Source organism: Carettochelys insculpta, chromosome 13 (genome assembly GCF_033958435.1).
Source record: "Carettochelys insculpta isolate YL-2023 chromosome 13, ASM3395843v1, whole genome shotgun sequence".
Lineage (NCBI taxonomy): Eukaryota > Metazoa > Chordata > Testudines > Carettochelyidae > Carettochelys > Carettochelys insculpta.
Window position 1 is genome coordinate 44319948 of NC_134149.1, and position 132964 is coordinate 44452911.

The window sequence follows — 132964 nt, forward strand, 5'->3', positions numbered from 1 at the left end:
AACACAGTGGGTTACTTGTGCTTAGCTGTCATTCTTGTCAATTCTATGACTCCCTGTTGGAGCCAGGGCTGTGAAACTGATAAGAAAGCCATGGCTGGCAGCTCAGGCTGCTCTCCGTGCTCCACTTTGCCCACTCTGAAGCAGGTTACTGCCTGGGCTCCCTAGTACCCACAAGGATCCCGGGTGCTTTCCAGCTCCCTGTTCCCCTAATGGAGCCCAGTTGCACCAAGGATCCAGGCTTCTCACTCTCCACTGGAGCCCCATTTCTGCAGCAGCCCAGGCTCGAATTGCAGAGCTCCCCATCAGAAGACCAGGCAGCTGCATGTCACCACCCACACTGCTGCTGTTGAGTCAGTGGAAGCTTTTCTGGTGAGGACCTGCACCACCCACAGCAGGAGGACCGTCTGGACATGAACCACTGCAGTAATTACTCCCGTAGAATAGGGAGACTTAATTTTTTTGTGTACATATGCCCTGAGACTCTGCCACCTCTGGTGACAAGATTCACTTCTAACAGTTTTGGAACATAATATGCTACATGATCCTACATTTGTTTTCCGCACCAATATCTTGCATGCGCCTGACAATCAGCTAGATTTTAGCTTTTGGCACTAACCACACACAGCCCCCTTCAGTGAAATACTGAGAAGCTTGTCAAACACGGGTAATATACCTGTTTGAGCATTTCAGGGCATGTGTGTGTCACAGCAGCCTTGGTCCTTTTCACAGCTCAAACAGTCCAGAAAAAGAGCTTAAATAAAGAGACCGTCAGGGCAAAGAGAACTTAACAAAGTGCCCTAATTCTGAAAATAGATAAAAGGTCTGGAACTGTATATGCAAAGTGCTCCACTTAGGAAGGAACAATCAGTTTCACACATACAGAATGGGAAGCGACTGTCTAGGAAGGAGTATGGCAGAAAGGGATCTAGGGGTTATAGTGGACCACAAGTTAAATATGAGTCAACAGCATGATGCTGTTGAAAAGCAGACATGATTCTGGGATGCATTAACAGGTGTGTTGTGAACAAGACACGAGAAGTCATTCTTCCACTCTACTCTGCGCTGCTTAGGCCTCAGCTGGAGTATTGTGTCCAGTTCTGGGCACCGCATTTCAGGAAAGATGTGGAGAAATTGGAGAGGGTCCAGAAAAGAGCAACAAGAATGATCAAAGGTCTAGAGAACGTGACCTAAAAAGAAAGGCTGAAAGAACTGGGCTTGTTTAGTTTGGAAAAAAGAAGATTGAGGGGAGACATGATAGCGGTTTTCAAGTATCTAAAAGGGTGTCATAAGGAGGAGGGAGAAAACTTGTTCTTCTTGGCCTCTGAGGATAGAACAAGAAGCAACGGGCTTAAACTGCAGTAAGGGAAGTTTAGGTTGGACATAAGGAAAAAGTTCCTAACTGTCAAGGGAGGTTGTGGAATCTCCATCGCTGGAGATATTTAAGAACAGGTTAGATAGATGTCTATCAGGGATGGTTTAGACAGTACTTGGTCCTGCCAGGAGGGCAGGGGGGCTGGACTCAATGGCCCCTCGAGGTCCCTTCCAGTCCTCGCATTCTATGATTCTATGATAGTAGGAGAAAGGAGGGGACAGGATGGCATCCAGCAGGAGTGTCTCGTAAAGTGGATCCCAACTGTTTGGGCCTGACAAGTGCTGTGCAGCCTGACCACTGGGTACGAAACTAGACAGGAAAGCGGCTTGTGAATACATGTGGCCTTTAGGTTGCATTTTATGTTTTTCTTTTATCAGTAGCCATGTGTCTGCTGTTTTACTGGCTTCTCTCTGAACCTGTCGTAAGCGCGGGCAAATGACTGTCTATGTGGTTGGACGATGGACGTAACTCAGTGCTGCCTGCTGAGGGGTGGCTTCCATGGAGGCAGCAATATGTGTGCATTGCAGGTGCCCAGAAGTCGAGGCACTGGGCGTGTGTGTGTAGCGAAGTTAGCAAAGTGAGATTCATGAACGAGCAGGTGGGAGGGACCTGTGCTCAGTTTAGAGCACGTAACTATCTCCATAGATATAACCACTGGTTTTCCTTGTTCTGCTCCAAGGAGTCCCTCAGGGCTGGGCTGTGCAAATTAGCGGCCTGCAGAAGGAGTGGGGAGCACAGCCCATAGTGGGGCACTTGTGGTGCTAGCAGCCAGTATTCTTTTGGACATGTTCCCGCAGAGGGCACAGACAAAGCTCTTGTGCTATCAGCCAGTGACAGCGACCCCTCTGGACCCTTTGGGTAGCCCCGGAAGTGTCACTGAGGGCAAGTGCATCCCATCAGCTAAAATCAAAACTATGGATCTTTGAGGTCTCACAAAGTGTTGGTTGCCTTGGGAAATAGGATATTTGAGATGAAATCTCCTCCCTCTTCTTCTCTTACCTCCTGGACTGGAGGAAAGTCCTTTCCAGAAGGCAGCTCCAGGCGCCTGTTGCACTGGAAATTCTGCAGCTACTTTGTGGGGTCAGTCCACCCTGGGGTTCCACAGTCTCATATGCCCTGATTTCAGGGCTCATTTGAGGGGACAGTCTTCTGATTTCTAGAGGCTATTTGCCTAATTGCCCTCAGCTTTCAGCCAGTTTCATGTTTTTGCTGCTTCCATCCACATCCAGTAGATGACATCAGCGCATAAGAAATTGTTTTCAGTGCTTCCGTTAGAGTGTTTACTTTATTTAATGGGCTGTGTTTAATAATCTGCCCTAGTAATTGGGGATTCCCCTTCTAAGGAATGCCATTTATTATTCCAAGACAGACCAGTCACAGAGACACCCGACTGGGTGCTCAGACCGCAGCCTCAGAACAGTTTTGGGGAGAACTCCTCAAGTGCACCAGATCCCCTAGGTAAGCCACTTGGCTTCACAGCCTGTTTGGACTGTACCTCGGAGCCATCCGATGCTTAGACAGTCCAACTGGAACGGGCACCTGAACGCGACTCAAATACCCCTAGGGAGCTCTGCAGCTCCTACGCCAGCATTCACAGCTCTCAGGCAGCATTGTAACACAGTCAAGGCTGTTAACATAGCATAGAAAGTCCTTGCTTAGCAGTGAGAAAAGAACGTTAACAGCATGGTCTGTTCTGGTTAGCCCAGAGCCCTAACCAAGCACTGTAGCCCCCTTGGCTTCCACTCTTTTCCTCGCTGTCCTCTTTGTTCAAGATACCACCTGGCCACACCTGAGTCCACTATTGTCCAGCTTGCTGCCCCCAGTCCCTAGCAGAGCCTGTGGTCTGAATCTGGACCAAGCTTGCCTGATCTGGCCCGTGAGGCCCAGAGCTCCAAACCCTCCACCCTGCTGTGGGCCAGATGTTGGGGAGGGGATCCCTGAGCCTGGGAGTCTGGATCCAGACAAGCCATGGTCCAGATCTGGACAGTGGCCCAGGGATTTACCACCCCTAACTAGTTAATACAGCATATGAGGGAAACTGAGGCATACGCAGTGGCCATACAAAACATTTACAGAAAATTCCCACTCCACCCATTCCCATAGTTGGGTGATTACATCTTTTAACTTTCCTTTTTATCTTCTAGGGCGGAGGTGCACAAAATAGGGGGTGGGCTCCCTCAGGGAGCATGAAATTTCATGGAGGGGCCATGCAGCACAATCGGCTGCTGGGTATCAGGCTCATCCATCATCAGAAACGTTGAAATACGTAAGTTTGTGGTGTGACTGGTCATGTGACTCTGTATGGAACATAGGTGACCATTTTTAGTACTTTGGTATTTTGTAATAAAATAGCAGTGAATCATAAGCTATGCCATGTAAGGTATCAATGGCAAATTTATGACCTTGTTTGTGTGAGGTATCACCTTTACGTAATAAATTATAAGTATGTATATATACCTGCACCACAAATTCTTGTTTCTAGGCGGCAGCTCCAGACAGATGGTCCTTGATGGGCCCTCACAGAGGCTAGGCAGTGCTGATGCCAATCATCTGTGCTATGCACCTATTGAGAGAAACAAGGGGCTACACCTAGGAGTCAACAGGACATGTAGAGACATGCCTGCGGACAGTGGGGTTCAAGAGTTTTTTTTCCACATCCATGTGTTGTGATCTTGTTTGGGACAAATGATGTACTAGCCATATGGAAAAGGATGTAAAATAGCACCTGTATCTTCCCCCTTTTGTCTTCAGTCCTGCTTCTCGCCTCCGGAGTAAGTTCGCTACAAACGGCGAGTTTGACTAAAGGGTTGATAGACACACCCAAGCTTTAGATCAGTTCTAGAGGGACTTTCTAAGCCTGCAAACTCAGCAATGCAGTTGAGAACCTGATCAATGGGCTCTGAAGTCCTCTGTCGGTGTCTGATTGCTTTGACCATTGACTAACTCTAGTCTTTTTATAATAAATCTTCTGGTTTGAGATACTAGCGGATTGGCTGCAGCATAGTACTTTGGGTAAGATCCAAACTAGAGTATTGACTACGTATTGTGACTGGCCTTTTGGAGACCAGAAGAACATTTCGTAGAGCGAGCAGAGTTTTCATATAACTTCTCGCTTAACTGATTGCATTCCAGTCTCAGACGCCTAGTAAAAAGGGCTGTGTGATTTTTTTTTTCTTTTAATTTCAACTTCTTGATAACCAGTGTGGTGCAGGGGGGTGGATCAAGAGCACCGTTTGTAACTGGTTGGTGAATCTAACAACAGTGTTAACCATGTGTTTCTGGAGAATCTGCTCTCCTTTTTGTGGCCTGCCGTGACATTGGCATTTTCAGTGTGGGCTGCTTCAGGTACTCTAGGTCACAGGGTGTATTGTCAGTCATTAAATGGACACGTTGATCTTGGATGGAGGAAGCATAATGCTCTACCCTTCGTATGTTGAAATTTTCTACTGTGAGAGCTGAATAATTCTGACCTTTCAAAGAATGAGTCCTCCACCATGTGAAGCCAGATCCCTAAAATCATATGACCCTTCCCATCACTGCTGTAGTCACTGATCTCAAAGAGGTGTCTGCCACATATGGAGCAACTTGTAGCTGGTTTTTGGTGACCATCTTTCCTTCAGCCATCAATGAAGAAGACTGGAGAACTCACTGGAGGCACCTTGTTTGCAAATACGGAATTTTTCATACTTCACCAAATCATACCTGGCCCCAAGGGTCTGACAACTGGTACTTTTAGAACGGCAAAATTAGCTGGCAAGCATGATTTACAGTCAAATAAATGAAATGCTTGGGGCTCACCTTCCTTCAGTGCAGTCTTACTTTATTGCTGCCTCTTCTCATAAGCAGCTGTCACTACTTGCTATGATGGCACAGACTGTATGTAAATTAAATGCCTTGGGTGGCTTCCTGGATGTTTTCCTGGGAACCTGCAAGGAAACTGAGCTCTTCATAAGCAGTTAAAGTCCTCAGACTGAGGTGTGCTAGGTAGAATTCCTAATCTCTGGTGAGGTCATAGGAAATAATAGAGTGATGCAGAAACTCAGCAGAGTGAGCTGGAATCTCTTTACTAAAGTCCTCAGTCTGAGGGAAGGCTGTGAGGTCTGGTCCTCAGGCAAAGTCACAGCAGCTGATGCTATGGATCTGTCAGGATCACACCCTCCCTCAGGGGCCTATGGTCCCCAATAAGGCCACATGAGCATAGTCGGGTAAGTGCCTGGTGACCATAAGATGGGGAAACGTGTGCCCTGAGAAACAGTATTCATAAAATCTATTGTGGGAGGACTTCTGGATCCTTTGCATCAAGCATAAGACATAGTTGCCAACTCTGTGGCTGCTCTGGACTGAAGCACTGGGGGGAAAACAATAGCAAATGCTTAATAACCACTTGCAGACAATCAGCTGGTTTTTAAGGTGCCCAGTGGAGCAGGGACAGGGCATGCTTGTGGGAGTGGGTGAGAAGAGGTAGGGCAAAGCAGAGCAAAGGCTGGGGTAGAGTTTAATATGGAGCTATACCTATCTCCCAGAGCTGGAAGGGGTCTTCAGAGGTCAGCATGTCCCATCCCCTACACTCATGACTGGACATAGCACCATCCCTGGTAGATTTTTTTTTTTTTTTTTTTTAAATGTAATTGCCCCAGATCCCTAAATGGCCCCCTCAAGGGCTGAACTCCCAGCCCTGGGTTTAGCAGGCCAGTGCTCAAACCACTGAGCTATCTCTCCCCAGGCATACCCCTCTCTTTTCCCCTCTCCCCTGTAAGGTGTCAGTGTTTGACAGCTGGAAATGGATGGGAAGCCAGAGGAAGGAGCCCAGGACCTGTGCACTCATGGCCAGCTCACCCACTTCAACGCTATGTGGCAGTCAACGCTAGTAACAGCTTCTGCATTTTCTCCCCAGGCAGCTGTAAGTAGCAAGTACAGCCATAGTTTATCTTGTCAGAAAGTGAAGGAACCTTTGTTCTCTGCAAGTCTGGACCTGTGACCTCTTCCAAGTGGTGAGCAGCTGAGTGAGGTTTTCTTGCCCAGTGCGCTGCAGATAAGCTGGCTCAGGTTTGTGACCTTCTCTGAGGTGCTGGGAACAACCTCAAAGCAGAAAAGGGAAAGCTGGCTTTTGTTTCTTTGTGTCTCGCAGGGTTACTAATGAGGGAAGGCTGTGGGGCAGCACCCCTCACATGACAGTCCCTGGGCCGCAGGCCCCATGGCTGACTTCTCACACGATATGCAGTTGGGCGGTAGAACCCTTACCCCCATGCCAGTTTTAGACAGGAAGGTGTCCTTGGCATTAGGTCCTTTCCAAAGGGGCAGGTGTCCCATTTCTTAGCTTTGCCAATCTCCTGGTGTGCTGAAAAGAGTGGGATGGGAACGGAGGGCTTTGGTTTGCATGAGGGTTTTCTTGGGCGGGGCTTGAGGGGTTCAGAGGGTGGGAGGGGTCCAGGGTGCAGATTCTAGGGGGGCTGGGCTTGAGGGGTACAGGGTGGAGGGTGCTCTTGGGCTGGGCTTGAGGGGTTCAGAGGGCCGGAGGAGAATCAGGACTCTCAGCTCCCATTGGCCATGGGACATGGGGTTGGGTCAGTGTGTGATGCTCCCTGACTGCTCCTCTGCATAGGAGCTGGAGCAGGGACACGTTGCTGCGTCAGGAGCTGCTCAGAGCCATGGCAGACAGTCTCGCCGACTGGACTCTTAGCAGCCTCGTCTGTGGCGCTGACAAGAGCCGCTTGGATCACTTTTCAACCTGGCGTTCCAGTGGAAAACTGGACCCCGGGCAACCCAAGGTAACTTGGCCCCAGGCTGTTGGTCACCTTGAAGATGCAGGCCAGGAGCTCTGCCCACCCTGACCCTCCGCCTTCCTTAGACCCTGTGCCTCGCCTCCAAACCTCCACCTCCCATCCCCTAGCCCCGGCGCCCAGGCTCCTGCCGCAAGGGTTGCTAGTTTCTCGTGCACCTTGCGTTAAAGATTAATCTTCAGTGCCTGGCGTCTCCAGGCCTATCCTGGAGGATTGGCCGCTGTACTTACCACCCCCCGCTCCGCAGCACCGCCTGGGCCTGGGCATCCCTCAGCTCTGGGCCCGTGCGCCCTGCCCTGCGGCTCGCCCCCAACCCGTGGTCCGTGCCCGCTTTGCTCGCCTCCGGGCGGCAGCCCTCCACCCGCAGCCGCACCCCGTCCGTGCACGCGGCTCGCGCTAGGGCCCAGTGATGCAGGAGCCGGGAGAAGGTCAGAGTGACACAAGTCCCAGCCAATAGCTGTGCGCTGCAAGAGTAGGGGCGTGACGTCATTCCGGGCCGCTCCAACGAGCGCCGCCGCTGCTGCCGCGCCCCACCCGAGCGGGGCGGCCTGCCCCCCAGTCCGGCCGCCGGAGCGAGCGAGCGGCCCGGCCTGGCCAGCGGCGTGAGCGGCCGCCAGGTGGGGCTCCTGGTGCCCGGCGGGGGCTCGCGGCGGGGCCCGGTAAGGGGGCGGGGCCCCGATTTGCCCCCGGCTGCGGGGCCGTAGCTGGCGCAGCCTCGTGGGGTGCGGCGGGGCCGGGCTCGGGGCTCAGCGGCCGTGGGGTGCGAGCCGGGAGCGGTGCAGGCCTGCGGCTGCCCCATTGTGCTCTGCAGCGCCCGGGGTGGTGCCGCCGCCGCCCTCCGCCTCCGCCGTGCGCTCCGCGAGGGGCCCGGCTCGGCTCTGCCCGCCCGCCTGTCCGTCCTTGTGGGCTGGGGGAGAAGGACATCCGCCGCCCGCCCCGGCCCGCCCCGCCGGTCTCCGGTGTGCCCGCGTGCGGCCCAGCCCTGGGGCCGCCTTCCCGTACAGCGGCCCCCTCCGCCTCTGCGCTGCGAAACCAGCCGCCCTCGTGCGCAGCGGGGGAGCTGGGCGAGGGGCAGCGGCTGGAGCTCCCTTCTCCCCCCGGGGAGCGCGCCTGTAACCTGGGGCTGCACGGTGCGCCGCTTCGCCGGCGTGGCCGCTGTGGTGGGCGGTATTGGGGCAGGGAGGAGGCTGGGCTGCTTGTCAGCGAGAGGAGAAGCCTGGACCCCTCTCGGGAGAGACGGGCGGTGAATTTTCTCCCCACGTGCTAACGGCGTCTGCTGCAAAGTTTTGGTTTTTATGGGCAATAGCAACATAGTGCTGCAAAGGGGAAGGTTGGTGATGATGCAGAATAAGGTGCGTTAAGAGGCAAGAGGAGGCTGCTAGGAACCCGGTTTCTGCCTTTATAGGAATCTGCCACCCGGGGTGCAACACCAGTGTCCTCTGCAAAGCCAGGGGCTTCCCTGGGAAGGGGCTTCCGGGAGGCTTCTCTTTGGAAATCTTCAGGAGGGCCTCTGGGAGGTGCGGTGGCAGCAGAGGATTAGAGAAGCAGATGGAAGAAGAATTACCACACAGCCCTAGGAGGGCAGGATCGAAGCCTGAGTCTGCCTGACACTGCCACCTCAGGTGGTGGAGGGCAAAGCTTGAGTTCCAGCACTTCAGCTGGGGGTGGTGGGGGAGTCAAAGTCCAAGGGTTTCAGCCCCAGGTAGGGGGTCTGTGTCCTGATCCCTGCTGTCCAAGGTGGCAGCCAAAGTTCAAGCCCTGCTTCAGTGTCGTTCCCAGGCTCTGTCTTCTGGCAGATGGGATCAAGCTTTGGCTCCAGCCTAGAACCCCCCTACAAGCTAACACCAGCGCTGGTGACTCCGTTAAAATCGGGTGGTGACCCACTCCCAACCCCAGTGGCGCATAGCGGTGGGCAGGTCTGGTGAGCAGAGAACTTGGCAAGGGTCTTTGCTGCAAGAACCTAGTGTTTCTCATGCGTGATTCTGGTCTAACTTTGCATGTTGCTACAGAGCCTGAGCCATCCTGGGAGGGCCCATAAGGGACCAGGAAACCCCATCCCAGACTGTAGAGTGTAAATAGCATGGGCTGCTGTCTGGGGTCCAGGAAGTGGGAGTCAGGGGACCTGGGTTCTAATCCTACCTCTACAACTGCTCGCTAGATGGGTGAGCGTTCAGAAGTGATGTGAGTTCCATAGCTGAGAGGGGGCCAAGAGAGGAAGGATGGTTAAGACAGGGGACTGGGACTCTGGAGACCTGGATTCTGTTCCTGGCTCTATCACAAATTTCAGGTGTGGCCACAGACAAGTTACTTACTTAGTCCGTGACTCAGTTCTCTGCTTGCAAAATGGGGATGATCCATCCCTACCTTGCGGAGGTGTGTGACGTAAGGTCACTGCTCTTTCTCTGACATGTATTATAGGAATGGGGCAACAGAAGTACTTCGGCAAAGCACAGGATGTTAGGATTTCTCTGCAAAGAGACGCTGTGTGCTGTGGCCTCAGAAGGGTGGATCTAAAGGTGGAACTCCTGAGCTTCAGAGGCTGTCCTGTCAGCTGCAGATGCCCTGCAGAGAGTGACTCCGGCTGGGAAAGCCGGGTGCAGGAGGAAGAATGTGCTTCTGTTTGTAAACTAGGTGGGCTCTGATCCACGTGTTGTTGGCGGTGGCTGCCGCATAACATTGAAGCCCATGGTGATGTCCTTGTTTCCGATCTCTTTAGTGGCCGTGGCTGGACTCTTGATGATGCAGTGTTTGCCAGCGAGGGTGGAGCAGAGGCTGGACTTCGCTTCGCTGCCCGGCCCCCTGTGAAGGAGCAGTCATGTCGGTGATGGTGGTGAGGAAGAAAGTGACACGGAAATGGGAGAAGCTGCCGGGCAGGAACACCTTCTGTTGCGATGGTCGGATCATGATGGCCCGGCAGAAGGGAATCTTCTACCTGACGCTCTTCCTCATTCTTGGCACCTGCGCCCTCTTCTTTGCTTTCGAGTGAGTTCAATGTGGGCTGAGGTCCCTGTTTCTGGAGAGGTTCTGGGGGCTCCACTAGTTGTCATAACTTGAGGGTGAGGGATGGAATTCACCCCACCCTCCATTCTGGGGGCCGGGATTTGAGTTAAAGGAAGAAGGAATTTCCTGCCAGGCTGAGGTTCTTATTGTGGCTAGCTAATACATTGGGATCTTTGGTGTCGCTCAAGAGTTTAAAATACATTTTTTCAGGGAGCCTGTTGTGTTCCTCTTCCTCCTTTTGAAAACAGACGTGCCTGTGGGATTTTGCCTTGTTACATGGCACTCTTTATGGGAAAGAGAATCTGTTAAGTATGGGAGGTTTTCAGCTCATCGGGGTTGTGTCTGTGGTCATGCATGACAGAGGGATGTAAAATCCTGTTTAATTGGTGAATCGCTTAAACAGTAGGTTTAACTGCTTAACTGATTGAAGGAGGGAACCTGGCCTGCTCTGTCCCAGCTGGAGCGTCCCTGCCCATGGCATTGCCACGAGTGGGAGGGCAATCCAGCTGACCCCCTGCCCAGCCAAACCTCCCGCCTCCAACTGCTGCAGATGGGGGCTGCTCTTGCCTTTGTTGGCCCCATGGAGCTGGAGCAAGCCCCTGCCCATGCTGGGTGGGGGCCGCTGCCCCAATCTCTACCTGTTAAATGTAACTGTTTAGGATGAGACTAATGGGTTATCCATTCCCATCCCAAGCACGGCACCGTGTTACTCTGGTACTCCTTGGGAGGCTTAGTATAGACACACAAGTTTCGCTGGGTTAATAGTTATGCTGGTTAAACCAAGAGAAACTTTCATGTGTAGGAAAGGTCTTGATTCCTTGTCATTGCACTCTTCCCTCCTTTCCCAAGAGGAGAATGGCTGGCAATCTGATAGGGTAGCTGGAAGAACCACCTCATTGGCCAATACTGGGGCCCGGCTCCTGTGAATGGAGTGAAAGTTGGTTGGTTTTAAGTGGCCAGCGTCAGGGGAAGGAGATTTAATGGAAATGAGCTCAGTTTGTGAATGGCTTGTAACTATTTCAAGATGGTTACAACTCTGCCATCTCTTGAGGGCTCATTTACAGCTGCTGTTTGGGGAACTACCTCTTCTGAGCCTGGCCTCCTCCTGGGGTTTGTGATGCTGGCAGAGGTCCGTTTGTCCTCAACCGTATGATGAGCTGCATAGATGTCTCTGAGCTGATGGGACAGGGCATGCATTAGAAAGCAGAAGAGGAGGGCCTCTCTTGAGACCATCCACAAACTAAATGTTGTAACTTCTAAAACCAGCTCGTTTGCAGCAGATGGTATGTGATGTTTGTCAAAACAGAAATGCCAGTCGGGTGTCCCAGGGGGTCGTCGTTTGCTTGCTCACCGGTCTTCTGGATTTGTCACCCTGGTTAGGATTTGACTTCTTCCTCAAAACCGTACCTGAATTTGTCTGTGTGTCTAGATCAAAGACACGGCTCAAACCGTTTCCGTGTTGACTGCCCTGTCTGGAATATGCTCGAGAGATTTGCCTGATCTCCTGCCTCTTAGCAGGGACGATGAAAGAGTTAATGCCGGGTCAGAGGCAGGACCAGTGAAACTGGCTTCTCTGCTGTGTTGATGCTGTGTGTTTTGGCAGGAGGGATGTAGTGTAAGCATGAGCCTGGGAGTCAGGACTTCTGAGTTCGAATCTCGGTTCTGTCCCTGACTCAGCCTGTGTCCCAACGCAGCAATACTCACCTCTCTTTCATTTCCTCCCATGTAAAGTCAGCTGAGATGTTGTGAGGATGAGTATGTATAAAGCACTGCTGTTGTGTCAGTGCTCACACTGGTGGAGGCCATGTTATTCCGCCTTGCACATTCCAGGCAGTCACTCTTATTGGTGACGATGTGTTGAGGTGGAGAGACCCAGACTGGTGTTTTGCCTTTTCAATGTGTAAGCTGTGTGACTTCCTCCCTTCCATGGGTCAGGTGAACAGAGGTCACTGCCACCCTCCCCATCAAGAGAATCCGTGAGACAGACCTCTTGAGCTGCCTGCCCTGAGGTGTGTGCATGTGGTAAGTGCTAAGGACAGGCTTGTTCCTGGGTGGGCGCGAGTGTTAACTACTCCCCAGAGCACAGGGGAAGGTTGTCAGTCAACATCACAAGCGCTGAAGGAAATTCCCCTGTCACGGCTGATTGTTTTGAAGAGGAGGCTGCGTCATGGGCAAGAGGCTTTTCTAGTCCCTTGGCCAAGCCCATGCTAATGAGGTGCTGTGCATACTTTGAGTGCTTATTTCATTCAGTTCAAGCGTCTGTATGGTCGCGCCTTCCAAGGAGGTAAACGACCTTTTGGAATGCCTGGAATGAAGAAGTGTCAGCTGCAGTTTTTGAGCCTGCCTGCAAGCTGTCCCTGGGCTGCGATTAATGTCTCTGATTGCAAGAATAAAGGCTTATGTGTGGATGTTTTCAATATGTCCCAGTTATAATATGTGTCTTTCCCCACCCAGCTAAACAATGGGTTAAATCCCGAATACTGCTGTCTTGCCGTGGCTCTGGTCAGCTGACTTGTTGGCATTTTTCCACTCCGAGGACCAGAGCCTTCTCTCTGGAATGACACAGGAAACAGGCATTTTTGAGCTATCCAAAGGGTCCTTTTGATATTGTGGTGAAGCTTAACTGCAGCTCCTCGGGCATTGAATGCTTTGTCTTTGCACGCAGCTTGGTGAGATTCTCCATTCAGCACATAGGGATGATGGGTGAAGCAAACAATGTTTGCTTGAATGGGATAGAGAGAAGTCCTGAAAGTAGTATTGGATGCTACCCCTTTGGGTGTGAGATGGCATTGTGGTATGTTCAGAATTCAGGGCCCAGAGATGGGTGGCATAGAAATCCTCTGAATAAAGAGCAATTTAATAAAGGGGAGGAATAAGAAGTGGGAAGTACACAAACTCAAGAATAGTCTGGAGAAGAATTATGCACTTGATTTCTTTTTTTTAAATAATATACTAATAAAGGTACATTCTACGTAACTGATAGGCAGTAATTTAAAAGGGCTCGGAATGTATTTTTTTATACAATACGTTGTTACACAATACATTGGTAACCCTGTGACACTCGCTGAGGCCAGGCTTTTAGTCACAGTTTCCTATTGATCTTGCTGAGAACATCCACAGTTACGCTTGGTGAAAACGTCTAAGGCAGCCTTTCGCAAACAAATTTGGCCACGGAACACTTTTGGGCTTGAACTATGTTGACAGAACCCAGGTGTGCTGGTCTGTGGGGGCGAGGTTCATATCAGAAAATGGCTGCATGCAACACTCAAGAGTTGATATAAGAGTTAGTCTTTTCAATGTCTTTTATTCTACAGTGAATAAAAAAACACGAAAATCATCTGAATGAGCAACTAATGTCCTTCTGACAGGTGGACATTTTGCAACCCTATAATGATGTACTGTATAAAAAATAAGTACAAATTCAAAACAAAACATCAAGGTAACAGTCAAAAGAAGGACGGTTAGTGTCATTCTTTGGTTTAAAAAAAAAATCAGAGACAATATTGTTCAAAAAAGAACTGTTCTTCCTGAAAGCATCAAAATGTTTAAGAAGAAACAATGCAAAACAAATTAACTATGGGAAGATACTTTTAAATTTTATAGTTTTGGAAATGTTATTTTTATAGAAACTTTTTATTAGACATTAACATTGGACAGCTTTTTTAATGGGAAGAGTGTTTTTGCATCTCTGTTTTGGCACAAGTCACACAACAACTGTACTGTTAAGAATGCATCATGCATGTTAATGTACCTCCCATCTAAACGCTATTCAAATGTCTTAGTATTTTTGATACACCCATAATTTTCCTTCTAAAATATTAAGAAATTATTGCTAGCATCAAAATTTTTTGGGGGACACCCCTTTGCATTGCTTGGGGCACCCGTTTGCCATGGAACACCGTTTGGGAAACGCTGGTATAAGGAATACAAACGTTCCCACTTCAGAGGCTTCTCCTGATGAGTGCCCGGCGCTTTTGGTATCCTGGAGGTTGCAGGGCTGCTACGATCAGATCAGGCTTCTGAACCGGCTGTGACCTGGCCACAGAGCTGCCTTCCCATTCACTGTAGGATCCTGTAATGTTCTGCTAGGTATGGCTGTAGTTAGTTTTCGTAAGGCATTTCACACAGGGCCATCTTCTGTCCCAGCAGTGTAATACTGCTCAGCAGTCCGTTCCATCTGTGCCTTAAGTTCCTCCCATTTACAAAATGCACACGGTTATGCTGTCTTTGAAGTTCATCCTGGAGCCGTCTCAGAATTGTACTAGTTTTCTAATTACATTACCTGAATGGATAACGACTTCATCATTGGACTGTTCATTAGTTGCAACCGCTGGCTGTGGTAGGTGTGGAGTCCCAGAGATTTGTTCCGTAGAGGTTGCTTTGTTGATTGTTTCTGGCTGTAGCTGTTGACAGTTGAACTCATCTTTGTTGGTCTGGGTCGTAGAATCAGACAATCCCAGGGCTGGAAGGGACCTCAGGAGGCCATTGAGTCCAGCCCCCCGCCTACAGCAGGATCAACTCTCACTAACAAGAAGTCCTGTGATACCTTATAGACAGACAGATATTTTGGAGCATACGCTTTTGGGGGCAAAGGCCCACTTCATCAGATGTATCTGATGCCGCATCTGACAAAGTGGGTCTTTGCCCACCAAAGCTGATGCTCCAAAATATCTGTTAGTCTACAAGGTGCCACAGGACTCCTTGTTTTTGAAGATACAGTCTTAACATGGCTACCCCTCCAATAACTCACAAAATCATCCCAGCCAGGATTTTGTCAAGCTGGGACTTAAAAAACCTCTAGGGATGTAGCAGATGTTGGTGAAAGGGGGCCACATGACTACTCTCGAGCACTGCTTACCACATTTGAGCAGGAGGCTGTAATGGCACATGGCCCCATGGACACTGGGCCGTTTTGCTGGCCCCACGGCCCAGGCCTAGCAGTGTCTTGACCTGCGATAGCATACGATTATCCTCAAGTGAAGGCAGCTGTCCTCGACTGCCTGCGCATCATGGAAACTCATTGCTGCTGCTTTCATGAAGGACAGTAACCCCAGAGTGCCTGGTCTTGAGAGATGACCCGAAGGTGGAGGGAACGGCTGCTGGCTTCTGTTTAAGCTGGATATGTGGAACAGCTTGCACATAGCAGAGCTCATTCTAGTTGAGCACTTGGCCCTTATATGCCCTGACTGGGGGAAACAGCCCCCAGTGTCAGACAGAAGCCCTCACGTACCCCCTAAACTGGGGGGAAAGGGGAGGAAGAGGATCCCAGTGAAGGGACTTCCAGCCAAATCGGGGGACCTTCAGTTCCCCAACCTCCTGAGGCTCAGGGACTCTCTCCAGCTAGGGGCTGAGTTTCTAGCTCAAAACACCAGCATTGTCCAAGGGCAGCGAGCTGCTCAGGTGGGCTGTGGTATATGGAGCTGAGGTGGGTCCCCAGGGAGTAGTAAGGCAGTGGTTGCGCTTAGACATCGGGGTCATATGGACTTCCAGCCTTGAACCAGATGGGCGGGCGGGAGGTGAGAACAGAACTCCTGGCCCTGGGAGGTAAAGATGGGAAGTCTTACAGCTAGCCCACTCAATTCCCTTTGTAGGGCACATGAGGAGGAGGTAAAACCCATCAGTTGCGTATTGTTCTGCATCGACAGGCCCAGTGTATGCCTCACTGCTGTGCCTCATGCCAATTACCAGCCCTAAAGAAGTCTCCCAACCCCGCCCCCCCCACAGCCCAGGCGTGTGCCTGGTAGTTGTGGTCCCTTTGGAGATGATAGGGATGGACTTTGTAGGAGCACTGCAGGGTTCATGCACGGTCTGATTATCCTTGAGTGCGTGACCTACTTTCCCAAAGCCCCTCCCCCCGTGCACTCTACGAACACCGCTACCATGCGGGCGAAACCGGAGAAGCTCCTTGTCCAGGTAACAAGGCCACAAGAGAACCTGACCAATCAGGGAACTCCGTTCTCTGTCTGATGGAAATGCTGTGCAAGCTACTCAAGGTCAAGTCAACAAGGAAATTAATATACAGCCCCCAAACAGATGAGCATTTCATCTCGTGCTTAAAGGGATGAAGAAATTTGCAGCCTCTGTTCGTAGACTCTGGGACCAGTTGCATCCTCACTTCTGTTTGCTGTACAGGTGGTGCCTGAGGCCTCCACTGATTTCCTTCCAGTCTGTCAAGCTCCTGTTTGGCCAGCTGCCACAGCGTATCCCAGCTCTGATTTGCGAAAGGTGGGAAGAACAAGGACACAGCCCACAAGCATAGTACAGCATGGTCTTTTGCAGGTGCTCGCTGAAGACAACCGGTTAAGTGCCCATCAGGCCCTAGACAGGCCTATAATTGATTGCTGGTGCTCAGACCAAATGGATGGCAACTGTTGTTATTGCCCGGCTCAGAATACAAATTCTTGGCCCAAAGGCGCAGTGGTCGTTTTGGGGCGGTGAGACGGGTTGGCCCCGAGGTCCAGCAGCCAGAGAAAAAGGAAAAAACAAAACCACACGTAGACCATGTGACTCTCTTAAAGCCTGGAAAGGCTGCACAGGGCTTTGCAAAATCCTTTATCTTTGGGATCCTGAATTAGGATCTCTGGCACCTTGAGCAAAAAATCGAAGCCCAGAGCTAAATCCTGAGGCCCAGCAGCCAGGTGGCTCATTCCTCTGTTCTCATCCTGACCAGGACAAGCCCAATTGGCACACCACTGTATCACGATGCCTCTGTGACCGGGTGCATGGGAGACTCCCTGGCCTGCCCCCATGTCAAGTAAGGGCTGTGCTGATCCTGGGAACAGTGGAAGAGTTGCCCACAGCGTGAAGAAGCTCCTCTGTGCATGTAGTAGCATCCTTCAGTCTACGTAGACTATGGATCGCGCCTTTCATAGTTCCATTTGGGATCATCGTTTGCAGCGTCAACTGTGACTGTGAAGGCCCACACGTGAGTGACAGTCCTTGCTGCGTCTGTTGCATGTACAATGGGTGTCTGGCAGGTCCTTACAGTGCTTTCCGTGGGCTCGCTTCTCCTCTGCTAGCTGTCTGATCCTCATCTCACCCTTCTGAAGGCCCTTGTGTAGTTCCTGCCTCCATCTGCTGTGATCGTCTGCCAGCTCCTCCCAGTTGTCCGGCTCGATGTCTACCTCCCTGAGATCCCTCTTGCAAACATCTTTGTAGCGCAACTGGGGGCGTCCGGGAGGTCTTTTGCCAGAGGCTAGCTCACCGTACAGGATGTCTTTTGGGATCCTTCCATCATTCATCCTGTGGACGTGGCCAAGCCGGTGGAGCTGCCGCTGCCTGAGGAGGGTGTGCACGGTTGGGATTAGCTTGCTCAAGGGCGGCAGTGTTGGACACTCTGTCCTTCCACGATATTCCAAGGATGCACCTGAGGCAGTGCAAGTGGAAGATGTTCAGCCTCTTTCCTGGCGGGCATACAGGGTCTGAGACTCGCTGCCATAAAGGAGGGTGCTGAGGATGCAAGCTCTGTAGACTTGCATTTTGGTGTAGGTGTACAACTTGATGTTATTCCACACTCTCTCGCTGAGTCTGGGCAGAATTGTGGCTGCTTTTCTGATCCTCCTATTTAACTCAGACTCCAAGGACAGGGTGTCAGTGATGGCGGACCCGAGGTAAATGAACTCGTGGATGACCTCTAACGTGTAGTTGTCAGTGCTGATTGATGGAGGTTCAGCAACGTCCTGAGCAAGTACATTTGTTTTCTTTAGGCTGATGGAAAGCCCAAAGTCCTTGCATGCTTTGGAGAACCGTGCATGTGCCAAAGCCAGAAGACACAATACACTGAGATGTGGCCGAGGGCGTGTGTCTGCTTTGGGTAGAACTGAAGTGCTGGACGCGCGTTTGCCTGCTGATTCTCGTAGCCTGGCACGTCCTCTGCCCGGCGGAATGGGAGGCAGCAGTGACCGGGCTGAAGAGAGGTTTAGCTCTTCCATGGCTCGCTGGGAGCTGGTGTTACTGCACGCCCTCGCTCCTCCGCTGGCTCCATGTGGCTGCACTCCCACAGCAGACATTAGCCTGTCTCCAGCGGGGGGGTTTGGTTCAGGCCCAAAGTGCTTCTAGACAGAAACTTGGCTTGCGGTGAACCAAAAGGTGATGAAATGCTGCCGCAGGATCAGGCCACGGTAAGTGGAGGTTGCACCTGGATGGCTTCAGGGATCGTACTTTCAGCGAGGCGGCCCTTCTTCTGGGGGATTGCTTCTCTTCTCCACGGTGGATGTGTTAGTGGGGGCAGGGGGTGACAGGCTTCTTCCTATGGCCAAGGTAGTCCCTCTGGATTTCCCTACCGTGGTAATTAGGTTGTGTGGCTGAGTGGATAAGTCATGTTTCAGAGGTAACTAATTCATATCCTGCTGAGGGGGCTGGGTCTGCACAGCTTGTCTCCATTCCAACCCTTCGTCCATCGGGGGGCGGGGGGGTGTGGGGGAAAACCTACCGGTATTCGAAAGGAACAGCCAAACATCTGGTCTCAAATCAGCTGTTTCTGGGTGTATCTGTCTGTCTTTGTGTCACTTCCCTGGGCGCCTGACTGCTCTCGCCTGGCAGTTTCACGGGGGTGTTGTTTTGGAGCCATTGAAGGGCACGCTCCAAATTTGCTTCCAGCCCACCTGATGCATGAGAACCTGTTGGAACACCTGATATTTGGAGCTGTAACCATGCTAAAGGCCCAGGTCACCCTTCCAGTCACATCGTCCATTTTCATGGATCAAAAGCTGTGAAGGAGACAAGAAGTGCAGAGTAGGAATAATTCATCCCCTTTTGTCGGGCTGAAAGGATAACAGCAGGGCCTTGAGTTTCTGTGCTACGTTTCACGTATTTACCATCCAGAAAGCAGCGGGTGAGTCGTATCGGAGGGGGAGCGGAGTTAGTCTGGATCTGCAAAAACAACCAGAAGTCCTGTGACTCCTTATAGACTGACAGAGATTTTGGAGCATGAGCTTTCGTGGGCAAAGACCCGCTTGGTCGGATAGCAAAATCCCTTCCATGGCCAATTAGGTAGCGAACTCCCTCGTGGCTTTTGTGGGGTCTGTATTGTTGCCTCCTTTTCAGGTTCGGCACACTGCTTGTGAACTCTCACCTTTTACCTGGCTCTAACTTAACCGATTGACGGTGGGAAGGGGCCTGGCCCTCACCGTGCTCAATGGCAACTTCTGCTGACTAAGCAGCTAGGTCAAAATAACAAGCAAGCTTTTGGGAGGCGTGAGGGATAGGATGGAGCCTGTTATCAAGCGGTTAGCGACGGAGCCTCGTCTGGAGTACTGTAAGCAGGGCTGGTCACCCTACCTCAAGCAGGAGGCTGCCAAGCTGGAGGCAGTTCGGAGAAGGGTGGTGAAAGGGGCTGGAAAAGCTCTCCTAGGAGGAGAGTGAAAATATTGGGGTGCTTTTCCTTGGAAAGGGGTCATGATAAAAAATCCTGGTCTCGAACAACAAGAAGTTCTGTGGCACCCGATAGACTAACAGATATTTTGGAGCATGAGCTTTCGTGGGTAAGGACCCGCTTCGTCAGATGCGTGAGATGACTCGTGCATCTGACGGAATGGGTCTTTGCCATGACAGCTTATGTTCCAAAATCTGCTAGTCTATAAGGTGCCACAGAACTTCTTGTTTTTGAAGGTACAGACTAACGCGGCTCCCTCTCTGATACTGGTGTAGAACAGCAGTTCTCAAACTGGGCAGCCTCCCAAGGAGGGCTCCGGCATGCATCCAGGCAGGCATGAGCTGTGTGCTCTGTTTCTTCCGGCTCTGGCTCTCAGCCTGGGGGCTGTGATTTGTGCAGAAGGGCTGTGCATGCCTGGGGCGGGGGCGGTAAAGAGGACAGCAAAAGCCCCATTTCCTGGGGCAGTGGCTGCTGGAGCACCACTCTTGGGGGCTGACAGTGTGCGGGCTGTTGTTTGGGCTCTCCTGGTCTCCTCCCCACCTCGCCCACCGGAAAGCTGCCTGGGCTTGGCCTCTCTCCGTGCCCCCTGTCTCCAGCCCCTCACCTAGCGGCAGTGGTGCAGAAGGGAGGCTGGCAGTGGGGCGCAAAGTCAGCTGTCAACACTGACAGTGCTGAATATTGTCTTTCACATTGCCACCTGCCTTCTGTGCTGCTGCTGGCGTGGTGGGGCCCTGCCATTAGAGCTGGGCGTCGGGTTGGCAGCCGCTGGGCTGCAGTGTGTGTGCCTGTGTAGCAGAGGAGTGCAACCGAACACACCCAAAGAAGGGGTGGATCAAATCAGCCAGAGCCCCATTGCTCTGCCTGCCTCTGAGGACAAGAACAAAGGGCCCTTAAGTAACTGAAAGATGGCAAACTCGCAGCTGATAAAGGGAGAGACTTTGTCCCTTGCTGCGTGATCAGCCTGTGCAGTTGTGTGTGGTTAGGGTCACTGAGGCTGAGTGCTCAGGGAGGTTCAGAGGGTGACTGGACATTTATAGACAGCGGCCGATAAAATCAGGGTTTTTGAAAAATACTTTTTACGAGTTGAACCTATCGAGTCTGGCAGCCTCAGGGCCTGACGGGTGCCGAGCGAATTTGCTGACTGGGGAGGTGTGATGGAGTGGGGAATACCTGTGTGTGTGTATGGCTCACAGAGGGTGTGGGGCTCCTGCTGAGGGTAACCCTGACGACCAGGTAACACCTTTGTACTGCAGACAAAGGAGGAGGTGGAGCCTGAGGGGTTTGAATTGGAACTGGGAGTTGGAAGCAGTTAGTCTGGGCTGGGAGAGAGAGAGAGACAAAGGAGGGGGCCAGGCCCCAGCTCTGGGGGCCCCTCGGGGCCTCCTCTCCCCAACATGGATTGGACTGGCTGTCTCTGCCTGCTGTACTGACTCCTCTGTATGATGCTGTGTCCTGTCGGCTAATAAACCCGCTGTTTTCCTGCTAAGTGAGAAACTCTCCTGCCTGAGGACAGGGTGCAGAGCTTGGGGGACCCCAGAACCCCATCACAGGAGGTCAGTATAATTTAGCACATTACCAACACTTCCGCAGCTCACCGGGCTCTTAGCAGACATTCTGGAGTAAGTTACAGCTAAACAACAGCACAGAACCCGGAGAGCCAGGACTGGTGGCTGGAAACAAACTTGATGTGACTGCAGGAAACTTGGCCACGCCCATAAGAAGCGGTCGTCCGGCTAACTAAGATCATGCCGGATGAGAATTCAAGACTAGAGAGGTTCGACCTGTATTGAAATCTCATTTTAAATTTACATTTTTGAAAGTAGCAAGCTCTGAGAAGCTGCGCTTACTGACGACCTGTCAGAATCGTGTGAATATGGATTTTTCTGCTGTGTGCCGTGCAGTCTGTCCAGGCTGATATTCCCACAGTCCCGCTAGGGCTGCAGCGTGGCCTGCGCGGCTGCACAGATCCAAGACATGCTTGCAGCCGGCTGCCAGAGATGACGCTGGGCCCAGCAAACAGCCTCTCCTTGTTTTCCAGCTGCTCGGTCTCAAATAAAGAGGCTAATAATGCAAGGGGAGGGGCGTAGATGGAGAGAACCTGCAGCTGAGTAACTGCATCGTTACCGAACAGATACGCTTGTCTAAACCAGGCTTTGTTCCAGTGGAGTCTGTCTGCAGAGGGAGCTTGCACTGGTGTGACTGAGCCATGGCTCTGTTGCAAGTTTTCATGGAGATAAAGCCTTAGTTTCATGCAGCTGGAGCAGGTGTTGCCCTCTCTGAAGCCCAGCAACGGGCAGTGGTGCCCCAGCGAGGGGGGAGTGTGGAGTAACACCTGGCTTTTGGGCGCTGGTGGCGCATGCTTTTGACAGATGACCCTTGTCTGGGGACAGAGACGCGAACGGCACGCCCCTTGCTTTGGTCTTGGTGGAGTGCGACGTCCCATGTCTGTAAAGGGCAGGGGGCTTGCGGGTGGCGGGAGGAGGAGAAGGCCCTTTTGTGCAACAGCAGCCCCCACAAATCCCTTTGTGAGTGACTCAGCGGGTGTCTGGATGGTGAGCAGGAGAGACCCGCAAAGCCAGTCAGTCACCTCCAGCCCTGTCCATTCCGACCTGGAGATTTTGTGTTCCACGGACCCACCCATCTCTTACAAGGACAGGGTCACAGGAGAGTCGCGGCTGGGACGGGCGTTGAACACCAGGCAGAGGTGATCCTCGTGGTGATTCGCTGCAGAACTGCATCTGGGCTTGAGACCTTGCCAGGCTTTGAGGATAGAGTTTTGCCCAGGCCATGGCTTGTGATTCAGCACCTCCTTGCTTCTCTCCCTCTGCAGGTGTCGCTACCTGGCAGTGCAGCTGTCTCCAGCCATCCCTGTCTTTGCAGTAGTTCTCTTCCTGTTTGCAATGGCCATGCTCCTGCGCACAAGTTTCAGCGACCCTGGGGTGATCCCAAGAGCCCTGCCTGACGAGGCAGCCTTCATTGAAATGGAGATTGGTGAGTGAGAAGCTTTTGCACTGGCTGTATTGCCCCGAGGCTGTGTACCTTCCCCAGGCCTTTGTGGAGGGCTGTGTATGTGCCCCAGGGCCTGTTTCTCTCCGGGTTGCTGTGGGCAGCTTGCTAGAGGACATATTTTCCCCTGCTGCCCTTGGGAGAGGTGTGTGGGTGGAGTGGCTGTGGTGCCCTCGCTGTCTGCCAGCCCTGGAATGCTGCTCCCTGCCTGGCCCCCGGAGGTACCTCTCCATCACCTCACAAGAGTTGGCTCTCCTGCAGTGCTGGGTTACCCAGGGAGTCTCCCCTCACCCTAGCCCCTCATTTCCCCCCCCCCCTGCCCCCAGGCCCTGGTTGGGAGCGGGAGGTCTAAACTGGGTCGATCTTTGCCTTCCTGGGAGGTGGCGTCAGGTGCAGCCCTGTGCTCACAGTGCTTTGCCCCGGTCCGTCGCTTGGCAGAGTCCTTGGCGTCTCTTTGCCTGGCCCCACGTTCCTAGCACTGTGAACGGCAGCGGCTGCCAGTGGCTCTGAGCATTGCAGGCCCTCCTGCTCCTGCTGCTAGTGAGACAGGACAGGCAGCCACTGCGGAAGAGCAGTGGGCCGGGATTAATAATCTGGTGCCCGGTTGGCATTCGCTTTCAGAGGCAACCAATGGCGCTGTGCCTCAGGGCCAGCGCCCGCCCCCGCGAATCAAGAACTTCCAGATCAACAACCAGATAGTGAAGCTCAAGTACTGTTATACCTGCAAGATCTTCCGGCCCCCCCGCGCCTCTCACTGCAGCATCTGCGACAACTGCGTGGGTGAGTAAGAGACCGCCGTGCCCTGGCCGTGGGGCAGAGCTCAGCCTCGCGCCATGGGGGGCAGACCTAGGGGGCGCTTAGTTTGTATCCTGGCTCCCAACAGCGGCCAAGCCCAGCTGCTTTGGAGGAGAACCGAGGTGGGCCTCGTTGCAGTCCCAGCCAGAGATTGGTGTGGAAGCCGGAGGCTTTCTTCCCCTGTCAGTATGTTTGTTTTAGCGATGACTGTTTGAGCTCTGGGTATTCGTGTTATCAGTATAATTGCTCAGGCCGGCTTGGAGTCCTGCTGGCCAGCGGGTTCCACCGTTTGTGTTGCGTGGAGTATTTCCTTCCGTCGGCTTCGAACGTGAGATTGGGTGAGGAGCCCAGCGATGGAGGCTGGGGCTGGCGGCGTGTGTGTGGGGGTGTGTGCCAGGGATGGGGGCGGGAGGTCAGATGAGGAGCCCCAAGGGGAGAGGGAACTGGCGGCTAGGCCAGGAGATGCTGAGAAGCTTGAGGAGTGGAGACGGGCTGGGGTGAGATGCTAGAGATGGGCCTGGGACAGAGGCTTCCTGGGCTCACAGGGCAGAAGGCGGCTGACTTGGGGGAAGTGGGCAGAAGGCTGTGCCCGCTGGAGTGCTCTGTCCTGCCACGTCTGGAATGGCACCCCCGGTTCCTGAATCTCCCCCTCCTGCTGTTCTCTGCCAACATCTGGGAAACCCACTGGCAAAGTGCTTGGTTCCCCCACCTTTAGTGGTGGCCATATGGAGGGTAACAACCTACTGCTGCTGCCCGGCGTCTTGGGGGGTTGAGTCTAACGAGTCCGACCCTGCTGAAGAACGTGCAGGTGCAGGAGGGTGCTATGGGACAGTGGTTCTTTTCTGTTTGCTCTTTTTAAATCTCCTGGGAACTCATACGCACGACGGTGTTCACAGAACATGACGGTTGCCCTGAAAGCTGGGAAATGCCCGTGCGCGTGCGCATTATGGGAGCGTTCGGTAACAGGCTCACGTACGGTTTGGGCTACGGTATCCCTGCCTCGCTCAGAGCACGGGATGGGTGGCACTCGCTCGGTGAGCAGCTCTTCTCACGCTTGCGTGAGGGTCTCCTGGTGTCTCCGCTGTGTGCGCTCCTAACCCTGCCTTTCTGTAGCACGCATTGCTGCGCTGGTCCACCCCCCTTGTGGTTGAACTTTGGAGCCCAGTGGCTTTTCCCCACTGGGAGAGAAAATCCTGCTTCTGTACAAAGGTTGTACATAAAGTTGCTTAGTCATTAATAAAAATGTTTGAAAAACATTGGCCCAAGCGTGATGCCTGAGGAGCTCAGTAGTAACCTGCTGCACACAGTTCAGGCTGCCTGCTTCCATCTCTCCACCACATCGGTTCCTTGTCCACGGTTCAGTTCTGGTATTAAGCCCCGTCTTCTCCGACATACCTCGTAATTTCCCAGGTGGAACAGCGTCAGCTGCCTCAGAAAGCCAGGCAGGTTCCATTGGCCTTGGAGGCAATCCCATTGACCCTGCTGCGTTAAGTCTTCCAGTTGTGGCTAACTATTGGGGAGAACTGAAACAAAGCGGGCATTGAATGCTTCCGCCACTGCTGCCCATCGCTCCCGGCACGGGGAAGGACCTCTCCTCTCCCTTCTCATGTAGGTGCAAAATGTGTTCTTGCTGCCGTTTGTGTCCCTAACCAACGTTATTGGCCTGTACGGTCACGTCCCGCCGTGCGTGGAGCTGGGTTGCTCGTGTGTGCTTAGTAACGGCTCTTTGAAATAAAGCAGCTGTTGTCTGGGAAAAAAAACACGTGCTGGGGGATTTACTGTCGTCATAAGTAGCCAGAGAGGAGCAAAGCAACTCCCTTGGGCCAGCTAAACTTGGGCGTGTCCTGCCTTCGGAGCCCGCGGCGGGGCTGAAGGGGATCGGTTGCCAACTCTTCTCGCGGCAGAGATGCCGGCGCAGTGGGGTTGCCTGGGGTCGGTGTGGTACTGGAGGCAAACAGCAGTGCGCTCTGGGAGCAGGAGCGGTAGGTGCTCCGCACTCCCCCGTAGAACTGACTGCCCAGCGAGAAGTGGGCTCTGGTAGCGGAGGGGGCGCTAGAGGATGGGGTCTCTGCCGGAGACCACTCAGAGGAGCGGGTTGGGAAGAGCTCCGAGTCCCAGCAGAGGTGGGTGAAAGGGAAGGCCCTTGCCTTGGGCGAGGGCTTCCCCAGCCGCCCTGGTGGGCTGTGCTGGCAGGACGTGGGGTCCCCTGCCCCGCGCCCTGAGCGGTGCTGACCTCCTTCCCTCTTCCCCAGAGCGCTTTGACCATCACTGCCCCTGGGTCGGGAACTGCGTGGGGAAGAGGAACTACCGCTACTTCTACCTCTTCATCCTCTCGCTCTCGCTGCTCACCATCTACATCTTCGCCTTCAACATCGTCTACGTGGCGCTCAGTGAGTCCTGCCGGGGGCCGGGGTGGGGCTGGCTGGGGCTGCAGTCTCAATGAGCCCAGGAGTCGGGGGAGCCTAGGCTGTCTGCCTGGGGAGCGCCGGACAGTAACTGCTCTCTCTTCTCTTGCCCAGAGTCCCTGAAGATTGGCTTCCTGAACACGCTGAAAGAAACCCCCGGAACATATCTTTCCCGGCTGCAGGCCCCGTTCCTGCTTCTCACACCCCCCTGCCGAAAAGCAGCCCCAGGCCTTGTCTGCAGCGTCGCCCCAGGGCACTTTCTTTTAAATTTGGGGAGGGGGTGGCTCTAGGCCAGGGGTGGTGGGGGCGGAGCAGGCCCCCGTGTTCAGGGGGAGCAGAGGGGAACAGCCCAGTGGCCTGAAGCAGGGTTATTGCAAGCTCAGCAGTGTGTCAGGAGGTTGTGAGTCCTTAACCAGCTGCTCACGGTCCTGGAGGTGCTTATCTGTTTCTTCACCCTCTGGTCAGTGGTGGGGCTAACTGGATTCCATACCTTCCTGGTGGCTCTGAACCAGACGACCAACGAAGACGTGAGTGAGGTTCCTGCTCTCTCCCGCCCGCCCCTTCCCCCCCAGCTCCCCTGCAGAACTGTCTGCCCCCCTTCATCACTTCCTGGGTTGGGTGAGTTCCCCTCACGAACAGCAAGGCCAAACCTCAGGCGCAGGCCGAGGGGCAGGGACCCAGGGCAGCTCGCAGGGTCCCTGCTGCTGCAGAAACGCCACTTCCCTCAACCTGAGCTTATTCTGTGGCCTCCCTGAGCCTGTTTTCTGTGAGCTGGGGAGGCCTCAATCCCCCTTTGGCCCTGGCCTGAGCTGGAAGTGGGGTGCGTGTCCGGCAATGCCATTACCTCACTTGTCAGTCAGCAGAGGGGGAGGTTGGCACCAGGGCTGATGCTCTCCATGTGGCAGCAATGGAGACGAGGTCCCTGCCTTGCTCTGAGGCCGCCTACATCCACGCAGCCGGTCACTGTGGTGTCCCTCGGGGGAGCTGTGTGCCCGGGGCTGGCAGGGAGCTCACCCCCATCCCTGCCGGGTGTTCTGTGCTGGCAGATCAAGGGGGCGTGGACCGGGAAGAACCGGGTGCAGAATCCCTATAGCCATGGGAACATTGTGAAGAACTGCTGTGAGGTGCTGTGTGGGCCGTTGCCCCCCAGGTAAGAGCTGTGGAGCTGTCGCAGGCCTGCCTGGTCGGTGGGGCTGGGGGCACTGGCTCACCGTCAGTGGGGGCTCGGACAGAGGCCTGACCGGTGGGGCTGGTCAGCCACAGGCAGCTAGGGGAGGAGGTGGTGTCGGTACCAGCAGCCGAATGAGAGGAGCCTTGTGCCAGTTAGCGCTGCCCGTCATGCCAGGGAGGAGGGCCCAGCCCAGGCCTTCCTGGGGCAAGGAGCAGCTCCTCTTCCCGAGGCGTTGGCCTGGCAAGAGCCGTTGTCCCGGGGAGCCGACCTGCGCTCCAGTCCGGGCGGGGGCCTTGCAAAGAGAGTGGGGGCGGTGGCCACCTCAGCATCCCGTTGCTGCCCTCTTCCTTGCAGCGTGCTGGACAGACGAGGCATCGTGCAGCAGGAGGATTGGAGCGCTCGGGCGCCCAGCGTGCTGGAGAGGAGCAGCAGTCAGGAGCCCAGCAGTGCTCAGCTGCTTGGCTCGCAGGCAGCGGATGCCACGCCGGAGGGCAGCAGCAGCCCCATGCATCCGAGTGCAGTAAGTGAGCCTTTCGCCGGGCAGCCTGGGCTCTGCACGGCTCCCTGGCTGGTCACAGGAGCCACAAGCCCTAGCTCTCGCCGGAGGGGTGAGAGGGAGCTGGCAGCTGTCCCGGGAGCAGAGCATGGGGCTGAGCTGAGAGGTCTTCCGGATGGAGTCTTGCTGGGGAGGGGAGCTGAAGGGCATCGTCCAGCCAGCTGGGCTCCCCTCCGGCTTTGTCCTGGGAATCGCACCCTGACTGTGTTGTCAGCAGCTGGCCCAGGCTGGGCACTCACTGCAGCGGGATGAGTCTGTTTGCTCTGGTTCCCTGGGCCCCGTCCGGCCTCCTTGCCCCAGTTCCCCCACTCGCCTGGGATTGAGAGCGTGGACGGTGACTGAGGGGCTGCAGGGGCAGTTGGAGAGTTACGTACCTCGACCGCTCCTCACCCAGCCCCTGTGGCCTCGGCCTGCTGGTCCCGAGGGGAAGCAGCTGGGAGAGAGGAGGGTTGTTGACATTGGGGCGGGAACCAGCGAGGGGTAAACTGTCCCTGAACAAAGGGAAGGTGGCTCCGGAGCAGTGGGGCGAACAGCCCAGCTGGGAGCTTAACACACCAAAGCGGGCCCGCACTGTGTCGCAGGAGGGGCCTGCCTGGCCCCTAGCTCCATCCCTGAGCTCCGGCAGGGAGGAGGCAGCCTGTGGGTCCGGAGGGAGGGACGCGCAGGAGTTGCGGGGGGCGTCCATTCCGAGCTGTTCCCCTCTCTGCTCTCCCCAGGTGCCCATGCTGCCGCTGAGCCCCAGCAAGCCAGACGAGGAGACTCCGCCTTCGGCTCCAGAGTGCCCTGCCCAGCCCCAGGCCGCCAGGCCCGCCGAACACTGACCTCTGCTCGAGAGGAGGACGTCTTGGTTCTGTCCTGTCAACGCCAGAGGCGCTGAGAGGCAGAGGAGGCCGCCTGGGAGCAGACCAGCCCTGGCTGAGGGGAGGACCTGGGCCAGAGGGCAGGCGATTCCTCGCGGCCGGTTTGCTTTAGTCTTTGTTCACCTCGGCTATGGAGAGGAGCGTGCCGGGCCACTGCCAGTGGAGCGTAGGCGCAAGCAGAGCCTGGCAGTCCTTGGGAGGAACACGTACCCTTGAGCAAGCCTCCTCGCTCTGCCGCCGGCTCCTCCGGCGCGGCCCTCTCCCTGCCCCAGCGGTCCCCTTGGACGTCGGCCGCTGCCGTGTGGGGAGTGGCGGGGCCGAGGGATCGTGCCAGGAAGGTGACCATGACCATGGCAGTGTTTGTGTCTCCCCGTTCCCTTCCCCCTTCCCCTCCGGTGGGGGCGTTATTTCTTCTTGAAGGTGGCGGGGTGGCCAGGAGCCGCTGGGCAGGGTTCCACTGGGAGATGGTTTCTGGAGCTTCTTCCCCCACTAGCCATTAGAGGCCTGCACGTGGTCCAGGAACGGGCCGCTTCCTCTGGGGAGGGCACCTTTAACCACAGCAGGGCAGGGGCCGAGCTCGCTCCTTTTCGACCTGCACCGGCTGCAGAGCCGTTGCCCCAGGGCAGCGTAAAGCGAGAGGGAAGAGCCCTCTTGGGCCACACGCTCAGTTCTGAGCAGGGTTTGTCCCCTCGTGCCTTGTTGACTGCGGGGTTCCCTGCCCCAATCACAGGGCTTCCCTGGAGAGGCCGCGCCCCTAGAAATTCACGATGAAGAGCTCTTTCCCCTCTGCCTTGGCTGGCTCTGAGCTCCCTCCGTTGAGGCTTCTGGGGCCTTGTTGCAGGACTCCAGGGCCCCTGGACACTCTGCCTCTGTGCCAGGGGACGGGCGGTCCCCACAAGGGGCTGTTGCAGTGCGAGAAGGGGCTGTTTGGAGCCTGACTCCTGTGGCTCCTCTGTGTGAGCCAGGCCCCTGGGGGCTCCCAGTCTCAGCTGCTGCTGCTTCCCTCCCCATATCCCCCCCAAGAAGCGTGGGGTGGGGCTGAAAGCAGGAGCCCTTCTGTGGCACCCGCAGGGCAGGGGCATCCCCGCCTGGCTCTGATTTGGAGGTGGCCGGCCTGGCTGATCCCCCTGCCGCTTGCGCGTGTGCTCGGGTGAAACCCTGGTTTGGAGGGAGGCAGGAGCTGGGGTCTCTGACGTGCCTGGCCTCCTTCAGGCAGGAGCCTCCCCCAGCCACTGGGCATTGGCCACAAGCTCTCGGTGGTGGAGGTGAGCCCAGCAGCTCAGGCCTGCATCGTGCCCTGGCTCCCAGCCCTTGCCTATGCCCCCGGCTCCAGGTCAGCCCTGCTCAGCCCTGGGGGCCAGGTGCTTCCTGGGCCGTGCGGCTACCTCCTTCCCACTCAGCTCCTGCTCTGTGCTGGCTGCTGCGGGTGGGGCAGCCGAGGCAGATGGCACAGAGCTGCCCCCGCAACTGAGCACGGTTCAAAGTCACTTCCCCTCCCCTCCCCCGCAGAATTGTGCCCTGTCCCGGCTGCGAGAGCCAGAGGCGGAGGAGGCTGGCTGAGCCCTCGCTGGCTTCTGTGCTCCTCACGCCCCACCTGCTGGAGGGCTCGGTCCCGGCGGGAGGGACTTGTCCCTGCTGCACAGACTCAGGTGTCTGCCCCTCCAATGGTGCTCCACCGGCCGTGCACCCCCCCCATCTGCGGGGGCCTGGCGGAGCCTGCACCAGCCTCGTTCCGCTTGCCCCCGACGTGCTACCGACCAAATCTCAAACTCTGTGCAAAAACCGTAGGTTTGTTTCTACTAATCTATTTTCTAGTGTACCTGTGTCAGACTCGGCCCCGGGGAGGGGCGCGCTGGCGCCTGCTCTGAGCCGCTGAGCTTCTCCAGGAAGGGAGCTTTTCTGTTTGGGGCTTTTTTAAACGAAGGAATCCTGGGCAGGTTGAAAGCCTGTGTGCCGTGGTCTGTGCCTGCGCCTCTGTCAGCTCCCTGGGCCTTGTTTGGGAAGAACCTCCAGTCAGGTTTCATTCAGGGTTTTAATGGCCCCGGGGCGGCCTGGGGCTAGCTGCACACGCAGGAGTGAGGGGAGGCACTGCAGCAGGTCAAGGGCGGAAGAACAAGGCTTCTGGCCTGCCACTGAGCGGGGAGCTGGGTCGCCCAGGAAGAGTTGCAGCATCCTCTCCAGCCGGGGTCTGTTTTCCTCCTGGCCCAAGCCCCAGGAGAAATGCCTTGTGCTCCCCTCCTCCTGAGAGCCCCCAGCCCTTTCTCTAAGCCTGAGGTGCAGGCAGGAGGCTGACACACTTGCAGGTGGGAGCACGTTTATTGGGGTCAAGCACAAGGCAGGGAGTACAGTACCCAAACCTACGTTACTGCAACGCCAAGGCCCAGGTTTCACCAGCCCAGGAGTCGGGATCTCAGAGCTGAGTTTGCCCCTGACTGGGACCAAAGGGGATTGTGCCGTAATCCCCGACTTCCCGTCAGCCGTGGTGGGTGCCCAAGCCAGGAATGGCCGATCAGCTGCTCGCTCCGCCTGCTCTGTGGATAACCACGGTGGTGTTTCTCCAGTGCAAGACCATCTCCTGCCCTTTGACAGGCTGGCCAAGGAACGCTGCCTATGCGGTGCCCTGGCATCAAACTTGGCCCAGCCCGGTTGCCCTGAGCCAGGCCCCACATGGAACCAGACCCATTTGGTCTTTAAAGGCAGCAGGGCTCCTGCCACACTTTGGCCTCCAGGAGCAGTATCCACAGTTTCTGCCTCGGTGCTAGTGGTGGGCTGGTAGGGACCTCCCTGAGCAGAGGTGTGAGCTCAGTAGGGTGCCCCGTTCTCTGCTGCACAGCGGCTCTGGGCCTGGTCGCTGGGCAGCAAGGACAGTTTCAAGAAACCAGCCAGCTCCTCGTCTGCTTCCCCTGGGCATGCTCAGTCTGTGCCTTCCTGGGGCAGCCGTTCGCACACATGCTCTGCCATGAGGATCCTGCTCCCAGACGGGTGTTCTGGCACGTTGCAGCGTCTCCTCCACCTTTCCTGCAGAGTTCCTGCTGGCCTGAGCCCCGGCAGCCCCAGGGGCCATGTGGCAGGGCCAAGCGAGGGCCCTGCGTGACTGCTGCAGCTTGGCTGTGCATCTGCTAACTCAATGTGCTGTGCTGAAGAACAGCAAAGCCCCAGAAGCCAAGTCCTTGGGGTTGTAGCCACGCAGGTCCCCACCCCACGAGGGACCTGGCGGATGAAGGCTGAGCTGTTGGCAGAAGCAGGACCTGTGCCAAGAGGGCAGGGGGAAGCCCGTGCAGGTCCTGCAGAGAAGTGCTGTGGTGTGGGGCTCATGGGAGCTACCCCCTGGAACAGTAAAATAGCCCAGTGTCCTCCCTTGCAGGGCTCACCGTGACTGTCCCCAGCAGGGGCTGGTCACCTCAGGTATTGTCTGGGGAGCAGGAGTGTCATGTGCTCTGCTGGCTCGGCCCCTGGTGGGCCATGGGGCTGGCAGGGAGGGACGGGCTCAGGAGGACTCCTCTAGGGAGAGAGCCTGAAGCTGCTCCTCTGGGCCGATCAGCTCCACCTCGTCCCGGCCGCTCTCCAGCGTCTCGGAGCCTTCGAAGCAGCCCGAGTCGCGGGGAATGTCCCCCTTGGGGTCCAAGGGAGAAGGTGGTGGCTCGGAGCTCTCTCCTTCTTCAGCCTCGCTGGCCGCTGCCGGGGGAGAGAAGGCAAAGCGTTAGGGCCTGGGGCCTGGGCTGCTTCCCAGAGAGCCCTGAGCAGGGCTGGGGAGGCGGCACAGAGGCAGGCTGGGTTGGGAGATGGCTTGTGCTCAGCCTAGGCAGTTCCCCTGGCTTATTCTGTCGCTTGGGCTGCTTCTCCCCCTGCCTGCAGAGTGGCTGCGGCGAGGTGCCCTGGGTGGTGGTGTGATTTGAGCACTGGCTAGTGAAACCTGGCTCCGGCTGCCACCGGGGCCTTGCAGTGGCAGTCTGTCCCAGTGGCGAAGGCACCAGCTAAAGCCCTCCTGCTTCTCCCACCCTCCCAGGGTGGGTCTGTGCCTAAAGTAGCCAGTGGGTTGCAGGGAAGGACCACAGCCGGCCTCGAGCTGGCGGGCTTGGGTTACAGCAGCTGCTCTGCCGGGGAGGGTTCTCTGAGGGCAGGTGTCTGCCTCTTACTGTCATAGTCCAGCAGCAGGTCAGCTGCTGTCAGCAGCTTGGCACGATGCTGGGGGTCCATGATGTTTAGCTCGTTCAGGTGGGTCTCCCGCAGTTCCTTGAAGTCCTCAAGGGTCTGGTAGCCATTCAGTAGCAAGGTGGAGATGTGCTCCTGGAGACAGACAGAGTCAACTATCCACAATGGCTCAGAAGGGAATGTAGGGCCTGATAAAATTTCCCAAGAGTGAGTTACAATAAACATTAGCCAAGTGAGCACCTCCGCCGACTCTTTTAAAACCCTTGGATGCAAGTTGAAAATATCCGACTTCAATAGCGTCTGTTTACCATTCTCCAGTGGTAGTAGGGGACTCGAGGGCTCTAGTCACCAGTTGAAGGGACTATATCATTGCTCGGAATCAAAGGCCCTAATTATGGACTCTTCTTCTGCCATTTTCTACACTACTAGATGACTGAGCCAGCTGGTTTTCTTCATGTAAGTCCTTGTTCGGGTGAGCCTGGGGGTGAGGGCTTCGCTATGCAGGCTGCCCTGGGGAAAGAGGCCAACCCCAACCCCCTTTTGCACAGCAGCTTGGGGCCTGGTGAAAAGCAGCAGCGGAGGGGTGTGTGTCCCCTCGCTAGGGGACAGGCAGGTTGAGCGAGTCTACCCTTCGCAGCTAGTATGGATTAGGACAGTGAAAGCTGTTCTCTGGCACTTTGCAGGACCAGCCCCGGTGGTGGCTCTGCAGCACCCATTGGCCAGGGCCCACGGGAGCTGCAGGGATGGGGTGCCTGTGGGCAGAGGCGTCACACGCAGCTGCCTTGCCGCCCTTCCAGTGAGGAGCAGCAGAGTCACGTCACCACTGGTGGGGAGACGCCCCCCATGAGCGCTGCCCACATCCGGCACCTTGAAACCCCTGGCCCGGAGCCTCACCCCACCCGAGCTCCCTCCCAGACCCTGTGCCCAGAGCTGAGCCCCTTCCTGCCTCTTCCTGCACCAGAGTTGGTGCCTGGTGGCTGCCTGCCGTCCCCGCGTGCCAGCCACAGAGCTGTACTGCCCCCCGCCGGGGCGTCCCTGGGGCTGGGGCCGGGGCCGGGGCCGGGCGCTCACCTGCAGGTTGATGCGCTCCAGCAGCTCGTGTAAGGTCTTGGGCTTGGGCCGCTTGCTCTTGCTGTGGCTCCGGCTCTTGCGAGCTGGCGCTGGCTCCTCGGGGATGATGTCCGCGTATATGAACTTGAAGGAGCCCACTCGGTTGTTCAGCACCCCTGTCCAGGTGCCCACGGGCGGCTTCTCGATGATGCCGATGATGTCCCCTTTCTGGGCCGGAGGGCGAGAGGCACCCCTGTGAGAATCCCCACCCTGGCTGGGCCGCGCCCCCCCGGCCTGGGGGTGCTCTGTGCCCGGGGGCCCCCCAGCAGCTGCAAGGGCAGGAGCTAGTGGGGTTGGGCCCCCCAGGAGAGCAGTGGTACTGGGGGGGGGCGGTCAGGCCGGGATGCTGGAGGCCCCGGGTGGCTAGCGATGGGGTGGTTCCCGCAGGGGGGTGTCCTCTCTCTGACCCCGGCAGTGTCGGTCGCGCTTTCCTGCCCCGTGTCCCCCCAGCTGGCCCGAGGGGGCTCAGCCACGGCAGACCCAAGGGGCTAGGCCAGCAGCGCGGCTGGGGGCGGCTCGGCCACCTCTGGGAGAGGGGCTGGTTTGGGGCTGTCCCTGGCTCAGAGCCGGCTGGGGGGAAGGGGTGGAAAGTCCCCAGCACTCCCCGGCTGCAGGGGGAGCAGCGTGCGCTGGTTGGGAGCCAGCAGAGCAGAGGGCACTGGGAGAGGTCATGGCGCTTCCTGCCACCGCTGCGGGGGGTGAGCTCCCCTGCCTCCCGCTATCACCCGCAGCCCCCCCACCTCCCCCACGCCCACCTCCCCTGCCTCCCGCTATCACCGGCAGCCCCCCCACCTCCCCCACGCCCACCTCCCCTGCCTCCCGCTATCACCCGCAGCCCCCCCACCTCCCCCACGCCCACCTCCCCCACCCCCACTATCACCGGCAGCCCCCCCACCTCCCCCACGCCCACCTCCCCTGCCTCCCGCTATCACCCGCAGCCCCCCCACCTCCCCCACGCCCACCTCCCCTGCCTCCCGCTATCACCGGCAGCCCCCCCACCTCCCCCACGCCCACCTCCCCTGCCTCCCGCTATCACCTCCCCCACCCCCACCCCCACTATCACCCGCAGCCCCCCCACCTGCCCCACGCCCACCTCCCCTGCCTCCCGCTATCACCGGCAGCCCCCCCACCTCCCCCACGCCCACCTCCCCTGCCTCCCGCTATCACCGGCAGCCCCCCCACCTCCCCCACGCCCACCTCCCCCACCCCCACTATCACCGGCAGCCCCCCCACCTCCCCCACGCCCACCTCCCCTGCCTCCCGCTATCACCCGCAGCCCCCCCACCTCCCCCACGCCCACCTCCCCTGCCTCCCGCTATCACCGGCAGCCCCCCCACCTCCCCCACGCCCACCTCCCCTGCCTCCCGCTATCACCTCCCCCACCCCCACCCCCACTATCACCCGCAGCCCCCCCACCTCCTCCACGCCCACCTCCCCTGCCTCCCGCTATCACCTCCCACCTCCCCCACCCCCGCTATCACCCGCAGCCCCCCCACCTCCCCCACCCCCACTATCACCCGCAGCCCCCCCACCTCCCCCACGCCCACCTCCCCTGCCTCCCGCTATCACCCGCAGCCCCCCCACCTCCCCCACGCCCACCTCCCCTGCCTCCCGCTATCACCCGCAGCCCCCCCACCTCCCCCACCCCCACTATCACCCGCAGCCCCCCCACCTCCCCCACCCCCACTATCACCCGCAGCCCCCCCACCTCCCCCACGCCCCGCTGTCAGCGCCAGACTCCCCCAGCTCCCCCACCCCCACTATCACCCGCAGCCCCCGCAGCTCCTCCACCCCCCTGCTATCAGCTCCAGCCCCCCCAGCTCCCCCACCCCCTGTTATCACCTCCAGGCTCCCCCAGCTCTTCCACCCCCGCTATCACCCGCAGCCCCCCCCCAGCTCCCCACGATCACCTCCAGGCCCCCCCCAGCTCCCTCATGCCCTGCTATCAGTACCAGGCCCCCCAGCTCCCCCACCCCCTGCTATTAGCTCCAGGCCCCCTGAGCTCCCCCGCCCCCCACTATCACCCACAGCCCCCCCCAGCTCCCCACGATCACCTCCAGGCCCCCCCCAGCTCCCTCATGCCCTGCTATCAGTACCAGGCCCCCCCACTTCCCCCACCCCCTGCTATTAGCTCCAGGCCCCCTGAGCTCCCCCGCCCCCCACTATCAGCACCAGGCCCCCCCAGCTCCCCCGCCCCCCACTATCAGCACCAGGCCCCCCAGCTCCCCTGCCCCCTGCTATCAGCTCCAGCCCCCCCAGCTCCCCCACCCCCTGCTATCACCCGCAGCCCCCCCCAGCTCCCCGCTATCACTGCCAGACCCCCCCCAGCTCATGCCTCGCTGTCAGTGCCAGACCCCCCCAGCTACCCTGCCCCCTGCTATCAGCTCCAGGCCCCCGAGCTCCCCCGCCCCCACCCGCTATCAGCACCAGGCCCCCCCGCCACCTCCCCCATGCCCTGCTATGAGTTCCAGGCCCCCTGAGCTCCCCCACCCCCCACTATCAGGGCCAGGCCCCCCCAACTTCCCCACCCCCTGCTGTCAGCACCAGGCCCCCCCCAGCTCCCTGGGCTGCATTGCTGGAGAGGGAGGTTGGGAGAAGACCAGAGTGGGCAGAGGAAGGGCAGTGGGGTTGTGACCCTCTAGGGTTGGCCCTGCTGGGGGCTGCCCTGGGGTGCCAGCTGGGAGAGGGGTCTGGCCGCCGGATCGAGCACCCCTGCAGCAGCGAATTGCTGGCCCACGCAGGTGTGTGCTGTGTGCGGTGGTAGCGATGGCCCGGCTGGGCCATGCCCCCGAGAGCTGCTGCGCCAGCAAGGGCCTGATCCTGGCACCCTGGGGTGCAGCCTACAGCCCGGGCCTCTGCTGGGGCAGCATCTCGCCCCTGTAGGCTTTGGAAACAACACCCAAAGCGCTGCCAAGGGCGTCTCCGGCCCTGTGCGTTCGGCGCCCAGGGACCGGACAGGCCCAGCCCTCACCCCCTCCAGCCAGTTGCCAGCAAACCTGCCCCGGCCCCGCAGCGCCTGCAGCTGTGCCAGGCCAAGCAAGCGGGGCCCAGCAGTGGGTGTTCCGCAGCAGGACCCCCCCACACCCCGCAGCCGGCCAGGCCTTCCTCACCCGCAGCTTCAGCGAGTCCCGGTCGTAGGGGCTGGGCGTGAAGTCCGTGTGCACCCGGGCTCGCCCGCAGAAGGGGCCGCTGTACGGCAGGCTGGACTCTTCCAGCTGCACACTGGCGCGGTTACAGCCTGCAGCGCTGGGACTGGTGCAGCCCAGTTCGCTCCCTGCGCCAGGGTAAGGGGAGGTCAGCCTGGCCAGGGCAGCGGCCTCCCTTCCCCGGGAGCCGGCCTCGCCCAAGGGGGGTCTGCGCCTCTGGCCTTTGCACCGCAGCCCCCTAACTGCCAGTGAGCCCCACGCCTAATGCAGGGCGACCCAGCTGCCCTTCCCCCCTGGTCTGGCTCCCGGCTCTGCCCAGGGCCCTCGTCGCCCAGGGGCTGGTGCTTCCTGTTCTCTGCACAGCTGCTCCTCGTGGTGTGGGGTCAGGAGCCAGGCTGAGGGCCTGAGGGGAGGTTCTGCCCCCCACTGGCACCTGCGCAGCTCGGGAGCGGTGTAGGGCACGTGTCCCGGCTGCTTACGGACCCGGGCCAGCAGGCGTCCGCTCTGCACGGCGCTAGGACCACCGTCAGCCGGTGCAGCTCCCGGCCAGGGCCTGGCTCAGGCTCAGCAGACAGAGGCCAAAGGGCTGCAGGGGTGCTGGCGGTCACAGCAGCCCGGCTGGCGTCGGTGCCGCATTGTGCCTGGGAGCTGCCCTCAGGGCCGGCAGGAAATGGGGGAGAGCAACGGGGAGGAGCTGCCCCCTAAGGCCAGGAGCAAAGTCAGACAGCGGCTCCCAAGCGTGGCAGGAGCCAGGGCGGTGTGTCCCCGGGGGGCTGGGCTGGCAGCTGCTGCCTCCAGAGGCGCTTGTGCAGAGCTGCCCTGGGAGCATGAGGGCAGGTGACAATGCCCCCTCGTGAGCCCCTGGGAGCAGCACAGCCCCCCCCCCCCCCCCCCCCGCTCACCACTGGATGGCTGGCGGCTGAGAGGCACGTGCGCATCCTCTTCCATCTCCAGGTAGGACAAGGGCATCTTCTCCAGGCTTGGCTCCTCCAAGCTGCTGTCCAGGAACCCGGGCCCGTCCTCCACGACTTCTCCCTGCCGGCAGAACCGGGGCAATCAGTGCAGGCTGGGGCCTCCTCAGCCCCACCAGCTCCAGCACAGCCGAGCCAGAGGAGCTGGGACACCGAGACTGTCCCCAAAGCCGTATCACAGGGCTTGGAGCGGCTCTGTCCCCCATGGGCGGGGAAGCTGGGTGCCTTCCGGAGCCGTGGGACAGCGCCGAGCCCAGCCACCGCCTGCACTGCACAGAGCTGGCCCGGGGTGGACCAGGCATCTCCTGGCGCTAACTGTGGGCCGGGGGTCAGGTGGCCTGCAAAGTGGAGTCCCAGAGCCCAGCCTCCTAGGTGCCCAGTGCATGTGGGTCCCAAGGCCAGCACCGGCTGCCAGGGGTGGGGTTGGGGGTGCGCAGACTGGGTGCACCAGCAGCTGGGGCTTGACACATGGTCCAGGTGCACGCGGGGGGGTGCGTCTCCTGGCAACAAGTGATGCTGAGAGGTACAGTAACGAGGGGCCCGGGGTGCAAATTGTTCCCTTCTGTGTTTCACTTGCTTGGCGGAGCAGGTCGAGGTCTGCGGAGGGGAGGGGCCCCCGAGAGCTGACAGCAACTGCGCCGCCATCCAGCCATTCCCGTCTCTGCCTTTGTTCCGCCGGCTGTGACCTGACTGCATCTCACTGGGCCCAGCAGGCAGCCGCCTTCAGCGCACCCGGGCCTGGCCCCTGCTGGGAGCGGGTTAGGAGCACTCGGCTGCGGAAGGTTCAGCTGCCCCGGTGGCTCCGGGAAGGGGCAGCGAGGCCAGGAGAGATCAGGGGAAGCCCAAGGCAGGAAGCGGGATGAGCTCAGCCCAGGCGCGTGTCCGGGGGGGGTGGAGCAGCAGCCCCTCAGTGCGCAAATGAAGTCACACTCCCTAGGGGAGGAGCCTCGTCAGACCCCCAAGCCCAGCAGGGCTCAGGGTCCCTGCAGCCACCAGCCTCTGCCCGGCCTCAGGCCACAGAAGCCCCTCGGGGAGGCAGTGGGGTGAACGCAGGGGACACTGGTTCAGGCTCAGGGAGATGCAGGCTGGCAGCTGCCATGCAATAATTATGCACCCTCGGCCAGCTGGGGAGTCCCCCCGTTGTCTGTCCTCATGCATGGGGCTGGGCAGGTGCCCTTGCCATGTGTTGGCACTGAAGCATAACAACCATAGGAAACCCCCGACCTCCCCAGGGGTGTCAGAGGCAAACAGGCCAGGGGTCAGCTGTAGCTCCACAAAACACCCCACAGCCCTGTAGCACGTTACAGACGGACCATTTTATTTATCGGGCAACGTGCCGCCGGGGGGCTTTAGACTGTGTTCTTGCCTGTCTGACTTCTGACAGGCCTGGGAGGGGATCGGGGGTTTCCTGTTTGCTCCTCTGACTTCACACCCGCGACAGCTCAGCCCCTAGTAAATAAAATGGTTGGGTGTGAAGGTGCTGCGGGGCTGCTTGTTTGGCTGTGTGTGTGAGTCACACTCAAGCTGTGCTCAGTGTCGGCAATCCCTGAAAGGAACAGCAGTGAAAGTGCTGAGTGTTGCCCTCACAGGGTCATCAGTAGGCTCCAGGGTTATCACACCTTGTGGGGCTGGGCAGGCCCATGGCTTTCTTTGCCATGCCAAGGACTAGGAACTCTGCTATGGGACAGGCCAACATTGACCGGACCACCGGAGATGGCTGGGTGGGTACTAGGCCGTCTGTGGGCACCGGACCTCTCTGTTCTGTGGGTTCTCTGCGCCCTAGGCCTTTGTCCTGCTCCAAGGCCCTGGCGCAGAGGCCTGGTGCCCGGCCCCTCACCTTGCCCTCAGCCAGCGCCTTCACAGCCATCTTGCCCATCTTCCGGTTCATGGTGCGAGAGATGACCGCTCTCCACTTCTTCCCCAGCTTCATGCCCCCGCTCTTCCCGGCGTCGTCAGGCGGCGTGTGGGCCGGGTCATCCTCAGGGATCTGCAGGGACATGCGCTGGCAATGGGGGCGCAGAGCCAGACACGCGTGCCCTGGTCCTCTCTGTGCAGCTCAGTGGGTACCACCAGCCCCGTGCAAGGAAACCCCCGGGCAGGCCCCAGCATGTGGCAGCGAGGCAGCGATATGCCTTCAGCGAGCACCGGGCGCCCCCGTGCCCCCGGCCGGCCCTGTGAAGCATCTCGCAGCGCTGGGGAAGGGCCTTGCAGAAGAGTGCCAGCCACGGGGCAGTGCCACACCGCCAGGGTGGTGGGCGCCGCTGGCTCCGCGTAGAAGCTGCCGAGCTAGGACACAGGTGCAGCGCGTGGGCCGTGTGGGGCTGAGCGCGGAGCAGTGGGTGGCGTTGGGGACTGGAGGGAGTGGGTGGGGGCAAGGTTGCTGGGGACCCAAGGGGGCAGTGGGCAGTGCAGGCTGGGGCCAAGTAGTCAGGGTGTGGGGCCAGGCCAGCGGCTTATGGGCCACAGGCGGGCTGGGACTGGGATGGAACCACTCCCTGTGGGTGAGTACAGCTGGGCGGGATGCCCCCGGGGCTGGCTGCCCTGCGGGTGCGGAGGGGGCAGGGCGTACAGCTGGGTGGGATGCCCCCGGGGCTGGCTGCCCTGCGGGTGCGTAAGAGGCAGGGCGTACAGCTGGGCGGGATGCCCCCGGGGCTGGCTGCCCTGCGGGTGCGTAAGAGGCAGGGCGTACAGCTGGGCGGGATGCCCCCGGGGCTGGCTGCCCTGCGGGTGCGGAGGGGGCAGGGAGTACAGCTGGGCGGGATGCCCCCGGGGCTGGCTGCCCTGCGGGTGCGGAGGGGGCAGGGCGTACAGCTGGGTGGGATGCCCCCGGGGCTGGCTGCCCTGCGGGTGCGTAAGAGGCAGGGCGTACAGCTGGGTGGGATGCCCCCGGGGCTGGCTGCCCTGCAGGTGTGCAGGGGGCAGAGCGTACAGCTGGGCGGGATGCCCCCGGGGCTGGCTGCCCTGCGGGTGCGGAGGGGGCAGGGAGTACAGCTGGGCGGGATGCCCCTGGGGCTGGCTGCCCTGCGGGTGCGTAAGAGGCAGGGCGTACAGCTGGGCGGGATGCCCCCGGGGCTGGCTGCTCTGCGGGTGCGTAAGAGGCAGGGCGTACAGCTGGGCGGGATGCCCCCGGGGCTGGCTGCCCTGCGGGTGCGGAGGGGGCAGGGCGTACAGCTGGGCGGGATGCCCCTGGGGCTGGCTGCCCTGCGGGTGCGTAAGAGGCAGGGCGTACAGCTGGGCGGGATGCCCCCGGGGCTGGCTGCCCTGCGGGTGCGGAGGGGGCAGGGAGTACAGCTGGGCAGGATGCCCCCGGGGCTGGCTGCCCTGCGGGTGCGTAAGAGGCAGGGCGTACAGCTGGGCGGGATGCCCCCAGGGCTGGCAGCCTGCGAGCGCACTCCATGGCCCCCTGTGGCGCCGTGCAGCCAGTGGCACAGACTCACGTTGGCCTCCAGGTTAAACTCCTTCTCGCTCACCACCGGCGAGCTGGGCTTGGCCTTGGCGAAGTCCTTGAAGCTGCTGGAGCGCTGCAGGGAGAGCTGTGGGCGAGCAGGGACAGCGTGAGCCAGCGAGCCCCCTCCTGCTGCGATCCGTCCCCCTCCGGCACGGCCTGCGCCATCCCCCAGCGTCCCTGGAGCCTGGCCCCCGAGACACGGCAGGAACACACCAGGGCTCAGCAGCTCTGCCCCAGTGCAGGGCCCTTTCCCACCCCTGAGCCCAGCTTGCTGCAGGCTCTGCTGTCCTGCCTGTCCATGGGGCAGGGCCGGGACTGGCAGGCACCAGCTACGGGGGGCCGCAGAGCTCCCCTTAGCGGCAGAGGCACTAACACGTCATCCAGGCACGGCCCTGGGCGCCACCGGCGGCACCCAGCTCTGGCTTACGACTGCCCCGGGCAGTTCCATTAACAGGCCATTCTGCTGCCTCGGCCTCTGTCCCTGGCGTGGGGCAGAGCACGTCCTGGCCCTGCTCCTCAGCCGGCTAAATGCCCAGCCCCAGGGCCCACACACTCGCCACGTGCTGCTAAGGAGCCACAGCCCACGTGCAGGAAGGGCAAGTGCCAGGCGCTGTGCGTGACCCAGCCAGGGCGGCTGTTCCCAGGGTCACGCTGCAAGGCCGGGCCGGAGCAGGGACAGGCTGCAGCTCGCTGGGCTCTGACCAGGGTCCCTCTGTTTTTTCCCATCCACAGGCAGAATAAATTTTGTTAGGTGTGCCGTGGCGTGTGCAGATGTGCACCACCCGTAGAAACATGCCGCTGGCTGTGGGCGCTCTGCCGTCAGCTGGGCAGCCCCTGGCTTTCCCCCGGGCAGCTGCCCACAGCTCAGCTTATGGGGAACACTGGCTCTGACCCTTAAGTAGCCCCTTCCTCACCTCCTACTATGGCCCCGAAGTGGCTGCTAGCCCATGTGACACACACACACTGCACCAGGGCCTTAGTAACCCCCAATCCTCTCGTGCCTGGGGCAGAGCAGGGCAGCTCCCACGCTGGGTCTCTCCCAGACCTGTGGAACCACCGTACCAACCACTGCCAGGCAATCTGGCCCTGGTAGGACCGTGCCCAGCCTTGGCCGCAGCTGCTGCTGCTGGGAAACACAAATACACTGGCAGCCAGGGCATCTCTGGCAGCAGGCCCACCTCCCACCATGCCCTGGCCTGTGTAGCAGTCAGTGGAGGTTTCCTGGCTCCCCAGCTCCAGATGCCGGGCCAGTCTGGGCCCTCACCATGCTCCGTGACTCAGAATTGCGTGGCCGGCTCTCAGGGCTTTTCCTCGTCACACACTAATGCTGCAAAGGGAAGAGGGGTATGGCAGGAGGCAGCTATCCCTGTCAAACAGGCCTGTTACGCCAGCCCCAGCGACCGCGGCCGCTGGCATCACTCTGGCTGGCTGCAGTGAGGTTCCCAGCTCTCTGGGGTGGCCTGCAGGGAGCGCCAGCTGGGCTCAGGGCTCGTGCCGTGACAGCGGGTGAGAGCACGGCATGCCCATCGTGGTGCACCACGGCTGTGGGATCTCGTGGGCGAGTGAGCGAAGGAAGGCCGGAGCGCTGCAGGACGGTAGCGTCTCACAGCACCAGATCGGGCTGTGCTCAGCCTCTGACACTGACACACGCCCCTGCATGGCCTCTGGCTGTACCGAGCCTGCCCGCAGCGCCTCATCCCAGCCTGGTGAGCGCAGTGCTGTGACTTGGTCCTTGTGCTGGGCACACACCTTCCCCCAGTGCTTCAATGACTTAAGCCAAGGTCCCCACACTAGCCAAATCACCATCGCCAAGGACACCTGTGCTACCAGCTGCTCGTGACAAGAGGAACTGGATTGTCTAGGGAACAGTGTCACTCGGGTGTCTCCATCCACAGCATCCGCACATCCTGCTGGGAGGCCTGTGAGACCCAGCAAACCCCCCTGGCGTGCAGGGCCGGGGTCCCTAGCAGCAGGGCCACAAGGGTCACGCTGGAAGCCCCAGGGATTGGAACCAGCTCTGCCTGGCCTGGGCTGGCCGATACGCTCACAGCACCGCACAGAGGTGCAGCCAGAGCGCTGGGCAGAGTAGGCACCACAGCAAGTACCGCCCACGAGATCCAAAGTGACAGTATTTGCAGCGCTCTGATTGGCCGAGTGCCCTATTTAACCCTGGGGGTTGCCCGAGGAAGTCGTCTTTGGCCAGCTGCAGCTCCAGACTTTGCTTCGTTTCCCGACCTCTGACTCCAGCCTGACTTCGATCCTGATTCCCGGCTCTTGAGTCTAACCTGGTACCGCCTCCGATCTCTGGTCTCCAGTCCCAGCCTGACACTCACCCTGGTTCTCGTCTGTGTGACCTGATGTGATGGAGTGGGGGGGGGTGCATGTGTGAGTCAGGCTGGATGGCCGAGGCAAGCAGCAGCTCCCAGTGGCTAAGGATGACCCTGGGGCTACAACTGGCAGGTAACACCTCTGCCTGAACAAAGAGCAGGGAGGAGCTGAGAGGGGTTTTTGAATCAGGGGTGGCAGTTAGAGGCTAGGAAAAGGGAGAGCTGGAAGGCAGCCAGCTGAGGAGGGGGAAGCTACACCCCAGAGGGGCTCCCCTCGGGGTCTTCTCCCCAGGACAGGTTGGAAGGACTATCTCTGGCTGCTATGCTGTTGCTTCTGTGAGAAACTGGACATCTGTTGCCTAATAAACCTGCTGTTGTACCTGCTGAGTGAGAGTCTCTCCTGCCAGCGGACGGGGTGCAGTGCAGGGGGACCCCTGAACCCCATCACACCTGGCCTTGGGATTCCTCCAGTTCTAGCCTGGCCCCTGCAGCCCAGTTGTGACTGCTAGGCCAGATTGCCGACACCCAGGCCCCTTACAGACTGGGGCAGTCACGAGTTACTCCCAGGGGCTGTGTTGCAGCGCTGTGTCACCTCCAGGGTACGCTCCGAGTCACTCTGCCAGACCAGGCAGAGGATCCATCTCTGATCTGCCACTTCAGGTCTCCAGCAGTTATCACAGTCGTCTCTTACGGAGAATAGTGGTGAACTAATGTGACAAGTCTGACACCATTTCTTTTGGAAAAATCCCAAACCACGTGGCACTCTGGCCCTGAACTGAGGCCCATGGTCACTTGCGAGCTGCTGGGGAACGTCCAGCCTTGAAATCAGAACTTCTCCCATGTGTGCTGAACTATTTGGATTCATGCAGGACAGGTCTGGCCATTTAGGACGGGCATCTGCTGAAATCACTGCAAGCAGATCGTGAAGATGGTGGCCACGAAAATGGGAAGATGGATGCTTGGCGCGTACAAGGAGGGTGTGACTGGAATGAACAAGCGAGGGGAGTGAGGAAGGGTTCTCCGTTCTAGCAAAGCTGAGGGCTCCAGGCATGAGCAGTATGGCCACGTGAAAAGAGAGAAGAACATATAGGAAACAGAGCATTAAGCTGACAAGTGAAAGGCCTAAAGACCCAGCACTGGAGGGGTGAATATGCTGGACAATAGTTTTATCAACGCTGGAGTTTCTGAGGAACTACTTCCAGACCGGCTGGGACGGAGAAGCCGAATTGAAGAACTGGCCCCCACCGACAGGACTAAGGCTAGAAGAAGATGAAGCATCTACTGCAATCACAAAGCTTGGCTTAACAGGGAAGTCCTTAGTCAGCTTAAATTCAAAAAGGACGCATACAAGAAATGGAAACGTGGACAGTTGACTAAGGAGGACTATAAACATACGGCTGGAGAATGCTGGGCAGTAATCAGGGAAGCGAAAGCACAATTGGAACTGCAGCTGGCAAGGGATGTGCAGAGTAACAAGAAGAGTTTCTACAGGCATGTGAACAATAAACAGGTTATCAGAGAAGGTGTGGGGCCATTCCTGGATGAGAGAGGTAACCTAGTAACAGATGATGCAGGAAAAGCTGAAGTACTCAATGCTTTTTTTGCCTCAGTCTTCACGGACAAAGGCAACTTCCACATGATAGTCCCAGACAATGCAGTATGGGAAGGTGGAGGGCAGCCATCTGTGGGGAAGGAACAAGTTCTGAGCTATCTAGAAAAACTAGATGTGCACAAGTCCATGGGTCTGGATTTAATGCACCCCAGGGTACTGAGGGAATTGGCAGAGGTCATTGCTGAACCTTTGGCCATTATCCTTGAAGACTCTTGGAGACCAGGGGAGATACCGGATGACTGGAAGAAGGCAAACGTAGTGCCCATCTTTAAAAAAGGAAAGAAGGACAATCCGGGGAACTATAGACCCGTCAGCCTTACCTCAATCCCTGGGAAAATAATGGAGGGAGTCGTCAAGGAATCCATTTTGGAACACTTGGAAGAGGGGAAAGTGATCAAAAGTAGCCAACATGGATTCACCAGGGGCAAGTCCTGCCTGACTAATCTGATTAGCTTCTATGATGAGGTAACAAGCTCTGTGGACATGGGGAAGTCGGTGAATGTGATATACCTTGACTTCAGCAAGGCTTTCGATACGGTCTCCCGCAACATTCTTGTCCATAAGTTAAGGAAATATGGATTTGATCCTTGGACTATAAGATGGATAGAAAGCTGGCTTGATGGTCGGGCCCAACGGGTAGTGGTCAATGGCTCAATATCTGGACGGCGGTCTGTTTGAAGCGGAGTGCCGCAAGGCTCGGTTCTGGGGCCGGTGTTATTCAACATCTTTGTTAATGACCTGGATGAGGGACTGGGTTGCACCCTCAGCAATTTTGTGGATGACACAAAACGAGGGGAAGAGGTAGATTTGTTGGAAGGTAGAGAGAGAATCCAGAGGGACCTGGATAAATTGGAGGACTGGGCCAAAAGAAATCTGATGCGGTTCAATAAGGAGAAGTGTAGAGTCCTGCACCTGGGGTGGAAGAATCCCGAGCATTGTTAGAAGCTGAGGACCGACTGGCTCAGCAGCAGTAGGAAGGAAAGGGATGTAGGGGTTATGGTGGATGAAAGGCTGGATATGGGTAAACAGTGTGCCCTTGTAGCCAAGCAGGCTAACAGCATGCTAGGGTGCATTAGGAGGAGCATTTCGAGCAGATCTAGAGAAGTAATTATTCCTCTTTATTCGGCACTGGTGAGGCCACACCTGGAATATTGTGTCCAGTTTTGGGCCCCCCAGTATAAAAAGGATGTGGATTTGCTGGAGCAGGTTCAGCAAAGGGCAACAAAAATGATTAAGGGTCTGGAGCACAAGACCTATGAGGAGAGGCTGAGGGATTTGGGCTTGTTTAGCTTACAGAAGAGAAGACTTAGAGGTGACTTAATAGCAGCCTTCAACTTCCTGAAGGGGAGCTCTTGAAAGGAGGGTGAGAAACTGTTCTCAGTGGTGTCAAATGGCAGAACAGGAGCAATGGTCTGAAGTTGAAGAGGGAGAGGGGTAGGTTAGATATTAGGAAAAACTACTTCACCAGGTGGGTGGTGAAGCATTGGAATGTGTTGCCCTAGAGAGGTGGTGGATTCTCCATCCCTTGAGGTTTTTAGGTCCCGGCTGGACAAGGTGCTGGCTGGGATGACTTAGCGAGGGTTGATCCTGCTTGAAGCAGGGGGCTGGACTAGATGACCTCCTGAGGTCCCTTCCAGCCCTGTGATTCTGTAAAAGCTATGTCCCGTAAGTGACCAGCATAATCAGCGTGGAATTGTGGCCGTGGCGTAGCTGGCGACTTCCCAGGAAGCAGTAGAGCATGGCTAGACACTAGCCATGTTGCCATTTCCTCTTTCTGTGCCTCAGTCCCTTGCCACCACCTACGCCTGGGCCAGACTCTCTTCTGCAGCCGCGAATGGCTTTGTGTAATTTTTGGGACAACCAGGCCCTGGGCTTTGGAAGGAGTAGCGCTCTGGCACCAGACACCTGGCAAGTCTGAGTTATGCTGGGAGCTGTGGCCAGCTTTTCCCCGCCAGGCAGCTCTCCAATGGCTGCGCCCCCTGCGACCCTCTCTCATGTGCAATCACCTCTCCTGATTTTACAGGCAAAGCTGTGCCCCAGCACCGGCAGGCCCCTTTGGATACTGAAAGGTTCATGGCCTCATCCAAAGCCACCGTGTAGGTGGGAGACCAGCATCCCCTCTATCCATTCTTCCAGAGTGCACTTAGGGCTGTCACTCTGGCCACACAATGTAGAAGACAGCAGTTCAGTGGGTGCTGTTTACAGGTCGCTGTTACCTTTGTTTTAATAAAGCCCAGGAAATGAGGACTTCCTTTCAGCAGCAGCGAGAGTTTCTACAACCTCACTTCTTTGTAGTATTGCCGAGAATCCTGCTGAGAAGTTGGTTTAGAACAAGTAGAGGTACGAGACAAGGGAATCCGCTATTGCTGAGTTCCTTCATCAAGCCTCTAGAGAGAGCGACGGCCAAGATCAAGGAAGAGGTAGAAGGGATATGTGTGTGCAGGATGAGAATAAATAACTTGAGGTTCACAGATGATACAGTTATCATCAAGGAAGATGAAGAGAAGCTAGTGAGAATGGTGCAGGTGCTAAAAGAGGAAGGGAAGTGGTGTAGACTGATTATGAACACTGATAAAATGAAGACAATGATGTTTGGAGATAAGGAAATAGGAAGGAAGAGCAATGTAGATGGGGTTGAACTAGAGAATGTAGAGAAATTCATGTATCTGGGGAGCATCCTGACGTATGATTTAGACCAGTGGTTCCCGAACTTTTCAGCATCAGGCCCCCTTTTTGATTTTTGAGAAGCCCTCAGGCCCCTCAACCTCTTCTTTGCCATCATCCAACCCCCCTTTTAACAAAAAATGTAATTCATAATCTAAAATTTAAAATAAACACAAAAACTTGGTATAAAATTTTCATTTAAAATAAGCACAAATATTTGTTCTTGGCCCAAAAATTTAACAGGGATGTAATTTAACATAATAGCAGAAACAAAACCAATTTAATGAGAAGGATGATGCTGCATTTTCTTCATGAGTTGGGAAATCCTAGGTTTAAAAGATGAAAGTGCACAACGTAAATTGGTTTTGACATCCAGTCACTTTTGTTTAATTTTTATCATGACTAAACTTGAAAAGCTTTTTTCACAGAGGTAAGTTGACGAAAATGGAAGACTAATACGTGGCGCGTCTTCTCCAACTTTCAAGTATATTGGGAAATATTTTATCCAAAATTCCTCCAAGCTTGAGTTTTTGAAATTATCTTTTGCACTTCAAGCATATTTTATTTTGAGTGCTTGCGCTCGCAATACTTCTGGCAATGAGTCGACATCAACAGTGAATGGATAGTGTACTAATTTATGAATGGGGTTGCCAGAAAAGTTGTCTGGAAAATAGCGGATGAATTTGTCAGCAAGGCAGTCCAGATGAAACACAATTTTGTTCTTCACAAAATTTTTGAAAATCTTCATTTTCAGCGAGTGATGAAAATGTCAGAAAAGTTAGACGTCTGAGTTTGTGTTCGACATTTCCAAAGCTGGATTTTTTCCGTAAATGTTTTGATGGCATCATGGTGCACTATAATGTTAGCAGCATTGTTTTCTTGAAGCTTCAAATTGAGGTTGTTCAAAGATTCAAAAATGTCCGAGGTATGCCAGGGAAAGTTGAAATGTTTGGTCTGTATATGCATGAGGAAAATTTCCACTTCGTCTTTCAGCTTAAATAATCTCAAAAGCATGTTCCCTTTGGAAAGCCATCGCACCTCTGTGTGAAACAAAAGAGTTTTATGATCTGCTCCCAAATCTGTGCAAACAGCTGCAAAAATTCTTATATTTAAAGTGTTTTTCTTCGCGAACGCGACAACTTTGATGGCCAAATGCAATGAGTCACGTAGGTCATCTGGAAAGATTTTAGCACTGCGTGATGTAGTGAGTTGTGGGTACCGCTGGATTTTTTTCTTTCACCAATGTCATAAATCCAGAGCGAGAACCAAGCATCTCGGGAGCACTGTCTGTACGCACACCAACCAGTTTTCCCCAGGAAGTCTATTTTCTTCAGAAAAGTCGGAAATCCTGTTCATAATATCAGAAGCTCCTCACCCCCCACAGCAGCTGTATGCTGCCTGAGCAGTTGGAGCTTGCATGGACCCAGGACTCCCACTCAGCCTGCCCCCACGCACAGGAAGCCAGCACGACCTCCATTTTTGCAGGGAGTAACGCTAACATAGGCTCTTTCTTGGGGAGAGGGGGAATTGATTGGGGGGCAGCTGGGTAACCTTGCACCCCAGCCTGGAATTTCCTCATGCCCCCCCCAGTCTGGGAAGAAGGAAATAGCGACTGGAATAGCGAAAGCAAGAGCGAGTTTGAAGGCGATGGATAAGATCTGGAAAAGCAAAGCGATTAGCTCAGGAACTAAGCTGAATGTCTTGAAAACGTGTGTATTCAGCAGCATGTTGTACGGATGTGAGACACCGGTGAGGAAGAAAGATTGGAAGAGAAAGATCTTGGCGTTTGAGAGGAGTTGTTGTAGAAAGTTCCTGAGAATAGGATGGATTCAGCAAGTCACCAACGAGGAATTGCACAGGAAGATACAGCTGAAGAAGAACCCACTGCAGAAGGTTATTTTCATTGGGAAAATAATGGAGGGAATCCTCAAGGAATCCGTTTTGGAGCACTTGGAAGAGGGGAAAGTGATCAAAAGTAGCCAACATGGATTCTCCAGGGGCAAGTCCTGCCTAACTAATCTGATTAGCTTCTATGACAAGGTAACAAGTTCTGTGGGCATGGGGAAGTCAGTGGATGTGATATACCTTGACGTCAGCAAGGCTTTTGATACGGTCTCCCACAACATTCTTGTCCATAAGTTAAGGAAATATGGATTGGATCCTTGGATTATAAGATGGATAGAAAGCTGGCTTGATGGTCGGGCCCAACGGGTAGTGGTCAATGGCTCAATATCTGGACGGCGGTCTGTTTGAAGCGGAGTGCCGCAAGGCTCGGTTCTCGGGCCGGTGTTATTCAACATCTTTGTTAATGACCTGGATGAGGGACTGGGTTGCATCCTCAGCAATTTTGTGGATGACACAAAACGAGGGGAAGAGGTAGATTTGTTGGAAGGTAGAGAGAGAATCCAGAGGGACCTGGATAAATTGGAGGACTGGGCCAAAAGAAATCTGATGCGGTTCAATAAGGAGAAGTGTAGAGTCCTGCACCTGGGGCGGAAGAATCCCGAGCATTGTTAGAAGCTGAGGACCGACTGGCTCAGCAGCAGTAGGAAGGAAAGGGATGTAGGGGTTATGGTGGATGAAAGGCTGGATATGGGTAAACAGTGTGCCCTTGTAGCCAAGCAGGCTAACAGCATGCTAGGGTGCATTAGGAGGAGCATTTCGAGCAGATCTAGAGAAGTAATTATTCCCCTTTATTCGGCACTGGTGAGGCCACACCTGGAATATTGTGTCCAGTTTTGGCCTCCCCAGTATAAAAAGGATGTGAATTTGCTGGAGCAGGTTCAGCGAAGGGCAACAAAAATGATTAAGGGTCTGGAGCACAAGACCTATGAGGAGAGGCTGAGGGATTTGGGCTTGTTTAGCTTACAGAAGAGAAGACTTAGAGGTGATTTAATAGCAGCCTTCAACTACCTGAAGGGGAGCTCTAAAAAGGAGGGTGAGAAACTGTTCTCAGTAGTGTCAGATGGCAGAACAGGAGGAATGGTCTGAAGCTGAAGAGGGAGAGGGGTAGGTTAGATATTAGGAAAAACTACTTCACCAGGAGGGCGATGAAGCATTGGAATGCGTTGCCCGAGAGAGGTGGTGGTTTCTCCATCCCTTGAGGGTTTTAAGTCTCGGCTGGACAAGGTGCTGGCTGGGATGACTTAGTGAGGATTGATCCTGCTTGAAGCAGGTGGCTGGACTAGATGACCTCCTGAGGTCCCTTCCAGCCCTGTGATTCTGTGATTCTGTGACTCTGTTATACACCGGAAGCTACAGCTACCTGCATATCTGCAGAATGAACGATGAATGAGTGAGAAGTCAGGACCCTGGTATTCGGCATACTGGACAGTTCGAATAGGAGAGGCAGACCCCACAGAGAATGGATAGATGATACAGTAGATTGGTGCGGAGCTAGTCTACGGAATCTAAGCCCCTCTGCACTGGACAGGGAAAGCTGGAAGGAAATAGTGAAGGAGGCATCGGACACCAACAGGCGCTGAGCCCATGGTTGGTGGTGGTGATGATGATGATGATGGGAATCCTGCTCTGACACTGGACATAGAGGACCCCCGTGTCCAGCTGCACTTCAAGTTCTGCTCCTCCCACTTGCTGAGAAATCCATCCCTTGTGGTCGTCTGCAGGAAACGGCTGTACGGGTGCGGGAGCATCCTCCCTGGACCACGGGCTGCCACCTGCAAACTGATGAAGGTGCAAATCTCTGGCGTTGCCCTTAGAACGGGGCTGTTGTGTTCTCTGCAGCAACCCACACAGTTCATCTGAGCCGCCCAGATTGCTGCAGGGTTTGTTCTTGACCCAGCAGTCGTGGAAAGACTCCTTCACACACAGACATAATGGGTGCGCTTCAGGTCGTGCCTCCTGCTTGTCCCCCGCTGTGCTGCTGCCTAGGTGACGGAGGCTCTCGCAGCGCCCTGGCATGCTTGTGTTAAGCAGTGCCCATTGGCACAGCGGCTTCTACTGCCGGCTTTAGGGTCGGCTCAGTCTCTGTCAATAGCTATTCTCAGCTTGCCTCATTGTGCTCCCCATGCTCAGCCAGCCCCTTCATGCATCGCTGAAGCTTGTTAACGGCCTAAATTCTACCACCGGCTCTGGAATCACTGCCTTCCCCTTTGGACTCTGTTAATAAAAGCAGAGACGCTCCGCAGTGCCCAGGGACCTCAGGAAACCCCAGTTCCACAAGCTCACCCAGTGCTTGGGCTGCAGGTGCGCGTAGAGCTGTTCAGCTGTGTAGTCCGTGATACGTTTGGGCCCATTACACTCAGGGAAACCTCCGTCAGTCATCCCATTGGCTTTGCTAGCCTGTTCCAGGCCGTCATTGTAGGTGGGCCAGGCCTCCACGGATCTCCGACAATGGGCAGCGTTCTCCGAATGGCCGTTAACCCCTTGTGACAAAGTGGGGTGTGTAAGGATTTTATCCCCCTGAGGTGCCTCAGTTTCCCTCGGCACAGCATCAGTGCGTCGTGGTGAGGGGCGTTCAGTGTGAAGACGTCTCACATGTAGGCCAGGCCCTCCCTGCTCTTTGTAACCTAGGCAATCAGGTGACCCCCTTTCTTGGGGGGAGGAGGGGCCGGGCTGGTTTGAGTGGGAACTGGGTGGTTGAGAGGGGCATCTGGTCTGGCTGGAGAGGGAGGAAGGAGGCCAGGGCCCAGCCTGGGGACCCCTCTCCCCAAGACGGATTGTACTGATGGGTTCTGCTTCCCTGCTGACAAAGCTGTTCCACGCTGTGTCCGTGTCACCCGATCATCCTCCTGCTGCATGAGAGTCACTTCTGCCTGCAGGTGGGGCACAGGGCCTGGGGACCCCCCACCCCCAACACACACACCGTGACGCCCCCACAGTCGCAGCGGCTTCGGTTGCTCGGTCACTCAGGCTGGCGGGTGGTGAGGTCAAGTCGCAGGCGGCACCAGGAGAGAGTAAAGGCTCTTGGAAGGGAGCTGAGTTATGACCCTATTTCTGTATGCTCCATCCCCCCTGCCTGGTTGCTGAGAACAGCTTGAGAACACGATTCTCACAGGCTCAGTTGCCAGAAGGGGAACATCCCTCAGACACACCCTTGAGTCTTTTGTAAAGTTCTCCGGCTGTCTAAGCGCGTCCCAGGACTTCGGGGGCTTGCCTGGTGGGTTGAGCCGCGAGGGGTCGGCGGGCCAGGCTGTGGGGATGGCAGGGGATGTGTCAGGCCACGTCTCTGCCAGGCCATGCAGTGAGGAAGCCCGTCGCAGGGGATCGCGGTGATTCGGTTCAGATTCAGCGCCGGGAAAGGGCCGTTCGTAAACACCAGCACGGCCCAAGAGGCTGGCGTAAGAGCTGCTGCCTCAGGCCCCTCCCTCTCTGGCACTTCTGCAGGGCTCCGTGGAAATCCTGGCCGCAGGGTGGTTGCCTTCACAAACCACAGGGTCAAGTGGTGCCAGTGCAGTCGCTCTGGCGGTCGCTGTCACTTCAGCCGGCTGGGCTCAGCCCTCCGCCAGTCCCCGCACCGGTGAGCGAACCCAGCCCAAAGCTGCCTGATCCATCGTGACCTCCCAAGAACCTGTCTGGCAAAGCCACACGACAGGGCTGGCCTCTGCACTGGCTGGCTGCTGCAACCCACAGCCCAACAGCTGTCGGTACAGGACTTCCATCCCTGGCTCCCTGGGCAAAGGGGCCTGTTCCCCTCTGCGGCTCACTGTGTAGGGACCTGAAATAGGGCTTTGCCTGCTCACGTGAGGGGTGGAGGTAAGCCAGGCAGCCTCTCCGCTGTGCAGTGAGCCAGCCTCCTGGCTGAGAGCTGTGCTGTAGCCCGGGGTTTGCTCAGCCTACCCGGCACAGCCAGGGGTTCTCGCTGGGCTTTGCTCCTCCAGCCAGGCAGGGAAGGCAGCCTAGAGGGCTGGGGGTTTCAGACCCATCAGCACCTCCTCATGGCAGGGTGCTGTGTAGCAGCAGCTGTCTCCCTGCCCAACACTCGCCTGCAGACAGCCACCCCGGTACTCTGCCTCCTCCACCACTCAGCCCTGCAGCCAGGTCACAGTTCTGTCCTCTTATTCTGGGGTAACGGAAAGTCCAGCCGTGTCCTCCCCGGAGGGTCTTTGGCCCAGCTCTGGGCCGCGTGGCGCTCAGACTCTTCTCACGGGCTTTGCCAGGGCTCAGCCCATCTCAGGGCACTCAGGCTGTGCTCCGGGTCCCCGGATGAGCATCCTGCACTAGGTGCACAGGCCGGGTGTAGGCCCCACAGGCCATCAATCACAGTTACGCAACTCCGCACTAACGCAGCTGAAGTCGGGAGACTTCGACCTACTTAGCACAGCGGCTTCGCTGGGGCCAGGCAGTGGCAGACGCTCCCTCGTCGACTCTGCGAACGCGTCTCGTCGCGGTGGAGGAGAGGGGTCGACGGGTGAACGCTCAGCGGTGAATTTCTCCCGATAAATTGACTCCTGCTGCAATTACCGGTGTAGATGTGTCCACAGCCACAAACTAACTTCTGCCCTCCTCAGCCTGGGGTGTGGTACCCTCTGCTGCGTGGAACCTCCCTGGGGTGCCAGCCAGAGCTCCCCTCTGCTTACCCAGCTCTACTCCCCAGGGCTGCTTTGACTGGCTCCTGGCCTCCCGCCAGGCTTCTCCCCCTCCAGAGAGGAGCTCAAGTCATCCCACTGACCCCATGGCATGACTGTGGAGCTCCTCATTCTACCACCGCAGCCCTCTAAGCCTGGGACAGCTCCAGGTGCAGCCAGAGAAGTGGCTCTCGTGGCTTCATTAAGCTTTCTGGGACATCAGCTCAACCCTACAGGCTAGACACACGCTTTTAACACCTGTCCTGCTTCTGGGTCCGCAGCCCAGTGACATGGTATTCTAAAACCAGCCTCCCACTGAGCGGCAATATCCCCGGCTCTCACACACAGCGCTGTGAGGCATCTGCTACGTTACTATAAATAACAGCGTCAGCTGTGCTGCATGGAGCTCTGCAGCACCTGGTTCAGGAACAGTGTCTGATTGCGGCGCGGGGGGGCCGGGAGAGCTGTCAGACCACCTCCCCGCTGCAGGCACAAGGACAAGCACCTCAACAGGCCACTAGCACAGGGGGAGAAGCAGCTGAGCAGGGGGCCAGCAGTGGTGCATGGCAGCAGGGCCCACCTGGCAGCCCAGGAGCAAGCCCATCATTTCTGCAGCATTTGAGCATCTAACGGAAGGGGCCACCAGCAACAAACATTTCCAGTTTATCTGCTTGCGAAAAAAAAAAAAAGAGAAAAAAAGGCACCAGAGCTGTCTGCAGAAGTTTGTGGCTGGCCTTGAATGAGAGCTCCTCCAGGTGGGTTGGAATGGCCCTGTTCATCTCCAAGGGGTGCTCGCACTGAAGCTCGAAGGTGACAGCTCAAGTCACAGCTGATCAGAAATGCCAAGCGAATGTGCTTCCTGGCCGTTGCTGGGAGGCGCTGCACTAATCCACCTGGTCTTTAGAACGTGAAAACCGGTGGGGTAGGATCACGGCCTGTGCTCTCACTAGTATTGTTTTCCTTTGGGTGAACATCCTCCAGGCCCTGGCACGTCCTGGGAGCGCCCGACCCTGCAGCCTCATCTGGCTTTGTTGGCAGGGTGTGGTGAGTGAGTAGGGTTGGGTCAGGCCACACTCTGATTATGGCAATAAGAGTTTAAGCCTCTTGGGCCAAGCGGCTGCCCCATATAAAGCGGGCACAATACATCTGTCAGCAAGTCAGCCAGGCTGACGGGCCAGCCGGGCAATGAGCTGGAGGAGAAGCACTTGAGGATGGCGCTGGGGGAAGGTGTCTCTCAGTGAGGTGGAGCAAAGGGGTAGGCCCAGCGCTAGGCAGCCTACCAGTGAATAGGAAGGGATGCACACAGGCTCAGTGGCTGGTGACTGGTCTACCTGTGAGCTGGAGAAGATGCAGGTGGGGCTAGCCGTGGGTAGCCCGTCTGTCAGTGGCTATGTCGGTGTGTTGGAGGGGTGCTTGAGGTTGGCACCATATGGCACTGCGCTGGTAACCTGTCCCTGAGGCTGCGGGAAGGCTTGGGCTTGGTGCTGGATGACCCGTCTGCCTGGGAAGTGGCGGGAATGCACAGGGACGGTGCTGGGCAACACCTCCATGAGGCTGTGGGGATGCCCGGGGTTGGCACGAAGTGACCCGCCTGTTGGTGAGGCAGAGGGAACACATGGGGCCGGTGGCAGGTGACCCGTCTGCCAGCGAGGCAGAGAGGGCAGGCACTAGAAACGTCAAGGGCCCAGTGTGATGGCTGGAGAAAGTCTTGGCGGGGGGCCCTCGCTGGGACAGGAGCTGCCGTGTGAGTCGCAGTGGGGATGTGGAAAGTGGGTGGCCCGTGTCAGCGAGATGCTGGGGTGTGGGAGTGCCAGGTGCCAAGTTCAAGGGAAAAACAGCAGAGCCAGAGAAGTGAGAGCCCAGGCCCTAGAGAGGAGGAGAAGTGAGAGTGGCGGGTGGGGCAGTGAGGGGGATGCCCAGCAAGGCCTGCTCTGAGAGTGCCTCGGCTGGGCCTGGGCTGGCCTGCCTCCCCCGAGACGGCCTGTTTCCATGGTGAGAGGAGGAAGGATGTGGTACTTCCCAGTGTCTCACTCGGGCTGGGCAGAGCTGATGCAAGGCCCTGCTGCGTCAGACTGGAGGAGACTGGCTCTCCCAGAGTTCCCTGCCGGGAGCGCTGCCATCCCTGGCACAGGGCAGCGGAGGGTGACAGATGGTTCCAAGGCCTGTGGCTCGCTCGAGGCTTGTAACCTCCCTTGCCCCATGACCCCCTCCGCGGAGCCCACCAGGAAGGCATCCCGGCCGAAGCAGGCGATGCCCACGCTCAGCTGGCTAGCGCCTTCCTCTCCCTGGCAGGGCTGCCCCGTCTCCCAGGGGCTGGGACGGAGGGTCGTCTCCAAACTTGTGAAGTGTGGCCCTTACCCAGAACGGCTGCCTGCTCTTCCTGCTGCCGATGGGCATGAAGCCAGAGCTCCCCACAGCCTTTCCCTACCGTCTTTGCAGAGGACAGCAACACAGCTAGAGGGGCCACGGTGTGTGTGAGTGTGTTTTGTGTGTTGTGACACTCTTCCAAGCTCCGCCCCCAAAATAAGCCCCACCCACTGAAGAGGCCAGGAGGAGACACCCTGTTCAGCACCTGGTGAAGGGAGCTGATGTGAGCTCCCCACACACTGTGGGAACCTGGGACTGGAGGACACTGCAAGTACCGAAATAAGGCCTCACTCCAGCAGCAGCGCTGACCTGGGGCCCAGCACCCCCTGATATGTGGGGGGCAGATCAGACCTCAGAGCCGTTGGCTCAGGCAGATAAGGCTGCTTCAGCTATCCTCAGGTCAAGCTGTGTGTCACAGCCGAACCGGCAGAGAGCTGCTGTTGGCTGAGACTGAAGAACATGAGGGTAACTGTGGGGAGATGGATATGCTGCAGTCCCATGTACCCACCTAATGCTACACCTGTCCTGCCCCTACGGAAGATGGGGAGCCCAGACTGCTCACAGAGAAGATGGTCGTCCCTCAGTTAGGGCCAGGCAGCAGACAGAAGAATATGGAGGTACAAGGAATGAGCCTGTGACTGCAGCCAGGCAAAGGGGTGGGTGGGGGTGGATTAAGGAACTAGCGTCATAGCTGTGGGGAGTAGGAAGGAGACTGAGGAAGACTGCGCCTTGGTGAAAGTGGGGTTCCTGGGGAGGTTGGCTAGGGGCAGGATTCCCTGAGAGATGAGCTGGGGGTGGGACCTCCCAGGAGGTTAGATATGGGACAGGTTCTTGCAGAAGTTAATTGGAGATGGGGTTCCTGGGGAGATTAGACGGGGGACAGGTTCCTGAGGAAGTTAATTCTGGAGTTGGATGAAGTGTATTAAGGACTGTGGTGGAATTGCATGCTATCACTTTACGCGTGGAGGGTTTCCTGGTCTGGCCTGCAGTCTAATGAGTTCTGTCAGGCAATACCTGATCAGAGTCAGGTTGGGAAAAGCCAGCCTGGAACAAGGTGGGGTGTCATGCCCTCTGCCTTAGGGAGCAGCCTGGTTTCTTTCTCTCTGGTTTTGATTACTATGCGTGATCCTTCTGGAGTCGAAGCACAGAAGTAGTGCTACACTGCAACCTTCCAGCAGGAGTAGCTGATGTTTTTTATCTAACTTCTCCATGTGTGGGTCACAAACAGAGTACTGGAGAGTCCTAGCAAAAACCCTTCATCTCGCGCTAATGGCCTATGGTGACGGCTGTCACCTCTCCTGATGGAGATGGGTTTGCTGCCCTGGGCAGATCTCTGGAGCCAATATGAAAAGCCTGTGCTGGCTGCACACCAGGCCTGTCCTCACGACTGGCCTAGCACGGCTACCACACCCCATGAGACTTTGCTGGCAGGGGCTTTGCTGGTGGGAAAGCCAGGCTGCTGGAGCGTGGCATGTTGTGGGAGGGAGCCAGGTGCCCTCTCTCCTTCAGCTTGTTCTTGCCCCCAGTTGCTCAGTGCTAGCTGGCGTTAAGTACTCACTGGAGCCTGTCCTTGCAGGCTGCTAGAGGAAGTGGCTAGTGGCACGTGATCAGCTCAGCCTGAACCACAAACACCTTGGAGGTCTTTGATCCATGAGCTAAAACCTGGTGAGGTTTCTGCACAAGTTTGTCACCAGCCAGCGAGCAGAGCAGCCTACTCCTCTCTGCAGAGGCAGCGGAAGCCTCCAGCATCCTCCCCGGCAGGAAATGACAAGCACCATCACCCCCCCACCGCACTTGCACAAGCAAGGGGGTTTCATACCCCTGCATTCCGTGCTGGGCAGGAGTCACAGCTCAGCGCGCTCGGGCCTGGGTCGTTCCACGACAGAGTCTGCTCTCAGTCGTGCCAGTGCAAACGCAGGCCACCTCCCTGGCTGTTAGCAGAATTAGGCAGCTAACATTGGACCCCCCCCCAGCCTCGAAATGCAGTGCAGTTCACTAGTGCTGGGGCTCCTTCCATCGCCCGTCAGAGATCACCTGGTGCCGGGGGAGTCCACAGCACGGTCCCTTCCAGCAGCAAGCAGAGGCCAACGCCCAGCCCTGGCCTCTGGCCAATGCCTCAGTCCCCAGGGGATCCCCAGGGAATCCCCAGGCCAGGCCCCTGGCCCCGGGAGCAAGCAGCCAAGGGTCGGACTGGCACCCCTGGCAGGCTTTGACCAACCAGAGCCAGCTCAGAGAAGAGCAACCCAAGTGACCAGGTCGGGGGGGAACCGGGAGCAGGGGCGAAGGAGACACACAGCTGAGGAAGGAGGGGCTGTCCAGGGTGAGGCATGGAGCATCGGCTGCGTATCAGGAACATTGTGCTGGCGCCAGAATAGCACCGCTCCCCCAAGAGGTGAGGGGGGCCACTGCCTAGCCCTGGGCAGCCCAGCCTGGACCAAACCTTGGCAACATCCTTGCAGCACCCAAGGAGCAGGAGGATGGGCACCGTGGCCTGGGAGGACTTTGCCCCGTGGCCCAGGATCTTCCCTCCCAGCCACCATCATGAGGCATCTGCTTCCAGCACAGTCCTCCGGAGGGGCGGGGGCACGTCTCACACTCACCTTCTTCTTCTGCACCTGCTCCTTGTCGCCGGCGTTGGAGGGCTTGCGGCGCAGCATGGCGCTCCTGCGGAGAGGCCAGCGAAGGACCGGCGAGGGGACGGCTGAGCTGCAGAGCACCCCCAGCCCTGGCAGACGCTGGGAAATGCACAGGAAGCTGCGGCGTCACATGTGCCGTGCTTACGGCAATCGCTGCTCCAGCAGCTGCTGCCGGCGGGGAAGAAGGAAGTAGCTTGAGAACGGTGGCCCTGTCGCAGAGTCCGGTGTGGTGGGGAGGACGCTGCCCAGATGTGGCCAGATAGGCCTAGGTAGCCCTCTCAGCAGACACGGTCATGGCTGCGCGTGACCAGTGCATGCCCCCGCCCTGGCCACGCAGATGCCTCCTGGCCCCAGGAAGCCTCCCCTGGAAGGGGTCCAGAGGGGTTTGTGCATTTCTCCAGAGGGGCTGGAGGGAGCCTTCACACAGCAGGTTCCTGGAATTGTCCCCCTGAGCACCGGGCAATGCAGGTCTGCCCACACCCCACCACTTGCTCTCTTGTAGGGTCCCACCCTTAGTCACCTTTCAGCCAGCAAAGCCGTGGCCACCAGCCCCACCACTACATAACGTTCATGGACAGGAGTGCCGATGGCCCTGTGCTCTGTGCTGTGCCAGTTTGGCCAACCACAGCGTGTAGCTCTGGCCCTAGCAGAGGCAGTGTGCCCCAGCGCGTGCTCACGTACAGCCACCATGCACAGACGGGGCAGTGTGCACACGGCCCGAGAACCCCTAAACACACTCCTGTACAGCCACCGTGCACGGACGGGGCAGTGTGCACACGGCCCGAGAACCCCTAAACACACTCCTGTACAGCCACCGTGCACGGACGGGGCAGTGTGCACACGGCCCGAGAACCCCTAAACACACTCCTGTACAGCCACCGTGCACGGACGGGGCAGTGATTCAGAGCACATGTCCAACCTTGCCGTTACGTGCCCTCAGAGCTCCTGCAGCAGTGACCTTGTCCATGCCAAGGGGGAGCAGCCAGCATCTAGGCCAGACAGCAAACCAAAGGTGCCGCCAAGGATGTTCACCGTTCTGACGCTGAGTCAAGTGTCACCTCCTTGGGTTTCCCTCCCAATGCAGGAGGCAGGAACGTAATATCCTACATGTTGCACAGCTCTCAAATGGCTTCGCATACAAACGTCTCACAATAACCATGACACCCAGCTAGTTCGTAGCTGTCGGCAGAAAGCTGGTGGCATAGCAGGAGAGCCCGGGCCCTGGGTGAGATGCTGAGGAGGCGGTCAGAGAGAGGGCTCGTACACTTGCCTGTCTGTGCCAGAGGTGTCATGGGCACCTATGCAATGGAGAGGTGGGGACATTTCACCATCGTTAGGCAAGGGCCGGGTTTTGGGGAGTTCAGGGATGTATTTTTCCCTTCGTTTAGAAACTCCATCTGCTAGCTGACACCATGGTCCAGTTGAGCTACCTCTGGGTCCTGCGAGCAAATGTCATGGCCTATACCATAGGTGTGGGACCTAGGGTTGGGTTCTGCAGTGGTTCCCAGTCACCGGGCCTGCATTCAGGGTCCCAGCGCTGCTCGCCTTGCACCCAGGGCTCTGCTCCTGGCTCCGCACATGAAGTCCTGGCTGCAGGACCCATACCCGGTATTCTGTTCCCACCCGCAGTGGTGGTCACAACTTCAGTCCCCTTAACGCTGTCGACACCTCCTCTCCCCAAGCCACAGCCCGGTCCTGGCTGCAACGCTGGGGAGAAGAGGCTCAGAAGGGGTAAGGGTAGAAAGTTCGGAGACCCCTGGCTTTCAGCAGCTCCACCGTAAAAATGTGCCAGTGCTCCTGGACTTTAAGGCCAGCAGGGGCCATCGTGATCCTCCAGTCTGACTTCCTGCACAGCACAGTCCCCAAAGCCTCATCCACCCTGACCGGGTCCCTCTACTGCTCCAACCTTCATGCTGCAGAGACTCCCCCATTTACTCCAGTTCCAACCAGCAAGTGACCCAGGCCTCTGCCGACAGAGGAAGGATTAAAAACAGCCCTGGTCTCTGCCAGTCTCACATGGGAAAAAAGTCCTGCCTGACCCCCAGTATGATGATCAGTTAGAGCCTGGGTGGGTGAAACCCACCAGACAGACCGCTGTGAAAGAACTCGCTGGAGTAACTCACAGCCCCGCCCAGTAGTCCCCCATCTCCAGCTACGGGAGGCATAGAGTAATAGCAATTGTGCCTGTGCCACAGACATTGTAGGCATCGTCATCATATCAGCTCCTCCGTGCACTCCTCAAGCGCGAGCTTGAAATAAAATATGGCGCTTGCTCCCCTTGGAAGGCCATTGCCGATTTCACTCCTCGCAGGTTAGAGGCCTTCCTCTAATTCCACAGCTAAACTCAGTGGTGGCTGTTTTATATCCAGCAATGGCCCTTGGCTTAAATACCTCTTCTCCCTCCCTGCTGGGCTCTGGGAGTCTCCTCTCATGAAGCAGGTTTACCATTCCTCAGCTCACCCTAGCTGCACCTCTCTGCACCTGTTCCAGTTTCAGTCCATCTTTCGTGCCCGTGGGAGATCAGGGTTGCACAAAGCATTCCAGGCGTGGCCTGTGCCTTACAATGGCGCAAACGCCGCTTCCTTTCTGCTAGCAGTACTTTGCCAGATGCATCAGACTGAAGGGAAAGCAGATAGCCTAGCGTCACCCAATCCCCTCTTGGACTGAGAGCTCGTGCGCTGCGGTGATCTTCGTACAAGATATGCCTTATAGGTTGTAGGGGATCATTTGAAAACTCCTCATTTGCTGGTCAGTATTGTCCCAATAAAATGTGTGGCAAGATTGTATGTGAAGTGATAAAAATCCCCTGCATGATCTTAACACGTGTTCCAAACCCCACAGTCCTGCCCAAACTTACGAGTGGTTTCTTTTGAACAAGAGTGTGTTTGCCTTAATTTGCAAGTCACCAGTAAACAGCTTCATCAAGCAGGAAGGGAAAACAAGGGAAACTCAGACAGGTGAAGAAGACACAAGCAGGGAATGTTCTTCCATGCAGATGCTTAATTTCCAGCTGGAAATGGCTTTTGAGAAGGGGCTGAAACTATAAAAAGAAGGGATAAACACCCCAAGACCTCCCTCTCTCCCTGTCTCTGGTGTCACACCTAAGGAAGTAAAGGGAAACGGCTGCTGACTGGGGCTGACAGAGTGGGGTACTGACCCAAAGAGTTTGCTCCACCATCATGCTGGAAGCATGTGGTGAGAAATGCTGCTTAACTCTAATGCAACAAGAAGTCCTGTGGCACCTTATAGACTAACAGGTATGCTGGAGCATAAGCTTTTGTGGGCAAAGACCTTCTTCGTCAGATGCAGGAGTGGGGGGGGTGGTCCAGAGGACTCTAATGCAGTTAAAATTAGACCCCAGGAAGCAATCGATCTTTATTTTTCTTGTGACCATTTCTGATTTTTAAGCCGTGTTACCTGTACTCACTTAATGTCCATTTCTTTGGAGCTGATAAACCTCTTTTTGCTGTTTTAACTCAACCAGGGTGCTCAAGCCGAAGGCTCTGGCTAACTCAAGGTAAGACGCTAAGCTGGCGTATCCCTTTTCATGGAAAAAAGGACTGAATGTATTTGCACTGTTGAGGCGGGGGCTGGGCAGCACGGGGTATGCATTTCTGGGGGACGACGCAGGGCAGGCATGCTGCTGGGGGTCACCCTGCAGTGTAACAAAGGCCGGTGAGAGCCAGGGTGCAACTGTCCAGCTGCAGAGACACATAAGTGCAAACTCGCTGTCTCAGAGCGGCTGGCACGCTGAAAGGCTGCTTGGGAGCTACTTCAGCAAGGCATTCTAAGGCCCCCAAGGTCTGGATTGTTCCCTGCTATGTCCCACATGGGGATAACAGCAGCATGGTGGGATAGGAGCGACGAGTGGAGCGTGTACATTGAGGGGTATGTGGTGCTCAGCGATGACAGACCTGACGGCAGAGGCGGTGTAGCATTGTGCGCTGGGTTGACAGTGAAGAAACTCGACGGGAAGGAATGGGGAAGTAAAGGCAAGCGCACACTGCTGTCTGAACTGCGTTCATTTGCACTGTTCCCTCAGCCTCGACGTTCATCCTGAACTTACGCTGCCCGTTCTTTGGGGAAGCCCAGGAGCCATGACTTGCCCAAGGTCAATCAATCTGCAGGTGGGTAATCGCTCTGTTACCCACATTCTTCCCAGCGCTGCTGGCATCTGCCACCCCTGCCCCTCTGCTCCCGTCCTGTGCCTTGGTCTCCCCCGCCCCCCACTGCAACCCACCAGCATAGCCACGAGCAGAGACCCAAAATCACGAGCTCGGCCCCCGGCTCCTGAGATAGTGGGGGTTAGGGTTGACCTATCAGCTGATGACCTGCCTATGCCCCCTGTGTGTGAGTCACATCATGGGCAGCCCAGGGGCCAGCCACCCAGGCAGGAGAGCCCATTCGGTCTGGGCACCCACCTGTGGATGGGTCCCTCTCCCTTCTTCAGATGCCTTTAGGCCCCAGCATTATTTACAGGGAGCCAGGACCCTGGGGCTGCTTTAAAAGGGCTATGCAGGGTGGTAGCCAGAGCCTGTCAGAGCCTGGATTTTAGGGGCCCTGTGCCCCCCCCCAACAATTTGGCTGTATAAGGAATGGTGCAGTGGGGCATACCCTCCACCCCCTCTCCACCCCCAGCATGGCCTAAGGGCTCTTCACTCACACTGATCCCAGGCCCATTTCGGGGACTGGAGCAGGGCATGGCTGTGGAGGTCAGTGTGGGAGAGCAGCCCTGAGGCTGCTCTAGTTCACCCCAGGGGCCAGGCAGGCTCCTGTACTGCTCCAGAGCACACAGGTCCTGATTTCCCATTGCCCAGAGCAGTATCTAGTCATTTACACTGGTGCAAAGTGGGTGTCAGTCACTATCAGCGGGATGGGCGGGTGCATGCCCACTGCGCCCCAAGCCGGCAGGCTGCAGGGCGTCAGGCCCTGGCATGCAACGATGGCTTAGAAAGCCACCCTAAGGCCCAGTCCCATGCCAGCTGCAGCGGCCCAGAGCAGTGGAGGATCTGGCTCCAGGTCTCTCTGTCAGCTGAGGAGCAGGGTTCCAAGCTGGGGCTATCCTAGGGGCCCGGGAGGAGGCTGGGGAATGAGGAGCCTGCCTCGCAAGGTGGGCTGTGGGTTGGGGCTGACCGTCCTACAGGGGAACCCCTGGGGCCCTAACGCAAGGAAGTGACGTGGGCGCTGCAGGATGAATTTGGAGTCCGTCAGCCAGCCAGGCCCGGCCACTCCCCCCACATCTCCCCAGAACTGCCACTGGCACTTGGACATGTGGTTCTGCCCCAGGCCTGGACAGGGGCACCCAGGGGCATGCAGCAGCCCTCTACGTACGCCGCTAACCCTGCCAGCCCCCTCCACACCTGCACCAGCCAGCGCCCTGCAGGCTGCCCTCAGCTCAGTCCTCACAGGCGTGCTCACTCGCCCCAGCCCCACTCCCTGCATGCCCCTCCCAACCCGGCAGGCGTGCGCGGCCGTGCGTGCACCCCCGTGCACAAGCCCCACACCCCAGCCGCAGCAGCATGAGCAGGAGGGAAGGTCTCAGCCCTGCCCAGAGGCAGCTGGCTTTTAATCACACGCAAACAAGGAAGTGAGGTAACGAGGCAGAGGGTGAGAAAAAGGCACAAACCGCAGCCTGCCGGGAAGTGGGGCCGGGCGGAGGGAGGGACTCAGGGGGCTGGAGGTTCGGGGATGAACTCACAGCATCCCTCAGGCCTGCCAGTCGGGCAGGAGCAGGGACACCAGCGAGGCAATGGCCAGCGTGCCCAGCGAGGTGGCCACCAGCGTGCCCCGGGAGAAGGGCTGCGTGTTCCTCCACAGCCACTCGTACTCCTCCGCCAGCCGGTGCTGCTGCAGCTCCGGCCCCACATGCTGGCGGATGGTCTCGTAGTAGGCATTGAGGTACTGGATCTACAGCCAGACGGGAGGGGGCGGTGAGGGGCAGGGTGACGGGCAGTGCCCGCCTGGCCAGCTGCCCCCCAGAGCCACTCACCTGCTCCTCAGACAGGATGCTGGGGTCAATGAGGTTCCGGTCGTAGGGCACCAGGGACACCACCTCGAAGGTCAGGAAGGGGTTCTGCCCGGCCCCGTGCTGCAGTGGGGCAGAGAGAGTGAAGGGGTGGGGCCCAACATCCCACCAGGCTGCAGCTTACCCCCTGCAGCCCCCGAGACCACTGCCCCACACAGACCCCAGCACACACAGCTGGGCCCCGCTGCCCCACACAGACCCCAGCACACACAGCTGGGCCCCGCTGCCCCACACAGACCCCGGAACACACAGCTGGGCCCCGCTGCCCCACACAGCCCCCGGAACACACAGCTGGGCCCCGCTGCCCCACACAGACCCCGGCACACACAGCTGGGCCCCGCTGCCCCACACAGGCCCCAGCACACACAGCTGGGCCCCGCTGCCCCACACAGACCCCAACACACACAGCTGGGCCCCACTGCGCCACACAGACCCCGGCACACACAGCTGGGCCCCGCTGCCCCACACAGCTGGGCCCCACTGCCCCACACAGACCCCGGCACACACAGCTGGGCCCCGCTGCCCCACACAGACCCCGGCACACACAGCTGGGCCCCGCTGCCCCACACAGACCCCGGCACACACAGCTGGGCCCCGCTGCCCTACACAGACCCTGGCACACACAGCTGGGCCCCACACACACCCCAGCACACACAGCTGGGCCCCACACACACCCCAGCACACACAGCTGGGCCCTGCTGCCCCACACATACCCTGGCACACACAGCTGGGTCCCACTGCCCCACACAGACCCCGGCACACAGCCAGGTCGTGCTGGTCCTGCAAGGAGTAAGTTGAGCTCTTTCGTGGGTTCCTGTTCTGCCCAAGGTCAAGAGTAAATACACACCATTGTCTCGTGTGTTCAGAGAGTCATAGACTCTGAGGTCAGAAAGGCCCATTTTAACCATGTAGTCTGAGCCCTGTACAGCTCAGACCTGCGAACTGCCCCACAGTAATTCCTGGAGCAGGTGCCTGGGACCTCCATGGCCTCATACACCCTTCGGCAGGCCACCACCTGTGGGGAACTGACACCAGCTGTCACCTGGCTATGCCCTCACACCTCTGGGGCCCAGGTCAGGTCCAGGCCTCTAGACCTGCTAGCTGGGAGGGTGAGGAGGGAGGTGGCCGCCGGCGGGTGCATCAGTCTGTCCCATCAAGGTTGAGGAGGATGTGTCACCTTGGTCTGAGCTTCCACCACCAGCGCCACGTCTTCGATGCGGATGCCGAACTCACCATCCTGGTAATAACCAGGTTCTGGGGAGCGGAAACGGGAGACCAGTGAAGCAGCCGAGTCGGGCTGTAACTGGGCTCTCCCGCAAACCTCCAAGACCACAGAGCTCCAGGGACATGGCTCCCCGTTCCAACACCAGGGCCTTGTTCCACAGCATTACGCTCCCCCCACCCGCCGTCCAGGCCTGGCAAGAGCCTACGGCTGCCAGGGGGCCGGAGGATTGCAGGGGGCTGACGGCACCAGCGAGTGGAAGGCACAAGAGCCCGCATAGGGGAAGTGCTGGGTGTGGGGAGGGGGCGGGGCGTGAAGGACACACATACCTATGGACGTGAACATCCCTTTGGCCAAGGGTATGTTGTTGGACTGGAATCCTACTGGCCCTGCAGGGAGAAGAGGCCAAGGTCATTTCTTCCTCCCCAGGTTGGATCACGGTGAGCGCTGAGATGGGAGCCCTCCACGCCGCCCTCTGCAAGCAGGGTCTAGGGGAGAGGGGGTTACACGTCCACATGCACAGGCCTGTGCATGCCGTGCCTCTCCCCACGGTCCAGCAGGCTCAGCAACCCTTCGCCTCCCCAGGGCCCCAGGCGATCCCCTCAGCTGTGTGCCTCGAGCTAGCCTCCCTGCCCAGCCAGGGGTATCCTCCCGGCCCAGGGGCTGTGCTCCCTGGGGCCCTGACAAAGTCACTGAGAGAGCGTAGGGAGGACAGGGCCAGCAGAAGCTGAGAATTTCTGGTGGGCCACAGCCACGGGCGTAGGACTCCTGTATCCCAGACACAGGCCAAGCCATGGGAGCAGGGAGGGGCTATCAGCATCTTCCCCTGTGCCTGGCCAGTCCAAACAGCCAGGGGTCGGGGAGAGAGCCAACTGGGCACAGGTCCTGGAGGTGTTTCCCCTGGCACAGGCAACCAGCAGAGCACTTACACTCATGAACAGACAGAAAATTGCCAATGCCATGGCCTGTCCCATGGCCGTAGTTGAGTCCAACCTCCCACAAGGCTCGGCGTGCGAAGGCCTCAACCATCCTCCCTAAAACACAAAAAGCCGAGCTGTCCTGAGAGGAGAAGCTACGTCCTCCCCCCAGCGCGCCTGCCTGCACAGAATGCTACCCTGTGGTATGCTGCTCAGCCCCGGGCATCACCCTGAGTGTGTTTGATCTCGTTCAAGCAGAGCATTAGAAGAGCTCGTGGTGGCCAGGTCCGGCCTGTCTCTCTGTTGGAAGGAAGCTCTGTGGCCAGTCTAGATACAGAACTCCAGCCTGCGCATAGCAGCCCTCCTGCTGTGTACAGGAAGCACATGACAAGGTGTCAGAAGTAAACTAATGCCAGCGGAGAACAAACCAGAAGGAACAGGGAAGATAGGTCGCAGGATCTCATCAATGTGCCACCCCTCAATGCCACTGAGAACTTCCACTTTGACAGAGAGACTGGATGCGTTGTTTTGGAAGATGTATTTTGCTTTAATTTATTTGTTGGGAAGCCGGGAAAACACGTCTTTCAATCCTTTGCCTTCATTGAAGATGAAGGACCACACAGATGACCACGAAAGGGCTCTGGGTAGCTTTGACGCATGCTTTATACTGCAGAGAAATGTGCTTATGAAAAAAGCACATTTTCACCAGAAAACCCAAGAATGAGGGGAAACGGTGGATGTTTTATGAGAGCTCTGCGTGCATAGGCTGAAAACCTATGATTCTGGAACTACAAAACATGAAACTATCAGAGACAGGCTGGTTATGGGAGCAGGGGTAACAGATAAAAAGCTTTCACAGCAGCTGCAGGTAACAAAGGAGTCAAACACGCCGGAATAGAGCTTAGACACAGTAAACATTCACTAAAAAGCCATTATCATAAAACCCCTGAGGCAAGGACAGAGAACCCTGGGTGCTGGGTGGGATAAATTCCAGCCTGCATGCATGAGGTGTGAGGAAAGCCCTGCCCCAAGACATGAGGCATGTGTAGCCAGAAGCTCAAGATACACACTATACACAAAATACGAAAGGAGACAAGGCAGTCAGGGTGTTGACTCCTATTGTGGCTGCTCAAGAGCCACTGTTTCTGGGATCTATCACTGGTGAGGACACGGAGCCCACCTGGAGAGAGAGACTGAATAGTCATGCAAAGACCATTGACTTTGAAACTGACTCAGGAGCCCAAGTCAGTCGGCTCAGAAGGGACTTACCAAAACCTCCCTCGCCCAGAGCCTGTTCAGAAGGCCACAGGCCAGTTCTCCACAGAAACAGCTAAGGAAGACGAAAGCTTTGCATGCAGAGTGCGTGTGGTCAAAGGACGAGCTAGAGAAAAAGATGAGAGAACTCCACTGAATTCCCGGTGATGTTGGACTGCTGAACGGGGATCAGCAACAAATAAGCTCAAGTGACAATGCTGAACTATGCAGTGTATGTGCAGGTCTGAAACAACAAGAAAAGGACCTGGGAGTTGTAGTGGACGAGAAGCTGGACATGAGTCAACAGTGCGCCGTTGTAGCCAAGAAAGCTAATGGCAGATTAGGTTGCATCAAGAGGAGCGTTGTCAGTAGATCCAAAGAAGTGATTGTTCCTCTTTATTCGGCTTTGGTGAGGCCGCATCTGGAGCACTGTGTCCAGTTCTGGGACCCCATTTATAGGAGGGATGTGGATACACTGGAGAGGGTCCAGCACAGGGCAACCAAAATAATTAGGGGGCTGGAGCATATGACCCATGAAGAAAGGTTGAGGGAACTGGGACTGTTTAGTCTGCAGAAGAGAAGACTGAGGGGGGACTTGATAACAGCCTTCGGCCGTGTCTACACGAGCCCCAAACTTCAAAATGACCGTGCAAATGGCCATTTTGAAGTTTACTAATGAAGCGCTGAAATGCATATTCAGCACCTCATTAGCATGCGGACGGCCGTGGCGCTTCGAAATTGACGCGGCTCGTCCCGACGAGGCTCCTTTTCGAAAGGACCCCGCCTACTTCGAAGTCCCCTTATTCCCATGAGCTGATGGGATTTCAAAGTAGGCGGGGTCCTTTCGAAAAGGAGCCCCGTTGGGATGAGACGCGCGGCGGCGAGCCGCGTCAATTTCGAAGCTCTGCGGCCGCCCGCATGCTAATGAGGCGCTGAATATGCATTTCAGCGCTTCATTAGTAAACTTTGAAATGGCCATTTGCGTGGCCATTTCGAAGTTTGGGGCTCGTGTAGACGTAGACTTCAGCTTACTGAAGGGAGGCTGCAAAGAGGCTGGAGAGAGGCTGTTCGCCGTGGTCACGGATGGCAGAACACGGAACAATGGTCTCAATTTGTGGTTGGGAAGGTCCAGGTTGAACATTAGGAAAAGCTTTTTCACTAGGAGGGTGGTGAAGCATTGGAATGCGCTACCCAGGGAAGTAGTGGAGTCTCCAGCCCTGGAGGTGTTTAAGTCTCGGCTCAACAAAGCCCTGGCGAGGCTAATCTGATGGGTTTGGTCCTGCTTAGGGCAGGGGACTGGACTTGATGGCATTTTTAGGTGTCTTCCAGCTCTATTGTTCTATGATTCCTGTGGCACCTGCTAGACTAACAGATAAGCTTTGTGGGCAAAGACCCGCTTCGTCAAACGCAGCTCTGGGGATTTCCACCCCATTACTTCACAGAGCAGAGACGAGTTCCAGAGAGTGGAGCAGATTGGCCTAAGCAAGACAATCGCTGAGCCAACATGGGGTGTATTCCAGCGGTGCTGGTTACAAAGCAAAGTGAGGGGGCGGGGAAAGGAGGGAATCCGTGTGGCTCTGACAAGATTTAATGAGTAACAGACAGGCAGCGCAAACAAGCGGTCGTGAAGCACCTTAAAGACCAGCAAAATGATTTGTTAGGTGATGAGCTTTCCCGGAACAAAGCTGAAGAAGGGGGGCTGGCCCACGAAAGCTCATCACCTCATACATTATTCTGTTTGTCTTTAAGGTGCTCCGTGACTGCTGGTTTGTTTTGTAAGATTTAATGAAGCAGGCGTAAGGAGAAAGTGTATCCTCCCAGCGAGAGTTACCCTATGTCAGGGTCCCCAGAAGAGGAGACTGCTGGAACGGAGATGTTGCAGGGGAAGAAGGAGCTGGGGAGTGTTCAGCTGGACTGTGGGCATGAGTATCTGTGGTGGGGGTACCTCTTGGAGGTAGGGCGTCCGGCATTGCTCCCTGTCACAGGGCCAGGGCTGATGGCACAAGCCCAGGGTGCAGGAAGGGGAGCCCCCTGGGCGGCCAGGATCCAGCCATTGTGATTTGCCGTTGCAGATGCAGAGGAGGGACCAATAGGGGCTCTTTCTGCGCTGCGGCTTGTCTGATGTGCCAAACTCCCGGATGGCGAATCGCCCCCGGAAGGAGAAAGGACAATCCAAAAAGAGGCTGTGTCTAGGAAATCTATGCGCTGGTTCCGGTGTGCCCACCTCTCCAGCGAGAAAGGAGGGACCCTGTTCTCCGCACTGGACGCCTCAAGCTGGTTGTGGCCAATTTCTTTAGCCAAAGGAAGTGCTAAACTGCCTTCACCTGCCACGCCCTCTGGGGGTGTTTGTGGTGGACTGTTCCCTGCCGGGATGACGGTGCACCTGAAATGACCAGAGGCAGAGGGTGGTGTGGTTCTGGAGCACAGATGGAGCGGTAGATTTCATGGATGATCATGGTATCCTAGAACCTTAGAGCTAGAAGAGACCTCCGGACGCCATCGAGTCCAGCCCCCCAAACAACGTTATGGGTCTTTGATGGAGGAACACAATAAAACCTGCCACCGAGTTCTAAGGCTGCTCAGTCAGTCTGGAGCGCCAAAGCTGAACTAGGACGAGTGTTTTCCCCCACCCCAAACCAAGGTTTTGCGATAGGCAATAAGCAGAGCTGGAGTCAGCCCTAAACCCTAGCTCAGACAAACAGATCTCCTTCAAGAAGGGAGGCACTGGTGAATGAACCAGCCTGGAGAGGCGTGCTGGGGATGGTACATCACCCTGGGCAGTACCTGCAAGCCCCTTCTGCAGCGACAAGCCCCTTGAATGATCTGTTAACGCCCAACACCTCCTGACTGTGGGAGGCCAAACCCTGAAGTTGCCTTCGATAAGGTCCCTGTGGTGACCCTGACAGCGCCAGCTCTCAAGCAGTACGATGTGAGCAAACCCACGACGGTCCCGAGGATGCTCGCAAGCCACGGCCGTGGGGGGGCGCTCTTGCCACACCCTGGCTCGGCGTGGAAGTCAGTTGCATTTTCCGCTCTCAGCTCCCAGAGGCAGAGGACCAACAGGAGCTGCTTGGAAAGGAGCCTGGCGAGCACTCCAGCAAGGGAGATCCCCTCAGATCTCTGCGTGGGCTGGATTCATTTACCCCGAAACCAGACTGACCCCCTGGGATCCCTCATCGGTGGAAACGGCCTGGCCCAAGCATCCTTCGGCCCCCAGGGAGTCTGGGTGGACTGATCCATCTGAAAAGCTTCTCTGCCCCAGAGCAGCGAGTGACAGGCTCTCCCCACCCTTGTTCTCAGCCTGCGGCACAACCAGTGGTTCAGGACAGGGCTGTGCCCAGCTTGGCACCTACCTGACGTTTTGGAGGGGAAGACGAGCCTGGCTAGATCGATGTTTCCCATCAGCACTCGGGTGTAGGCTTCCTGCATGGGACCAAACGAGTCAGGGGCAGCACAGGGACGAGCTCCCCTGCTGGGCAGGGTGGCCCAGGGCAGCAGAGCTTCTTGGCCGGCGGGGTAGGGGGGGCCTAGGCCCTCTAGCTGCTGGCAGCTCATGGAAACTGTCCTCTAGCTAGGAGGTGAGGGGCTGTGCTCCTGCAGCAGGGCCAGGTGGGGACGTCCCAGTGGGTGAGGTGGCGTCCCAAGGCCCATGGGCGGTGGTGTTCCCGCGGCTGGGAAACTCAAGTGCCTGTGGCTGGGAGGAGGTGCCGCTGCCTCTGGGAGCCGAGGGAGGGAAAGAGGAGAGGGCCCTGGTTACTGACCCAGGGAGGGAAGGGGGAGCCCTGGCTGCCTCCCCAGCCGGTGACACACCGCAGCCCAGCACGGGCACAGACTGTGGCTAGTGGTGCCACAGGGGCCCGCAGATGGGCAGCTCAGTACCTTCTGGAGAGGGGTGGGGTCTCCCCAGTGGAGAGTCCGGGTGATGTCCGTGGTTCCATCCCTGCAGCAGAAGGCGGACAGTCAGCCGCATCTCCAGCAGCTGGGCCATGAGCGTGTGAGCCCTGGGGACTCCCCCAGCAGAGCGCTGAGCCAGTCCCTCTGCCAGAGGCCTCCCCAACCCTCTGTGGGACGGGCGGGACTCAGGACTGGGCACGGCTTGGGGGTAGGTGGCTCGGTGCCCATGTCTGTTCGGGGCACAGAGCTGGGGCAGCAGGAACATGAGGCCAGGCCATACGCACAGATATTGCCCTCCGGAGTCAGAAAGGTACATTTCATCCACAGACAACGTCCGGCTGCTGCCATTGGAAGGGCTGCAAGGGAAAAACCCCTCGATCGCCGAGACATCCCACCAACAGCCCCTGACAGCTCCTCCCCCCGCCCCCCACACCGCAGCCGCCACGCCCAGGGCCTGGCGAGACAGAGAAACAGGAGAAAGCTCTGCAAGCAGCAGCTCCTAGCCCCGGAGGGTCCCCATCTGCCCAGGTGTGCACCCAGCCCTGCTCAGCACAGCCTCAGAGCCCCGCACGGTGCAGCCGCAGGGCCCCATGCGCCTCGTGTGCAGCGGGGAGCTGAGGGGAGCGGGCGCTCAGCTCTGCGAGGGCTGCAGCTGGCTCCCCTCTCTGGGTCAGGCAGCCCCACTAGGTGGGCCCCGCTCCCGGGCAGCTCAGTCCCCTGCCCTGCTGGTCCCTGTGGCGGGCAGCGGGGAGCTCCTGGCTGCGGAGGGCACCCGGGCCAGTGCCGGGGTCGGCTCTGTGGGCACCTGTAGTGGGCGAGCGCCGCGTTGAGCCCGCTGGCGGAGATGGTCTCGAAGCTGGCGCCCTTGCTGTGCTCCAGGTCTCTGGAAAGGAGAGAGGAGCCGGGGGTGTGGGAGGGCAGGAGAGCGCAGCCGGGCCCAGCAGGCGAGAAGGGGCTGGGCGGACAGGGGGCCCTGGAGCATGAGGCAGCGCTGGGCTCCCCGGAGCTGTGCTCCTGGTCCCTAGCCTGGGGGTGGTCTGGGGAAGGGAGGGCACAGCAGGCTGGGGCTCACCCTGGCCATCTCCCCCCGGACTCTGCGGCCTGCTGTCCCCTGGGCAGTATGGGGCTGCGGGGGAGCTGGGCTCTGACACCATCAGACAGCGCCATCTGCCCACCACTAGGGGGTGCTGCCACCCTCGATGAGCGTGGACCCGGGGGTGCCAGCAGCCCTGCCTGCCCCCCATGCGGCACTGCCCCATAGCGGGAACGCAGAAGTCCCCGTGCAGCCAGAGCCAGGCCCTGCTCACTGTGGGGGCACCAGTATGGAGCGACCCCTCTGTGCCTTCAGGGCTGGAGGGCAGCCTGGCCCCAGAGCCTGTCCCTGCCCCACGGGCCTGTGTCCCACCAGGCTGTGGCCTCGAGTCCCCTGGGGCGGGAGGGGCCCTGCCAGGCTGACGCTCGCACTGACCTGCGCAGCTGGTCCACGTGGCGGGCGCCGGAGAATTCATTTACCGAGCCCTTGGGAACGTTCTTCTCCAGCCAGAGCAGGTACCGGATCACCCCCACGGCATCCCGCACCTGGGGGCGGCCCGGAGCCTGACTCTCCCCAGCCGGAGGAGCGCCAGCCCCCGCCCCAGGCCAGCCCCTCCGCGCAGGGAGAGCCGGCTGCTGCCAGCACTCACGTGGCATGTCCGCAGCATCGCCTGCTCCTTGGCGTTCTTCACAGCCTTGGTCGTCATCACGGGGGAGTAGCTGCTTTCCACCAGCTTGTCCTGCCGCGGGCGGGACGGGGCTGGCGTCAGCCGGCCAGAGGGGTGGGTGTGCCAGCCTCGGTGTCCCCCCACCCCGACACGCCGCGGAGCTGCTGGCCCACCGCCCCACAGCCAGAGCCAACAGCCCCCCAAGCAGGCCTGGCTGGATTCGGGGGGGGTGGGGGGCAGCTTCTTTCATAAGAGGCCTCTGGCCCCCCTACACACAGGCCATGGCGGCTGTGCCCCAGCTGCATGCCAGCCCCTGCATGGGCGGTGCTCCCCGGGGGTCCCCGGCACCGGCAGCTCTGCCGGGCGCCGGCGCGGCTCTTTGGTGCCGGAGGGCTGGAGCCGTGCTCACCTGGGGGACGACGCTGTAAAGCCCGTAGGTCGTGTATTCCGCCCCGATCCAGACCCGGACGTCTCCCTGGGCGTAGGCGCGCACGGCGGCTTGCACCTGGCCGTACTCCTCCACCTGCACGCACAGGGGCCCCGGGCACTGGGCTGTCAGGGCCTGCAGCGCCTCTTCCGTCAGGCGGGTCCTGTCCACAAACAGACTGGGGAGGGGGCCCCGCACAGCTGGGCTCAGCTGCAGCCCACCGGCAGCCTCGCCGGGGGCAGGGGAAGGAGCCTGGTGCCCTAGAGCTGCACTGGGATCCAGAGGAGACGGAGGAGCCTGTCCTTGGAGGATGCGAGGGGGCTCAGAGCGGGTGGGGAGGTGGGATAGTCCCCGGCAACATACTGGGGCTCGGCGGGCTAAGGTGCTGGGAGCAGCGGTCCCTGTGAGCTCAGCACAGGGGTGGCCCCCAGGAGAGAGTCGGAGGCCACCCAGCTGACTGACAGAGCCCTGCAGCCGGCAGCCTGGGCATCTGCTGGTGGTGCACATCACACACAGGTTGGTGCATATGTGATGGAGTGGGGGGAGTGCATGGGTGAGTCAGGCTGGATGGCCGAGGCAAGCAGCAGCTCCCAGTGGCTAAGGATGACCCTGGGGCTACAACTGGCAGGTGACACCTCTGCCTGAACAAAGAGCAGGGAGGAGCTGAGCTGGGTTTTGAATCGGGGGCGGCAGTTAGAGGCGAGGAAAAGGGAGAGCTGGAAGGCAGCCAGCTGAGGAGGGGGAAGCTACACCCCAGAGGGGCACCCCTCGGGGTCTTCCCCCCAGGACAGGTTGGAAGGACTGTCTCTGGCTGCTAGGCTGTTGCTTCTGTGAGAAACTGGACATCAGTTGCCTAATAAACCTGCTGTTGTACCTGCTGAGTGAGAGTCTCTCCTGCCAGCGGATGGGGTGCAGTGCAGGGGGACCCCTGAACCCCATCACAGCATAGAACAAAATTTATTCCACCCAGGGATGGAAAAAATTAGAGGGAATGCTGGTGGGAGATGCCAGTCCCCGGGGAGGTGCTGGGATTGCGGGGGGCAGGGACCAGTCCCCAGGGAGGTGCTGGGATTGCGGGGGGCAGGGACCAATCCCCGGGGAGGTGCTGGGATTGCGGGGGGCAGGGACCAATCCCCAGGGAGGTGCTGGGATTGCGGGGGGCAGGGACCAATCCCCAGGGAGGTGCTGGGCTCGGGGGGGCAGGGACCCGTCCCCGGGGAGGTGCTGGGCTCGGAGGTGGGGCAGGAACCAGTCCCCAGGGCCCTGCTGGGGGTGGGGTGCTCGGTACCTGACGGAGGACACGGTGAGCAGTGCGTAGGAGTAGAACACAGGGTTGTATGGAATGTCGTCTCCTCGGAGGTTGAAGAGCCCTGCAGGAATAAAGCCCTTTCGGACCCTCCCGGGGCTGCCGGGCTGGCACTGTGCCCTGCTGGGCTCCTGGCGCAGTCCTGGCAGAGGGCCAGGGCGCCAGGTGACAGGAGAGGGGTGCCTCTGTCCCAGCACAGGGGCCCTGATCTCGCGCCCCTGAGAGTGCCCAGCCAAGCTGGGAAGCCGTCGCAGCTTGGTGCAGGGTGCCCAGCAGGGAGGCTGGTCTGGATGGTGCTGAGGGTACTGGGGGTCATTGGAGACTGGGAGGTCCTGGGGGTACTGAGGGCACTGGGGGTGCTGGGAGGGTCGAAGGGATACTGCAGGCACTGGGGGTGCTGTGAGGGTCAGAGGGAGCCAAGGGCACTGGGGGCGGTGCTGGGAGGGTCGGAGGGATACAGCAGGCACTGGGGGTGCTGGGAAGGTGCTGAGGGCATTGGGGGGGGTACTGTGAGGTTCGGAGGGTGCTGAGGGCACTGGGGGGTGCTGGGAGGGTCAGAGGGTGCCGAGGGCACTGGGGGGTGCTGGGAGGGTCGGAGGGTTTACTGCAGGCACTGGGGGTGCTGGGAGGGTCAGAGGGTACTGAGGGCACTGTGGGGTGCTGGGAGGGTTGTAGGGGTGCTGAGGGCACTGGGGGGGGTGCTGGGAGGGTCGGAGGGATACTGCAGGCACTGGGGGGTGCTGGGAGGTCAGAAGGTGCTGAGGGCGTTGGGGTGCTGGGTGGGTCTGAGGGTACTGAGGGCACTGAGGGGGTGCTGTGAGGGTTGGAGGGGTGCTGAGGGCACTGTGGGAGGGTGCTGGGCGGGTCTGAGGGCTACTGAGGGTACTGGGGGTGCTGTGAGGGATGGAGGGTGCTGAGGGCATTGGGGGTGATGGGAGGGTGGGAGGGTGCTGAGGGCACTGGGGGTGCTGGGAGGGTGCTGAGGGTACTGGGGGGCGCTGGGAGGGTGGGAGGGTGCTGAGGGCACTGGGGGTGCTGTGAGGGATGGAGGGTGCTGAGGGCATTGGGGGTGCTGAGGGCACTGGGGGGTGATGGGAGGGTGGGAGGGTGCTGAGGACACTGGGGGGGTGCTGGGAGGGTGCTGAGGGCACTGGGGGCAGCACGGTGGCGGGGCAATGCCAGGGCACAGGTCGAGGCCATGCTGGGGTGGCACAGTGGCAGATGGCCCCAGCGCTCACAGGCCGTCTCCTCCAGAGCGGACAGCAGCACGGCCGTGGGACTCCAGGAGTGCTGCTCCATCTGGCTCCGGATCCCAGACACTTTCTCCTGCCAGGTGCTGCCTGAAAGGACAGGGGAGTCGGGCATGAAAGGCAGGTGCCCAGTCCCTCCCCGCCAGGGAAGAGGCTCACGCTCCGTGCCACCCACAGGGGCGAGTACGTACCCACGAAGGCTTCGGGCAGGAGGTAGATCTGGCTGGTGGGGGGAGGAGGCCGCTGCTGGCCCCAAACCAGGTCCACGAGGTTGTCCCCAGTGGGAAGCAGGGTCCTGCCGGTGTCCTGCAGGACGTGGGCGTAGCTCTTCCAGAGATCTGAGGGGGAGACGCTTGGTTAGGCTCAGAGGTCTGCCAGTCCGATGCCCCCTCCCAGCAGCACTGGGCTCAGCGGCAGCCGCCCCTTCCCTGCAGGCTGTGCAGGCGCCGTGCAGTCGGGGCTGGAGGCTCGGGCGGCCGGGGTGGTACCGATGGAGAAGAGGAAGGGATCCAGGCCGATGCTCTCGCCAGCAGGAACCTCCTGGAGCAGCCACTCGCCAATGGAGTCGGTCCAGCCTGCAAGACAGGGCAGAGCACAGAGGCAGGCAGGTCTGGGGGGCAGTGGGGAGGCGGGCAGGCGGAGAAGGGGGCAGGGCCGGGCACGAAGCGCTCAGATGGCTCATGTCTGCCGGAGGTGCTGCTGGGAGCCCAGCCGGCTCTGCCAGGTGCCCCAGGCTCAGTCACAGCCGCACTGGCAGCCTCAGGTTACCAGGGGCTCTGTGTGCCAGCCCGGGCTTACCCACACCGTGGAGGCCAGGGCTCCCCCTGAGTGGCCATTCCTGGCAAAGGCCCGGGCTCCTGGGGCTGGGCTTCCCCAGCGCTGGGCACACCGGGCACAGAAAGGCCATGGGGCGGTGCTGCGAGGGGGATGTGGCGAGGTCGTCCTGCCCGTCCCAGCTCCACACCTGTCTTCTTCAGCTCCCAGTTGCAGTCCATCTGGCGCTCAGCCTGGGTCCAGTACCGACTGTCTGTCCACAGCGCCGCCTTCCCGGTGGTCACCACCCCCGTCCCTGCCGCGCAGGGGAGGAGAAAGGTCAGTGGACGGAGACCTGGTGGGGGGCCCAGCGGGAAGGGGGTGGGATGAGAGAGGACCAGTGGGGGACCCTGGGGCTGGAATTTGCTCTGTGGCTGCAGAGGGGACAGGCCTGGTTCCCGCGTGTCCTGGGCATGGGAATGGCGCCTGCCGGGGGTCAGGGAGGGTGCAGACGCCCCAGGCCGGGTGCTGGGGGGACGGGCCCAGCGGGCAGAGGGAGGGGATGGCCTGGACGACGGGGCACAGGGGTGGGAGTCTGACGGGGGAAGCAGCTGCAGCGGAGGGCAGACAATCTGGGGGACGCGCTCACCAGCAGAGCCTGTGAAGCCGCTAATCCAGGCCAGCCGTGCATCCCTCTCTGCAATGTACTCGCTCTGGGACACAGAGAGACACCGCATCAGCGCATGACTGCCCCCCGGGTGCCCCATCAGTGCACAACTGCCCCCCAGGCACCCCATCAGCGCACGACTGCCCCCCAGGCACCCCATCATCTCACGACTGCCCCCCGGGTACCCCATCAGCGCATGACTGCCCCCCCGGGTACCCCATCAGTGCACGACTGCCCCCCGGGTGCCCCATCAGTGCACGACTGCCCCCCAGGCACCCCGTCAGCACACGACTGCCCCCCGGGTGCCCCATCAGCGCACAACTGCCCCCCAGGCACCCCATCAGCGCACGACTGCCCCCCGGGTGCCCCATCAGTGCACGACTGCCCCCCAGGCACCCCGTCAGCACACGACTGCCCCCCGGGTGCCCCATCAGCGCACGACTGCCCCCCAGGCACCCCATCAGCGCACGACTGCCCCCCGGGTGCCCCATCAGCGCACGACTGCCCCCCGGGTGCCCCATCAGTGCACGACTGCCCCCCAGGCACCCCATCAGCGCACGACTGCCCTCCAGGCACCCCATCAGCGCATGACTGCCCCCCCGGGTACCCCATCAGTGCACGACTGCCCCCCTGGGTACCCCATCAGCACACGAGTGCCCCCCCCGGTACCCCATCAGTGCACGACTGCCCCCCCTGGGTACCCCATCAGTGCACAACTGCCCCCCGGGCGCCCCATCAGCACACGACTTCCCCCACAGACATCACAGCAAACAGCTGCTCCCCGACACTCCAGCAGCTCACTCCCTCTCCTGCCCCCCGGCTCCCCCCCGGCTCCCCAGCACTGCCCAGGAAGGCTTGTGCACAGCAGCCTGGACAGTGGTGGGCAGCTGGTGCCCAGAGGGACTCCACCCTCTCCCCAGCCCGGCTCCAGGTGCCCTGGGGGAAGGGCAAAGCGGCCAGGCTTGGCCCAGCAGCACCGGGCAGCCAGTGCCGGCCTGAGCCGCAGGCAGTCTGTGTGCAGCCGGTGCGGGGCGTGCCTGGGGCGGGAGCCCCGGGGGCAGCGCCTGCGGGATGGGCCGCCTGAGCCTTACCATGTGGGCGTCGGTGGCTGGGATGATGTAGGCGCTGACGTTGTGGGTCTGCATGCTCTGGCGCAGGGCGTCCAGCCGGGCGCGCGTGTCCGTCACCGTCGGGGGCAGGTACTGAGGTCACAGAGAAGCACGCTAACGCGGGGCCGATCCTCAGGGAGCCCTCCTGGCCTTCCGGGCGGCCCTGCACTGCCAGCACGCAGGGCAGCTGTGCTCCCAGGCGGGGCAGGGTGCCAGTGCAACCCCCTGGGGTCCCTGGCAGTGTGCCCTGCACAGCCTGTGCATCTGTGCACTGCGGGCTCTGGGGTCTCCTCCCCTCCAGCAGCCCCCTCTGCTCAGGGATCCCCGTACTGGCGGGGGGCTGGGGTCAGAGGGCAGGGAGGAGGCCTGGGCCGGAGAGAATCGGTGCGGATTGGGGGACAGCTGGGCCTGCCCTGTGCTGGGGAGGTGCTCACCGGCGGGGTTGTGCTGCAGTTTCGGATGTCACTCCTGGCTGAGCTGCTTTGCTTTGGCCCACCCATGGCCCAGCCTAGGAGAAAGAGAGAGAAACGTGTCAGCCGCTGGTAGGACGCAGGCCCCTGCAGGCCTTCCTCCTTCTCCCCTGCCGAGCTTTCCTGCCCTGGTGACCCGCTAGCCCCGCGGCCACGAGCCCAGCCTTCCCGCCACTCCTCAGCAGAGCCCAGCCGCTCCGACGGCCACGCACAGACAGAGCCTTGCAGGGCTCAGAGCCCACCTCCATGTCACAGTGGTACACAGCAGAGTCTGGTTGGGAGACAGACCTCCCGCTGCCTGGGGACAGTACAAAGCCCAGACTGTAAACTCTGGCAATAGGCAATGCTTTTCGTAAAGCTCCAGCTCCTGGAGTCCCGTGAGCTTGGAGAATCTTAGCTTGCCCTTTGTAAGATACGATCTGCTCCCACCCCAAGGAGTCGTGGAGAGAAGCCAGACAGTGTCGGGTCAGGGCAGCCCGTAGGAAGCAGGAGGGTCACCATCGGGACTGTTTTAACTCTCATGAATTTTCAGCCCACCTCGTGAATTCCTGACTCACAGATTTTGAGCTCTTGGGTGGGTAACACTCAGCCCCATGCCCTGGCCTAGCACGTGATCAGTCTCTACCACTGCCCCCTGGAGAAGAGCAGAGCCAGAGGGGTTGTCCTCTCCCCTGCCCTAAAGCAGAGTGGCAGGCGGGTGTTACTCCTTCAGCAATTACCAAATTCACTGAAAATTGCACATTTCAAGGCCCTGAACCTGTTGAAGAATTTGCACAGAATTCAGCCAAACATTTCAGACCCAAAAGCCAACAGTTTGGAAATGTCAGAGCAGTCAGTTTCAAAAATACCCGGTACAAGCAACCCTGGAAATGCCTCATCCTAGCCGTCGCCACGAACCCGGTTCTCACAGGCCCAAGGCTTTTCTGCACTTCGTCGCAAGAGCCCCAAATAAATCATCTGCTTTGCCCAAGGGGATCAGAGCTGTGGCCTTATTTGGGGCAGTATCTGGGACAGAGCGCGTCCGAGGGCCTGGCTTCTGGGCACGCACAGCACCCGGACTCATATCTGCAGCAGATCGCCTCTGTAGGACATGACCAAGTTACGCTCCAACTCAAAGTTGCTTAAATATGCAGCAGAGTGAAATGTTTCAAACACACAGAATGGGAAGCAACGGTCTAGGCAGGAGCACGGAGGAAACAGATCTAGGGGACAGAGTGGACCACAAGCTAAATATGAGTCAACAGTGTGATGCTGTTGCAAAAAAAAAAAAAAAAAAGGAAACATGACTCTGGGATGCATTAGCAGGAGCGTTGCGAGCAAGACACTAGAAGTCATTCTGCCGCTCTACTCTGCGTTGGTTAGGCCTCCGTTGGAGCATTGCGTCCAGCTCTGGGCGCCGCGTTTCAAGAAATGTGACGGAATCGGGGAAGGTCCAGAGAAGAGGAACAAGAGTAACGAAAGGTGGAGAGAACATGAGAAAAGAGAGGGGACATGATAGCAGTTTTCAAGCACCTTAAAGAGAGTTGCGAAGAGAAGGGAGAAAAATTCTTCTTGGTTCTGTGGGTAGGACCAGGAGCGCCGGGTTTAAACTGGAGCAAGGAAGGTTTAGGTTGGACATTAGGAAAAACTTCCTCACTGTCAGGGTGGTTAAACAGTGGAATAAATTGCCTGGGGAGGTTGTGGAAACTCCATCCCTGGAGATATTTAAGGGCAGGTTAGACAGACACCTGTCGGGGATGGTCTACTCTAGACAGTGCTTGGTCTTGCCGTGAGGGCAGGGGCCTGAACTCAATGACCTCTCAAGGTCCCTCCCAGTTCTAGGGTTCTATGATTCCCTGTTCCGAGTTGCTGAGTGTGAGTGAACCAGGCTCACGCTGTGCAGTGCATGCGTGTGATTAGTTTATTGCGGGGGCGTGTCTCAGAAAGAGTCCAGGGAGCAGGTGCTGATGGTGGAAGAACTCACAGGGCTGCGGTCCCATAGAGAGGGGCTGTGGAATCCTGAACCCGTGGGAAGAGCCTACAGGGCTGAAAGCTCACAGCCCCATGAAGGAGGTGGGGAACCCCGCCCCTAGAAGGGAGCTCGTTAGCCGGAATAAATTCGTCCCAATAAGTCTTGGAACACAAGGAAATTCCAGAAGACTGGAAGGGAGCTAATCTCAGAGTAGTAGCCACGTTAGTCTGTGGCTTCACGGGAAAACCCAAGCAGTCGCGTAGCGCCTTAAAGTCTGATAAAGAAATGGTCAGTTTCTCAGGTGCCACAGGACTGCTTGGGTTTTTTTTGCTTCGGTTTGGTTTTCGAAGGAAGCTGATGTGCCTACACTGAAAGAAGGTAAATGTAGCGACCTGGGTAATTCTAGGCCTATCTGGGAGAGGTTGATCCCTGGCAAGATAATACAGTGACTGATGTAGGACTTGATTAATAACAAATTGAAGGAGGGTAATGTAATTAATGCCAATCATGGCAGCTTGGTGGGAAATAGAGCCCGTCAAATGAACTAGAGATCTTTCTTGATGAGACTACAATTTCAGTTGATAGATTGATAGTGGATAGTGCTGCTGTAATACATCTAGACTTCATTTCTCAGCTTCCTAGCATGTGGCTGGTACCTCAAGACATTTGGATGGAAACTAGAGAGAGATCAAATGAACGTGGCGCTCATTAAATGGATTAACAGCTGGCTAGCTGAGAGGTCTCACAATGTAACTGGAAATGGGGATGTGTGACTGAGCGGGTGGGGTACCATAAAGACTGGGTCCTGGCCCTACCCTGTGTAACATTTTTATCAGTGACCTGGAGGAAAACAAATGGGACTGGCCTGTGATGAAAATGGCTTGGTAAAGGGAGGATCTTACCTTCAGGAAGACCCAGGGCAAGACTGGGGCCTCTGTGGCTCTCTGAGGCGCACAAGGAGCCTCCCAGAAGTGTGGAACCCCTAAGGAACTGACGAGGGATTTGTCACACTGGTGCCAGAAGTGGGATCTTCTGCATGGCGGCCAAACAAAACCAAAACCAAAGCCAAAACCAACAACAACGACATGAAAAGAAAAGGAAAAAAACAAAAACAAGACAGAGAGGAACTTGGGTGTGGGTTTGGGGATTGTCCTCCTCCTTCCACCTCCCTAGTTACCTGGGTAGCCCCCAGCCCGGGCCCCGGCCCACGCCTCACTTGGGGAGTTGGGGGTTAGAGTTACCCCACTATGGAGGACTTGGTTAAGGCACCGCTGCAAGCTGCAGCAGCCCAGCAAGAAGCCACCTGGGTACAAGAAACAAACAAGCTTCTAATGGCCCAGGCCTCCTCAGACCGTGCCCTGCTGGGGGAGGTAGTCGACCGAGCATGAGAGTTGGCATCCTGACCTCCCTCGGGCGAGGGGGCCAGACCCCTGAGGGCTGCAGGTTGCCTCCCCAAGATGGCTCCGAGTGATGATGTGGGGCCTACCTCCTCGCCCGGCCAGAGGAACATTGGGCCAGCTTCCTCTTCCCTTTCCTCGGCGGGGAGGCCCAGAGAGCCTATTGCGACTCGCAGACGAATGCAAGCGTTCACCCCGGCTCAGAGAAGAGATCCTGGCCCATCTGGGGGTGACCACGGCAGCAAGGGCCCCGAAGTTCCATGCCTGGAAGTATCAAGAGGGAAGACCCCCAAGAGCCCGGCTTTTCGAGCTGGTCCACCTTGCCCGGAAGTGGCTGCGCCCCGCTGTCCGTAATGCAGAAGGCGTGCTGGAGGTCCTCCTCAGAGACCAGCACGCGCAAAAGCTGCCCCCGGACCTTTGCGCGTCGGCACGACCCCACCACGTGCAATGAGCCTGTTGCGTTGGTGGAGTGACGGCTGGTGGTGGGGGAGTTAGATGGCCCGCCTAAAGGGAGCCTGTGTGGCCCCACAAGGGGGCTGCCAACCCCGGCCTCCCAGGGTCAGGTGCTTAGGGACTTAGGGAGCCCCAGTAGGAAGGAAGAGGGGGCTGGAGGTCCCAAGGGGTCACAGCCTGGAGAGGAGAAGCTCAGGAAGACAGACCATGAGACGAGGCTCCTCCAGGGCCTGTGACAAGATTACCAGAGCTATGGGCGTGGGGAGCCGAGCCATGTAGCGTCCCAGTGGCCCAACCAGGAGGAGCCGTGCAGTGTAACCTGGGGGGCTGGGGTGACCCGTGCACCTTGCTGAGTCCGGTGGGGGTCACGGTTACCCCACACAACTACACCCGACCAGCACAGCTAGAGTGGGTAGAGGTGTTGGCCCTAGCAGACTCTGGGAGTGGTTACCTTAGTCTCAGGGAAGCTAGTAAAGCCCAGCCAGATGATACCACCGAAACACACTGGTGTCACCTGCGTCCCCGGAAGGGTCAACTATTAGCCCAATGTGAGTGTGAAAGTCCAAGGCCCTCGTGTCAGGGTGCAAATGGGCTACTCGTGCATATCCCTGTGTGATGGAGTTCAGGGGTCCCCAAGCTCTGCACCCCGTCCGCAGGCAGGAGTGACGCTCGCTCAGCAGGAAAACAGCGGGTTTATTAGCCAACAGGGCACAGCGTCATGCAGAGGAGTCAGTGCAGCTGGCAGAGACAGACAGTCCAATTCACGCTGGGGAGAGGAGGCCCCGAGGGGCCCCAGAGGCCAGGGCTTCGCCCCCTCCTTTGTCTCTCTCTCCCCCCAGCCCAGACTAGCCACTTTCCATCTGCCAGTTCCCATTCAAACCCCTCAGGCTCCACCTCCCCCTTTGTCTGCAATCCAGAGGTGTCACCTGATCGCCTGGTCACCCTCAGCAGGAGCCCCACAAGCTCTGTGAGCCCCCCCCACACACACATATCCCCCACTCCATCACGCCCCTACCCGTTGCTCATTGAAAGGGACTTTCCCAGTTTCAGTGGGGTCCTTCTCCCTGAGCAGCCAGACCAAGGGGAACCCCACCGCCAGTGAGGAACAGAGGTCGAAGGACGGACGACCCCAACTTTTTTGGAAATATCCCAGGATTTGTTTTCTAGCCCAGGGAAGGGTAGGAAGTCCCAGAGGCAGCGGCAGGCAGCCAAGGCATTGGGCACCCAGATCTTAATGCAGGCTCAGAAAATCACCCATGTCACCAGCAGCCCCAGGGGCACCCAAGGTGGAGGAGGGGACCTCCCCGGAGAGGGGGATCTGCAGCTGTCCAAAAGGGAGGACCCAGAGGCAGCAGGAGAGGAGGAGGCCTGTGCCAACCCCAGTCCTGTAGGGCTGACCCAGGAGCCAGAGGGATCCCCTTCCGGGTTGGAATGGACCAGCCCAAGCAGACTGACTTTTGGGCGAGACCAAGTGGAGGGCCCCTGCTGCAAAACTGCCAGAAAGAAGGGGGCTGAGGTCAATGGGGTGGAAGGCAAAGTCCGTGGGCCAGGCCCCTACTTCATCCTCAAGAGGGATCTACTGCACCGCGTCATGCTCCTGCAAGGGGAGGAGACGCCAGCCGTTGGTGCCACGAAAACACCAACAGGCCATTTTGGAGCTGGCCCGTGGCCATCTTTCTGAAGCGCACCTGGGGGTGGGAAAGACCCAGGCTCGGATTCTGCGGTGATTCTATTGGTGGGTGTACATGAAGGTATCCAGCAGAATTGTGCTTCATGTCCTGAGTGCCAATTACACAGTCCGTGTCCCCAGCTGAGGGCCCCCTAGTGCCGTTACCAATTATTGAAGAGCCGTTTGAAGGGGTTTGGTGGGTCCATTGGAAGAAAGAACCCGGGGACATACTGGGAGTATTGGACTATGCCACCCGAACCCCTGAAGCAGTTCTGCTTTGGAATACGGCCTCCGGAAGTACAGCCAAGGCATCGGTGATTAATGAAAGACCTCCGTACACTGCTCTGCTTGCAGACTCTGTGCACCTCGGTCTACCACCCCCCGACCAATGGTCTTGTAGAGAGGTTCAGTCGCACCCTCAAATTAGTGGTCAGGAAGGTCGTGAGCAGGGATGGGAAGGACTGGGACCTGCTATTGCCTCATCTCACGTTTGCCATCCAGGAGGTGCCCCAGTCATCCACTGGGTTTTCCTCATTCCCACCACTCAAAGCAAGCTGCTGGCCCAATGGCAGGGCCCCTATGAGGTCATCATGCCTGTTGGGGAGGTAAACCATAAGATCTGCCAACCTGGATGACAAGACCAAGATCTACCACATCAATCTCGAGAAGGCCTGACAGGACAGAGAAGCCTGAAGAGGTGCCCAGAAGGAAGAGTCCGAGACCCCTGCTGAACCGTTGATACCGGTAAAAGTAGGCCCCAAATTAACACCGACCCAGAGGAAAGAGGCCTTCGCTATTGTCATCCAGAACCGGGATGTGTTTTCAGAAAAACCCAGCCGGACGACGGGAGCTATCCGCCAACCATCACCAGCCCTGGAGCTCGCGTGACGATGAGGCCCTACTGGGAGGAGGTAAGGGCTGAAGTGCACAAGATGCTGAAAATGGGCATCACCTAAGAGTCACACAGCCAGTGGTGCAGCCCGGTAGTATTGGTCCCAAAACCTGATGGCACCACGCGCTTTTGCAACGACTGCCGCTGGCTGCACGAGATCTCCTGGTTGATGCATACCCCATCCCGCACATCGACGAGCAGCGCCTTAGCAGCACATGGTATCCGACCGCTCCAGACTTGACAAAAGGCTATTGGCAGATTTCCCCCATTGGTGCCACCAAGGAGAAAAGCACATTCTCCCCCCCAAGGGGGCTATTTCAGTATACGGTGCTCCCACTCGGCACCCCTGGGGCACCAGCCACCTTTCAACGCCTCATGGACAAGCTGCTGCGACCCCAGGCTAGTTATGCTGCCGGCTATTCAGATGACGTCATCATCCATACCGCCGACTGGGAGACGCATCTGATGAGGGTAGAGGCTGTCCTGGATACCCTTAGGCAGGCCGACCTCGCGGCAAACCCAGGGTTCACCAAAGCCAAGTACCTGGGGTATGTGGTGGGAAAAGGGGTAGTGAAACCATAGCACATAGCACAGCGGCTCTGGCCGAGACGGAAGAAACAAGTGTGGTCTTTTCTGGAGGTTGTGGGATATTACCAGCGATTCATCCCCCACTTTGCAACATGGGCCAGCCCCTTAAGAGATTTGGGGAAAGCTTGGGGCCAGGACCTATCCAACGGTCTGAAGCAGCGGAAAGGGCATTTCAGGACCTGTGGACAGCCCTCTGTAGTGACCCAGAGTTGATGGCCCTGGACTTTACAAGGGAATTCATCCTGCAAACAGATGCGTCAGAGGTAGGGCTGGGATCCGTCCTGTCGCAGACAATCGAAGAGGAGGGACATCCAGTTTTATACTTGAGCAGGAAGCTGCTCCCCAGGGAACGCAAATGCGCAGTAGTAGAGTGAGAACGCCTGGCCGTGAAATGGGCCATGGAGGCGCTGCCGTATTACCTGCTTGGAGGCCGGTTCGTCCTAGTCACCGACCTTGCTCCGCTTCCGTGGATGCAACGGAATAAGTCAAAACCAGCAGGGTAATCCAGTGGTTCCTATCCCTGCAGCCGTTCCCACTCAGGGTGCAGCAGAGGGCTGGGAGCAAACATGGGAACGCGGAAGGGTTGTCCCGCATGCAGGGCCTAGCGTCCCAAGTTGCCAAGCCCCTGGGTGTTGAGCTGCGGGGAGGACATGTGGCAGATCACAGACTGCAGCTGACAAGTGCCTGATGGAGGCAGAACATTTTGCACACTGGATGAGCTCCTTTTTGTGCCCCTCCTAAGTTCCCGGAGGGTGCAGACCTGCAGGCTGGATAGGCAGCTGGGGCTCATCAGGATTCAGCCGGCAACAGGACATAATCAAGCACCCCCGACCAGTTAAGGCCTCCAGGCTCCCTACAAAGGGCTTCCCCAGGTAGCAGGAGTCGGTGGAGTGATGTTCGGGGAGAAGGAGGCTGGAGGTTTGGAGAGCAAAGCAGGACGGAATAGAACACCATAGCCGAGTAACACTGGCAACAAGGTGCGGAGGGGAGGACACCAGAGGGAAGTGGTGAGTGAAGAGGCCAAGGGCAGTGGGCAGGACTGGACTCCCCCCACTGGTTCCCCAGAGGGCTGCCCACCTGGGGCAAAACCAGAGCAGCTCAAGGCTGGTGGAGAGGGACCTACTCCACCTCCAGTTAGGACTGGCCTGTGATGAAAATGGCTCGGGAAAGGGAGGCCCTTGCCTTTGGGAACAGCCTGAGCAACAAAGGGGCCTCTGTGAGTGTCTGAGTCACACAAGGAGTCACCCAGAAGCTTGGAACCCCTAAGGAACTGACGAGGGATTTATCACACATGTCATTGTCCAGCTGCATTTGCAAGCCATGAGCTCCATGGGCTGTACGGGTTTCCCAGCATTTCTGGGGTTCATAGGTTCGATCCCTCACAGGGCAAGAGTCAGCTTCAACAACAGACAACACATGGCAAATAAAAACCGCTTGGCACAAGCAAGGGAGCACTCGCATTGCAAGTTCTTGGAGCTGGCCAGAGACTGTGAAACTGTTTGCAGCCGGGAGAAGGAGGCTACTAACAAACAGTGATTCTGAACATGTTCAATGGTTCTCAGAAAAATGTTTTCCTGCATTCAAAGGAATCGCAAGCACCGTGGCGTGGGGAGAGACGCCAGGGCCAGAGACCACAACCAGAGCCTGGCATGGGAGCAAAGGCGCGGAACTCTGGAGAGCTCGTGGGTGGTACAGCTGGGAAGAGGAACGGAGTAGAGTCGGGTCACGTGCCGTGAACTGGGGGAGAAGAGCAGGGGTGTGAAAACCGGGCTGCAACTTTTCCCTGCTTGGGACTTTACCGTGGAAAGTAGATCAAGTGAGTTTCCATGAGGAATGTTCAGAGGAGATGCTGCCCGGGGCTAGGCTGAGTCATGCAGGCCAGGCTGATGTGCTCCATGGCCGGCTGAAATGATGCTTGGTAGAAACAGACCATGTGGAGCCACAACTAAGGCATTGTCTCTTAGACCCAACTGGCTGAGAACATCCCGAGGGGCTGGGCCATTCCACCCACCCTTCTCTCTCAGGTCCTTAGAGAAAGAGGCTTTGGAAAGAGAGAACAAAGAGGTGGAAGGGGAAGAACAGAAACTTCAGCAGCTATCTTCACCTCTGTGAGTGCTGATACCTCCTGCTGGTTCCTGGCACTCTGGGCCTTGGGCATCCTGCCCTGAGAGCTATCGTGAGCAGACCAAGCCGGAGGGAGGAACCTAGCTTACACCCCCACCCCTAGCAGCTTCAGGTAAAATCCCAGCACCTGGGGTGGCAGCTTTGCGACCCTGAATGACATCTATGGGACTCTCAGGCAACGGGGCAACACCTTCTGAATCCTGCTGTTCCAGCCGCTCGCAGACACTCAGCTAACTTCCTCTCTTTCCTCCAGACAGACAGGCTCTTGCCTGGGTTTGTGGGGAGGAGCAGAGACGAGGCCGGGGACTTGCTATGTGCAGTACAACCTCAGCGTTGCAAACACCTTGGGAACAGAGGCTGCTTCTAGCTCGGAAACGTTTGGAATGCTCAACAAAACACGGCGACTGTTCTTCCAAAAGGTCACAGCTGAACAATGACTTAAACCAGCTTTGAAACCTTTTATGGAAAGAAAAATGCCGCTCGGTGGTGAGTGCATTGGTCTTGTAAAGCCAGGGTTGTGAGCTCAGTCCCTGAGGGGGCCTTGCAAGGTTCTGGGGCAGGTTAGATTAAAAAGAATCGGTCAGGGATGGTGCTAGGTCCTGCCATGAGCACAGGGAACTGGACTCGCTGACCTCTCGAGGTCCCTTCCAGCTCTGTGAGGGGTGTGTGTGTGTCTGTATTTCCCTTTCTCGTGACCCCAGTGTGTGTCTAACCCAACACCGGGCTGTATTTGCTTTTGCTTCGGTCTCTGCTGCTGCTGGACTTCAAGCTTCCGGTTCCAAGCCAGGTGAGTGACTGACGCGTCAGTTTGTAACTCTGAGGTTTGACCGAACTGTTTATGAGGCTGAGTGTGAATGTGTCCATCTAGGAAGCGAGCGCACCAGCCGGCGGTCCACCGCCCTGTCCTGGGAAGCCGTGACTGTGAAAAAGATTTCAGCAGGTGGGGAATCACCGGAACACGAACTCCCAGTGCAACTCGATGTCCCAAAGGGCTAATGCAATTCTGGGTTGCGTAGACAGAGCAGGAGCAGAGTTATCTGACCTCCGTATTTGCACAAGCGTGACTGCTGCTGGAATCGTGTGCGCACTTCTGGTTTTGTCCACAAATTCAAGGAGGATTGTGGTACGTTGGAGAGGGGTCAGCCAAGCGCCCCCAGCGAGCAAAGGGCCAGAAAGCCTGCGTGCTGGGAAAGGAGTTCCATGCACTTAGGTTATTAAAGAGAGGAGTCCGTGGTGACTCCTTTACAAGCTTTGAGTACCTCGTGGGAAACACATCAAACTCGTGGAGAAAGTTCCACCCCCACCCCATGGCTGGTGCACATTTTCACTGGTGAGAATAATTAACCAGTCGGACAATTTACTGAGGTTGTGGTGGATTATCCTGGAGAAGGATTTTTAAATCCTGACTGACTGTGTTTCTAAGAGACTCACTCTGGAAACTTTTGTGGGCAGAAATTCTCCAGCCTGTATTTTCCAGGGGTCTGACTAGATGATCACAGTGGGCCCTGCGAGCCTCTTGAGTTAGATAGAGCTACAGCACCATGAGAGGGTGAGCAGACACTGTGTTTTGTGGGGACTCAGTGACCAGCAGCCCCTGGAGCGTTGCTGGAACAGGGCTCCGGGCAGCGGGATGCTTCGACCATAAAAAAAGGACATTTCTGGACAAAAGCTTTTTCTGGCGTGAAGTCAAGGTTCAGAGCGTGTCAAATGGGGGCACATCTCTTGACAAGGAAGGTGTGGGTATCAAAAACCAGCCAGCAAGCAGCCCGGCTATGGGAGACAGCATAACGTCACAGCGGTGCAAACCACCCCCCAGGGAGGAAAGCACCGGAGCCATGGCCTGGACAGGGTAACCTACGGCATGAGAAACGGAGCCGGCTCGGCCAGTGCCACAGGCCAGCTCCACGCACAGCTGGAACTCCCAGTGCACAGGGACGGCTGGGTTCTGCTGGTGCCTGACCAGATACACAGCTGACTCCTCCCATTCGCCACCCTTTGCTGCTTAGTCCTGGGCCAGGCCTTTCAGAGGCTGCTAAGCACCTCCCAGGATCGGACCCTGCCATGGTGCTCTCAGAAGGCACTCTGGTCCCAGCAGTGGGATCCCTTTGGGCTTGGTGCACAGCCGCTGGGCTTTTAATCCCCCTTGCTCTGCTAGTGTGAGTCACAGCTGCCCCAGAGCACACGCCAGCTCACCGGGCGTCTGGTTGCGGAGCTGCCCAGCCGGGCCACGGATCTTCCCTGCAAGAGTCCTGGCTGCACTGACCAGTGCCTTGGCTCAGGACAATCCCTCTCACCTCCCCAGAGCTCACTCTGTCACGCAGGGGCTATGGGGCAGCGCCCAGAGGAGGGCCAGGCCTCCAGCTGGCAGGAGCCAGTGAGCTCCACTCCACGCGTGGGGACCGGGACAGGGAGGGACGGTACCATTGTGCCGGCTGGAGGAAAACCTCGCTTGCTTTCTGCAGGATGCAAAGCAAGACAGGGCCCATCCCAGGGCCGTGAGGGACAAGCACTTGGGGGTGGATGGATCGCTAGCTCGACAGCCAGACAGACGGATAGACGGACTCAGTGGGAACGATGCTGTGTCCCAAGCTCAGTGCGTCTCTCCCTGCTGGTGCCATCTGAATAGAGACTCTCACCAACATACCGGGAACAAGAAGCATCCAGGCCAATGTGATCCAGAGAGAAGATGACATGTCTCCTCCGCAGCCCAGAGCCACCTGCCGTCAGGGAGGGCAAGAGCCCAGGTGTGAGACTGGCCGACTCCCTGCCCCGGCAGCGTGCGGCTGTGCAGGCTGGAAAGCAGGCCCTCAGCAGCTCCAGGCCAGGGACCAGCTCTCAGATGTCTTCCATCTCCTCTGCCCTCCAGTTCAGATTCTTGCTACCAGATCAGCACAAACAGATAACAAAGCACGGGACAGGGGCCCAAAGTCCAAAGATCCTCTGGAAGGCAGCAGCAGCACCCGGGAGACAGCCCCAGAGAAGCCAGCCTGGGCCAGCTCCCCTGCCACGGTCCTCGGGAGGGCTGGGGCCTGGAAAGCAGCAATGGGGGTGTGCCATGCTGTGCCCCGTTGAAAGGAGATTGGTCTGACCGTGTGTTTGTGCTAGAGAGGCCAGGGAGATGGGCTCTGCCCCTTGCTTCCTTTGGAGTCACACAGACCCAAAGAGCTGGAGTCGGGGCCCCCTCAGCGCTCAGCTGGCAGGAGTGGGGCGCAGTCCCCTCCCATTCAGACGCTGTCCCCCGGTTTGTGAAACCAGGCAAAATGGGAGCGAAACCTCGAGGGCTCAGCCCGCAGCTCCTGGGGAGAGCAGCTTCCTGCCACTTCCCCAGCTGGACCCAGAGCGAAAGGACCAAAGGTGGCAAGACCTGAGTGTAACCCGCAAAGAGCAGGCGGATGAGCAAGCCCCTTTGCAGGGCGAGCTACCAGGACCACAGCCAATTCTTTTCCTCTGCCAATGACCTTCATCCAGGCTGGAGGGAGGCAGTGGGGCTCAGGGGCCCTGCCCGAAGTGCAGGGGACAGCTGGACCTTTCTCCGAGCCGGGCTGTGGCGGAGGCGAGCAGGGCTGGGGTGCCGCTCACCCCGGCACTTCCCCTTCCATTTTGGTCCTGTTTGAAAATTGCAAATTAAACACATTCTGGGACTGACCTGCAGCCCCGCCCCCCACTCCTGCAGCCAGTCATTACATGCCCAGCTTGGGCTGAGGGCTGTCTCTGTGGGAGCAGGGCTGGCTAGATCCAGGCCCCAGTGGCTCCTGCATCTCTTGGATTGCCTGGCCACTTGTTCTCCAGACAGTCCCTGCTGCTGGAGTTGAATGGGCTGCGGGGATTGAGCTGGTGCAGGGGCATGGCCGGTAGCACCCCAGAATGCTGGAGCCCTCATCGGTGTTGCTCAGCTGTCCCACGGGCCGTGCATAGGGCTGCTGCTCAGGGCTGGTTGTGACCTTGGTGCAGATATTACCAGTGCGAATTATTGCTGTGAAGCGACAGCGCCTGGGAACTGAACTGAGATTAAAGGATGGGAGCAACGGAGAGGAAGGGAGCGGCAGCATGAGTGTGCAATGGCAGAGCTGAGGGCTAAGGAAACTCCTGCAGGGGTGAGCCCAGATCGGGGCAGGGAACCCTGGACTTCATGGAGCTCTGAGCCGAACGACCTGCCACAGTACAAGGAGAGAAGGAGCAATTCCAAACTATTGTCTACTAGCGGCCAGGACAGGCCTGGGAAGAGTTTTCCAGGCCTGGGCCGAGGAAGGGCCTTGTGTGTCTGTGCAGGAAAGCAGCTTGTCCCCTGGGAATGCCAGGCTCTCTGCGAGAGAAGCTGCCTCCCCTTCTGGGTGTGTCAGCCCCTGGAGGAGTGGAATTTACCCTCCTGCCCGACCTGCCTGGGTGGAACTGATCACCTGTCCCGTCACTGTCTTTCTGGGAGCGCCTCGGATGCTGGCACTGGGGGTTTTCACGAGTCTGATAAAGAACCAGCGCGTGTTGCAACATCCTAGATGTGACCAAGCAGGGTGTGGGGGGTTATATTCCCCTGGTGGGGTTGCATGTGCTTCCTATTGCCCTGTAGTAACCTGAGGTGTGTGCCTCAGTTTCCCTAGGCAAGGTGACAGGCGCTCTGGCGTGATGACTTCTCACATGCACTCAGTGGGCCTCCCTGCTCTTTGTAACCCCGGCAGCCAGGTGACCCTTTTCTTCCCTGGGAGACAGGGCAGAGGGTGGGGAGGGGCCTGGTGGATTTGAGTTGGAACTGGGCTGTTGATTGGGACGGTCTGGTCTGGCTGGAGAGGGAGGAAGGGGGCCAGGGTCCAGCTCAGGGACCCCTTCTGGGCCTGCTCCCCAATAGGGATGGTACCGACGGCTGCTGGTTCCTGTGCTGACAAGTCTGTTTGACTCTGGGTCCCTGTCTCCTGAGACCCTGCTGCTTTCCTGCGGAGTCAGGGTCCCTCCTGCCTGCAGTGGGGAGCAGGGCCTGGGCCGCCAACTCCGTGACACTAACAAGTGTGGATTTGCTAAACCTGGCCCTCCTCCAGCTCTTTGCCACCCTCCCACTGGCCCATTAGGCAGCCCAGAATCTGCACTCACCGTGGCTGGCGGTAGGACAGCTATCAGAACCCGCCATTCACACCTCTGGGCTCCCCTCCTGCACCGCCAGGCCCTGGCGTCCTCCAGCTGCCTTGGGAAGGAGGGCGGCAGAGCCCAGCTCCCCAGAGCAGCGGAGTGGCAGGGGAGGCACAGGGAATGCGTGGAGCAGACCACGCACTGGGACAGCCAGCCACCCTCAGCTGGTCCCTGGTGAAGGCCTGTCAAGGACCCAGCCGGGCGCAGCTCCATGCCATCAGCCCCCAGCAGCTGGAAATTCCCACCTGCCTCCTGCCAGCACTCCCAGCCCTTCCCCTGCTGCCCCTCATGCAGCTCGGCCCCTTCTCCCAGCACCGTGCCCAGCACAGCCCCAGAGCTGCCAGCAGACACACCCAGGCCTCTCCCCTTGCCAGCCCCCGGCAGGACGGCACACAGGGCCGTGCAGCTGCTGGGCCGGCCAAGAGCCCTGCCGTTACAGGAACAGACTGAAAACTCACCAAAGGCCGCAGGTGCTGTTTGTGCCACAAGCTGCAGCCAGTTGCCGCCGTTCCAGGGCTGCTGCCCCTGCCGTCGGAGAGCAGCCGGCGTCGCGCACCTTGCCAGCAGCCCTGCCCAGTGGGGATCGGGCCCGCTGCACCCCCCTCAGCACACATGGCTTTTGGGGCCTTGCAGGAAGCCCCCGGGGGGGCGGCTGTGCTCTGTGCCTGCGTCACTCCAACCCCAGCTGTGCAGCGCAAGCTCATGTCTTCCATCACCAGCGTAAGGCCAGGAGGGTGATCGTCACCACTTGCAGCTTAGCCACTGGGTCAACACGGCTCCGGCTAATGGGGGCCACTAGGAACATGGGCCCCAGCAGCTTGCACCTCAACCTCTTCGGCCTGCCCACCCAGCCCTCCCGTGGGGGAGCGTGGCTGGGATGGGGGGGGCGTGACCTGCACCAGCCTCCTGACCCCGCTCCACAGCAAGAGTGCTGCATGGATGGCGCCGGGAAGCCCCCTGTGCCCTGAAGCCAGCAGAAGGTTTCCCCACCAGGGTCCTTCTCATTGTTTCCATCCATGGGTGGAATAAATTTTGTTGTGTGCACACAGCAGGTGACGCTCTGCACCACAATAGAAACACGCACCAGCAGCTGTGGGCGCTGTGCTAATCTGCTGAGAGGTACCCCAAGCACTCAGCTGACAGGCAACGCTGGTCCCCACTTGCTCTGGCCCAGGGCCCCAGAAACCATAATCTGCCTCTGGCTGTCCCACAGCCATACCTCTGCTGAGTGCCGGGGGGGCATCCTGGCCCCTGTCCTGCTGCTGGTGAGGGGGTTGTTAGCCTGGCGCCATCTTGGGTCTATGCCCTTGTGAGCCCAAGGAGCCATGGCGAGGTGCTGCAGACAACGTTCCTGCCAACGTTTCCCACTCATGTGCGGTATAATTTTACGTGCACCGAAGCATGTGAGAATGTGCACCACCATTGGCAACACAGCCTCGCTGTGGGCGCACAGCTGGGCGGCATTGGATTCTCTCCTGAGCAGCCCCGGGCAAATGCAAAGGGCAGCCTGTGACTTTACTGGATTTTTTAAAATAATTATGAAGCCACTTCTGCGATCAGTGTCCTAGGTTTGCCCCAAATCTGGTGCCAGGTGGGCCCAGTGAGGTGTCTAATGATTGCTGGTGATTCACGGGATCTGTTTCTGCAGCTCGAATATCTGGCAACGTTTGGAGGCAAAATTAGAGATATTGTCTCTTGACCCGAACGAGAAATGTTTGAGAGCTGAGCTTCACAATGGGAGGTGTGTTCACCTCCCCAGTCAGGTGACAGGCTGAACAAAGGAACAGGCAACGCCACACTTTATGGAAATGGACCGGGACATGCTGGCTAGCCCAGCGACCAATGGCAGAGTGCCACAGCAGCCCACCTGGTCAGGTGACCCTCCAGCGCCTATGACGGGAGAGGGGAGTTTTTCTCTCCACGTGGCAGCCTATAAAGATGGCCCTGGCCATGACCAACTTTGTCCTCCATCCTCGAGAACAAAGCCTGTGTGGACTGAGAGCCCAGCCCTCAGAGGATGCATTTTCAGAGACTCTCAAGAAAGCAGCTCTCACCATCAGCTGTATCCTGCATCAATAGCTTTAACTGATGTTGAATAGTAACAGAGAGGGAGCTGTGCTAGTCTATACACTATCAAAACAAAAAAACAGTCAAGTAGCACTTTAAAGACTAACAAAATCAGGTATTAGGTGATGAGCTTTCGTGGGACAGACCCACTTCTTCAGCCCCTGTTCTGGTCTGGCTATGGGCTGAAAAAGTGGGTCTGTCTCATGAAAGCTCGTCACCTCATAAATTATTTTGTTAGTTTTTAAAGTGCTACTTGACTGCTTGTTTGTGTTACCTGGTGTGTAACGTACCACTTCAATGATTTTTCTCTCTAACCCTATTCTTTCCTTATTAATAAACTTTTAGATTTTAGACTCTATGGGCTTGGCCCACTGTGGTGGTGTGGGTAAGCTCCAAGTGTGTATTGACCTGGGGACGTGGGTGGACCCTTTGGGGCCTGGCAGAATCTGCGGGGATTTCATGAAATAGGCTTTCATAGCCTCTCACCTGAGGAAGGTGGTGGGTGGTTTGAGCATTAGGAGCAGCTGGAGAATCTGTGGGTTTGCTGGTGTAGCTGCTGGCTGCCCAGCGGGGCTGGCAGGGGTAATGCTGTGGCTGGTTTGGTTTGCCTAAGTGAGAAGAAAGTCCCAGCCTGGGCTGTAAGTGGCCCAGTTTTAAGCAATTTGCCCAGGGTTGGTTCTCTCTGCTTGGCCCAGAATTCCCGTAATAATACACAGCCCCAGCCATGACCCCAGCCCTACTTGGGGGGCAGGAAGAGGGGAGAATGTTCAGGCACTTGAAAGGCTCCTGTTGTCCCCCCAGCCTCTGCCTGGGACCAGGGGATGGAGAGGGCAGCTCTGCCACAGCTGTTCATTTAGAGGTTCTCTTCTGCAGCATCTGTTACTGGTTGCTATGGAAAAGGGATACGGGAGCAGAGAGCACGGCTGGCCACGCTCCTGTGTGACAGAGGCAGTGCTTCAGTGGCGGTGGTGGTGAGGTAGAGGGGCATCTTTAAGGCAGCTCAGCACCTTGTGTGTAAGCCAGAGCAGTTCCAACGGCTGCTCTAACTTGCAGCAACTTTGAATGTCACCCATGGGCTGCTTGGCTGGACTCAGGCCCGCCGACGGGTGGGGGTGCATGGGGTGGGGGCAAAGGGGGCAGGTGCCCCAGGGCCCTGCATTTCAAAGTGACTTGGAGCTTCAGCCTTACTTCGGCGGAGGCGCGGCCAGAGCTGTGTGCCCCTTTGAAAAGCCACAGCAACACTGCTGTGTGCAGCTGTGAAGGGGGGCAGTGCCGCAGACCAGGCAGTGCTGAGTGCTGAATGCCCTTGGCCCCGCCCCTTCTTCCATTGGCCCCGCCCCATCTTCCATTGGCCCCACCTCTTCTGCACAAAAGTAACCAGAGCGGCGACATCATACTCTGCTGCCTCATGTCTGGCCCAGGCCCCAGCCCACCTCCCCACTGGATTCCAGAGCCGAGGCTCCAAGCCCAGCCACAACGTTTATCCGGCAATTTTACAGCTCAAGTCTCACAAGCCCAGTCAGCTGTCGCAGGCCAGCCAGGGGGTTTAGTGGCAGTGGAGACCTACCCTATGGCTTTCTGCTGCCTAGGGAGCTCCTCTATGTGCATTGGTGGGAGGGGCAGCCAGGACATGTTTGTTCTCTTTCAGCACCTGTCTTTCTAGGGTCAATTGCTGAGTCATTCGCCTGTTGGGTGAGGCCCAGTGTCTGCAAGGCTGGGTTGAGCCCCAGCGCCAGCTGCCATTGCTGTGGGGAGCCAGGGCTTCTGTGCAATCGATCGGGGCTGTCTGCTCCCAGAGGTAGGTGCTGCCACCGAAAGGGATGCTCTGCGGGCACCTGGCTGCCCCAGGAGTGGAAAATGACCGTCCAGCAGGCTGTTGAAAGGGCAGCCGGTCCCCATGAAGGCTACTGAATTTGCTGCAGCTCCAAGGGGGCTGGATAAATATTCCTCCAGCCACCGGGGCTCTGAACTCCTGCCTCGAAATGCAGGGCTTGGCTACTGCCAAGACCTAGCGCTGACTCCAGCTGCTGACAGTGCCGCACGAGCCCCTCTCGGAGGACTGGCCGTCGCCGTCAAGGACCGTTGGAGCTTCAAATGCTTCTCATCGCCGCAAAAACGAGCAGCAGGAGTCGGTCTTTCGCTGGTAGCTTGAGGTTCGGGATGGTGATGGCAGGAGAAAAAGCTGCCCAAAATCCCAGCCACTTGGCAACTTCTTTAACCCTCCCCTTGCCTTCCACCCTGTACGTTCTCCTCGAGTTAAAGTACCCATGTGCCTCCCCACCGCTGCTGGGCGCTGAGATCAGAGGGTGTGAGCAGATGGAGGAGATTCAGTGGCATTTGCACTTTTGGGGGTAGGTAGAGGACACGAACTCCATCCCCCCCGCCCGGCATGGGTATAACCATCAGTGCAGACAGTGAAGCAAAGCACGGCTTAAACGAGCAGCGTAAAGGTCCTGGATGTCGGCTGGGGGGCCCCTGGACTTTGGTCCCCTGAAATGCAAGCCTCAGGCAGGTGCAGAATTTGCACCTTAGTGTGCAGACCCATTGGCTTGATTGAAACTGGCCCAGCACCCCAATACGCTGTCAAACCACACCTATGGGATAGACACACCAGAACCTTGGGGTACCCGACATGGCTCTCCACGCCTCCTCCATCTACACTGCTAGTTTTAGAGGGAAGCAGCAACAAAAATCTCCAGGGGGGCTTAGAGGGTCTTGCCAGAGGCTTTCACTTCCCTGCGTGGCTACTGCCTGCAGGCCGGGTGCGGCCTGCCTTTCATTGTGTGCAGAGGTGCACGTACCCTGCACCCTGCTCTGCTGTGTGAACAAGCCCTTTGAGAGCCCTTCTCAGGACGTGCCTGATTGGAGAAGACAGGAGATAGACCTGATGTGATCCCCATGTGCCAGGTACTTGCTTTCATGCTAGTGTACAGAATGTGGTGTTGGAAGTGAGTTGGCTGCTTTAGGTACAGAAAAACCTGAAACTTCATGCTGGAAATACCAGGGGGAGAAAAAGCAAACAAAACCGAAGAGCAACCAGTAATGCTGGCAGCGCCCCAGGTTCCTGTCCCTGCACAGATGGCCAGGAAAAGAGCTGTGTTTAGCAATGGGAAAACTATAACATTGCAACAGGGCTGGATAGAAAGGAAAACAAAATAAGAGCAGCCATCAACTAGCTGTCATGGACGAGGGCTGCCAGGTGCTCTGGCAGCAGACTAGGGGACCCACATACAATCCTAGAGGTGCTGCAAAAGCATTTGAACCTTGCAAATGTGGATCTTTTCCACCAGCAACCTGGGGAGACAATAGGTCTCGGTATATGGCCAAACCGCGCCAAGTATGCATTTATCAAAGCCTAACAGCTGAATTAATTTGTGACAGATTCAAAACAGGGACAGAAGATGCAGGAGCTCGGTAAGAGTGTTCAGAGAGTCCACACCAACTCTGCAGACACAACCAGAGCTAGCGAAGGCGCTCAAACCTGAAGGGGCAGGTAAGAGGCGCCGGTACAGAGATCATTCACCAGTTGCACAAGGGAAGTGTGAAAATGTCGAGAAAATACATCCAGAAAGCGTGCAGAGGCAAGTGCAGGAGCGCAAAGTGGAGGACACCCAAATGGCAAAGGAACCCTGTGCATGCGTTGGAGAAAAGTGTGATAAATGCAAAACCCCGTACATCTGAGGTCACAGGAACGGCTGCTTTTGGGGGGCACGTTCTGTGTCCTTTCACGGCTGGAGCATTCTCTCCCTGTCTGTGCCCTCGCACATGGGGGAGGGCATTTCCCTTGGGCACCCCTCTGTGAAGTCACAAGCAATACCTGTGTCAAAAAATTAGCTCAAAGCTTGCAAACAAGAAGAGCAGCAAAGAAATGCACCCGATTAAGGAAGCAAGCGGTGAGTCAGAGCATGAGACTTTGCATAGCTATGGCATGTGTACAATTTAAAACAGCAAAAATAAACGGTTTGTAAAGCTCAGCCGTGCAGCAGACGCACAAAGGCAGCTGCAAGCAAACGAACTGGAAACTGAAGCTCAGATAGACAGGGAGGCCTCGGTGAATGCGCTCAGCTCAAAGGCTTCCTCCGGATCGTGCAAGAGAAGAAAGCAAAACTGCGACGAAGCAAAGCTAAGGCAACATGATACCATGACATGAGCATAACAACCACTAGGGCAATATAAATTACCAGCCAAATACCAAGCAGAGTAGGCAGGTTGCCATCTCTGCAGGGAAGCTATACTGCTTTCAATTCCCGAACCTGGCAAGGCTACACCCGGGACAAACAATGCAGCCAGCACATGAGCAAAACCAAAACGGTACCTGAGCAGCCCATGTGCTCTGGCACCCCTGGAGCAAAAATTACCCAGAGGCTCTGGAATGACTAGCTGTCTTCCCTGGACGGTACACCTGGAAAGAGGGTTGCCAACTCTCCCCGACTGGCCAGAGCAGATGCCACTTGTGCCGAGGCCGAGCGGCCCAGCGACTCTCACCGGGCTCGGGGCAGGGGCCGGGATTAGCCGCGTGAGTGCCTGCCTGCCCGGCCCCTCCGCCCACATCACCGCCTGTGTGTGCTCTCCTGGCTGGTGGGACTCACACCTTCCAGCTGGCCTGAGGCAGGGCCTGAGGTATGAAGCAGGCCAGCTTCACAGCTGACCCCGGGTGAGCCCTGTCCCTGGCCTGGGGCAAGTCCTGTTCAAGCCTCCCACCCCTGCCAGAGCAGGGCTTTCCCGTCGCCCCCCCCGCCACACCATTCTGCTCCCACCTTACCCCCTTCCTACCACTAGGTGGTGCTCCAGGTGCACCTGACTTGCAACCCAGAGCAGGCCAGCCCCACCTGGGTCTGGGGACAGATGCAGATCTGACCAAGTGGGTCTTTGCCCATGAAAGCTCATGCTCCAAAATATCTGCTAGTCTCTAAGGTGCCACAGGACTTCTTGCAATCTTTATTAATGAGTGGATGGATTGCACCTGCAGCAAACTTGCAGAAGACACTGAGCAAGGGGGAGAGGTGGGTACGTTGGAGGGTAGGGATGGGGTCCAGAGTGACCGAGACAAATTGGAGGATTCAGCCAAAAGAAATCTGATGAGGTTCAACAAGGAGAAGTGCAGAGTCCTGCACCTGGGAAGGAAGAATCCCAAACACTGTTACAGGCTGGGGACTGACTGGCTAAGTAGCAGTGCAGCAGAAAAGGACCTGGGGATTGCAGTGGATGAGAGGCTGGATAGGAGTCAGCAGTGTGCCCCTGGAGCCAAGCAGGCTAACGGCATATTGGGGTGCATTAGGAGGAGCATTTCCAGCAGATCTAGCGAAGTTATTCCCCTCTACTCAGCACTGGTGAGGCCACATCTGGAGTATTGCGTCCAGCTCTGGGGCCTCCAGTATAGAAAGGAAGTGGATGCACTGGAGCGGGTTCTGCAGAGGGCAACGAAAATGATTAGGGGTTTGGAGAAGGTGACCTATGAGGAGAGGCTGAGAGATTTGGTCTTATTTAGTTTGCAGAAGGGAAGACTGAGGGGGGTTTGATAGCAGCCTTCAACTGAAGGGGGCTCTACAGAGGACGGGGAGAGACTGTTCTTAGTGGTGACAGATGGCAGAACAAGGAGCAATGGTCTGAAGTTCCAGAGGGGGAGGGGGAGGTTGGATGTGAGGAAAAGCTATTTCCCCAGGAGGGAGGTGAAGCACTGGAATGTGTTACCGAGAGAGGTGGTGGAATCTCCATCCCTGGAGGTTTTTAAGTCCGGGCTTGACAAGGCCCTGGCTGGGATGATTTAGTTGGGTTTGATCCCGCTGTGGGCCAGGGACTGGACTAGGTGACTTCCTGAGGTACCTCCCAGCCCTGGGATTCTACGATTCCTCTCCAGTGAATCTGGGCCTCCTGCAAAGTCAGGCAGGCTGGTGGCCCCGAAGAGCGAGCCCACTATTCAGCCTCAGGCCTTCTCGTGCGCGTGCCTTAGAGCCCAGCTGCAGGCAGGCCTCCCCACAGCCTCGCTCAGGCTGCTGCCACTCGCAGTGCTGCCAGGTGCCTCCGACAACACACCGAGACTTGACACCCTCGGTTCACCAGTGGCCTGGGGCTGGCAGCCGCCCCCAACCCCTTTGCTCATCTGTTCTCACAGCCATGGGAGGCCCCGGCCAGGGTTCCCTGTAAGCCAAGCGCTGGGGCGGCCGCCCAGGAGAGCGTCAGATGTTGCCCAGCTGATTGGCAGAGCGCCCAGGGCTGGCAGCCTGTGTGTCTGTTGGTGGTGCACATAATAAACGCGGACGCCCCGGCCCCTGGGGTGCTGCTGCATTTGCTTGGCTGAGGGTGGGCTGGGCCAGGGGGCTGGGGCCCTGCTCCGCCCCAGGGCGCAGAGGAGTGAGCGTGGGGGTGCCGCCTGCCTGGGCTGACCAGGGCTAGAGCCGGTCTGCGGCTCTTTGGGCCCAGTGGGGCCCGCACGGCGCTGGTCCCGGAAGCTGCCGGGTATTGTTATGGCAACGAAAGTTTCTCAATGATGTGAAGTGAAGTTGCCTTGGCAACAGGAGGCCGAGGTTTATTTCCGACACAGTAATTAGTGAAAAGTGCAAACGAATCTCTCTCCCGCCCTCCTCCAGACCCCGGCCTGGCTGCTGCGATGGGGGCTGGGCTCGCACCTCGCGCTGTACACTGGGGTTCCCCTCCCGTCCCGTCCCCTCCCCTCCGGCCTGACAGGCTCTGGGACAGGACCAGGGCGGCTGGGGACTCCCGGGCCCTGGAGGCAGGGGCGGGCTGGGGGACGGCCCTGTCCCCTGCCAGCTGAGCCACCCCTGCGCGTGGGACACCGGGTCCCCGGGCCGCTGCAGCCAGGGAAGTGGCCAGGGCAAAGGGCAGCTCCGGCACCCACAGCCGACCCCTCCCGAGCACCCGCCGGCGCAGCCCTGCCTGTAGCCGAGGCCAGGAGGGCGGACGCCCCCAGTAGCCCGGCCTGGCTGGACACAGCCCCGCCCGGCTGCAGCGCGTCCCTCGACCAGCGCCTCCCGGCACGGAGCTGCCACGTCCAGCGCAGGGCTCAGCTCCGGGCCGTGCCCCCGGGCAGGCGGGTGCAAGTGCGCCGGGGTGGTCGGAGCGAGCGCAGCAGTGCCAGTCTCGGCGCAGGCCCGGCCCCGCCGCGCGCTGGGGCCGGGTGGGGAAACCGAAGCGAGGGGCCTTGGCGGCCTTTCCCAACATCCCCTGGGCCCTGGGCAGTGGCGGTAGCAGGCGCTGGGGTGGCCGCCCCCGACCCCCAGCACACTCCCTGTGGGCGCTCCCCCTCCTTCTCCCGGCGGGCTGAGCCCGGCTTCTCCGCAGGCAGCTGGGGGACCTGGGGGGGGCGGTGCCCGGCACAGCCCTGCCCCGGACTCGGCGCTGGAATCCGGAGTCCACAAGCCGAGGATCTGGGTCAGCCCCCCACGCCCGGCCCGAGGAACGCTGGGCTCAGCCCGCCGCCCCTGGAGCTCCCGGAGCTCTGCCCTAGGGGCTGTGGCGGGGCAGGTCTCCGGCCTGCGTTACCCGGGGGTCAGACGGACGCTCACGGGGGCCCTGGCATCGCAGAGCAGGGCTGGCTCTGAGAGCGCGGGGGGCGCTGGCCCAGGGAGGGGGGCCGGGCCCGGGCCCAGACAGGCCGCGACACTGGGGCTGCCTTCGCGTTCCCGCTCCTTGGTCCCCAGCCTCGGCCACCAGCCCAGCCCGGCTCCTCAGCCGCCAGCTCATCCTTCTAGCGCCCGGCGCTGGCCAGAGCGAAGCGCCCGCAGCAGCTCTGCCGTCGGCGCCTGGGCCGGGCTCGGCTGGGCGCTGCGGGGAGCAGGTCGGGGCAGCTGGGCCCGGAGGACAGCGGCACCGGGCCGGGGGGAGGGACCAGGGGAGTCGCCGTCGGGCCCCGGGAGGATCCTCTCGGTAGGCGAGCCCAGGGCTGGACGCTCCCGGCCGCGGCTTGGCTTCTCCGCCGGCGCGCTGGCCCGCGAGCCCCGCTGCCCTGCTGGGAGCAGGTGTAGACTTGGCTCGGGGCCAGCTGAGCCCCGGAGCTGCGCCTCCCCCGGCCCGCTCCCGGCGCTCCTTCCTCCTAGCCCCGCACAAAGCCCTCCCGGGGCCGGGCTGTCGGAAGGCGCGTGTCCGGTGGGGCCCGAGCCAGCCCCGGGTGGCCGCGCTCCCCCAGGAGCAGCTTCCTCGAAGGCGCTTGGCAGGAAGGGTTCCCGGCCGGCGTGCGAGGAGCGCAGCGGAGACATCCTCCTTTTGTTGGCTATTGTTGGCCTTCCGTCACCTGCAGCAGCCGGCGGTGACTCAGGCGGGAGCGATGCGCCGCGCCGCGCAAACAGGATGCAGGTCGGAGCGGCCAAGGAGCGCAGGAATGCGGAAGGGCCCCCGGGGGGTTCCTCGAAGGCCGGGCGCAGGGAGAGGGAGCCCAGGGCCTCCAGGCCCCTCGCTGGGGGTCGGGGGATGCGAGCCGTGAGCAGCCGGGGAGCGAGGGGCGGCCACAGCGGGCTGGGCTCTGGCTGCTCTGGCGGAGGGGGAACGAACCGGTACCCGACCAGGCACCGCATGGGCAGGGCACAGCCGCGGGGAGGGCAACGCCCGGCCCTGAGCCCCGGGCACAGCCTCCTCCGGCCTGTGCTCTCCAGCCGCACGGCACAGGCCTCTGACGCTGGGGGGATCCCCGGGTCCTGTGAACGCCTTGGAGAACTCACCCTGCCCCCCGGCCCGCCCTAGGCTAACGCCCCAGCCCAGCGCAGCTCCCTGGCTGTCCGGAGCGCCAGCCGCAGCTACCTCCCCAGCCCTGCCCCCGATGCCCGCCTCTCCCTTTCCAGGCAGCTCCCCTGGCAGGACGGAAAGTGCTGAAGGAGCGAGCAGCAGCCCCCAGGGACAGGCCAGCCGTGGGGAGACCAGCTAGGAGCGGAGCTCCGCAGCTCCCAGAGCTCTGCCCTAGGCGGTATTGCGGGGCAGGTCTGGCCTGTGTTACCCAGTGGGTCAGACGGATGCTAGGCCTGTGCTGGTCATGCACCCCTGGGCAGTGTCCCTGGTGAGCCCCGCTGACGAGCAGCGCTCCCACAGCCGGCAGCGTGTGTCTCCATGGCTGGCGCGCATCTTCACAGGCCTCGGCGCGCGTAAGACTTGTTCCACACACGGATAAGAAGCATTGGCGGGACCCCAGCCTGGCAGTGCCTGCGGCAGAGGTCACTGCACTGATGCCAAAGGTGACTGGCGCCCCTGGTCTCTGCTGGGCTGTGGGTAGGGGGTGTGATGGGGCTCAGGGGTCCCCAAGTGCTGCGCCCTGTCCGCAGCCAGGAGCGACTGGCAGCGCAGGGAGCGTAGGAGTCGGCAGGGACGCAGCGCGGAGGTGTCAGTGCAGCCGGCAGAGATGGTCATTCCCGTCCGTCCTGGGGAAAGGAGCCCGAGCGGGGCCCCGCTGGGGTCGAGCCTCCCCTCAGCACAGCCCGGCTGCCCTCCCTCTGCCCTCGCCTTCTGCCTGCCGCCGGTGGGCTCCTCCCTGTCACCTGCCAGCCCCGGGCTCCGCCCCAGCCGGCGGGAGCGCTCGGCCTGTCACCCCCACGCATCCCCGGCTCCCTCACAGCGGGCTGCGGGTGTCTGGCTCCGGGCGCGGGCGTGTGTGACCACAGGCAGAGCCCTCGGTGCAGCCCGGCTCCAGCGGTGACGGAAGGTGCCCGGGCTCCGGCCACCGCCCCGGATGCTGGAATTGCTGGGCGCCGCGCCGCTCCCACACAAGCCCTGGTGCGTGGGAACCCCTGGACCGTGCCCGGCCCCTGCGGCCCCTTCGCCCACCGGGCCCTGCACGGAGCAGGGGCCAGGGCGGCCTGGGCGGGAGCCTCGGAAGCTCCTGGTTGAACGGGGCTTTGGGGGCAGGTCACCCGCTGCTCTGCTCCGAGCTGGGCGGCCGCACGTGTGGCCGGGTGGCAAAGGTGGCCCAGAATGGGGGGATGTGCCCGATCCCCCCCAGGCTGCTCCAGCTCCCTGGCCCGCACCGGACGCTGCTTCCGGGAGCAAGTGGCGGGCGCGCTGGCCAAAGCTCCCGGGTTCAGCCAGGGGGAGGCCGCCTGCTCCAGGCCCGGAGCGGGAGCCCCTCTTGCGACCCGCGGGTTGCGGAGGGGGCTGGTGGGGTTCCAGGTGGACGAGGGAGGGGCCGCCAGGCTGGTTCGCTGTCTGGGCTGGGTGTGCAGCTCCGGGGGGCCCTCGGCAGCGCTGCGGCCAGTGATGCGGGAGCAGGAGACAGCCGCGGCGCTCGGACCCGGGACACGCAGCGAAGCGAAGCGGCTGCAACGTGCGGAACAAGAACCGTGTGAAGGCCCCAGCGGGGCCGGGAAGAGCTGCCGGGGATGGAGGCCAGCGGGAGCCCTCGGAGCAGCGAGCAGGAGGCCGGGGCCTGGCTGCAGGAATGTCACCCCCATGCTCCTGGGAACACCCCATCAGGCTCCAAACCCGCCTGCCGCCACTGAGAGCCACCCGCGACCCTCCCGCTCGCTCCACCCGCCTGCTGGGCTGGGCCTCTGCGGAGCAAAGCTGGGGGTCGCCCGCATCCCCTGAGCCCTTCAGCTCCGGCTTGGAGAGGGACACCTGCTCCAGGGCGCCTGGCCCCAGGGGCTCCCGCTCATCTTTCCCATCCCGGGGCGGAATGAATGTTGTTAGCTGCACCAAGGCCCGTGGGGATGTGCACCAGTAGGGGACCCGCGCCGCCCCCCACGGCTGGGCGGCGTTTGAATCTCCCCGGGGGGGCCCCCACGCGCTCAGCTTGCAGGGAACGCTGTGAGGGCGGCAGCCCCCCGCCGGCCGGGCAGCCCCACGCCCGGATGGGGCGCAGGTGCACGCGCGCAGGCCATGGCACCGCCTGGGAGCCCTTCGCACTTCGGGGTGTCACAGGCGCTTGCTCTGGCACCCTGGGGCCCGCCGGGGCTTCAGAGCAGCTGCAGCCGCAGGGCCCGGGCTCCGGATCCCAGTGGGCCGTGGAGCGGAGCCAGGAGACGTGCGCCGGCTCCCAACGCCCCCCGCCCCCGGCACGGTCTCCCCTGAGCCCGGAGGCTGCAGGCAGCTGAGCTGTGACAGCAGCACCCGCCGCATCACATCCTTCCTGCAGGCGCAGGCCCAGGCCCGCTCTTCCTGTCCCCCGGCCTCGGCGCGCTGGAGAAACAGCCGAGGAGCGCGGGGTTCCCGTCGCACCTGCGCCGCGTGGCTGGCCTGCGTGATGGGCTGCAGATGGTCGCGGCACAACAGGACCTTGGCAGCGCCCGTCCCAAGGTTTTCCACCCCCGCCCCTCTTCCCCCTGTTCCCCAGGGGTCAGCCTGCAACAAGGCGCTGAGCATCCCCCAAGCCCCGCCCACTTCCCAAGCACCGCCCACTCCGCGCACCCGCCGAAGATGCCACCTGCAGCAGATGGTTCAGATCTTTCCAGTGTGTGTTCCCCTGTCCTGCACACATACACACACCCCTAGTGCTGATAACACACAGCACACAAGACACACACGTGCTGATGATAACACAAACACACGTGCTGATAACACACACACACACACCCTAGTGCTGATAACACACACACACACCCTCGGCCCCAGGCTCAGCATGCCTGTGCGCTGCACAGGGCGGTTCACGCCGCTCACGCTCTCGCTCCCGGCTGTCGGCAGAGGCAGGCGGATGTCGCTACACGAAGGAGGTCAGCCACGCAGCCACAGGGCGAGCAATGTTTCAGACCCGCGGGGCAGGTGCTGCGGGCGGGCTGACTGTCTCACCGCACCGCCAGGACCCCGCCTGGCCGCGTTTGCACACTCGCCCGCCCCTGCACGCGGAGTGTGACCTCTCCCCCGGGGGCTTGCACACAGGGCGCTGCGGCCGGCAGCTGCCGCTCAGCTCCCCTGGCTGCTTTTGTCCCCGGCGGCCGAACAAATCCCCCTCTCCGGGTGAGCAAGTCCACAGCCTGCGGGCTCGCACTGGCGGAGGGTGAGAGCGCAGCGCCCCGGGCGCCGGCCTGGGGAGCCGGTCTGCGCTTGGCTCGACGGGACCGAATGGGGCTCATCTCAGCGAGCGACGGGGGCGCCGCGGGCGTGCAAGGGGTTGCGAGGGCAGGTAGGAGCCAGAAACGCAGACCTGGGCTCGGCGGGAAGGGCTGGAGCTAGGCGGGGAGAGGCACCAGAAGCAGAGATCTGGTCCAAAGCTCCTTGGAGCCAGACCGGTGTCTGCCCAGCCCCATGCGAGCCCTATGCCCTGCGCCAGCTTTGCCTGGGACCCCCCTGCACAGCCACTGCCGGCTGCCAGGCTGTCCCCTTGGCCCCCAGGTTGCCCAGAGCAGCGCGGAGGATGGCTCGGCCCCAGCAGGCTGGGTGTGGGGAAGACGGCGAAGCCACCAGCCCCTCTCGTGGCTTGGCCTGGGCGCAGCAGGGCCCGTTCCGAGGTCACGCGGGGAGCGGGGATCGTGAGCCAGACGCTCCTTTGAGTGAGCAGATAAGGTCCTCCGGCTGCACCTTGAAACCGGACAAACCCGGGCTAGAAGTGAGGAGCCCATTTTGAGGGTGCAGGTGGCTGGGCCTGGGCACACCATGGGCGGGGAAGCCCTGGGTGCTCCCCCACCCGACGGCGCCTTCCCGAAAGACAGGCCCCCGCTCGGCCCTGAGCCAGGGGCCTGCTGCAGAAACCGCAGGCTCAGCTCTCCAGCCTGCTCCGCTCGGCGAGTGCAGCCAGAGGGCCCCAGAGCGTCCTTGGGGCTTCACATGCGGGAACCGCAGGTTCTCCCCCGCCACTCCACCAGCCGGGCGGGTTGGGTTTGTCCCCAGCTCTTTGGGGAGGTCTCTGTTCCGGCTCCCCAGCTCCAGCTCCGCAAAGTCCTCCCTGGGGCACCAGATTTCTCCCACGCGAGACCTCGTGAGTTTTCTTCCACTGGCCTGGCCTCCATCTCCATGCGACTCACCCGCAGCCACAGCCGCCTTGGCTTTACAACGCGCGGTGGCCGAGCTGGGCTACCCTCAGCAGGGCCTCCCTCGTTTCTGGGGCCTCTTCTCCAGTCCCGAGAGAGGCTGCACTGGCCCCACCAGGTGAAGAGATTGGTCCCACTCAGAGGCCCGCTCCAGGGTGGGCATTCTGCTCCCTGCACAGCAAGCGGCTGGCGAGCAGCACCACCGACCGGTAAGGGGGTGTTGGGTCCCTGCAGGAGACGTGATCCTTCAGGACCTCTCTTCCACCGAGCAAAGCCCCTCGCCTCCCTCTGGCAGCACCCGCTGGCTCTTCCTTTCACCCACAGCTTCACAGCCCGGCTACCCTCGCTCTGGGTTAAGGGAGCCTGAGGTAGACGCAATCGTCCGCTCAAGGCCTGGCAGAGCACCGGCCCCCGCAGGCACGCGCCGCGCGAAGCTGCTTTGGCTCGGGCGGTATTTCGCTCTTGCTGCAGCTGCTCACCCCGGCCCTGTGGTCGGTGACTCAGCGGGGTCCCTGCCACCTTCTGCGCCTCCCTGGGGGCCGCCTTTCCCGGGACGCGCCAGTAAGCGTGGCGGGAGGGAGGTGGAGACAGGGGAGCTCTGCAGGCCCGGAGAGGAGCAGGCCCCAGCAGCCGACCCCCAGGCTTCACCCTTCCCTCGGCTCCCTCGCCCTCTTGCTGGGACTGCCGAGCATGTCACAGGCCTTGGTGCTCGTGGGAGGCTTCTGCTTCCAAACGCAGCAAGAGCCAACCAAGCTCCCTCTTGGGCGATGCTTCAAACGACAGTAACGCCCTGCGGGGGCACTGGCCCCTGGAGAGCAAAGGGGCCTGGAGAGCCCGGGGCGGGAACGACTGAGCCCAGGAGCCCGGACACAAGCCGGAGGAGAGCCCATGAGCAGGTGTCTGACCCAAAGGGTCCGGCTCCAGGAACGTGACTCCTGCGCAGCGCAGCCGCCGGCGCCCAGGAGCAGACCGCCTGCGGCGCTGCTGGCCGGCAGGTGCTGGGGGAGGCTGGAGGCGCCCGGGGAAAGCCCGGGCAGAGGCTGAATGTGGAACCTCTCCGGTCCCGCAGGATTTTAGCGCCAGATCCCGCTGCTCAGGGATGTGGCCAAACTTCCCGCCGGCCCATGAAGCTTTTTACCGCCCCCAGGCCGGGCTCTCAGTGCCGTGGCTGTTACTTAGCGGTGACCCCCCCTCAGTGTCTGCTCCGAGCCCAGGGACAATAGTGACCTCCTGCGGGCCAGCAAATTCTCCCGTCCGGCCCCACTCGGGTCCCGAGGGCGCCGCCCTAGGGAGGCTCAACCAGAGATTCCGCCTCCGCCGCGGGGCAACGAGCGGGGCGAGCGAGCCATGAGCAACGGCGCTTTGCTCCCGGTTTGGGCCGCGTTTCAGCGGCGGGCGGCGCGCGAGTCGGGCTGTTGCGGGCGCGGCGTGGCCGGCTCGCGTGCGAGGCAGGCTCTGCGCAGCCGGTTGCAAGAGCCCTTCAGCGGCTCTTCGCTCTGCTTGGTGCATGATTGGTCACCGGAGCCAGCTGCCTCCTGATTGGACGACCAAACTCTTTTGCATACCAGCGAATGGCCAATGGCAGCTGGAACGTGCTCCTGCTAAAATCTGCGGCCTCCGGGGGCTTCGCTCGCCAGAGCGCGCAGCGTGACCCCTTCAGGGGGCTGGCCCCCGGCTCCTGCGCAGAGCTGGGTCTCCAGACATCTGGGCTCAATTGCTGGCTGCGGCTCGGATTTCATGCGGGCCATGCCTGGGTAGGCCCCGTGGTTCTCTCTGTGCCCCGGGGCCCGGGAACCCTTTCCAGCAGCACCGGGAGAAGCAATCCCGCGTGCTCGTGCGCCGCTCGGATTCTCGGGGGGGGGCTTCTAGACTAGCCGACTTTGGAGCATGAGCTTTCGGGGGCTGAGACCCGCCTGGTCAGACGCGTGAGGGGGGTGTAAATACACGAGCTCATGAGAAGGAGGGAGCCCCAGTCACGAGCCAATGTCCGCAATAACATTTGCCAGTCAGGTCTTCTCACTGGGCGCCCGACTCAGCCACCCAGTGACTTGTAGCGTCCGGTTTTCCGCCTCCCAAGTGACCGAGGGGCAGGGCCAGGTTCCCGTCTCCATCTGCACGCTCCGGTCCAGGAAAGGCGCAAGGCCACCAGGGCGGGAAAGGCTCCCAGATCAGGCTGCTTTCTGCCCTCCCTGCCCCCGGGAGGAGTGTGTCGCACGCCTATTGCACACGGGTGAAGTACGGAGCTTGCACGGCGGGTCTGGCCCATTGTGTTTAACGCTCTTCCTGGGCCCGCAAGGCCCGAGACGCAAGGGGAGTCCTCCAAATCCACAGCTAGGTCCCCGCTAGCCGCAGGGGTCCGCCTCTGCGGGCGTGGACGCGGGGACCCCCGGATTGTTTTTGTGCCTGCGGGTACCAGCTGCACCCACGTGAGGATTCCCAGGGGCTCGGCCTCAGGAAGGCCGCTGGAGCAAGCCCTGACAAGCCGTGTGCTGCGTTCCCCATGTCCCTGGACCAGCCTAGGATCGGGGCCAATCCCCTGCACCGCGCTCCGCTGGCGGAGCCTCTGGCCCCTATGGACCTGGGGAACCAAGAGCAACACAGGCCGGTACATCCCACTCAACCGCTTCCCTGCGCCCCCGAGGGAGGGTTTCTGGGGGAGGGGGTGGCGTTCGTTGCCCCGTTTTCTACCCTTCTTTTGGGGGATCGGGGGGGGGCTCTGCTGGGCCGCCTCTGGGGAGTGCCTGAGCCCGCAGCAGCCTGCAGCTCCCCCCCATCCCCACCTGTCCCAGGCCCACGGGGGTAGCGGCGCATGGCCATCGTCACACCCGGCAGGCTGGGCGCAGGGCACGGAGCTCCCCCCTGGGGGGTTGGCATCCCGGTGCCATGCGGTCCCCTGCGCACCCATACGGCTGAGCACCGCCCCGCCTCACCGTGGGGCCTGGCTCCCCCTAGCACGGCAGGGGCCAGGAGGGGAGGGCCAGGCCCCCTGTGTGTCAGGGGGCGGTAGGTGTCTGGCCAAGGAGCTGCACAGAGGAGGCGGCTGTGTGCGCCCCGGAGCCCTTCCGCCTCGGCGCCCGCCTAGGGGAAGGGTTCGGGGTCTAGTCACCTCCCCGCCATCAGGCCTCTGGCCGGGATCCCCTGACTCCACGCCCAAGCCGGATCGGGTCCCCCAGCCGGGGCGGGGCTCCCCGCGCAGGCGGGGCGCAGGGGTTCCCCGATCCGGGGAGGAGGGCGGGCTCTCCGCCCCCGGGGCCGGCCCGGCCGCGCCCTCGCCGTGCCGCGGGAGGTGGAGCGCGCGGGGAGGCCCCTCGCCAGCCTCCGCCGGCCACATGACCGGGCGGGCCGGGAGCCAGGCGCACGGCTCGCCTACAAATGCAGCCCCCGGCGCAAGCGGGAGCATTGGCCGCCGCCGCCGCCGCCGCCTGGCAGAGCCCGGCCCCTCAGCGCGCAGCGCCCGCTCGCAGCCCCGGCCCGGCCCAGCCCCGCCATGGGCGTGCGGCGCTGGCTGCTCGCGCTGCTGCTGCTCTGGCTCGCCCTGAGCGCGGGCTGCGGAGGTGAGTGCGCCGGGCCGGGCTCCGGCACTTGTTGCACAGGCCGGGAGGCGGGGGGCGGGCCCCGGGCTGACCCCGCCCGCTTCTCCCGCTGGGGCCCGCGGTGCCCGGGGACCAGCAGCCGGCGCTCGCGCAGGGGTTCCCCGAGCCCGGGGCGGGGGGAGCCGTGGCAGCGGCTCGCCGAAGGGCGCTGGGCGCATGGCAGAGCTGCTGCGGAGCCAGCGGCGGGCGCAGCAGGCCGGGGCTGGCTGCAGGGATGGGGGCGGCCGGGCTCCCTACCGAGGGGCTGCCCTGACCTTGGCAGCGCCCCCGCCTGCGGGCAGGCCGGGCCCGTGTCCTGGGAGGGACTTGCCAGGGAAGTTAACTTTCCCCGCAGGAGCCAGGCCCGAGGGGGCGCCGGCTCCCCCCGCGAGCAGCAGGACCAGCCCTGCGGTTTGGCGTCCTTGGCAGCTCTGTTTCCGCGGCGGCTGCAGGGTCAGGGAAGCCAGGAGATAATGGAGGCGGGCGGGCGGGCTGGGCACGCTTCCTGCACCCGGCTGCAGGGCTGGCTCCGGCGTGACCGCGGCACCCCGGCTTCCCCTTCCCCGCGGCGCGCGCTGGCCTAGTGGGGTGGCTGGGGACGCGCCGGTGCGCACAGAGCCCGACTCTCTGCGGCTTGTGGCAGCTCTTTGGAGTCGGGGGCTCCCGCCCTACACGCGCGGGCCCAGGGCCTGGCCCGGCAAGGCAGCTGCACGCGGGCGGGCGGGCTCTGAGAGTCCCGGGAAGGGGAGAGCTCGCAGCCGGCCTGGGCCCGCGGCCCTGCCCTTGAGGCACCGAGGGCAGCGAACACCTGACCCGCAGTGACTCCCGGCCAAGGCGAGCTCGGGCCGGCTCCCGCCTGGCCCCGGAACGCTGCTTCTCCAGGGGGAGCCTCACGGTGGCCCAGCGGCCGGACTGGCACCTGTCCAGCTGGCTCCCTCTTCTTGACGCTGTTGCTCCGGGCCGGTGGGAGGGTCTCTCCCAGCTGCGCCTGGCCGGAGCGGGGACCGGGCACCCCAAATGCCCGCGCTGGCGGGCGGGGGCGGATCTGGTCTGCCGCCCAGGAGATGCGGTGCTGGTGCTGGTCCGGGGCACGGCCCTGCAGGGGGAAGCGTCTCCAGGGATCGTGGGGCAGCGGCAGGGGGCCGGGGGCTCTCGTGTGCGGTGTCCAGTACGGAGCAGCTCGGGAGGCGGTGGCTGAGCAGGTGGACAGCTGCGCTCGCTGCTCCCGAGTCTGGCCCAGTGCCGGGGAGCCCCAGCCTGCCCGCCCCCCGGGATTGCCAGCCCAGCGACGGCGGGAGGGGGTTGTGTCCCCGCCGTGGCAGGGCTGGAACAGCTGCTGCAGACGGTGCCTCCCGGGGAGGGGCGCCCCAGCCACGCCCCCCGGTTCTGTGCCAGCTTAGTGAGGGGAGGGGGTTCCGCACCTGCAGCACAGGGGGGCGGGCAGCGGCAGGGCTGTGATGACCAGCACAGAGGCCACGGCCTCGGGGTGCTGCCCGGGGTGCCCCCCTGGAGGGTCTCTGCTCCTTCCGGCCCAGGCCGCAGGCAGGAAAAGCTCGGCTGCCCCTGGGCCGTGCCAGGGCCTTGGATAGGAAGCGCCTGGCTGGGAAGGGCGGGGGTCCCCTGGGCAGGTTGCGTGTGGGACTCGACCGGGGGCTGGGGAGCGCTGAGCCCCCAGCTGAGCGCCCTGCAGTAGCCGGGCCAGGGGAGCGGGGGGCAGGTGCGGGAGGTGCCCGCAGTGCCCCCGGCCCTGGCCGGCAGAGCACACGGCCGATGGAGCGGTGCGGACAGGCACCAGCCCCGCTTCCATCCCCCGCAGCCCGGCGCGGACAAAGCGCTCTTCATGGCGATAACAGACTCATCCTCGCAGACGGCCGCCGGCGAGCCCAGCGAAACAAGGCCACGCGGCCAGGGCAGAGGGACCGGGAGCCCCCATCCTGCTCTGCCTCGGCCACAGGCCCCCGGCACCAGCTGCCTCTCTGGCTACGGCGCGGCGAGGGATCTCCCTGGCTCAGGAGGAGCGGGGGCGGCCCCCCCCAGTCTCCCGGGCCTCGCCCTAGCTCCACCCAAACGAGCGGGCCGGATTCCCGCCCCAGGGCCTGGCCCAGCCTGCGTGAGACGGCATCGCGGGGTGGCGCCGGGCCCCAGCGCCTGGGAGGGGACGGACTGGCTGGATGCTGGGCCCTTCTAATGGGGTTCCCAGCGTGGGGGGAGGGACAGAGGGCGGCTCCGGTGGAACTGGTCTGTATGCGCCCCCCCCCCGCAGTCTGTGAGCCCCCGGCCCGGGAGGAGTAGCAAAGCGTGTGAGGGCGGGGCGGGAATACTGGGGTGCAGGAAGAGCCCCTGGCAGGGGCCTGCGGGGAGGGCAGCCTGGGTGGGTGCTGGGCGCGCTGCGCTCCGAGCCGAGCCGGGGTGCAGGCAGGAGAGGAACGCTGTGCCGGGGCGGGCACGGGCAGGAATGGGGGATGCAGAGCCTGTGAGCGGCCGCATGGGCCGAAGCTGCAGCCCCGGCTCTGGCACTAACCGTCCCCGCTTGCCGGAGAGTTGCCCTGGCCCCGGGCCAGGGGCTGCAGGTGACCTGGCCAGTCACTCCAGGAAGCACTCCGCAGCCGAATGGCTCCTGCTGGGGCAATCCAGGAAGCCGGCTGCACGCTCTGGGCCTTTCTCCACCGCCGCCCTGCGCACCTTCCCTGCCCTGGCCCCCTGCCGCTGCCAGGGCCCCTGGAGCCCTGGCCTGGGCTGGGCAGGCCGGAGGGCTGGTCTGCAGGTGAGGGCCGCCAGCCGGAGGGGGAATGGGGGTAAGCACGGCCCGGCAGGGGTCGGGTGCCAGCCAGAGGCCTCCCGCCGGTTCGAGCGGGTTCCCGGGACCCGTGCGGGGCGGGCCGGGGCTGTGCGGGCGGTGCCGGGGGGCAGGGGTTGTGGGGCCCGAGGCGGCTGCAGGCCGAGGAGGGGGTTGCCGAGATCTCCCGGCCCTGCTGCAAAGAGCATCCTCGGGGGGACGGAAATGAGGTGACCCCTGCCAGGGGCTTCAGGTGAGCCCAGCCCACCCTGGGCCAGGGAGCGGCGTGGGAAGCCCGGCCTTGGGCAGGCAGCTGGGGAAGCGAGCCCAGCCGGCTCCTAGCCTGCCCCCGCAGCGAGCCCCAGCCCCTGGCTTTGAGCCTCTCCCGGGGGCTCTCTGCACAGGCCTGGGCCGGGGATGGCTCCCCGCCGGTCCCTGCGTGGCAAACGCCCCCGGCAAAGCAGCCGAGCGGCAGAGGAGGTCGGGCAGCTGCCGCCCGAGGAGAGGGGAACCGGCCGGGAAAGGTGCTGCCCGGGGCAGGTGAGGGAGCGCCGCAGGGGTCTCGGGGTGTCGAGACGCAGACAAGGGCGTGTCCGTTGCTCTGTCCCAGGCCCCGGGAGATGAGCGGGCGGCAGGTTTAGCTGCGCCCCCCGCCCCAGCCGTTGCCCCGTGGAACTCCCCGCCAGGGGACGCGTGTGATGCGCGGAGCGAAGGGGGGGTCCAGACCCTGGCGGGCGGGGCTGGGGCTGGGGCTGGGGCTGGGTCCGGGTCCCTGGCTGGCCCTTAGCTGGGCGGGCGGGAGGCGTCAGAGGCTGGGAGCGGGACGGGAGCGGCCTGGCTGCGGTTGCAGGCGGGCGCTGCGCTGACACATCGCCGCCGGCCTTGGGCTCCTCAGGGCGGACTGTGCGCCGGGACTGGGGGCTGGAGCCCGGGGACGCGCCAGGCCGGTTGTGTGCCGCTTGCGGGAGGCCCCGGCGCGAACCTGCTTCCTCTCTCTGCAGCACCGTCGGCCGAGGCCTCGGAGGGCCGCGACCCGCAGGAAAGGCACATCCGGACCCTGGTGCACCCCAAGGCGGCCCGGCATGGAGCGGGGCACCGGCACAGCGGCTGGCGGAAGTCCCGGCGCCCAAGACCGCGTCTCTCCCACAAGGGCCCCATGCCCTTCTGACGCCGGTAAGCGCGGCCTGCCCTGGGGGCGGGAGGTGCAGGCGGTGGGGAAGCAGACGCCCGGGGGAGCCGGGGCTCCGAGCAGGTCTGCCCCGGGGCCGGGGAGGGTCCCTGCAGCTGCTTGCCACAGGCTGACGGGAGCAGGACCCGTCCCCGATGCCGCAGTCCCTCCCAGCGCCCAGGCTCTGCCCCAGAGGCAGCGGGGTCCCTTAGCTCCTGGGGTACCTGCAGTCGGGGCTCGCCGGGACCCCTCGCTCGGTCGGAGACTGGAAAGCTGCACCCCCGGGCTGGGTTTGAGTCCCTGGCAGGGCGCTGTCTGGGGCTGCCCTGGGGTGGGCGCGTCCCTCTCCCTGACTTGTCTCCTTGCCTCCGTCCTCTGCAGGGTTGCTGTGGGCCCCGGCAGGCCCGTCCCCACCGTCCTCTCTGCTGTACGGACTGGTCGGATGCTGGGGAGCCCTGAGGGCGGGGCTCCCCCCAGCTGAGCCGGCCCGGGCCGGCCCTCCGCCTTGGTCTCTCTCTGCAGCCCCGGCTGGGGGCAGCGCTGGAGTCTCCCCTTCCCCTGCTGCTGCCGGCCCGTGGCAGAGGGGGCCCCGCCCAGGGCTCCCCTTGACCCTAGCCAGCCCCTCGGCACTGAGTGGGCCCCGACACAGCCCCTGGTTTGGAGGCTGCGGCTCCCTCTGTGCGCTTGGCCGTCTGTCTCTCTCCGAAGCGGCAGGACCCTCCAGGCCTGGCCTGGGGCTCGGGGGTGGTGGCCCCAGCTGGGTGGCCCCTGCTCCCTGCGGGTGTTCACTGCTGTAACGAGCCTGCTGAGTCTCAGGCTCGGCTGCCGGGAGACGGGCGGGGAGCAGGGGCTGCAGTGAGGCGGGGCGGGGCCCTGCTGGGGCTGGCAGGAGGCGCACAGAGGGAGAAACCCTTTCCGGCCCTTGGCCCCCAGGCCGCGCTCTGCAGTGACTCTCCGGCTGCCCGAGGAGCCGCAGCCCAGGCGCAGAGGGTGTCGCGGGGAGGGCTCGGGCATGGCAGTGCCGCATGTGGCCGTCTCGGTCCCTCCTGTTTGGTTCTGCCCGTGCAGGGCCTTGGAGCTGAGCCTGGGAGGCCTGTGACGCAGCGTCTGTGGAGGCTGCGTGTGTGTGTGGGGGGGGTGAGCCGGGAAGTCCCCCCCCACATCCCTACACTGGGCGGTGTCTCCCCCCGGGGATCTGAGCTCCAGTCCCACCGGAGGGCCCGGCCTGGGTACCCAGCACAGACCCGGCTCCACGGGGCGAGGGGCCGGGCGGGCAGAGGGGGCTCTTGTGTAATATTTCAGGCGTCTGTCGATGATTCTTGTGTAAAATACTAATTTATCCCCCCCGGGGCTGCCTCACTCCGGGGAAGCTGCTCCCCGCCGCCTGGCTCCTGCTCTGTGTAAATATGTCTCTGTAATAAAGTGATGAGGGCAGGAACCCTTGGGGCGGTCCAGGCTGTTGCTCCCCTTCTCCCTCCCCGCGGATGGGGCGCGTGTGCTCTTGGGGTTCACAGCCCCCAGCTTGGCCTGGACGCCGCAGGCACCCCCAGGACGCCCCTTGCAAAGGGCTTTCCGCACGTAGCCGAGGGCCTGCCCCCAGGCACAGCAGGCAGCCGGAGGGGCCCTGGCACTGCCCAGCCAGGCATCGCCCGGGGCGGTTCCCAGCTCCTTTCTGAGACTCCCCAGGATGTCCACAGGGGCGGGAGAGGAACCACGTGGGCCTGGTGCCCCACAACTGAGTCGCTGAGCCAGAGATGGGCCCGGCCTGTCCTCTGTGATCCGTCCGCCCTTTGCCCCAGCACATCTCCCGGCCTCTGTGCGCGCTCGGGTCCCTGGCACCTCGCCCTGGGGGCTGCCAGCTGCTGCCAGTGCCGCTGTCGCTCACGTCCCCAGCAGCCCGTTACCCCGGCCCCCTCCCTCTCTGCTCACCGCGCAGCTCCGCACCCAGTTCACAAAGGCCCCGCAGCCCAGCGCCGGCTGGGGGACTCTGCCCCCGGAGCTGAGCCCTCGGACGGGCCCTCCGCAGGCATCACACCCCTCCCGTTGGCCTCTGCCCGGCACGGCCCGGCCCGCGTGTGCTGGGAGCTGTGCTTAGCAGAGGCAGACAGGCGCCCCCAGGCAGGGAGCCCTGCGCCCGGACCCGCCCCTGCAGCGGGGTGACTGGAGCCTGGGGGCGGGCGGGGGTGGAAGTAACTTCAAAGTGCCAGGACCCCGTGGGGCTCAGGGCAGGAGGTTGGGGTGTACCTGGAGCTCAGGACAGGGTTGTGGGGGTGCAGGAGTCCGGGCGAGGTGCGCGGAGCGTACAGGAGGCGGCCTCAGGCCGGGGCAGGCCGGATGGGGACTCTGCCCAGCACTGTCCTCGGCCAAACGGAGCCGTGGGGGCTGCAGCCGCAGGCGCAGGAAGGGAAGGAGGGATGTGGGGGCGGGGGCTGCTGCAGCCTCCCGCGGCTCAGCACGGGGGTCCCAGCTGCTGACCCTGCGCCCTTGGGGCTTTGCTTCCGCTCTCAGCTCTGGACAGGGGGCAAACGGGGAAAGGGGCTGGATCGGAGCCCGGTGCGCACCAGCTCGCTTTCACCTCTGGGGGGGCACCTAGCGGGCCGGGGGGATGCGTGGGAGCTCCCCGTTTAGCAATTAAAGCCGGGGGGGGCTGGGGGGCAGCGCCTCTCCCGAGTGCTACCGCAAGGCACGCACACAGCCCCGCTCCCAGGGACAAACCGCCCCCCCCCCCGCAGCCCAGCATCGCTAGGGCTCTAACCACTGGGCCAGCCCGTCGCTCCCAGCGCTCCTTTCCGTGCAGTCTCTGGCCCGGCCTCAGAGCCCCTCGACGTGCCAGCAGCGGGGGCCGGAGCCGACTCCTGGCGCAGCCCTTTGCACCGTCACGCGGCCCGGCGTGCTCTGCCGGGAGGGCGCACCGCTGGGGGGGACAGGAGTTCCTTGTGGCTCGCTCTGGGCAGGGCGCCGCCTCACACCCCACATAGGCTCCCGGACTGACCATGCGACCGCACAGGTCACACGGCCTCCGCGTGCGCAGGGGCTTCACCTGGCCACACGCCGGGTGCGGAGCGGCGAGTCCCCCGGGCACGTCCCGGGTCAGCCACACGCGAGCCACAAGCGGCCCGGAAATCTCCCAGCTAATTGCTGCGTTTCACCCGGCGTGGGGGGCAGGTGCCTGCCGGGTGGGGGCCTTACCCGCCTGCTCGGAGCCCAGCCGAGCCCACGGGCTGCGGGCAGCGCAGCGCAGCGCAGCGCCGGGGCAAACGCGTCACTTTGCTGAGCGCGTTCCTTTGCGGACAGCGCAGGAGCCCCGGCACCGGTGCCGCCCTGAGCATTCGCCCCCCTCAGGACGAGCAGGGGGGCAGGAGGTGCCCCGCACCGCAGCCGAGTGGTGCTGAGCCTCCAGCAGCCTTCCTGGGACTGCCAGGGGTCCTGGTGCCGGTCTCAGCGCCGGCTGGTGGCTCGAGGGGGGGCGGTGGTTCTGGGGTATCACTCACCACCGGCCCGAGCCCCCGCGGGGTTTTGCTGGGGCTTTAACAAAGCCCCCCCCGCTCCCGGCGTTCCCCAAATCGCTGAGCCTCGGAACGAGTAAGAGACCAACAAAATTCACTAGCCCAAGGACCCCCCCCCCGGCCCCCCTTTCTCAGCGGTCACGTGCGTGGCTCAGCGCGGCTGCCGCAAAAGCAGGGAGCCGGGCGTGGGTGATGGGAAACCTCCCGCTTGCCAGGGAAGGCCACGGCCCCCTCGGTCGCCGTCTTGCGGCCTCAGTGACCGGAGGAAACGCAGTGGCTGGGGAGGGGGGGTGCGGAGGCCCGGCGGGCGCCACTCGCGCAGGGGATGGGCTGAGATCGCAGCAGGGACCCTTGGAGGAGCAGCTGCAGCCACGCGAGGCACTTGCTGGCTCGCCCACTCCTGGAGAGGCGAGGCCATGCTGAACAGGGCGCCGCCTGCGGGCAGCCTCTCCCGGCCTGGCTAGCCCCTTCCGCCGCACACAGCCGCTGCGGCTCCTGGCGGAGCGAGGGGCTCCACTGTGGGGATGGGGCTGGAACCAGGCTGGGGCGTTCCCGGACCCAGGGGCGTGGGAGAGGGAACAGGAGCGTGATGGAGCCCAGAGGAGGAGGCTGCAGCTGGGGCGCACAGCGCAGGCCAGGGTGCCAAGGCCGGGGAGGGCGAGGAGGGGCAGAGTCCGCTTGGGGCAAGCGCAGGCAGTGAGCGGTGGAAGCGAGGGGTGGGCGGTGCGGAAGGGGCTGTGTCCCCGCTGCGCCATGGGGCGGCTGGGCACAGACAGGGTGTCCGCGGGCGCCTCTCGGCTGCATGCTGTGAGCCTGCGTTCAGGGGCGTCCTGCCCCACTAGTCTTTGGGGCGCAGCTTCCAGGAGGCTCCTGGCCCTGCGCACCCCCGGCCCAGGGGATTCAGGACCCCCGGCCCAGGGCCTCCACGGGGCTCCAGATTCCAGAGCTGCTACCCCATCTGTCTGCCTGAATGTGCCGTCAGTCACGTGACTTGTTTCTGCTCTCTCATTGGCTGGACTAACCTTTATAAGCACCACCCACTTCTGCCTGCAACCTTTCGTTTTGGAGCGCCCGGGGAGGGCGGTAGAGGTCGAACCTCCCTAACCCGGCACTCACCCATCCGGCAGCATCCCTCATCCGGCCTGGTTTTCGTTGGCCGGACGACCACTTGCCACGGCGGTTGCCAAGATTCCCGCGATCCCAGAAAGTTTGTTTGCAGCCCCCAGCCCTGGCTCTGCGGGGTCTGTGCTGTTCTTTAGCTGTAATCGCGGGAGCGATGGTAATGCAGCTAGACTTGACCTCCCCTGGGCCGGCAAAGACTCTTGTCTAGCACCAGTCAGGTCCCAAAGGCGCCCGAAGAGAGAGGTTCAACCTGGCCTCTCTCTTATCGGACCAGCCTCCGTTGGTGAGGAGTCAGGGTCGGAGGTCTTCTGCAGTCCTGCAGCTGCCCTGAGCTAAGGAGCAGAAAGTCACAGCCACGCATTCCAGCTAAATCACATCAAAACTGTGCAAGCGTGGGTACCCCGTCCATCCTAGCGCCGCCCCCTCCCCACAGCCGGTCCAGCCTAGCGCACCCCCCCCACACAGCCGGTCCATCCTAGCGCACCCCCGCCCCACAGCCCGTCCGTCCTAGAAAACCGCCCCTGCCTCATCGCCGACAAAGACCCACAGCCCAAGAGGTGTGAGGAGGACGTGGCTTGAGGGCATTGGATGGATCCAGAAGGTCCTTCTCAAGGGCAGGGTGTGAAAGCCACACTTGGGCCTGGGTGGCCCCCGCTCTCCAGCGCTGAGCTGTTCTGTCGCTGTCTCGGTCTGGTTTTGCAAGCTTGAAAGCCGGGACGGGGAGCGGGGGCGGTGAAGCCGTTGCCTAATGGGCTGGGGGTTGGTGAAAGCGGCCGGCTTGGAGCACTTGAGGCTGAGATGGCTGGTTAAGGCGGACCGAGGCGGGGCTCGAGGGTAACTATAACCCGGAGTCCAGAGGACCGGCCTGGAGCACCCTGAGGCCCACCAGCTGCATTTGAGAGGTAATGCGCCTGTGGGTGGTAAGACCCTAATGGGTCAGTTTAGTCTCCAAGGTGCCCCAGGCCCGCTCGCTTTTCCTGGGAAGCTCCAGCCCACCCCAGCGACCCCGCCCCACCCCAGGGCCCAGCCCCACGCTCGGAGCTGCCAGCCCTCCGCCGCCCCTAGCCATGGGGTGCAGACGGGCCGGTCCCGCCGGACTGATCGCCAGGAAGCATTTGCCTGTCTTAGGCTGGTGGGCGGCGTGTTCTTAGCGTGTGCTTAGCGTGTTCTTAGCGTGTGCTTAACGTGTGCTTAGCGTGTGCTTAGCGTGTGCGCGCCGTTTGGGTAGCCGTTAAGGGTATCACTGTGTAAGGTCCTTACTCGGGTAAAGGGGCCCATGAACCTCGGGAAGCAGAGCCACCCCCAGAGGCTGCAGTACCCAACGCGCCCCTCCTCCACCCCAGGCCCCATCCCTCCCCGCCGCTGCTCCGCTCTCACTGCTTCCCTCCCTCCACCCGCCCCCTCTGCTCCCTCCCCCCGCGGTGCAGCCCAGGGGCGCTGCAGGAACAAACAGCCGCAGGACATTTCCTGGCTCACATGGCCCACGGCTGCTTTGCCAGCCAGGCCTGCGCCTGTGGGGAGCCCCCAGGGCTGTGCGCCTCTCCCACACCCAGCCCCTTCGCCACTGCGCGGCACCAGGCCCCTGCGGCTCCCGGGGCCACGAGGCTCAGCGCTACTCAGGCTTTGCCCCGGGGCGGTCACCGGCGTCTCCAGCGCTCACGCGTCAGGAGTGGGCTCAGCCGCTTCGCTGCTCCCGCTCCGCTTGGAAAGGGCCTTTGGGACTGGCGGCCGAGCGTACGTGGCCCTCACAGCTTCGCGAGTGGCCAGCCTGGCTGCTGGCTTCTGCCCGCAGCGCTGGGGCTGAGGGCGTGTTTACAGTCACGCGTGCGTGGGGGGAACTGCGATCTCGACCCCCGGGGGTGTCTTGGTTACCAGCAGCTCTGACTCTCCAGGGGGGCAGAGCCCGAGCCCCGACGGGACCAGGCTCTTCTAGGGCGGCCCGTCTTAACCCACCGGTCCCCAAGCTGCCACGCAATCCACGGCACGGCCACGTCTTTCAGCCGCCTCGCCTGCTGGTGAACCTGCAAAGGCCTCACGCGGGCTCGGTGTCCAACGCAGCAGCGCGCACCAGCTGAGCCAGGAGCAAAGGGGCTGTGGCATAATTGCGTGACCGCGGACACGTTTGGTCGCGCGCGGGGTGGGGAGGCCGGCCGGGACCGCAGGCTCCCCTTCCCGCCAGCCCATTGGAGCCGGGATGCGGCATTTAAACGGCACCCGGGCTCCGGCAGGCTTTGTTCCCCCTACCACAGCAGGAGGCGGGAGCAGGCTCCCTGCCAGCGGGAAGCAGCATTTCAGCTCCCTGCCAGCGGGAACAGGCTCCTGCGGGGTCGGCATTTCCCCTCACAGCGGCTCTACAAAGAGCCACCCCGTGGCTGGTCAAGGGAAGCTGAGGAAATCTCACGGCACATTCGGACATGCTCATGGCACACCAGAGTGCCGTGGCACACCGGTTGAAAACCACCGCCCCAGGCCCACGTGGGTGGGCAAGAGCTGGTCCTCCCCACCCTCTCCAGGGCTGGCAACCCGCCCTAGAGCCCCTGGCCCTTTGCAGTCGGGCTCTGCAGGTTTGTCTGGCCCTGGGCAGGGGCCCCGCCAGCTGAGTTTTGCTACCCCAAAGCCGCCAGGGAAGGAAGCCGGACCGGGCACCTCCCCCGGGGCCGGGGGCGCGGCTGCATCGCTGCAATGCCAAGAATGCTCTCAAGCGCCCCTCAGGGCTGTGCCCGGCAGGCGGCCCGGGCCTCTCTCCTCAGCCTGTTCAAAGGGAGGCCGCTCCCGCCCGGCGCACACACCTGAGCCCCGGGCGCACTCCGGCGGCGGGGCAGGGGCAGGGGCAGGCGCAGGCGCAGGCGCAGCTCAGCCCTGGCCTGGGGGGCCTCCTGCTCCATAACGCGGGGTGGCGGCAAGCCCGGGAGGAGGCCCGGCCCGTACACCCCCCGCAGTGTTACAAACCCAGCCAGCATCGCCCTGGGGCAGCGCGCGGGGGCCCCGGCAGCCACAGCAGGGCTCTGGCCCCGCACCTGGGCTCTGCCAGCTCCTCCGCCCCGCCAGGCGAGCTCACCAGCCCCCTCCCTGCAACTGAGCCCTAACCCCTGGGGGCAGCTGCTGCTGGAGGGCGACCCGCTCAGCTGGCCCGGAGCCCAGCGCTGCCCCCGGCACTGCCGGGGGCTGCCAAGGGACCGCTGGGGAGCAGGGCCCCGCCCGGCAGCGTGGCCGGGGCTTAGAGAGAGGGGTCTGGCCCTGGCGTTTGCACGTGTTGGCTCTGCTGTCGGCCTGGCTGCTGGGGGTCAGAGCCCGCCCCCCAGCGCCTGCCCAGGCGGGCTCCTGAGCCAGCCCCCCACCGCAGCCAATGTGCGAGTGCCCGTTCGAGGGGGCCAGCGGCGGCAGCCCCCGCCAGCCCGGGGCACGCCGCGCTGGGGCCCAGCCCTGGGAGCGACAGCTGGGCGTGCAGGGGGCGGGGGGAGCAGAAATCGGAGCCAGCCAGCAAGGGGCATTGACATGGTCAGGCCAAAGCAGCCCCACGCCCTGCGTCGCCCCAGCAGCTGCACTAAGGGCCCGGCCCGGCGGCCAGCTGGGTGCTGAGCACCGGTCCCTTCGGCGGAACCAGCCCGGCACTGCCTGGAGGCCCTGACTCCTGCAGGGCTGTTGGAGGCCGGCCGTGGGGCAGTGGGGTGCGGTGCAGGGCTGTTGGGGGCGGCCGTGGGGCAGCGGGGTGTGGTGCAGGGCTGTTGGGGGGCGGCCGTGGGGCAGCGCGGTGCGGTGCAGGGCTGTTGGGGGGCAGCCGTGGGGCAGCGGGGTGCGGTGCAGGGCTGTTGGAGGGCAGCCGTGGGGCAGCGGGGTGCGGTGCAGGGCTGTTGGAGGGCGGCCGTGGGGCAGCGGGGTGCGGTGCAGGGCTGTTGGAGGGCGGCCGTGGGGCAGCGGGGTGCGGTGCAGGGCTGTTGGGGGCGGCCGTGGGGCAGCGGGGTGCGGTGCAGGGCTGTTGGAGGCGGCCTTGGGGCAGCGGGGTGCGGTGCAGGGCTGTTGGAGGCGGCCGTGGGGCAGTGGGGTGCGGTGCAGGGCTGTTGGAGGCGGCCGTGGGGCAGTGGGGTGCGGTGCAGGGCTGTTGGAGGGCAGCCTTGGGGCAGTGGCGTGCGGTGCAGGGCTGTTGGAGGCGGCCGTGGGGCAGCGGGGTGCGGTGCAGGGCTGTTGGAGGCGGCCGTGGGGCAGTGGGGTGCGGTGCAGGGCTGTTGGAGGCGGCCTTGGGGCAGCGGGGTGCGGTGCAGGGCTGTTGGAGGCGGTCTTGGGGCACCGGGGTGCGGTGCAGGGCTGTTGGGGGGCGGCCGTGGGGCAGCGGGGTGCGGTGCAGGGCTGTTGGGGGGCGGCCGTGGGGCAGCGGGGTGCGGTGCAGGGCTGTTGGAGGCGGCCGTGGGGCAGTGGGGTGCGGTGCAGGGCTGTTGGGCGGCAGCCGTGGGGCAGCGGGGTGCGGTGCAGGGCTGTTGGAGGGCAGCCTTGGGGCAGTGGCGTGCGGTGCAGGGCTGTTGGGGGGCGGCCGTGGGGCAGCGGGGTGCGGTGCAGGGCTGTTGGGGGGCGGCCGTGGGGCAGCGGGGTGCGGTGCAGGGCTGTTGGAGGCGGCCGTGGGGCAGTGGGGTGCGGTGCAGGGCTGTTGGGCGGCGGCCGTGGGGCAGCGGGGTGCGGTGCAGGGCTGTTGGAGGGCAGCCTTGGGGCAGTGGCGTGCGGTGCAGGGCTGTTGGAGGCGGCCGTGGGGCAGTGGGGTGTGGTGCAGGGCTGTTGGAGGCGGCCGTGGGGCAGCGGGGTGCGGTGCAGGGCTGTTGGAGGCGGCCGTGGGGCAGTGGGGTGCGGTGCAGGGCTGTCAGGGGCCGGACATGGGGGGGTCAGGGAGCAGTGTCCGGGTATTGGAGAACCGGCCGTCGGGGAGTCAGGCTCGCAGGCTCGCAGGCCTTCCCCAGGGCGCCCACTCACGCCCCAGCACCTTCCCCTTCACCCCCCGGCTCCTGCTGCCTCTCGGGGCTCCCCCCCACCCCCCTGTGCCCCTCAGTTTGCGCTGGGACCCTCACACCCCCCACCCGCCCCAGGCAGCCCCCTGGGGAACCCCCCGTCTGCCGCCGGCAGGCCCTGCTCCCTGCTCCCCCCGCGCTCCAGGGCGGACCCCAGGCTGCGCAGCCCAGCTGGCTCTGGGGAGGGACAGGACCCCCGGCCCGACTCGGCTCCGTCCGGCGCTGCCGGACAGCAGTAGCGCCCCTGTCCCGGGCGCCCCACCCCCTCGGGGCGCTGAGTGTGGCCGGGCAGCCCAGCGGGCAGCTACGTCCCCCGCCTCGCGCGGGCTGGGCTCCCGGGGGCAGCCCGGTAGGTGCCCCGGCCCCGGACGCTGCCCGCCCAGGGCCGTGCCCAACACCCGGACTCTGACCCGGGCCGCGCGGCGCCTGCTGGCTCTGGGGGGCCGGTGCTGGGACCGTCCAGCTGCCGTGGGCGGAAGAGGCTCCTGGAGCGGGAGGCCAGCAGGGAGCGCTGGAATCTCCAGCCTTTCCTGGCCTGGCAGCCGGCCAGCACCGCTCCCCTCTGCCTCCAAGGCCAAGCAGGTGGGGCGGCTCCTCCTGGCAGGGCCCCGCCGAGGGCTGCTCCAAAGCAGCTCAGCTCAGCTCAGCTCTCCCCACACCCGGCCAGTGGCTTCCTGTCTGCCGGGCCTGGAGCCGCGTCCCACGGCCGGGGGAGCGGGGCTGGGAGCCAGCGCCCCAAGACAGGGCATATACCTCCCCAGTAGGAGCGTGGCAGGGCACTGCCCAGGCAGGGGGCTGGCGCCAGGCCGTGGCACCCCATCATTGGCAGAGGCCTGTGGGTGGACTCAGGCCTGTGCAGGGCCAGGGGGGTACTTGGCCTGCGAGAGCCGGGCCAGGAGCTGGCACACGCCGGAGGGGGACAGAGCCCTGGAGAAGGAAGGGGAGGAACCCAGCACAGATGGACCCCCGCAGCACCGGGCCAGAGCGGTGAGCAGCCGGGAGACCCAGCAGCTGCGTTCGGGCTGGGTAGCAACAAGCCCCAGAGAGGACGGTGGGACGCCAAGGAGGCCCGAGGAGTTGCCAGAGGGTGACGGCTGTGCCCAGGAGCTAATGGGCTGGGAAAGGGGCAGAGGGCTGGAGAGTGGAGCTCTATGGGCACTGAGTGGGTGGCTGGGCAGGTGCCCTGACCGCAAGAGCTCAGCAAGTCACTGCCCAAGGGGAGAGACAGTGTCAGCAGGACCCAGAGAAGGAGGCTGGCAGCTGGGCTGGGGGGAGGCCAGCAGGGCGGGTGACCCAGCCGGAGCGATGCTGGGACCAGGCATGGTACATGGCAGGGGCTGGGGCCCGAGTGGAGCCAGGCCCAGCTGCAGGGAGGGCAGCCTCAGTGGAAGCCCCTGAGCACCAGGCTGAATGGCTGGCTGGATGGGCCCTGGCAGCACCATGCAGTGCTGGCACAGCTCCATGCAGGGCCGGGGGTGGCCGGCTGGGATGGCACATGGCTCTGAGGCTGGCCGAGCAAACGGGGATTGCCACAGGGACTGGCTCCGGGTGCAGGCTGTGCTCAGTGCTGCCAGCTTGCACGCCTTGTGCTCCCACACCCACAGACCCTACGAGCCTGCGCACACCCCCCTGGACAAGCATGTGTCGCTTGACCACACACTGACATGCACACCGGCCCCCTGGGAGCAGCCACATGACTACACACCCAACCACCAGCCATGCGTGTGCATGCACACGCCCCACTTGTGAGCATGCACGTGTGCACACACCTCCCCATGAGCTCACGTCGCTCGCACACTCACGATCTGGCCCCATGGCCGGCAGCAGCCAGAGCCAGCCCACGCCCGGGCGGGCTTCTTCCCTGCCTGATCAGGGAACCTACTTCCAATTCTCAGTCTCGTTCCTCCACCTGCTCCAGGGCCAGGCTGGGGGGGCAGAGCCTGAGGGCTCCTGTGGTGGCACGTGCCCTGGCGCCATCATGCTGCGGGCAGCTTGCCAGGAGCCCAGGGGCAATGCTGGTTTACCAGTCAAGTGCTCTGCAGCCACATGGCCTGGCCTAGGCCCCAGCTCTCCCGGGGCGGGGAGGGCTGCAAGCCAGATGGGTTAGCAGCGTTGAAAGCAAAGTGCCCCCGGCAGACTGTGCCCTCGGGGGGACAGCTGCGTAGTTAGAGACCCCAGCCTGGCTGCTGTGAAGTGTGTATGGCTTAGCGCAATACAGGCGGATGCTGTCAGAGGGAGCTGGTCCCAGCACCCTGAGAAGCTGGCACACAGCCCCCCTCTTGGGACCAGCAGCAGCCCACTCAGATGCCAGAATCCCCAGGCTGCCCACAGCTCAGCCCCGGGCAGCCACCAGCACTGCCCTCCTGCTTGGTACCAGGCCAGAGCCAGCCCAGCGCCGTGCCGGGCTGGTCTGAGGCCGTGCAGCCTCGGTTGGATTTTCTGGTCCTGAGCCCACACAGGAGCTGGGCCCCCGCTGCCAGCTGCCTGCTCCCTTGGTGTGGCCGCGCATCACCCTGGCATTTCCTCCCCTGGCCCCAGGGATGCGGCCGGCCTGCAGAACAAAGGGCACCGGGCAGCTGGCAGAGCGCCCCACTGCCACGGGGGGCCAGGAGTGGCTCTGCAGGAGCCCTGCCAGGAGGTGTCAGGAAGCAGCTGGAGCCGACGCTGCCTAAGGCTTCCTGCAGCAGGATGAAGGTGCTGGGCTTTCCCTGCTGCCGCCCCAGCTGCTCTCCCGCCGACACAGGGGCACTGGGGAGCCGAGCTGAGCCAAATGGGGCAGGGCAAGGAGCCCCTACCCCTGGCCTTACACCAGGCCACTGGGCAGCTACTATCTTGGGTGCTCCACAGCCTGCACTGGGGCGTGGCCCTCACCATGGGCCCTGGCTGAGATGGGGGGGTCCCAGCTGGGGCAGAGGGCTGTGGGGAAGTCCTGGCATGGTCAGTTGGCTGTGAGGTGTGGGTCCTGCGTGGGCAGGAGGCAGTGTGTAGGTGGAGGGAGGGGTCCTGGCTGGGGCAGGGGACTGCAGTTGGGGCAGGGAGCTAAGGGGGTGATTCCAGCTGGGTGCTGCCCTGACTCAGGCTCATCCTTGTCACCGAGGCCTTGTCCACGTGGACGTTTGCCCGGGAGCAGCCAAGGGTGGGGCCAACCCGCTGGCCTTGCACCGGCCGTCCCGAGGAGGTGAACCGCAGGCTGGCAAGCTGCTTGCAGCCCCTGTGCCAGGCTTCTCACACCGGCACAGGCCTCGGCCCAGCTGTGTGCCACTGGGAGCCCCCATTCGCTGGGGCTGTCACCCTCAGCCCCAGTCCAGCCGGTCTCACCCAACAAGTGGAGCTGGCCGCTAAGCTGCTTGTGGGCGGCGGCAGGACAGGCCCCTGCGTGGCCACAGCTGGCTGCAGCAATGGTGTGTGGGCAGCGCCTGGGCTGATGCTCCCCTGGGCTCCATGTGCAATGCAAAGGGCTGGGAAGGGCTGGCTTGTGCAGCTGCCCCAGCGGCTGCCTGCTAGGGCACAGGCTCTTGCCACAGCCCCAGACAGCATCTGCCCAGGCTCACACCCCATGGCGGCAGGCACAGCCCGGTGGCCTGGGCTGTCGGAGACTCCAGGGAGGAGGAGATGGAGCCCATCTCACCCTGCCTCCTGCCTGTGCTGTCCTGGCCCAGGCCCAGGAGCAGCTCCGCAGGCACGGGCTGTAACCCTGCGCCAGCAGGGCCCCCAGCGGCAGTGAACAAGGCTGCCTGGGGCTTTCCCTGACTTCTCCCATGCCACAGCAGGTGCAGGACTTGCAGCCAGCTCTGTCTGGCTTTGGTGAGCCCCGAGGAGCTGCTGGGTCAGGGCTGCTTTGCTGGCAGCTCTCCCAGCTCCGCACAGAGGGTCAGGGGCTGGATTGTCCATCTGGGCCCCCGCTGCGCTGGGTGCTGTATGCACAGTGTCCGGAGCCAGCCCCTGCCCAGCGCACGCAGCCACGGGCAGCTGGGCCACTCCCAACGCCAGTGCCACCGTGCAAGAGCAGACAGGGCCCTTGCTGCACGTGAGGTCGGTTCTCCAGCCAGGGGAGACCAGGGCAGGTGACCCCAACCCTCCCCTCTGGCCAGGGCCTCCGAGGCCCGTTACCAGGCTCTGCACCTTCTTCAGCTGCCTGGCACAGGCCTGGTGTAGTGCTGGAGCCGGGCACTGGTGCCAGCTGGGAGCGACTGGGGCTGTTGTATTCTTCCCCCAGGGCTGAGAGCACAGCAGGGGCCGCAGCCTGGACGCTGCGTACGGGTGCCGAGGCCCAGGCCATGGGCGGTGCACTGCCCTGGGGCAGCAGCAGGGGCGCAGGGCCCGGGCACTCAGCCCCCTCCCTTACCTGGGCCTGGGGGAGGGACCGCAGTGCTCTTGTGCCACCTGCTGGCCGGCTGGGGGATTGCTCCTGCAGCCACGTCCTACCCGCTGCCCCGCCCCGGCCCTGCGTGCACCTGCGGCCCCCGGGGCGGGGTCCGACCTGCGAGCTGGGAGAGGAGGGGAAGGGGAACAAGCCAGGTTACAGCAGTGCCCAGGCCTGTGCCCGCCCACAGCTGGGGAGAGCCTCGGACCAGCAGCAGCTCCCCAGGGTGCCCCACCTGGCTGGGGCTCAGCAGAGGGGGGACTCCCGGGATGGGCACCCCATGCAAATCAGCCATCGCCTGGCTGCCACCCCAGTGACTGGCCTGCCAGGTGTGAGCCGATGGGCACCGTGCCGCTAACTGCAGCGCCAGCCCAGAGAGCCTGGCAGGGAAGGGAGGTTCCCCCGTGCAAGGCGGGGCGGGAGGGGCTGGGGTAGGGCTGACATGGGCGCAGCTTTCTGCAGGAGAATAAACCCACGGGCGGCGACCCCGGGGCGGCTCTCTGCACAGCAGGCCGGGCAGGTTGAGAGAAGCACCCCCCCCCACACACACACCCCTTGCCAGTGGCCCCCGGCAACGTGGCCTGGCCTCGGCCCTGGCTGGGCACTTCCCAAATGACAGCCGGCAGAAATACTGGAGAGCCAGGCCCACTACGAGCAGGTTGGAGGCCCCCGGGGGTAGCCGCTGTGCCCAGGCTGCTAGTCCACACAGCACGAACAGGCGGGGAGCCCACCTCCAGCTGCAGCCCAGACAGGCCCAGACCCGGTTGCACCGGCACTGACTTGTCGTGGGTGGGGGGTTCCCGGTCCCGGTCCCTGCCCCTGCGTGTGCAGCAGGCGGGGCCTTGGCAGGAAGCGGTGGGATGGGGAAAAGGCCTGGGCTGGGGACAGGAGAAGCAGCTGAGCGGGGATAGGGCCCAGCTCCTCCCTGGCACCCACCCATCCAGGGCAGGCACAGCAACCTCTCATCTCTCGCAGGTGACAAGCAGACCCACCGGCTCTCTGTGCCCCGCTGCCCCCACACCTGCGGGTGCCAGGATGGCACTGGTGCTCCTGTCCACACAAGCTCCCCACCCCTGCAGGTCCCCGATGCCAGGAGAGACTCCTGCACGGTGGCAGGGGCAGACACCGGCCCACAGCTGGCTCCCAGGGCTCCAGCAGTCAAACCCTTGGAACGAAGCTGGGACAGCCCCTGGAGCTGCCCCACACCAGGATCCCTTGGCTGCCTGTAGCCTCTGCAGGCCCCTGGGCTGGGCTTCCAGCAGTGCGGCTTTAGGACACGGGCTCCCCATGGGTGGGGTGTGCCTGAGCCCTCTTCTGGCCCCTGCAGACCTCACCCCGTCCCTGGCACTTCTGTGGCGGCAGACCCCAGAGGAGAAAGGAAGTGGCCCAGGCAGGAGGCCATGGCACTGCCCAGAGGAAGCTCTGCTCTAGGGCTTTGAGGCTGCATTCGCTGTAAGCAGGAAACCCCCAGCTGGCAGGGCCACAGTGAAGCTTCTCCCAGCAGGTAGGGCTGGGGCTGAATCCCTTTTGGGAGTTGGCAGCAGCACTCCCTGGAGCTGGGTGCATGCGGACGCTCGGGAGAGATGGAAATGCTGCCCAGCTGGTTAGCAGAGCACCGGCTGCCAGGGTTTGGTTCTAGGGCGGTGCACATCTGCACACGAATGGGAAACATGGGAGGGAACGCTGGTGGGGAGCCCTCGGGTGGTGGTGCTTGCAGGGACCTGGCATGGTCGGGTACAGCTCGGTGCCGTGCCCTGGGGGGAAGGCGTTTGCTGCTGCTGTGTAATGACCCCAAACCAGGACCACAGGCTCAGCTGCACACAGCCTCTGGAGCCCTTATGGGGAGGCGGGCAGCTGGGAGGTCTGCCCAACCTGGCCTGGGTCAGGCTCCCACCATGGCACTGCAGGGAAAGCCCAGGCCCACGAGGCAGTGCCAAGGGCCCAGCCCTGGCAGAGGCCTGCGACCACTTGCCACGGGCTGCTCCCAGACAAAGAGCACACTGGCAGCCAGCAAGTGGGTGTGGGTCACAACCATCCAG

At 61.0% G+C, this 132964-nt stretch overlaps 4 protein-coding genes across 8 annotated transcripts; 2 read left to right on the forward strand and 2 right to left on the reverse strand.

Moving 5' to 3' along the window:
* The first annotated feature begins 7016 nt into the window (after window positions 1–7016).
* ZDHHC9 (zDHHC palmitoyltransferase 9) lies at window positions 7017–30262 on the forward strand. 4 transcript variants are annotated; one of them, XM_075007705.1, is made up of 10 exons: window positions 7017–7140; window positions 9869–10134; window positions 22356–22516; window positions 23153–23311; window positions 25579–25716; window positions 25846–25892; window positions 26154–26258; window positions 26778–26881; window positions 27257–27422; window positions 28175–30262. In XM_075007705.1, the coding sequence occupies exons 2-10, from the start codon at window positions 9968–9970 to the stop codon at window positions 28277–28279; spliced, it is 1152 nt and encodes a 383-aa protein (XP_074863806.1). In that variant the 5' UTR covers window positions 7017–7140; window positions 9869–9967; the 3' UTR covers window positions 28280–30262. The 4 variants fall into 4 exon arrangements, with proteins under 4 accessions (XP_074863806.1, XP_074863803.1, XP_074863804.1 ...); XM_075007702.1 differs by lacking the exon at window positions 7017–7140 and adding an exon at window positions 7682–7811; XM_075007703.1 differs by lacking the exon at window positions 7017–7140 and adding an exon at window positions 7682–7769.
* Window positions 30263–30394: 132 nt separating this feature from the next.
* On the reverse strand, window positions 30395–59361 carry SASH3 (SAM and SH3 domain containing 3). Its single transcript, XM_075007706.1, has 8 exons — window positions 59243–59361; window positions 41135–41230; window positions 39535–39684; window positions 37629–37761; window positions 36691–36854; window positions 33542–33748; window positions 32455–32605; window positions 30395–31993 (listed from the first exon to the last, which is right to left on the reverse strand). Exons 1-8 carry the CDS (start codon window positions 59297–59299, stop codon window positions 31806–31808), a joined length of 1146 nt encoding a protein of 381 aa, XP_074863807.1. The 5' UTR covers window positions 59300–59361; the 3' UTR covers window positions 30395–31805.
* A 5448-nt stretch (window positions 59362–64809) lies between these two features.
* On the reverse strand, window positions 64810–92173 carry XPNPEP2 (X-prolyl aminopeptidase 2). Of its 2 annotated transcripts, XM_075007701.1 has the most exons (21): window positions 91991–92173; window positions 80237–80310; window positions 79785–79895; window positions 78676–78739; window positions 78238–78342; window positions 77762–77848; window positions 77465–77611; window positions 77262–77363; window positions 76006–76087; window positions 74700–74895; window positions 74273–74362; window positions 74059–74168; window positions 73396–73473; window positions 72875–72946; window positions 72576–72636; window positions 72050–72119; window positions 67455–67559; window positions 66855–66914; window positions 66481–66557; window positions 65268–65366; window positions 64810–65185 (listed from the first exon to the last, which is right to left on the reverse strand). In XM_075007701.1, exons 1-21 carry the CDS (start codon window positions 92037–92039, stop codon window positions 64985–64987), a joined length of 2040 nt encoding a protein of 679 aa, XP_074863802.1. In that variant the 5' UTR covers window positions 92040–92173; the 3' UTR covers window positions 64810–64984. The 2 variants fall into 2 exon arrangements, 1 of the variants encoding a protein (XP_074863802.1); XR_012647273.1 differs by lacking the exon at window positions 64810–65185 and having other exon boundaries at window positions 65313–65366; window positions 66398–66557.
* A 20563-nt stretch (window positions 92174–112736) lies between these two features.
* APLN (apelin) lies at window positions 112737–118319 on the forward strand. Its single transcript, XM_075008045.1, has 3 exons — window positions 112737–112981; window positions 116777–116948; window positions 117325–118319. The coding sequence occupies exons 1-2, from the start codon at window positions 112915–112917 to the stop codon at window positions 116941–116943; spliced, it is 234 nt and encodes a 77-aa protein (XP_074864146.1). The 5' UTR covers window positions 112737–112914; the 3' UTR covers window positions 116944–116948; window positions 117325–118319.
* The last annotated feature ends 14645 nt before the right edge of the window (window positions 118320–132964 follow it).

Excerpts from the sequence above, each read along its gene's own strand:
- SASH3 (XM_075007706.1), bottom strand. The coding sequence starts at position 59,299 with ATGCTGCGCCGCAAGCCCTCCAACGCCGGCGACAAGGAGCAGGTGCAG. Across the intron at positions 39,685-41,134 it reads AGTTTAACCTGGAGGCCAAC|ATCCCTGAGGATGACCCGGC; the intron begins GTGAGTCTGTGC and ends ATGTCCCTGCAG. Across the intron at positions 31,994-32,454 it reads CCTGCTGCTGGACTATGACA|CGGCCAGCGAGGCTGAAGAA; the intron begins GTAAGAGGCAGA and ends CTCCCCCGGCAG.
- XPNPEP2 (XM_075007701.1), bottom strand. The coding sequence starts at position 92,039 with ATGTCATCTTCTCTCTGGATCACATTGGCCTGGATGCTTCTTGTTCCC. Across the intron at positions 78,740-79,784 it reads CAGCCACCGACGCCCACATG|AGCGAGTACATTGCAGAGAG; the intron begins GTAAGGCTCAGG and ends TCTGTGTCCCAG. Across the intron at positions 74,169-74,272 it reads CGATGCTGCGGACATGCCAC|GTGCGGGATGCCGTGGGGGT; the intron begins GTGAGTGCTGGC and ends GGCCGCCCCCAG.
- ZDHHC9 (XM_075007705.1), top strand. The coding sequence starts at position 9,968 with ATGTCGGTGATGGTGGTGAGGAAGAAAGTGACACGGAAATGGGAGAAG. Across the intron at positions 22,517-23,152 it reads CTTCATTGAAATGGAGATTG|AGGCAACCAATGGCGCTGTG; the intron begins GTGAGTGAGAAG and ends ATTCGCTTTCAG. Across the intron at positions 27,423-28,174 it reads GCCCCATGCATCCGAGTGCA|GTGCCCATGCTGCCGCTGAG; the intron begins GTAAGTGAGCCT and ends TGCTCTCCCCAG.
- APLN (XM_075008045.1), top strand. The coding sequence starts at position 112,915 with ATGGGCGTGCGGCGCTGGCTGCTCGCGCTGCTGCTGCTCTGGCTCGCC. Across the intron at positions 112,982-116,776 it reads CCTGAGCGCGGGCTGCGGAG|CACCGTCGGCCGAGGCCTCG; the intron begins GTGAGTGCGCCG and ends CTCTCTCTGCAG.